The sequence below is a fragment of the Salvelinus fontinalis genome, chromosome 32, assembly GCF_029448725.1.
Source record: "Salvelinus fontinalis isolate EN_2023a chromosome 32, ASM2944872v1, whole genome shotgun sequence".
Lineage (NCBI taxonomy): Eukaryota > Metazoa > Chordata > Actinopteri > Salmoniformes > Salmonidae > Salvelinus > Salvelinus fontinalis.
In genome coordinates this window covers 44,685,670-44,819,357 of record NC_074696.1, presented here as the reverse complement: position 1 = coordinate 44,819,357, position 133,688 = coordinate 44,685,670, and the positions used below count along the sequence as shown (strand labels likewise).

Below are 133,688 nucleotides of genomic sequence, written 5' to 3'. Positions count from 1 at the left end.
TAACAAAATCAACCTTTTTTTAAATGAGTGTTTCAGGAGCTCTCAACTGCCTGACATCCATAGACTGTTGGGCATCCGCTGCCATAGCTTCATCATTTCTACTCGTTAATAGTTCTGGCTTGTAGATTTTTTTTAGGGCGATTTAATTATGGAGTTTCCATGGTAACAATCTGAAGTTTAAACAAGTTAATTGTGTAGATACTCTAAGAAAAACCAATGGTCCAAACCTCATGTCTCTATCATAATCTGTTTAAAAATGTATTGGAGTTTTTAACCTTGTAGAATGGCCAAGATTAGGGTGACTAAATCAATGGAGGCCAAAATAGCATTGCGTCAGCTAGGCTGGATCTGGTTTTAATGTCTATGGACTGGATGATGTACGTGCAAGAATTAAGGCAAACTGACACGCTCACTGTTGAACTCGTCTTTCTTCTCGAATCTGGAGAACATAAAAAATATAGAGTATACACTTTTCCATACACTTGTTTTTCTGATAAATTAGTATCTATAAAATGTCAATGGAGTACTGGGCATACCGCAAGCTTTTAATTTTTGAATCCTTTTACATTCAGCTTGTGTCATGTTAATTTAGCTTTTCGCGACCCTCGGAACCAATTTTGCCGAAGACCAAAACATGGAAAATCCTCAAATCGCTGCAAGAAGCCGCACCGCGCTGTCGACAGAGCTCGGTGCTTATTGGATGTATTAGGTTACGAAATCATTATCTTTTTTTATATAATGTTAATGATATGTTAGAAAAAGACCCCACTGAACAATTCAGAACATAAAGAATCATATTTTATCTTTGTAAAATGTATGGGTAAATCCGTTTGAATTCAATTACTTTTTGACAGCACCCCTTTTGAGTTGAACGAAACCTTCCATACATATTTGCACATTGCAGAAGTGCTCAAAGGAACTTTTTGGACTTGAATGGCAAACATCCAAGAGATAAAGGTGCCCAAAGTTTACCTATTTTGCATACCACGCCAGACATCCCACTAATTTCCCCCTAACTTCAGACTATAGTGGTTGGAGGACTAAATCACTTTGAGCTCAACATTTTAGTGGACTGGAAAATAACAGTACATATTCAGATGGCATACTATACACATTTTAGAAAGATAACTCCAAGCTATTTAGCTACATGAATTTCCCACAACAGTATGGAGAAAGTCAAAAGGAAGCACTTAATTTGCCATTCGGTAAATAGTTGTTTGGGTTTTACGATTCAGAAATGCCTTAAACTGTTTTGGTCTATCCTCTCTCGAAGTAATGGTGATAGTGACTGCAGATGGTATCTTGATGCATGGAAGGAATAAATCGACGAGAACAGTGAGCTCCCCCCCCCCCCCCCCCCCCAACCGGCTGAAGAAATGGTGTCAAAGGCTTTCACTACGACCTTGTCTTTCACCACTTCTAATGTGACCTAAGTGCGAGCCAGTAACCAATACACAGCATCCATGCCAAGGCAGCAGCTAATGGGGGTCCATAATAAATACAAATACAAACATGCCACTCGTGACTGTAAAACAGGGACAAATGGGACGTAATGAGACATTCTGATCTTGTAGTACATTTACATTTAAGTCATTTAGCAGACGCTCTTATCCAGAGCGACTTACAAATTGGTGCATTCACCTTATGATATCCAGTGGAACAACCACTTTACAATAGTGCATCTAAATCTTTTAGGGGGGGTTAGAAGGATTACTTTATCCTATCCTAGGTATTCCTTAAAGAGGTGGGGTTTCAGGTGTCTCCGGAAGGTGGTGATTGACTCCGCTGACCTGGCGTCGTGAGGGAGTTTGTTCCACCATTGGGGTGCCAGAGCAGCGGACAGTTTTGACTGGGCTGAGCGGGAACTGTACTTCCTCAGAGGTAGAGAGGCGAGCAGGCCAGAGGTGGATGAACGCAGTGCCCTTGTTTGGGTGTAGGGCCTGATCAGAGCCTGAAGGTACGGAGGTGCCGTTCCCCTCACAGCTCCGTAGGCAAGCACCATGGTCTTGTAGCGGATGCGAGCTTCAACTGGAAGCCAGTGGAGAGAGCGGAGGAGCGGGGTGACGTGAGAGAACTTGGGAAGGTTGAACACCAGACGGGCTGCGGCGTTCTGGATGAGTTGTAGGGGTTTAATGGCACAGGCAGGGAGCCCAGCCAACAGCGAGTTGCAGTAATCCAGACGGGAGATGACAAGTGCCTGGATTAGGACCTGCGCCGCTTCCTGTGTGAGGCAGGGTGTTAGGATTTATGTTTATGCACTATAGGCTGTTAGCATATTGGTTGAAGGTGAAGGTTGTTTTGTTGCACACACACACAATACAGAGGGGGGTAGGTGTGTAAGGACTGACCACCACAGGCCACAAAAGCTGTGGACAGTCTGGAGAGGGTAGGGGTGCATCTCTCTAGACCAACCAGGAGTTTAGATTACTGGACAATACCATATTAAGAACTGTTTCAGTGTAGAATTGAGGGGGACACAGGATGGAGCTGCTCTACCCAACAACCAGATGTGGAGAAGGAAAACGCCAAGGGGCTTGGACAAGTTTGGGGGCCCACAAAGGAGGAGCAAGAGTATGAACCATGCTAAACCTCTACTATGATAGGCCAACTGGACAAGTTGAGAATGAAAATGTCATAGTATAAAACTACTATTTTGAGTACATTCCACAGTTCTCTGATCTACCCTGCGCGGAGATCCAGTGAACCCGTATATACGAAAATTGCATTTACCATTTATCGTTTGAGTTTAATTAAAATACTTAAAATATATTCGGTGACTATGAATCACATTTTGTCCTGATGCCAGATTTGAACTGACGCAAATCTCTTTCAAGGGTCGTACTCTGCGAATGTTGTAGAGCATGAACCTACAGGAACGGGTCACCGCCTTGATGTTAGTTGAGTACATACTGTTTCCCTGTTTTGTAAATGTACATTCTAACTGTCGGTGTGTGCTAAATTGAGAGTCTCGAATTCGAGTGAACAACTCAAAGCGAAGCACTAAGGACTGTCATTCTAAAATTGGGTTGGATAATTTATCAAGTGTTTATTATGATTCAGAAAAGAGTGAAAGAGCACAAAGTGAGGGGAGGGTGCACTGCTCGAATTTATTGAGTACTAGGGAGGGTTTTCCTCCCTTTAAACCTTATTTTATCATGTCCTCCGAGAGGGAGGTTATTACAGAACCCACTAGATGATAGCTTGGGCTAACCGCGATGGGGTATTTTGATAGTAGGGGTTTCATTTTACAATGTCATCAGAATCCTAATCGGTGGCAATTTTAGAATGTAAATCTTGGTGGGGCAATCTCCCCTAAAAATGTTTTGATGCATGCCAGCAAAGACACTACTAAACAATACATTAATTACACTATAACGGTGACAAGTGGTGCTCACAAACTGTTAGATCCTACATAAAGCTGTCCCAACAGCAGAACTTTCTTTCCAGCACAATGGAGTGAATCCTCACCACCGCTACACCTGGCTATCAGCGGAGACTTGTCTGGCAGCGAAACAATTAATTCAGCCTCGTTTACTGCCTTTTTTTAAAATATGGCTGACAATTGACATGCACAAACTATGGCATAAGGGAATGCTGAGCGGATAAGAGGCATTCTGTAATTTAGATTAAGACTAATGAGCGAGCGACGATGGATGTAGTCGACATAACTGTGTTCAGCACTTTTGAAATGTACAGCGACAGAATGCTGAACATGGACTGCTCTTACAGTAAGTCAGAACCGTAGGATAAATAAAGGGGGCATATAAGCAGACAATGAAACCTCTTACAATATTAGATGACATTTCTCAAAAACAGGTTACAGGCTACATGTGCAGCATCGCCGAGTCAGAACAGTAACGTGAGGTGAAAAGAGACCAAATTATAAGGGTGAGGCACATGGGCTACTAACAGCTTACTACATAACATACTTAGGCATACTGCAGCTAAGAAAGTATTACTATCTCTCTTGCATGTTATATAATTTATGCAGCAGTATACGATACATTTTTGGGCTCACCTTGGCTTGTGATGTGCCCACTTAAACATGAAGGTGGCTCAGCGGTTTTGTCATAAAAGTTTGGCATTCTCTGGATTAATGGTGGGAACTCCGGGAAAAAAACACACAGCCACTCAATTGAATAGCAGGCTACTGGTTGCATTGCACTGCATGCAGTTAGCCACTGATTCGTTCCAAATGACTAATTTTACTTTGCAACTCTGCCTAGAAGACCAGCATCCCGGAGTCGCCTCTTCACTGTTGACGTTGAAACTGGTGTTTTGCGGGTACTATTTAATGAAGCTGCCAGTTGAGGACTTGTGAGGTGTTTGTTTCTCAAACTAGACACTAATGTACTTGTCCTCTTGCTCAGTTGTGCCCCGGGGACTCCCACTCCTCGTTCTATTCTGGTTTGCGCTGTTCTGTGAATGGAGTAGTACACAGAGTTGTACGAGATCGTCAGTTTCTTGGCAATTTCTCGCATGGAATAGCCTTCATTTCTCAGAACAAGAATAAATGTTTCTGGCCATTTTGAGCCTGTAATCGAACCCAAAAATGCTGACGCTCCAGATACTCAACTAGTCTAAAGAAGGCCAGTTTTATTGCTTCTTTAATCAGAACAACAGTTTTCAGCCGTGCTAACATTATTGCAAAAGGGTTTTCTAATGATCAACAAGTATTTTAAAATGCTTAACTTGGATTAGTAAACACAACGTGCCATTGGAACATGCTGATAATGGGCCTCTGTATGCCTATGTAGATATTCCATAAAAAATCTGCTGTTTCCAGCTACAATAGTCATTTACAATATTACCAATGTCTACACTGTATTTCTGATCAATTTGATGTTATTTTAACGGACACATTTCTTTGCTTTTCTTTCAAAAACAAGGACATTTCTAAGTAACCCGAAACCTTTGAACGGTAGTGTATTTCCAACAATCCTTCCTCTGGACAATGATCACTCTCATATTCCACAACACCTAGAAAACATATTGATTTGAACAGGGAAGCTTTAACATTAGGATCAGTGGTGACCTGTCATTCAGGGCAGGGTTTTGAGCCCCACATTTTTAGCAAAACAAATGTGGGCCTCAAAACCCTGCCCTGAATGACGGGTTGCCAGTGATCCTAATGTTAAAGCGCAGCAATACATATGGATTGCTGGATGATACAGTACAATTACGTACAAGGTTCATAGTCTGTGTCTTGCTTTGACACCCAAGGATGAAGGAGACTGGCATGGAGACTAGCATCCCATTGGCATAGAATAGAACGGATGGACGGTTCTTGAGCCAGTCTCATTCGCATCAAGGGTGGTGTGACATTATTAAACATGTATTTTCTCTCTTCCCTGTTCAAATTAATGTTTTCTAGGTGTCGTGGTACATAAGTGATCATTGTTCCAGAGGGATTGTTGGAAATTGAGTAATTGATTTGAGAATGTTTTAGTATGTTTATAATTATAGAAGTGGATTAGCAGTAGTGACTAATGTGTTATGGGTTAGAATGATTTATGTGCAAATGTATTTGTGTCCGGAGGCAAGGTACATATGGGGCATGTGTTTGAGACAGAATGTCTGCATAAGGGTGTTAATTGCAAAGGCTGGAGGACCGACATCAGTGTATTCTGTGGAGTCCCAAAAACCAAGGCGTTAGCGTAACGGGGAATTGGGAAATGACTGGAGCGGAGATTTATGTGGCTCATAAATTAAGGAAGAGAAGTTCTTGCAGAGTGTAATTAAGAAACATGTGACTCAGAGTTTTGTGAGGTTGGATACTCTTCCAACGCCACTAATATCTCCCCCATTTCTAACAGCCAGCAAACACTTGACATATCTCCCAGAAGATTGGGACCGAGTGACGGTGACAGGAAAGTGTCAGAAGGGGGTTGCTTATAAACCGCTGAGACCCAAAGTTTACACTGGTTACACTGCTGCTGTAGGTGTCCGGGAGGGCAGGCAGTGTGCTGCCGGTGATGCGTTGGGCAGACCACACCACCCTCTGGAGAGCCCTGCGGTTGCGTGCGGTGCAGTTGCCGTAGCAGGCGGTGATTCAGCCCGACAGGATGCGCCTTCTTCACCACACTGTCTGTATAGGTGGACCATTTCAGATTGTCAGTGATGTGTATGATGTAGAACTTGAGAAACTTTTCACTTTCTCCACTGCGGTCTCATTGATGTGGATGGGGGAGTGCTCCCTGTGCTGTCTCTTGAAGTCCACGATCAGCTCCGTTGTTTTGTTGACGTTAAGGGAGAGGTTATTTTCCTGGCACCACTCTGCCAGGGCCCTCACCTCCTCCCTGTAGGCTGTCCCGTCATTGTTGGTAATCAGGCCTACGACTGTCCTACCTCCACCACCTGGGGGCGGCCCATCAGGAAGTCCAGGACCCAGTTGCACAGGGCGGAGTTCAGACACAGGGCCCCAAGCTTAATGATGCGCTTGGAGGGTACTATGGTGTTGAATGCTGAGCTATAGTCAATGAACATCATTCTTACATACAGCACCAGTCAAAAGTTTGGACACACCTATTCATGTCTTTATTTTTACTATTTTGTAGATTAATAGTGAAGAGATCAAAACTATGAAATAACACATATGGAATCATGTAGTAACCAAAAAAGAAAATGTTAAACAAATCAAAATGTTTTTTTACATTTTAGATTCTTCAAAGGAGCCACCCTTTGCCTTGACAGCTTTGCACACTCTTGGCATTCTCTCAACCAGCTTCACCTGGAATGCTATTCATGCTACATGTTAGTCATTTAGTTCAGTTACTTTTCCTTTCTTGGGTACAAGAACAATGGTGGACATCTTGAAGCAAGTGGGGGCATGATAAGGGAATTTATATGTTTAAAGTAATAAGAGAATCTGAATGACATTAAGAGTAATGACTAAAGTATTTCACCCTAATAGTTACAGAAGCTTAGACAATGTGTTTAGACATAATACTAGAATATTGTGTTTGATTAAGAGGAACTCACAACAGACATGTTTTGGTACTGTGAGACCAAGGACAGGAGAGAGTTCCTCCACCCAGGGAGGAACAGATGCGCGTGGAGGAGTTATATAAAAGGCTATGCGCATTATATGATTTTTAGAGCTCTCATGAATAAACTACAACGAACCTTTTGCGTAAGCTGAGTCTTTGCCTAATTATTATTAAACCCAGGGTCTTACAAACCTTGTGGATTGGTCAAACCTTATTGATTGCTGGTTATCATTGGGATTGAACATTCTCGTGGCAGGGCAGCAGACTAGGATAGAGAGAGATTGAATATGTCTGTAAACACTCCAGCCAGCTGGTCTGCACATGCGCTGAGGATTTGGCTAGGGATGCCGTCTGGGCTGGCAGCCTTGTAAGGGTTAACATGCTTAAATGTCTTACGTCGGCCATGGAAAACGAGAGCCCACAGTCCTAGTAAGGTAATACACATAATAGCATGATTGGCTATATATACACACAGTATTTAAACTATGATGATATTGTTGTGGAAATTCTTACACGGGGACACTCAAAGACTTAATGCATCATAGTGAATGTCTGTCAGGAGCTCTGCTGGAGCAGTCCCAGCAGTTGTCTTATATATGGCTATACACAGACAAGTTACATTTGCATGATTAAGCATAATGATTTCATCATTACCGTTTTCATTGAGTGGCTCTCCTCACATTTTATCCAACCCATATTTAGAATGACTGTGCTTTGTGCTTCACGTTGGTTTTATCACTCAAATGTAAGACCCTCAACTTGGCACACACCGACACTGGCAAAATGTACATTTACATTGAACTTGTTTATCTAGCATTAACTTTTCTCATCATGGCCCCGTTTGTGGTAATGACAGATTGATATCTAAATGCATTCTTAGTCTTAATTACTATACATTTTGCAGTGTGCAGACCTCCACAATCGACCTGATACCCAAAATAATTTTGGGTGATAAGCCTAAATCAATACGGGCACAGTTGACCACCCCCCTCTGTCCCGACACTCATCCTTCTGGCGTTTCTTTATGTTCTTCTTCAGATAGTTTTTCAGTTCGTCTTTTAAAGGCACATGTTCAAAGTGGATGGCCCTTGATAATGTCTCTCACCTGAGCCACCACTGTCCTTTACAGTACATTATGCCCTGTCCATTTTCCCTACAGTACACCAGCAGCATTAGAGAACTTTGGACGGGATCTCTCTCCATGCTCACACACCGTGGACTCATGTCGCACTCCTGAGAAAAAAGGAATGAGAGAAAAGGCAGTTGATCGCTTCGACTAGATGCTGTGTACAGGTTGCTGGCTCAGACTCAGGTCTCATGGTAGAAGTTGTGAAGGACCATACTGAACGCCATTTTCGCCATTACTTCAGCTGGTTAGTGGGGGTTGAGGTTCACACTGTTCTTGGTCAAATTATCCCTTCCATGCATCTAGATACCATCTGTGGTCTGCCTCGCCATAACCGAGACAGGACAGACCAGAAGAACAGTTAGGTTAAGGGCATTTCTGATTCAGGAAATTTAGACAAACTATTTACTGAATGACAAATTGTTACTACTACCAATATTCTTAATACAGATTTCTAAAACAAATGTCAAAGAGAATAACAGACAGCTGAAACCAGTTGCATATTTACCAAAGGGCCCCAGGGGACTGGTAATTCCCCCTGGGAAAAAAAACAAAACACTGCCTGTTAAATAAACAAATTAGAATAACAAATCAAATTAGAATTATCACTCTTGATAACTCCATAAGGAAATAATTGTATCCCAAAGGATTTGGTAAAATAGACTAGAGACAGGTGTCCCTCATTCAGGGGCAGCACTCTTTCTCTGTCCTTCTCGTGGGTAAACACAAACAAAATGGCCAGGCCTTGCTAAATTTGGGGGGTCCCTTATCAGCTGGATCAGGAAAGGGGAGAGATACAGAATCATTGATGAACATGTAAAAACAAACTTGGTAGCGGATATTCCATCAGTCTTGGAAGAAAGAAAATAAACATAAGCGAGTTTACTCCATCTTGGGCAGGAAGTCTTAGTAAACCCATGAGTATACAGAATTATACTTCAGACACATTTATACCTCAGACACATCAGATGATAGTGTCCCGTAAAGCTGAATTAGGTACCTTCTAAAGTAAACAATCCAAGAGCCCCTCTCTTGTAATCTTAATATTTTTGACCTGTTGCATTGACATACAATTATTTACAAACTGTCCCAGGAACATAAACTTGTCATAATATGAAACCTATTGTTTAACAAATCTAATAGGAGCTTCAAAAAGTTGGTGCTGGCTTATCAAGTGTCACGTTCCTGACCTGTTTTCTGTTGTTTGGTTGTGTTTATTGGTCAGGGCGTGAGTTTTGGGTGGGCAGTCTATGTTTTCTGTTTCTATGTTGGTTTTGGGTTGCCTGGTATGGCTCTTAATTAGAGGCAGGTGTTTTGCGTTTTCCTCTAATTGAGAGTCATATTAAGGTAGGTTGTTCTCACTGTTTGTTTGTGGGTGATTGTCGTCTGTCTGCACCACACGGGACTGTAGCGTTTGTTCGTTCGTTTGTCATAGTCTGTACCTGTTCCTACGTGTTTCGTGTTTTATGTAAGTACTCATGGTTTAGGTCAGTCTACATTCGTTTTTTGTTATTTTGTAATCCGTCCCAGTGTTTGTTTTCGTGTTTCGTCGTTTACCTTAATAAATTCATGATGTATTCACAACCCGCTGCATGTTGGTCGAATCACTACTCCTCCTCTTCGTATGAAGAGGAGGAGGAACACCGTTACATCAAGTCAATATTCGGTACTAAAAACATTTACTTGGATCTACTTCATTCTAGACACACAGTTCCACGTAATGGAAACGGATAATTGTTTTAGATGACATTACCTTACTTAAATCCCTGGTGCTACCCAAACTATAGAATTAAGAAATACATTGTAAATAACATGTCTTTGTCAATTATTCACCTCTGTCCTAAAATTTTCCCACTGTGTCTCTTATATTCTGTTTGAGTTCAGGGTGTACTGGCGGCTATCTATTGTTCCATAGGAAGGTTATTTCATACCCAAACAGACGACTTAAACACGAGAGCAGTGGACCAGGCCTTGAAGAGTGAGCGACCTCTAATTTAATTCAATCGCTCTGTCTTACTAAATTACTAAAATATTGCATTATTGGATTGCTATCTGAAAGCCAATTACCATTCACTTTGTTACTTTCACTAGTCTCCATAAACATTTGCTCCAACTAGAACTCCCTTCTTCCCAATAGAAGGCCTTCTCAATCTACTACTAATACCCACGGATCACTCTCAAACAACATGTTTCTCCCCCTATTACAAGGTCTAAAACAAAAACATAGAGCGAGTAGTCGCATTTCGCTTCGCTCCACAGGTAGTATTACATTTCATTTCATTACAGTACAACGGTTTGATTTGTTTGATCTTAGCACTATTTTCTTAGCTAGCTACATAGCCGTCTTTGTATCAAAGATAATTGTGTAGTTTAGATTATTATCGAATTATCGAATCTTCTAACGTTGTCAACACTGCTAGCTAGCCAGCTAGCCAACTTCTAACGAATCATTACAACGGAACGATTTGATTAGTGTAGTGTTAGCTAGCTACATAGTTGTCTTTGCTGTCTTTGTATCTAAGATAATTGTGTAGTTTAGAGTAATTATCTAGCCAGTTATCGAGGTTACCTAGCCAGCAACACTTTCAAACAAAGTCAACAACGCAGCCACTGCTAGCTAGCCTACTTCACCAGCCAGCAGTACTGTATAATTTTAATCATTTTAGTCAATAATATTTTTGCAACGTAAGCTTAACTTTCTGAACATTCGAGACGTGTAGTCCACTTGTCATTCCAATCTCCTTTGCATTAGCGTAGCCTCTTCTGTAGCCTGTCAACTGTGTCTATCCCTGTTCTCTCCTCTCTGCACAGACTATACAAACACTTCACACCGCGTGGCCGCTGCCACGCTGACCTGGTGGTCCCAGCGAGCACGACCCACGTGGAGTTCCAGGTCTCCGGCAGCCTCTGGAACTGCCGATCTGCGGCCAACAAGGCAGAGTTCATCTCAGCCTATGCTTCCCTCCAGTCCCTCGAATTCTTGGCACTGACGGAAACATGGATTACCACAGATAACACTGCTACTCCTACTGCTCTCTCCTCGATGGCCAACGTGTTCTCGCACACCCCGAGAGCTTCTGGTCAGCGGGGTGGTGGCACTGGGATCCTCATCTCTCCCAAGTGGACATTCTCTCTTTCTCCCCTGACCCATCTGTCTATCGCCTCCTTTGAATTCCATGCTGTCACAGTTACCAGCCCTTTCAAGCTTAACATCCTTATCATTTATCGCCCTCCAGGTTCCCTTGGAGAGTTCATCAATGAGCTTGATGCCTTGATAAGTTCCTTTCCTGAGGATGGCTCACCTCTCACAGTTCTGGGTGACTTTAACCTCCCCACGTCTACCTTTGACTCATTCCTCTCTGCCTCCTTCTTTCCACTCCTCTCCTCTTTTGACCTCACCCTCTCACCTTCCCCCCCTACTCACAAGGCAGGCAAAACGCTTGACCTCATCTTTACTAGATGCTGTTCTTCCACTAATCTCATTGCAACTCCCCTCCAAGTCTCCGACCACTACCTTGTATCCTTTTCCCTCTCGCTCTCATCCAACACTTCCCACACTGCCCCTACTCGGATGGTATCGCGCCGTCCCAACCTTCGCTCTCTCTCCCCCGCTACTCTCTCCTCTTCCATCCTATCATCTCTTCCCTCTGCTCAAACCTTCTCCAACCTATCTCCAGATTCTGCCTCCTCAACCCTCCTCTCCTCCCTTTCTGCATCCTTTGACTCTCTATGTCCCCTATCCTCCAGGCCGGCTCGGTCCTCCCCTCCTGCTCCGTGGCTCGACGACTCATTGCGAGCTCACAGAACAGGGCTCCGGGCAGCCGAGCGGAAATGGAGGAGAACTCGCCTCCCTGCGGACCTGGTATCCTTTTACTCCCTCCTCTCTACATTTTCCTCTTCTGTCTCTGCTGCTAAAGCCACTTTCTACAACTCTAAATTCCAAGCATCTGCCTCTAACCCTAGGAAGCTCTTTGCCACCTTCTCCTCCCTCCTGAATCCTCCTCCCCCCCCCCCTCCTCCCTCTCTGCGGATGACTTCGTCAACCATTTTGAAAAGAAGGTCGACGACATCCGATCCTCGTTTGCTAAGTCAAACGACACCGCTGGTTGTGCTCACACTGCCCTACCCTGTGCTTTGACCTCTTTCTACCCTTTCTTCCCAGATGAAATCTCGCGTCTTGTGACGGCCGGCCGCCCAACAACCTGCCCGCTTGACCCTATCCCCTCCTCTCTTCTCCAGACCATTTCCGGAGACCTTCTCCCTTACCTCACCTCGCTCATCAACTCATCCTTGACCGCTGGCTACGTCCCTTCCGTCTTCAAGAGAGCGAGACTTGCACCCCTTCTGAAAAAACCTACACTCGATCCCTCCGATGTCAACAACTACAGACCAGTATCCCTTTCTTTTCTCTCAAACTCTTGAACGTGCCGTCCTTGCCCAGCTCTCCTGCTATCTCTCTCAGAATGACCTTCTTGATCCAAATCAGTCAGGTTTCAAGACTAGTCATTCAACTGAGACTGCTCTTCTCTGTGTCACGGAAGCGCTCCGCACTGCTAAAGCTAACTCTCTCTCCTCTGCTCTCATCCTTCTAGACCTATCGGCTGCCTTTGATACTGTGAACCATCAGATCCTCCTCTCCACCCTCTCCGAGTTGGGCATCTCCGGTGCGGCCCACGCTTGGATTACGTCCTACCTGACAGGTCGCTTCTACCAGGTGGTGTGGCAAGAATCTGTCTCCGCACCACGTGCTCTCACCACTGGTGTCCCCCAGGGCTCTGTTCTAGGCCCTCTCCTATTCTCGCTATACACCAAGTCACTTGGCTCTGTCATATCCTCACATGGTCTCTCCTATCATTGCTATGCAGACGACGCACAATTAATCTTCTCCTTTCCCCCTTCTGATAACCAGGTGGCGAATCGCATCTCTGCATGTCTGGCAGACATATCAGTGTGGATGACGGATCACCACCTCAAGCTGAACCTCGGCAAGACGGAGCTGCTCTTCCTCCCGGGGAAGGACTGCCCGTTCCATGATCTCGCCATCACGGTTGACAACTCCATTGTGTCCTCCTCCCAGAGCGCTAAGAACCTTGGCGTGATCCTGGACAACACCCTGTCGTTCTCAACTAACATCAAGGCGGTGGCCCGTTCCTGTAGGTTCATGCTCTACAACATTCGCAGAGTACGACCCTGCCTCACACAGGAAGCGGCGCAGGTCCTAATCCAGGCACTTGTCATCTCCCGTCTGGATTACTGCAACTCGCTATTAGCTGGGCTCCCTGCCTGTGCCATTAAACCCCTACAACTCATCCAGAACGCCGCAGCCCGTCTGGTGTTCAACCTTCCCAGGTTCTCTCACGTCACCCCGCTCCTACGCTCTCCCCACTGGCTTCCAGTTGAAGCTCGCATCCGCTACAAGACCATGGTGCTTGCCTACGGAGCTGTGAGGGGAACGGCACCTCCGTACCTTCAGGCTCTGATCAGGCCCTACACCCAAACAAGGACACTGCGTTCATCCACCTCTGGCCTGCTCGCCTCTCTACCTCTGAGGAAGTACAGTTCTCGCTCAGCTCAGTCAAAACTGTTCGCTGCTCTGGCACCCCAATGGTGGAACAAACTCCCTCACGACGCCAGGTCAGCGGAGTCAATCACCACCTTCCGGAGACACCTGAAACCCCACCTCTTTAAGGAATACCTAGGATAGGATAAAGTAATCCTTCTAACCCCCCCCCCCTTAAAAGATTTAGATGCACTATTGTAAAGTGGTTGTTCCACTGGATATCATAAGGTGAATGCACCAATTTGTAAGTCGCTCTGGATAAGAGCGTCTGCTAAATGACTTAAATGTAAATGTAATAATAACGTTCTCCCTATTGGAAGGCAATGTTTGCATTTTAGTATACCTTCAAAAAGTTACTCTATATTATTATTACCAATCTCTGTTGGATATTCTTCAATATTTATTAAATGTCTATTATTTTCAGGTTCATGTGTAATGCTTTGGAGGGAATAATATGTATTAACTTGGTTGGTACTGTCTCAGTCCCCAGTAGATGGCACTCTCCATCCATAATAAGTCTGGCACCTAAGACAGCAGGGAAACAGATGGAGTCTCCATTTTGCCTACTCACGAATTGGTTTAGAACGTCATCAATTGGGATATCAATGAAAACTCCATTGGGAGTACAATAAATTGTAGCCTTAAGTTTAGTTCATCTTAAAGAGCCGCCACTTTTTTTCAATTTTTGCCTAAAATGATTTGGGTATCTCAGGAATTTTTACATTTACATTTTAGTCATTTAGCAGACGCTCTTATCCAGAGCGACTTACAGTAGAGTGCATACATTTTATAACATTTTTTTTACATACTGAGACAAGGATATCCCTACCGGCCAAACCCTCCCTAACCCGGACGACGCTATGCCAATTGTGCGTCGCCCCACGGACCTCCCGGTTGCGGCCGGCTGCGACAGAGCCTGGGCATGAACCCAGCCCAGCCTGGGTGCGAACCCAGAGACTCTGGTGGCGCAGCTAGCACTGCGATGCAGTGCCCTAGACCACTGCGCCACCCGGGAGACATGAGCAAGGATATGCATATTCTTGATACCATTTGAAAGGAAACACTTTGAAGTTTGTGGAAATGTTAAATTAATGTAGGAGAATATAAAACATTAGCTCTGGTAAAAGATAATACAAAGAAAAAACATTCGTTTTTTTGTATTTTTGGTACTCATAATGTCCACTGGCTGTGTTGAAGGCCGTCTTCCACTCATCCCTCTCTCGTATCTGAACCAGGTGTTGGCATTCCAAAGGTCCAACTTGGAAAACATGGTGGCTCCCTGGAGAGATTCAAACGCCGAGGAGAGGATAACAATTTTTTACTGTAATGCCGTTCAGTCCCCGGCAGTCAATGTACGGACGCAGAGTCTTGTCCTTCTTTTCCACAAAGAAAAACCCTGCGCCTGCAGGAGATGCAGACGGACGGACGGCCCCAGTGGCCAGAGACTCCTCTATATACTCCTCCATAGCTTTGGTCTCTGGTCCAGACAGAGAATACAACCGACCCAGAGGTGGTGTAGTGACTGGGAGAAGATAAATGGCACAGTCATAAGGACGGTGCTGGAGAAGGGAAGTAGCACGTGCCTTACTGAACACTTCCAGGAGATCATGGTATTCATTGGGAATAGCTGAGACATCCACAGTCTTGCTAACATCCTGAGGAAGATGACTTGGGGAAGGCTGTGCTGTTTGAAGGCAGTGGGAATGGTTGTGAACGGATTGTGCTTTGTAGTCAGGAAAGTCCCAAAACGACTGGAACATGGGGAGATGCAATGAGGAGGAACTGTATAGTCTCACTGTGGTTACCAGAAACCCATAATTGAACGGGCACAGTACTATGAGTGACTTCCCCTATAGAGCGGCCGTTCAGTGCCCTAGTATCCATGGGCACAGAGAGAGGCTGAGTGGGAACACAAAGCTCCGAAGCAATGGTGGCATTCATAACATTCTCATCAGCCCCAGAGTCAATGAGCAATCTAAGACTCTCGACTGGTCTCCCCACAACACAAGCACAAAAAAGGCTGTGCGGGTGATGGGAATTAGGAAACTTCCCGTCTGACTATTTTATTTAACCTTTATTTAACTAGGTAAACTAGTTGAGAACAAGTTCTCATTTTCAACTACGACCTGGCCACGATAAAGCAAAGCAGTGCGACACAAACAACACAAAGTTACACATGGAATAAACAAGCGTACAGTCAATAACACAATACAAAAAATAAAGTCTATATACAGTGTGTGCAAATGGCCCGAGGTAAGGCAATAAATAGGCCATTACAATTTAGCAGATTAACACTGGAGTGATAAATGAGCAGATGATGTGCAAGTAGAGATACTGGTGTGCAAAAGAGCAGAAAAGTAAATAAAAACAATATGGGGATGAGGTAGGTAGATTGGGTGGGCTATTTACAGATGGACTATGTACAGCTGCAGCGATCGGTTAGCTGCTCAGATAGCTGACGTTTAACGTTAGTGAGGAAAATGTAAGTCTCCAGCTTCAGCGATTTTTGCAATCCGTTCCAGTCACTGGCAGCAGAGAACTGTAAGGAAAGGCGGCCTAAGCAGGTGTTGGCTTTGGGGATGACCAGTGAGATATACCTGCTGGAGCGCGAGCTACTGGTGGGTGTTATCGTGACCAGTGAGCTGAGATAAGGCGGAGCTTTACCTAGCATAGACTTATAGATGACCTGGAGCCAGTGTGTCTGGCAGCGAATATGTAACGAGGGCCAGCCGACTAGAGCATACGGGACGCAGTGATGGGTGGTATAAGGGGCTTTGGTAACAAACGGATGGTACTGTGATAACTGGATGCAGTTTGCTGAGTAGAGTATTGGAAGATATTTTGTAGATGACATCGCCCAAGTCAGTTTTACTAGGGTAAGTTTGGCGGAGTGAGTGAAGGAGGCTTTGTTGCGAAATAGAAAGCCGATTCTAGATTTGATTTTGGATTGGAGATGTTTAATATGAGTCTGTAAGGAGAGTTTACAGTCTAGCCAGACACCTAGATATTTGTAGTTGTCCACATATTCTAGGTCAGAACCGTCCAGGGTAGTGATGCTAGTTGGGAGGGTGGGTGCGAGCAGCGAACATTTGAAAATTATGCATTTGGTTTTACTAGCATTTAAGAGCAGTTGGAGGCCACGGAAGGACTGTTGTTTGGCATTGAAGCTCGTTTGGAGGTTAGTTAACCTACCTAGGGTATGTGGGACGCTAACGTCCCACCTGGCCAACATCCGGTGAAATTGCAGAGCGCAAAATTTAAAAACAGAAATAATAAAAATACATAAAACATACAAGTGTAATACATCAGCTTAAATATTAACTTCTTGTTAATCCAACCGTTGTCACATTTCAAAAAGGCTTTACGGCGAAAGCATACCATAGGATTATCTGAGGACAGCGCCCAGCACACAAAACATTACAAACAGTTACCAGCCAAGTAGAGGAGTAACAAAAGTCAGAAATAGCGATAAAATTAATCACTTACCTTCTGATGATCTTCATATGGTTACACAATACATGTTTGTTTTGTTTGATAAAGTCCCTCTTTAAATCCAAAAACCTCCGTTTAGTTGGCGCGTTTTGTTCAGTAATACATTGGCTCAAAGGCAGTCACAACAGGAAGACGAAAAAATCCAAATAGTATCAGTAAAGTTCGTAGAAACATGTCAAACGATGTTTATAATCAATCCTCAGGTTGTTTTTAGTCATAATAATCAATAATATTTTAACCGGACAATAGCTTCGTCAATATAAAAGACAAACAAGAAAGGCGCACTCTCGGTCGCGCGCAGAAAACAGCTCTGGGACTTCCCAGGGTCCACTCACTCAGAGTGGTCTTACTCCCTTATTTTCAGAATACAAGCCTGAAACAATTTCTAAAGACTGTTGACATCTAGTGGAAGCCATAGGAAGTGCAATGGAAGTCAATGGCAGTCAATGGAAAACTACAAACATAAAAAAATCCCACTTCCTGGATAGATTTTTCTCAGGTGTTTGCCTGCCATATCAGTTCTGTTATACTCACAGACAGTTTAGGAAACTTTAGAGTGTTTTCTATCCAAATCTACCAATTATATGCATATCCTAGTTTCTGTGACTGAGTAACATGCAGTTTTACTTTGGGCAAGCTTTTCATCCGGATGTCAAAATACTGTCCCCTAACCTAGAGAATTTAACAGTGTCCAAAGAAGGGCCAGATATATACAGAATGGTGTCGTCTGCGGAGAGGTGGATCAGGTAATCACCCGCAGCAAGAGCGACATCATTGATATACAGAGAAAAGAGTCAGCCCGAGAATTGAACACTGTGGTACCCCCATAGAGACTGCCAGAGGTCTGGACAACAGGCCCTCTGTAAAGGGAGGTGACTGGTGGCAGGGAAGTCAGACACAGGAGAGCAGAACTAGGTAGTAGCCGGAGCAGTTTAATACAAAACCCAACGGCATAAAAATACAACAGAATATGGGTAAAAAAAAACTTGACGCGCCCCTGTAAACATGTGCACTTACAACAAACAATTCCACACAATTCCACACAAAGTGGTGGCTGTTTAACAGTCAGATGGCCTTGAGATAGAAGCTGTTTTTCAGTCTCTCGGTCCCTGCTTTGATGCACCTGTACTGACCTCGCCTTCTGGAACAGGCAGTGGCTCGGGTGGTTGTTGTCCTTGATGATCTTTATGGCCTTCCTGTGACATCGGGTAGTGTAGGTGTCCTGGAGGGCAGGTAGTTTGCCCCCGGTGATGCGTTGTGCAGACCTCACTACCCTCTGGAGAGCCTTACGGTTGTGGGCGGAGCAGTTGCCGTACCAGGCGGTGATACAGCCCGACAGGATGCTCTCGATTGTGCATCTGTAGAAGTTTGTGAGTGCTTTTGGTGACAAGCTGAATTTCTTCAGCCTCCTGAGGTTGAAGAGGCGCTGCTGCGCCTTCTTCACAACGCTGTCTGTGTGGGTGGACCAATTCAGTTTGTCCGTGATGTGTACACCGAGGAACTTAAAACTTTCCACCTTCTCCACTACTGCCCCGTCGATGTGGATAGGGGGGTGTTCCCTCTGCTGTTTCCTGAAGTCCACAATCATCTCCTTTGTTTTGTTGACGTTGAGTGTGAGGTTATTTTCCTCATGGATGGATATAGGTCTATAACAGTTTGGGTATAGAGTGTCACCCCCTTTGAAGAGAGGGATGACCGCAGCAGCTTTCCAATCTTTAGGGATCTCGGACAATACGAAAGAGAGGTTTAACAGACTGGTAATAGGGGTTGCAAAAATGGCGGCGGATAGTTTTAGAAATAGAGGGTCCAGATTGTCTAGCCCAGCTGATTTGTACGGGTCCAGGTTTTGCAGCCCTTTCAGAACATCTGCAATCTGGATTTGGTTGAAGGAGAAGCTGGGGAGGCTCGGGCAAGTAGCTGCGGGGGGGGGGGGGGGGGGGGGGGGGGCAGAGCTGTTGGCCGGGTTGGGGTAGCCAGGAGGAAAGCATGGCCAGCCGTAGAGAAAAGCTTATGGGAATTTTCAATTATCATGGATTTATCGGTGGTGACCGTGTTACCTAGCCTCAGAGCAGTGGGCAGCTGGGAGGAGATGCTCTTGTTCTCCATGGACTTTACAGTGTCTCAAAACTTTTTGAAGTTAGAGCTACAGGATGCAAATTTCTGTTTGAAAAAGCTAGCCTTTGCTTTCCTGACTGACTGCGTGTATTGGTTCTGTCTATATAAGGTCCCACAGTTGATAGTGCATGTCAGAGCAAAAACCAAGCAATGAGGTCGAAGGAATTGTCTGTAGAGCTCTGAGACAGGGTCAGATCTGGGGAAATGTACCAAAACATTGCTGCAGCATTGAAGGTCTCCCCTCCATAATTCTTAAATGGAAGAAGTTTGGAGCCACCAAGACCGTCCTAGAGCTGGGCGCCCGGCCAAACTAAGCAATCGGAGGAGAAGGGCCTTGGTTAGGGAGCTCTGACAGTGCTCCAGAGTTGCTCTGTGGAGATGGGAGAACCTTCCAGAAGGACAACCATCTCTGCAGCACTCCACCAATCAGGCCTTGATTGTAGAGTGGCCAGACGGAAGCCACTCCTCAGTAAAAGGCACATGACAGCCCGCTTGGAGTTTGCCAAAAGGCACCTAAATGACTCTCAGACCATGAGAAAAAGATTCTCTGGTCTGATGAAACCCAGATTGAACTATTTTGCCTGAATGCCAAGCGTCACGTCTGGAAGAAACCAGGCACCTCTCATCATCTGGCCAATACCATCCCGACGGTAAAGCATGTAGGTGGCAGCATCATGCTGTGGGAATGTTTTTCAGCGGCAGAGACTGGGAGACTAGTCAGGATCGAGGGATAGATTCTTGATGAAAAACTGTTCCAGAGTGCTCAGGACCTCAGACTGGGGCAAAGGTTCACATTCCAACAGGTCAACGACGTCAAGCACATAGCCAAGACAATGCAGGAATGGTTTTGGGACAAGTCTCTGAATGTCCTTGAATGGCCCAGCCAGAGCCCGGACTTGAATCCGATCGAACATCTGGAGAGACCTGAAAATAGCTGTGTGGCGACGATCCCCAACCTGACAGAGCTTGAGAGGATATGCAGAGAAAAAGGGGAGAAACTCCTCAAATACAGGTGTGCCAAGCTTATAGCATCATATTGTAGCTTCAACAAAGTACTGAGTAAAGGGTCTGAATACTTACGTAAATGTGATTTGTTTTTTATTTTTAATAAATGTTGTAACATTCTAAAAATCAGTTTTTGCTATGTCATTATAGGATATTGTGTGTCGATTGATGAGGGTTAAACACTATTTAATCAATTTTAGATTAAGGCTGTAACGTAACAAAATGTGGAAAAAGTGAAGGGGTCTGAATACTCTCCGAATGTCTTAATCTTTCCAAAATATACTCTTAGCTTTTATTTGATCCTTTGAACTTCACATTAGTGTTCGTGGGGCTTTTCACATGGAAATGCCCTACTGTTGATATTATTCAAAAAGAAATCAACACCCTTACGAAAAAAATATATTTACAGTAACAGAGACACAAAGCTACGGTAGTCATTGTGGAACACCTGGCTATTATGAATGACACCATTGTAAGTGAATGATTGTTGCAGCCCCTCACCATCTGTGAATGTCTCACCTGAACATTATTCTGCTTAGATTAGTGTAATACAAAAGGTGAACAAACTGATACAAGATACAGGTGGCCAATACACTTTATTGGTGAATAAATAGTGGCTACAAGTCTCTCAAACAAACAGAAAAGAAAACGCACACAAAGCAATTAAGACATCATTTTAATCAATAAAATTGCAATAGGCCTAAAAAGGCCTAACATTTCTAAATCTGCAATATAAATTTAGATGATTTTCTCACATTAAGGGGCTGAGGTGGTGTGGCCACAAAAAGGACAGTCTGAATCCATGCATAAACTTGCTTGTTTGGTGTCATTCAATGGACTTAAATACGGTGAGTGTGGTTACACTTTCTGTTACTGTCGGTCAACATTGGATCTAAGTGAGTTGTTTAAGGGATTGGTTTTGTCAGGTTAACTGAGTCCATGGATTTGGACGGCAAGGTCACATGTCCAATTATTCTTATTTGGTGTTGGTCTCATGATCTCCCTGTCTTTAGCTGGAGTTGCATACAGTGCAGTCCCCTTTAAAAAACCTAACCTACAATTAAACACATACAGAAGAATTCAGTAAATTGTGCAATTCCCAAAGCCTTATTTGGAGGGCACAAGGGTGACGACCTGGATTGTTTTGTCTGGGTATACAGGACTATGATTAAACAACTGAACAGAACAAAAAAACAAGTCTAATGTCTGCAGTTTGATCTTTGGCAACTGGGGTCAGAACCTGGACCCAGGGTTAGGGGTCAAGAGGTCAGTTTGTGGAAGGGCTACTTGTGGGTTCCCTGATCCTGTCCGTCTTGTGGGGGAGGTGGTGGTGGGAGCTCAGAGATGCCCTCCTGTGTGGCAGGGGAGTCAGCCAGCAGGAAGGAGTCATTGGAATGGGTACTGAGGCGCAGCGGAGCCAGGCGGCGGAGGTTGCTCGGTGTCCAGGGCAGTCTCAGCTGAGCCCTCTGAGAAGGGACCACGGTGCTGCTGTCCACCTCGGCTTCAGCCAGCCATGAAGGAATCTGCTGCATTGGTGGCATGGGGTCCATGGTGTCCATCTCCGCCATGAAAGCTGGGTTGACGATTCCAGCTAGACCAGGAGAGAGATTTAAATTAATTGGAAATTATTTAATCGATTGAAAGGTGAGCTTATTGTTGTTTCGTGACTGAAGTGTTTTAGTGTCTGATTAAGACATGTTTAACTTGGTTGATTTAATTCATTTTGAGTTGATGTGAAGAAGACTCTCTTACCTCCTCTATAGGCTCTCATAGGGAATGAACCGCCAGCAGCCTCGCAACCAGAGGCACTGTCTCCTTCAGAAAACTCAAAATCTGTAGGCAGAGAGAAACAGTCAATCAGAAAACAATTACATGATGTTGTTTACTTATGCACAGGTATCTAAACCAAAATGGCAGAAAGCAAATGTAAGCAGCCTTGTCCTCTTCTTTTGTGTCATACATTTTTATGTCATTGGTGTTACTGGCTTGAAAATCACTCCAAAGATACTGTATACAAGGACCTTGAGCATTCCCTCCAGTGGCAAACTGTTATCAGGGGAGGGGCTATATTATAGAAAAGTATTAGCTAATCACACCCATTTAATATGTTATAAAATTGAGGATTCCATTGATACATTTAACCATTGTGAAATGTCTAGCTAGTGGCGTTTCAACTGGTGACGTGACTCGAGACAAAGTAGTTGTTTTCCTTGCTTGGCTCGAGCCCAGGTTGGGGCAATCGAGGGACGGAAGCAATCATTTTACATAAATACAAAGTGTCATTGGTGTTACTAAATTTAAAATAAGGGAAATTACATTGTTTGCAAAATGGTTATCCATTTCATTTTAGTAAATTATTACTTGAGAATATGTAGCATCCATTTATGAAAACCCTCAAATACCTAAAACATGTCATTGGTGTTACTACTCCTACTGGTGGCAGAATGTTATCATAATGGTACAAATTATTAAAAGGCGTTAAGCTGCCGTATTAGTTGATTTAAAATAGGTACCCCCCAAAAAAATCTAGAAAAACACCACCGTAGTTTAAGAACGACCCTTGACCTCAACCTTCTCATATAATGCAAAAGAGAAGTGAAAAGTAAAGAGCAAAGAAGTACCTTCATCTCCATAAGTATGGCTTTTACTGTTATCCGTGGATTTTCCATTTGGCATCTAAAAACGACAGAGTCAAATACACAACATACATATTATCACATTGCCTCCAAGAGGATGGTTATGAAGACAAGGGGGAAGGAGGAAAAAGTGCAGTCTTCCCTGACCTTTTGTGGCTGGTCTTTCTTTAAATGCTTGCTTATCTTGGGTGGAGCGACACCCATTTTGGCTGACTTGAATGACTCTAGACGGCTCCTCATGGTTCTCTGGAAGATCTCTTGCACCTCATGCTCGTCCTCGTTGACTTCGAGCTGCTTCCGACTGTACTTGTGTCTGTGCTGTTAGATGATGGAAGGAGAGCAAGAGAAGAGGGTCAATAAGAGTGTTTTTTTAGCGCCCCTGGGATTTTTGAGGATCTAATTATCTTTGATTAAGCAATACCTGTTTCCTGCCTTTGTACAAGTGCTGCTGTAGTAGATGGTGTGCGTCAAAGTCCTCTGACTCCCTCATCTTCAGGTCCTGCTCGTTCATGTCCAGGCAGACAGAGGGCACACTGTCCCGTCTGGAAGGGAAGAAAAAGCATCTTAAGTCTAAATTCATCATTTGAACCCTCGTAGGAGCATCGTTAAATCTCCAAGCTGTTTCTAAAAAGCTTTGTTTAATAAAGTTGCACTTTATTGGAGATAATATATGACAATTACTTGAAACAATTGAACATTATGAAACACCGAAGATAGCAGGCCTGGTCTTCATAGCAGATTTTGAAAAGGCGTTTGATAAAGTATGACTACAATTTACATGTAAATGCCTGGATTACTTTAATTTTGGTGAATCTTTTATACAATGGGTAAAAGGTATGTACAGCAACCCCAGATGTAAAATAGTAAATAATGGTTACTTCTCAGAAAGTATTGAGCTTTTAAGAGGAGTAAAACAAGGCTGTCTTTTGTCTCCATAATTATTTATTATGGCCATTGAAATGCTAGCTATTAAAATGAGATCCAACAAAAACATCAAGTGGTTAGAAATCCAGGGGATAAAAACAAAAGTGTCAATGTATGCCGATGACTCTAGTTTTTTTCTATATCCCTGCACAGTTTTATTGAAGATCTTGATCACTTTTCTAAGATCTCTGGATTAAAACCTAATTCCGACAAGTGTACCATATTACGTATTGGATCGTTACAAAATACAGTGTTTACACTACCTTGTAGTTTACCAATAAAATGGGCGGATGTTGAAGTAGACATACTTGGTATTCACATCTCAAAAAATATATAAAAACATTAAATGAATTTACCACAATTATAAGCAAAAATAGATACAATTCTGCAACCATGGAGAGGTAAATACTTGTCTATTTATGGAAAAAAATCACATTGATTAACTCTTTGGTCCTATCACAGTTTACTAACTTACTAATGGCACTGCCTACTCCAGATGACTCGTTTTTAAAAATCATATGAGCAAAAAATGTTTCATTTTATTTGGAATGCTGAGCCAGACCAAATTAAACATGCCTATTGATATGATGAATGTGAGTTTGGGGGGCTAAAATGATTAAACATTAAAGCTTTAAACCTCTCACTAAAAGCTTCACTCATACATAAGTTATACTAAAAACACAAAATGGTTCTCTAGTATATCATTAAAAAATGTTTTAAAAAAATGCCTTTTTTGCCTTCATACAGATTACAACTTCTCATTTCCGACTAATTGAAAATAAAATGTTGTTTAAATATCGCACTTTCTTAAACAAGCCATACAAAGCTGGTTCCAATTTCAGTTTTATCCTCCCGAAAACATAGAACAAATATTACAACAAATGTTATGGTTAAACTCAAATATACTGATTCATAAAAATAAAACATCTTTATGGAAAAAATGCTTTTTTATTTTATTTTATATTTATTAGTGATGTTATGAATAGAAACAGAAGAGTTATGTCACATATGCAGTTATCTGCTCAATCTGAATTTTCAACCAACTGATTGCATCACTACCAGACAAATGGAGGAGGAAAGTGGAAGAGGGAGAAGGTAGGGAACTTGTTTGCCTGCCATATATTAAAGATACAAATTTGCTGAAAGGAACTGGCAAAAATAGAAAAATAGACTTTCATTTGGGGACAAAAATGTTGACAGCTGCGCCATACAGGTTGCAAAATAAATGGGAAGAGATTTTCGATGTACTAATTCCATGACATTTGGTTTATGAACTGGTACAAAAAACTGCACTTGATTTAACACTTAGAGTTTTTCAATTTAATTTATGATATAAAATTCTTGCTAACAACAGAATGCTATATACAGTGGGGCAAAAAAGTATTTAGTCAGCCACCAATTGTGTCACGATCGTGTGGGGGATTGACGGACCAAAACGCAGCAGTTGGAAAATAAGCCATCTTCTTTTATTTTAAAAGATGACAAAAATAAACACGAAACACTTTAACAAAACGAACAAAACAACAAAACGACCGTGAAGCTACAAACGTTGTGCACATACAAACAGGCTACAAACGTTCTTACATAGACAATTACCCACAACCAATGAGAGCCTATGGCTACCCTAAATAAGGCTCCCAATCAGAGACAACCGAAATCAGCTGTCTCTAATTGGGAACTCATTCAGGTAACCATAGACTCTCCTAGACCACTAAACATACATAGACAACACTAGACACATGTACTCCACACAAACCCATATACTACACAACAACCCCTTTACCATAAAAAACACCCAAAACCAACAAAACACAAACATTCCCCATGTCACACCCTGACCTAACTAAAATAATAAAGAAAACAAAGAATACTAAGGCCAGGGCGTGACAAATTGTGCAACTTCTCCCACTTAAAAAGATGAGAGGCCTGTAATTTTCATCATAGGCACACTTCAACTATGACAGACAAAATGAGAAAAAAAAATTACAGAAAATCACATTGTAGGATTTTTAATGAATTTATTTGCAAATTATGGTGGAAAATAAACTTTTGTTATTGACCAAATACTTATCTCAATGCTTTGTTATATACCCTTTGTTGGCAATGACAGAGGTCAAACGTTTTCTGTAAGTCTTCACAAGGTTTTCACACACTGTTGCTGGTATTTTGGCCCATTCCTCCATGCAGATCTCCTCTAGAGCAGTGACGTTTTGGGGCTGTTGCTGGGCAACACGGACTTTCAACTCCCTCCAAAGATTTTCTAATGGGGTTGAGATCTGGAGACTGGCTAGGCCACTCCAGGACCTTGAAATGCTTCTTACGAAGCCACTCCTTCGTTGCCCGGGCGGTGTGTTTGGGATCATTGTCATGCTGAAAGACCCAGCCACATTTCATCTTCAATGCCCTTGCTGATGGAAGGAGGTTTTCACTCAAAATCTCACGATACATGGCCCCATTCATTCTTTCCTTTACACGGATCAGTCGTCCTGGTCCCTTTGCAGAAAAACAGCCCCAAAGCATGATGTTTCCACCCCCATGCTTCACAGTAGCTATGGTGTTCTTTGGATGCAACTCAGCATTCTTTGTCCTCCAAACACGACGAGTTGAGTTTTTACCAAAAAGTTCTATTTTGGTTTCATCTGACATTCTCCCAATCTTCTTCTGGATCATCCAAATGCTCTCTAGCAAACTTCAGACGGGCCTGGACATGTACTGGCTTAAGCAGGGGGACACGTCTGGCACTGCAGCATTTGTTACTGATGGTAGGCTTTGTTACTTTGGTCCCAGCTCTCTGCAGGTCATTCACTAGGTCCCCCCGTGTGGTTCTGGGATTTTTGCTCACCGTTCTTGTGATCATTTTGACCCCACGGGGTGAGATCTTGCGTGGAGCCCCAGATCGAGGGTGATTATCAGTGGTCTTGTATGTCTTCCATTTCCTAATAATTACTCCCACAGTTGATTTCTTCAAACCAAGCTGCTTACCTATTGCAGATTCAGTCTTCCCAGCCTGGTGCAGGTCTACAATTTTGTTTCTGGTGTCCTTTGACAGCTCTTTGGTCTTGGCCATAGTGGAGTTTGGAGTGTGACTGTTTGAGGTTGTGGACAGGTGTCTTTTATACTGGTAACAAGTTCAAACAGGTGCCATTAATACAGGTAATGAGTGGAGGACAGAGGAGCCTCTTAAAGAAGAAGTTACAGGTCTGTGAGAGCCAGAAATCTTGCTTGTTTGTAGGTGACCAAATACTTATTTTCCACCATAATATGCAAATAAATTCATTATAAATCCTACAATGTGATTTTCTGGATTTTTTTTTCTCATTTTGTCTGTCATAGTTGAAGTGTACCTATGATGAACATTACAGGCCTCTCATCTTTTTAAGTGGGAGAACTTGCACAATTGGTGGCTGACTAAATACTTTTTTGCCCGACTGTATATGGGGCATACAACAATCTCAGCTCTGTAGATTTTGCTGCGAAGAGACAGAATCAATAGATCATTTATTTTGGCATTGCGCCCTATTGTCCCTTCATCTCGGTTTTCATCGGTTTTCATCAGTACCAAACTATAATTTTGGTAAGTCACTTAGGACTTACTTTATCCATGCAACAATTGTTTACAGACAGATTATTTCACTTATAATTCACTGTATCACAATTCCAGTGGGTCAGAAGTTGACATACTTGACTGTGCCTTTAAACAGCTTGGAAAATTCCAGAAAATTATGTCAAGGCTTTAGAAGCTTCTGATAGGCTAATTGACATAATTTGAGTCAACTGGAGGTGTACCTGTGGATGTATTTCAAGGCCTACATTCAAACTCAGTGCCTCTTTGCTTGACATCATGGGAAAATCCAAAGAATTTGTCGACCTCCACAAGTCGGGTTTATCTTTGGGAGCAATTTCCAAACTCCTGAAGGTACCACGTTCATCTGTACAAACAATAATACGCAAGTATAAACACCATGGGACCACGCAGCCGTCATACCGCTCAGGAAGGTGATGCGTTCTGTCTCCTAGAGATGAACGTACTTTGGTGCGAAAAGTGCAAATTAATCCCAGAACAACAGCAAAGGACCTTGTGAAGATGCTAGAAGAAATAGGTACAAAAGTGTCTATATCCACAGTAAAACGAGTCCTATACCGACATAACCTGAAAGGCCGCTCAGCAAGGAAGAAGACACTGCTCCAAAACCGCCATATAAAAGCCAGACTACGGTTTGCAACTGCACATGGGGACAAAGATTGTACTTTTTGGAGAAATGTTCTCTGGTCTGATGAAACAAAAATAGAACTGTTTGACCATAATGATCATTGTTATGTTTGGAGGAAAAAGGGGGAGGCTTGCGCACGGGGGTGGCAGCATCATGTTGTGGGGGTGCTTTGCAGCAGGAGGGACTGGTGCACTTCAAAAAATAGATGGCATCATGGGGCAGGAAAATGATGTGGATACATTGAAGCAACATCTCAAGTCATCAGTCAGGAAGTTAAACCTTGGTCGCAAATGGGTCTTCCGAATGGACAATGACACCAAGCACCCCCCCCCCCCCCCCCCCCCCCACCCCACCCCGCTATGAAAGGTTGTTCTAAGGAGGGATTGTGTTATACACGCTTAAATCTCCATTCCTATGGTCCCGTTCCCAGCCCTGCCAGTTTTTCTGTCATCACGTATAGCAGCAATTTAGCAGCAGGTGGTCGTACATCACCTACAACCAGTGACCAAGCAGATAGTTTGCGCCATTGGAAAGCATGGAAATTAGTTCTCTATTTAATATTGCTTCACTTAGCCATTACATCTGCAAAACGGGTGAGTAAGCTGCACACACTATCAGTTTCAGTGCCTGTACTTTGCCCCAGGGTTGTCCAAGGTTGCTTTAAACTAAACGTCCTTCCATCCAATATACTTTCTACGCTAAAATTGCCAGAACACTCTGAGATAACAAAAATATTTTTTGCTGGAGTGGAGACCCCCAACAGGGTTTAAGTTTACATTTCCGCCATCCCAAGTTAATGATGCATGTGTTTTAGACATGCATAAGGATGCATCCCAAATGGCCCCCTATTCCCTATAGTGCATTACTTTTCACCTCGCACTATGGAATATGGTGCTATTGGGATGCAAACTATGTCAGGAAATGTTGCTTACAAAATGGAGGAGACTGGAACATGATCTGGTCCCATATTTTCTGTCATGATGTAAGGCCTCATCTCTGACAAATCGTCACCAAACTTCTTATTGAAATCGACATCGGCCTTGCTTTCATTACGTATGAACGCCAATGAGCCTCTGCGTTCTCCCTATGATAATGGGATACAAAATCTTCGTCAAATCAAAGTTTATTGGTCACGTACACAGTATAGCAGATGTACATTTACATTTACATTTAAGTCATTTAGCAGACGCTCTTATCCAGAGCGACTTACAAATTGTAGCAGCGCATGCAGTGAAATGCTTGTGTTATTAGCTCCTGACAGTTCTAATAACACAACCATTTCACTGCACCCGCTGCAACATCTGCTGTACACATCTTTCATGGTCTGCCATCCAATTTTTCTATTTGTTGTAATGTTACAGTAAATCAGTGATCCTGGAGGTTAATCTATTGTGTAGCATTGTAACTACAGTATTAAGTTGTCATGGCTTTCCCTGACCTTGTGAGTCGTTCTTACCTCGTTCACATAGCTTGTGGCATCCTTGATGTTGAGGTTGTGGAAAATGTTGAATATGGGGTCACAAGACTTCCTGGCAATGGGTGTCATCAAGAGCCAGTACAACCACCTCTCCTCAAAGTTATTCCACCTTAGAAGGATACGAGAAGAGAGTAAAAAAACTATTTCGTGCTAACTTTAGTCTTTGAAGGTATGGTATGTAATACATTTATTTAAATAATACTTATATGATAATAATAATAACTTATTGAAGTTGATAATATGATGTTAGTGTCCACATACTTGTCTCTCATGTAGTTATCTCCTATTTGTCCAGAAATGTCCTCTATGGCGACAAGCATGTGGTCAAAGGTCTGAAAAAATATTTATTTTGTAAAGATTATATTTCAATTGACCAATTTCAACACTTTTAGATGAACTGGTTGATGCTTTATAAAAGAAGGGTTTAGCTACTGACACTCAGCCGTTGATGAACACCCTTCATCTTCCAGAACCTTCCGCCTCTGTACATCTATCCCCCTTGCCACTAACTGCTGTCAAGTTATTTTTTACATGTGCATTACTGGACACGGGTTCCACAGTGACCCTTAACCAACTGGGGCTTAACCTTGATCACGGTAACTGGAGAAAGAGCTCCTATACTGGGACGCTGTGAAGTCTTGATACAGGTGGGTGACTGAGGCTGAGGCAAAGCTTGACTTCCAGACAAATATCATTATGTTCCAACATGATAAACCCATCCCCCTTTTCAGTGAGTCTGCCTTCCCCAGTACGAGCAAACCAACCGTGCCAACCGACAAGCCCTAGCCTTCAGTGGGAAGCCCCCTTTGCAGAGTGCATGTTTCCCCTATCCAATGATATTCACCACCATGGAGCCCCATGAGGAACTACAGTCCCCGCCTACACCAGTTCTACAGACGGCAAGTGTCACCACAGACGCAGAATCAGCGGCAGTCGCCACTGTCAAAGCCATGTGGGAGCGACAACAAGTCTGGGACCTACTTTACACATTCCGGCACAGCTTTCCTGTCACCCTTAATGATGTAGATCGAACCCACTTGGTTCAGCACACCATTGACGCAGGCAACACACCCCCCATCTGCCAATGTGCCAGATGGATGCCATATGCCTGTGAAGCCACAGCGGATGAGCTCATAGAACAGATAGCATCTACTGACACCAACGAACCTTGATAAGCCTCCTCGTAGTCATGGTCGCCAAAAAGGATGGAACCTATAGGTTCTCTGCTGACTATCGGCACCTTAGCGACAAGATGGTGAAAGACACCGATCCACTACCTCGGAGAGACAGATGCCTTGATTATGTCGATGGCTCAGCTTGGTTCTCCTCCCTGGATTTACGGAGCGGATACTGGCAGGTACCTCTGGCACCCGAAGACAAACCAAAGACATTGTTAATGGAGTAGGTTGTCAAAGGTGTGCTCGGAACAATATTTGGTGTATTTCAATGACCTACTGGTGCGTGGGACAAGGTTTGAGACCGTGTTGGAAAACGTTAAGGAAGTTCTGGGCTGAATCCAAAGAGCTGGGCTGAGTGCATTTTCATGCAGAAAGAAGTTACCTTCCTCGGACGCAGAGTCAGCCAGGCAGGCGTCATGACAAAGCCAGACAAAGTAGTTTTTTCTGATATCCAAATGGCAGTCAATACTCTCTTTGAGTGGGGGATGGACCAACAGACAGCCTGAAGCAGGCTTTGTGTCAGGACCCTGACGCAAATGAGCTGGTATCCAGGTAAAATACTTGGGGCTGCATTAGAAGGTTGGACTAATTACATTTTCTTTGTTTATATATATATTTGTTGTATGATGTGTCACCACTCTTTCCTAGAGACCTCTTGGGCTAGCTGTTCTAAGGAGGGAGCTATTTGATTCGAAAGCAGAGTATGCATTCTCATGCCAATTACCACCAGCTTGTTATCCTATAACAGCGCACTCATGGTATAATACTATCTCACACTGTTTCATCACGAGGGTACTAGCTTACAAGGATATATCATCACGAGTGTGCTTTATTTAAAGTCCACATTAATCTTGCCCTGCTACTAATTTATTTGTGTTCTCCTCTTAATAAACCTTGGAACTTCGGAACTCTGTTTATGTCATTCATTTGACAGACCTGTGATTGAAAAAGTTTGTAGTACAGTTTACAAAAAGTAGAAACATTACTTTGGGGATTTATTAGAGAGATATAAGGTTTGTTGTCTGATTCTTTGGGGTTGATGAACAACAAAGACTTCTGATCAGATAGTTACCCTATTCTGTATTTTTTCAGCTAGTGTGCGTTCTGTCACTGCTGCCCTCTTCACTTTCAGCCAGGTGACCAGTGGTTTCATGGTTATTCCCTGCAACAAATAAGGAGAAAATATAGTAAAGAGGTAGCAAATGAACACATACCAGTCTGTTCACGTCAAGACATATAGTGTATGAAAGAAAACTACAAATGGTAAAATATGTATGGACTGAAGTTTGGCATTTAAATGAGCTATTTTACCTGCAACATGACAGTGAAGTACACCACTATGAGGGTGGTGCTGACCATCAGTGTCTTCTCCTTGAACTTATTCTCGTCCAGCAGGAGCACAAGGCCATAGGCTACGGCCCCTCGCAGGCCACCGTAGCCCATCACTAGTTGATCAATAAAGTCCAAGGGAACCAGTCGGTACTGGTTCAGAATCCAGGTCAGTAAAAAGACCCCTGTGATATAAATACACACAGAGATAGTCAGTATTTCTGTTACATGTACAGTGCCTAGTGAACGTCTACACCCCCCCCCCTTGCAGAGTCTTAACATTTTGCTGCCATAAAATTACATCTAAAAAGGGATTAAATTATAGTTTTTTCATACAGATCTATACAACCTACTTCACATTTTCAAAGTTAAATAAAATGATACGTATTTTTTCTAAATAATTCAATTTAAAAAATGAAGACGTCTTGATTGCGTATGTCTTCACACCTCAGAGTTATGCCACGTTCACATGCTATCGGAGTTATCGGAAGCTCCTAGTTCCCAGTGGGAAATGAAGGACCCTCCCAATTGGAATTACAAGTGGTAAACTCACGAGAAAATGTTGTTACCAGGTTTGCCGAGTTGTGATGTTTGACCTTTTCAACCAAATACATTTTTTGACAATGACAACCTTATCAATAGGGATAATGTAGCTACTCTGACCATATTGTCAATGTTAAAGAGATTCTCTGGTACTTTTGCTTACTTTTCAGCCAGTAGTTCTGAAAGTAGCTCTCACAAGCCAAAAGTTATCCCCAAAAAGTGCGGACTGCGCCACATATGTCCAGATATGTGCACCACATAATTTCTCTTTCACTCACTCTGCTGTGATGTGACTATTGCTAGCTGTCACTCACTGGCGAAGGGCTAAAGCTCATTCGTTGAACTTGAACTCCCCCCCACGTGGGGGAAAATCTAAGGAAAATGGCACAGCAAAGCTTCCAGAAAAACTGAAGCTTTCAAACTAGGGATTTCAAGGCTAATTGAGGTCCAAACAACATTTATGTTCTGGAGAAGGTATAAAAGATCGTTGAAGAATCCAGCTACGAACTGGTCCGTTGGTTCAATTTTGTGAAACTCATGGGAGACAATACGGCCACATTTCCTTAAAGCTGTTTATATAATATATTACATCTAATTGTAATATATTACATCCAATTGTTGTATAAGATGAATGAGTGAGGATGATACTGTTTGTGAAATTGTGTAATGTGATTTTGGACTCTCCAATTCCCTTTGGAGTTTAACTAAATCAGAGGACCGTCCATGAGCACAGTTATGGTCTTGTGTCCTGGGACAGGCCCTTTTCTGCTCTTCCAAATAAAAACCCCACCTGGGCTTTCTATCACCAGACCAGCTTACCTCGATAACGAGAGGGCCAAGGTTTGAGAGGAGACCATAAACCTGAGTATAAGCTAAGGTTTGAGTAGATGGCTGAATCTTTTAACCATACCACGTGGTTGAACTCAGACTATTGATACCGACAGAATAAGAACAAGTCTTTGATATTAATTACTAGTCTGCAGCTAGGAATTTGGTATCATTGAACGCGAAGACCGACAACCGGCGAAACATCTATTCTATAACGACATGAATGAATGTCACTCTGAACTATCCATTCTAACCACGACAGAGAGAGGGCGGCCAAACTCTCCAACAGAGACAAAATTTTCAACAGAGATCCCGACGACACACTGAGTGTAAATATATATATATATTGATTGCAATTATTCCCGAATGAGTGAGTGTCCATGTGCAAAGGATTAGCATTTCAATTGTTATAATTATCAACTTTGTAGTGTCTCATCTCAGTTGACCCCCCTTCCCTTTGTGTCCACCAAGTAGCAATACCGGTTCATCCCACTAGGGAAACTCCGTTATCATTTCCTTGTAACTATCTACTGTTTGTTCATGCATTTCTGTGAATGACTTAGTTAGTAAATAAATGATTTAAGACAATTGATGTATGGATGACTCATAGTGAAGACTGGGTTTGTGCAGATAATCAACAATTGACGATGTTTGGAATGAGACTAACATGAGGTAAATAATAATTCATTAATTCGAAGACTAAGTGATCAGATATTCAAATATCTGAAAGTTATATTTGGAAAATTATAACTTTATAATCTGAATATTTTCCTTGGTGCCCAGACTTCCTAGTTAATTACAGTTACATGATTAATCAGTTGGGTCATGTTTCGGAAAATATATGACTTCGCCTCTCCCGAGCCAGTTGGGGAGAATATATATATATATTAAAATGCCTGTAATGCCTTAATCTAGATACAATACTATACAAAACTATTATTTTATTTTATTCTGATGCTATTTCGTATTTGAAACAAGCTATTTTTAGATACATCTTTTTCCAATCTCTGCATACACACACATCGTGTCAGTGCTGGTAATGTGAAGCCTTCAATGACAATGCTTGTGTATAATATTGAACTACACACAGGGATTGCAAGTTGGCAATTGCCTAAACTTCCAAACTACAACATTGTTCATCCTTTAGAGATTGAGCGAAATAGAATCTCCATTGATTCCCCCTCTCACAAAATCATACTAAAGATTATGACCCAAACTCACCTATGAACCTGAACACAAAGATGAAGAGGAGTGTGAGGAGGATAAAGCCTGTGTTCCACACCCATAAAGACGGATCTATGGCCGAGATGCCGAGGAAGACAAAGATGATGGTCTCTGAGCCATTTGCGAACACCTTCATTGTGTATCGTACCGTGCTGACCGACCTCTCGTCCATGTTGGCATTGATATACTTCTGACAGCAGACCCCACAGAATGTACACCTATGGAACAGCAAGAAAAGGGTCATGTCACTTAGAACATATACTAAAATGCAGTAGGTACTGTATATGATGGTAAATAGAGAGCTCTGACATAGTTGACCTCAAGGGTCATAAATGGCTCATACATACACTCTCAGAAAAAAGGGTTCCAAAAGGGTTCTTCGGCTGTCCCCATAGGAGAACCATTTTTGGTTTCAGGGAGAACCCTTTTGGGTTCCATGTAGAACCCTCTGTGGAAAGGGTCCTACATGGAACCCAAAATGGTTCTACCTGGAACAAAAAGGGTTCTACCTGGTGTCGTGGAAAATTGTAAGATTATGTTATAATGTTTGTATTACGTTATAATAGTTGTTACATTCGACAGAATAGAGTATTGTGTGTGTGTTCCACTGAGGATGGACCTCTATGAGATAGCACTGACAGGAGATTTACGATGTCTTTGGGTAATAAAGCCTAAAGAGCATTCCAGATAACATGAGCTAATGGTTCTGTTCTATGCCGTATCAGGGAGAGACGGTTCCCTTTTGGAGTGAGGGGGCCAGACACTGGTCTTTACAATGAGAACTGTTGACACAGCAGTAACTGTCTGCTATGTTTTATAGATATCTTTCATACAAATCGTAACCTTTGTGAACTGTTCCTAAGATCTGTGATTCGTCATGTAAGTTGAGAGGGGTGTATCTTGGCTATAAAAGATCTTTGTACTTTTCTGTTGATACTTTTCAATGGTTCATTAGAGATAGTGCATCATTGAAAGTCAAGGCTATTGCAAAGCTCTTGTTATTATTAAAGATGTAATTTAAGTATAACTCTGACTGGTGTGTAGTTTGTAACTCTCCTCATTTGGTAAAGCAGAAAAATGCCACCACACTGGGACCAAAAAGTGTTCATCAAAGGGTTATCCTATAGGGACAATCGAATAACCTTTTTAGGTTCTTATGATAATGTCTAATTAATTTGGTAATTAATTATGGAATATAAAATATGAATGTATCCATATTCTACAGTAAATGGGGCAACACTTATCATTTAAGTCCTGAGGAAACTTTCTTGGCAAGTAGGGATACGAGGATGGTTTCTTTTAACTCACAAGGATAGAAAAACTAAAGTCACGATGATTCTAAACGACACAAAGCAGGGAATTTAAGTGAAAGAAAGTTACACGCTCATACCAATAGGGATTAAAGGAGTGGGAAAAGGCTGCATTGAATGTGCGAACGTGCAATTCCGTAATAGCTCAATCTCTCGGTTTCACAAACATCCTTTCAGTGCGAAAGGTTCCTGTTCAAACAGTTCCAGGTTGGTGTCTTCGTCCAACTGAGATCGTAGCGGGAGCAGAGGACAATCGTTAAAATTCCAATATTAGTGTTTGGCCCCCACTCATTGAGATCAGGGGGGATCAATAAGCAAGGGCCACTTTCCAGTTACCAACTACGCTGACGTCTGAGCAGTAGAAGGATTTCAGTCGGCCATGGCTATTATTCGCACCTCGCTTTGATAGTTCAGTTCGAATGGGCAGTGAGGTAAGTGAGGTCGGGGCTAAGTGCTGAGGCTCCTTGCTTGATTGGCTGAAATGTTCTGTGGTAGCATGTTACGTGGTAGCAGGAGGTGCACCCAGCCCCAGGGAGAAGAATCCCTTAGGGAATTCCTTAGGGAATTTAATATTGTTCCATTATTGATGGATACATCCTTTGCCCACCAGGAAAGGTGAGTCATTGTTCAGAGTATCAGTTTCCTTCTTGCCTCCCAGCCTAGATCCTTATGTAAAAAAACAAGGATGTTCTCCTGATTCCATATGAGCGGTCTGGATTCTGTCCATTAAAAGCAGGGCAAACCATTTGGCGTGCCCCTGCTGTGACGGTGCTGTTACTGGTGGAGTTATAATTGCCTCAGGCCTCACGTCATCAAGGAGCTGGGAATAATAATAAAAAATAATAATAATAGTAATATTTTTTATTATCCTCTTGAGGACCCTCGAGGTCCCCCCCTAACGACCCGCTGTCGTGGGCTGCTCAGCTTCTCATTCTGTCTTGCTTCAGCAGGTTGGTTCAGCATAGGTACAATCTGCTGGAAGCTTCAAAGTTGCAAGGGAAATGGGGAGGGAGGGGTTTATGCCTGGCCTCTGTACCCAGGTAAATGAGGCCAAATTGTTGACAAAAATCATACTAAAGTTAATGAATCCATGTATAATAGATCAATAACTAATTTCCATACATACACATATATTTCATATCAATATTAATATAATCCAACTCATATTAGTAACAAGTGGACTGGTTCATAATAATTTACTATTCCAGCCCGAGACAGAGTTCCCTTTGTCTTTTCACGAGAGTGGCGCGTGTAGCTTCTTGTTGGCCAATCACAAGTCATCAAAGTGGCAATAGGCTACAGTCATTGAGCCTCAGCGTGTGGCAAAAGTTAGGAGATATCTAATCAATAGAAGATTTAATTAAATGACGGAATTAAAAGTTAAAGGAGAAGGATAGGCTACAACGACCAAGAGCCAACAGGTAGGCTGCTATCTAATATTCTGAATGGAGTTGTTATTTGTAACTGTAGGACAAGAAAGCGCATGCAGTTTCAATTAGCCTTCCTATCTAGCTAGCTTAACTAGCATCTCCCAATTTGATGCAGTCAAGACAGGTACTACATACTCCTATTGGATGATAAATAACCTACCTATGGCAGCTATTATTCAACTATAGCGCGAGTCGGCTTGGTTGGTAGCTGTTTATCATCTCTCCCTCCCTCCTCCCTCCCTGCTCCCTGTGTTACTGTTCACAGCAGTAGCACAGCCCCTCCCCCGCCTGCTGAGTGGTCGGCTGGACACATTACATTTTTAACAATGCTTTTTTCTAATAAAAACTAGTTCATTGCATCTGCGGTGGAGTTTAATTTCATAATATTACCATATATCCCAGCTGCCTGATGTAGTTTTGAAGTAATCACGTAAAAACAGGCCTTATTTTAGGGCATTTTTCACCCTGCCAGCTCCTATTACTTCTATTGAACACTGTGGCACCAACTCGCCTTCCGAACGTTCTAATCCAAGTTTATTGTACTATGTCACAATTCCTGCTTTGCTATTGTTGGCAATGGAGACCTGCTCACATTGTTTATAGTTCAAATGTAAACAACAGAAAATGACTCATGGAACTCTGAGGTCGTCCCATTGTTTACTATTGGGAAATATAGGTATGTCTGTCTATTTCAGCAAATATCTCGCAATGTGTATATTTAGATATTTTAAAATTGGACACCATTTTAATAATGAGAATCTCCTCTCTTGAATTATGTAAGGCTGGGCAGTGTATCTCGTTGTCATCAAACGCTAGACCAGAAACAGTCAGAAGTTGCCATTTTTTCCCTACTTCCTCGTTATGCAGACATAAGCACACTTGGCACCATCGAGGTGCGGATGTTAACTCTCTACACAAGTTGTTCATTTTCAGTTTCGTCCTAAGAACAGATTGTAGTGGTAAAATAAAAAGGGATACATTTTTGATGCCATTTAAGCTAAATGGAATTCTAAGCATCACTCCAGTCAAAACAGCCTCTGCGAACGTTCTATTCCATTCATTTGCTATGGGCTCGCGCAAGTGTTCCAGCTTAGCCAACATTCTTTTGCCATTTTCAGCCTTGGGTGAATTTTGACTCATTCTATTGTCCAGCCTATGAGGGGCAACTCACTCTCCTTTTTTTTCTTCTTTGTGTGGTTTTCCAGTAGACTAAACATTTGGTTGCGTATTGCTGCCTTTAACGGTTCAAAAAGTGCATTGCAAAGGTAAAAGGTAAACACCTCTCTCCCTCCTCTCCCTCACATGTTATCACTTCCGGTTAATAAAGTTAAAGCTTAAAAATATACTTTTCTGCTGCTTCCCTCACTCGAATCGGACTGGGTCTGAAACCGATCAGGTCTATTTGGAACGGGTGTAGTTGTCCTCGGGTCCGTTCGGAACCGGTCTCTATATTATTATTTTTTATCAATGCATATTGGGTCTGGGTAGGAAAGCACCAGGTCCATTTTGGAACAGGTCCAACTTTTTAGACCCATGAAGACCTCTAATGTGTAGTCCATGTATCTGATGCTGTCTGGCCAAAAATAATATGGCATGTCATACTCTTGTTGGCCAGACAGCATCAGATACATGGGCTACATATAGTAAGACAGAAGGGGTGTTTAGCTCGCTCTGATGCTTTCTCCAGTGAGATTGTTTTAGCCACTTGTGAATTGAAGGAAAGTTGGCTGGTGCACAGTGCATTGTTGAGATGCTGGAATTATTTTGGATGAACGTGTGAAGGTAACCAACTTTTTGAAGTGAATTGTTTGACAATCAGATGGAAACATCAAGACTCCTTGTGTTCATGGCACATTAAAAAATAAAAACGTTTATAGTTAAATTGCATGTCTTTACTATAAAACTGATTTAAATCAGGGTTAGGGTTAGGGTCACTAAGTCTGGGTGCAGTCCAGCCCTGGATAGAACGTTTGAAGTGGATATTCTGCTATTTAATGATCCTCTGGAGTGTTCTGGGTCATCCTTCTCTCCTTGGCCTGTCGGGATCCCGGTAAGCGTTGAGGGGAGCAAGGCTTCAGTTGGAAGGTTTCTCGGTTCATGAGACTATGGTTGGCAGTCAAATTACTCCTAAGCGCAGGTAGAGTACACAGGTCAGACATCCTGTGATGATCCTGCCTATCAAGATGGAAACACATAGGATGGTGTCTGATGGACTCTACGAATGGGTGAGGGATGTCCTAGGGGATTTAGGTTTAACTGGGGCGATGTGCAGTCCCTGGGTAGTCAGCTTAAAGTCAAGGAGTTTAGTACCTTCATAGAGAATTTCATTTTGAATGGGTATACCTAGGTCAAGAGGGTGTCCCGCAAAAGCATCAGGAATTTCAATGGCGGTATCATGTCTATCTGAGTCTAAGTAGTACAATGCGACATCACCTAGGTGTACTATATCTCCTTCTAGTTTGATTTGGGAGGGGCAGCTTAGGGACAGTGTCATGACGATCATATGTGACTATGACGTGGCTGGCCGGGGTACTGGCGAACCACGAATTGCCAGCTACCTCAACCTGCGTGGCTGTTACGTCATCCTTGGCGGACACCGCAGCTTGACATCGTTCATCCTCAGAAAACGGCTTAAGGCCGCACAGACAATCTGCATTATCTCGGATGAAGGGTTTTCCGAGACATGATTAGATTTGGGGTCAGATACAGGTCAGGATTACTCTCTAGGTAATCAACCATAGGATGGGTGTGGAACTTAACTTAATATACGTATATATATATATATATATATATATATATATGTATATGTATACCGTATGGTATACGGTTAAGGATCGGCCCCCTTTTTTCAATTTTCGCCTAAAATGACATACCCAAATCTAACTGCCTGTAGCTCAGGCTCTGAAGCAAGAATATGCATTTTCTTGGTACCATTTGAAAGGAAACACTTTGAAGTTTGTGGAAATGTGAAAGGAATGTAGGATAATATAACACATTAGATCTGGTAAAAGATAATACAAAGAAAAAAACAACTATTTATTTTGTATTTTTTTGTACCATCATATTTGAAATGCAAGAGAAAGGCCATAATGTATTATTCCAGCCCAGGTGCAATTTAGATACTGGCCTCTAGATGGCAGCAGTGTATGTGCAAAGTTTTAGTCTGATCCAATGAATCATTGCATTTCTGTTCAAAATGTTGTATCGAGACTGCCCAAATGAGCCTAATTTGTTTATTAATAACTTTTCATGTTCAAAACTGTGCACTCTCCTCAAACAATAGCATGGTATTATTTCACTGTAATAGCTACTGTAAATTGGACAGTGCAGTTAGATTAACAAGAATTTAAGCTTTTTGCCAATATGAGATATGTCTATGTCCTGGGAAATGTTCTTGTTACTTACAACCTCATGCTAATTGCATTAGCCTACGTTAGCTCAACCGTCCCGCAAGGGACCCACCAATCCTGAAGAATCTTTCTTGAAAGCCATTCAGGTAAAACCAGGATACCACGAGGACCATAGAACTATCTATGATAGGATTAAATGGGCCCTCTTTCCAAGGGTGTATACACCCAGTGCATAGAAAGAGGATAATTTAAAAACCTTATTCCTAGATAACATGCAGAGATCCCTACGCAAAGAGTATGACGATACGATGTCACCCCATGAGCTAAGAGACCTCACCAATGAGGTGTTGCATGATGGATTTATCTCTGTTAAGAAACATCACAGTGCTGGACAGTCGGACAACCCACATCGGCATAGGAAAAGACAGAAATCTCCTAACCAAAAGTCAGGACACTGGTCCTCATCAGATGCCAGGCATACAGGACCACGCCAGTACCTAGGTGAGCAGCTGCTTACAACTCACATGAATATATTTCTTAAATCAATAACACTTAGTGTTAGTCTAGAATCCTTAAGCACGGCCGCCTTTTTCACCAGCTGGAAAGATGCATTATGTGTATCAGACTGTACAGTAAGTGATAAAATCTTCCCATTGAAGTTTCCATCCTTGTCTGTTTGGGCACTTGGCTTGGAAAATGAACTGCCAATTTAAGCAGTCTGTGTGTCTAGGTACCACCGCAATGTTTTTGTTTGAACCATGAAATAGGGCATTATATTGTTCCTGATTGTCTCTGTCATGACTGTCCTGTGAGGATCCAAATAGGTCAGATCAGGTTTGCAATGAATGACTTCAACCAGACCCTCTCTCACCCGCAGGGGGTGGGGGGCTGGTGGAGGTTAACAACTCACGTCCTGTTGTAAATCAAACCGAGAAGATTAAATACTCCCTCTGCAAATTCACCCAAGGAATGTGCCTTTGTTTCAAGATACTTTTCCTGCCGAAACTCTAACACGTTCAAAGCGAATACTGGAACAATTTTTCTAACATAGAATGTGGGGAATGTTGTTTTGGTTGCTAATTTGTGATGTCATAATTTTTTTTTATAGGAAATACTGTAACTTGGAAAGTATACCCACTACATGTACAAAGTTTCCATCCTATGCGTTGTGCATGAAATATGAACAATTATTGGAGTGTTTTTGTTATGAGAGGGATGTGATTTGAGAAACTATAAGATTATTTTTTTCTATAACTGTGCACAGTAAGTAGTCACTGCCCCCTTGAGTGAGGTCAGAGAGCGTGTCAGCCTGACGGAACCACCCCTTTCTAACAAACTGTATAAAATGATGGGTTAAGAATGAACATATCAGACCAGAGTGAGGTAGACCTGCAGCTCACGTTTAAAGTGGTTTTAACTCTGAATCTTAACACGAGGTAGAGACGATAAACTCACCTCCTGACCAGTCACTGGTACAGATGATTAGCTTTCCTAAGTAAAGTATCTAGAAAAGTGTTTAGAAAGAAAATAATTTAAGTGGGACCATTCTATTACTCTGCTGAAACCATCGTATTACGCTACTCTTATCACCCCACTGGGAACGGCTGGCTAGCCTTCAAAGAAGCATCTTCCAGAGCGAATGGAAGTAGAATAAACTCTGTAGTTCTGTTCAGAACTACACAACAAGTCACCGGATACCGGACAATTACAAAGGAGAACAACAGTAGCAGACTTGTCGGAACCATTTCGGACAATCAGAGCCTTACAAGCGTGCCGCGGAAAGGCTCAACCCTCTTTCCAAAGCACGGTTCCGAGAGATACACGGCGAACCAAGGAATTGCACGTAAATACACTCATGATTTCTTACTCCAAGCAGGCGGCAGTTCATGTGCAAAGTATAAGAGTGAGAGTAGTTTCTAAATGGACCAACATTAAGTGTCTCTGTCCCTCTCGCTCTCTCCATGTCTTTTGTAACAAGCAGCCATATAGTTGTCAGTCCAATAGGGAACTGTTTTTAACATATTACGTGTGTATTTTTATCCTGTGTTACCATTTAGATAGCTAGTACATAAATAATTAAACTAATTTGTGTAGTACTGAATCATAAGTAAGGCTTGGGTTTTTGCAGATGCAAGGTTACGACTGTTCAGAATGATGATATGATACGAGGTCAAGTTGCGACATCTCTCGATCACAGGTAAACTATATTTTAAACTAACAAAAAGAGTTCTAAAAGCAGTTGTTACAACAAGATAATATCTTTAAGTTTTGTGTCCAAATACTGGTGGAGTCAACAAATAAAATAATAGACAACCTGACCATAGAGGTCCAGGACCTGAATAACAGTTTGCAGTTCTCCCAGGGTCAGCTCGGTAAGTTTAAACAAGAGAACTGCAAGATGACAGCAATTTGTAAGTCATTGAGAGAGGACATCAGTTCTGTATGTGAATCCATGACAACAACGACAGAGAAATCAGATTATCTCGAGGGACAATCAAGACAGAGCAACATTGTTGTGGATGGCAGAGTTCCTCTGTCCAGTGTCTGTGTTCTTTTGCACATCTTAATCTTTTATTTTTATTGGCCAGTCTGAGATATTGCTTTTTCTTTGCAACTTTACCTAGATGGCCAGCATCCCGGAGTCACCTCTTCACTGTTGACGTTGAAACTGGTGTTTTGCAGGTACTATTTAATGAAGCTGCCAGTTGAGGACTTGTGAGGCAACTGTTTCTCAAACTAGACACTCCAATGTACTTGTGCTCTTGTTCAGTTGTGCACCGGGGCCTCCCACTCCTCTTTCTATTCTGGTTAGAGACAGTTTGCGCTGTTCTGTGAAGGGAGTAGTACACAGAGTTGTACACAGAGTTGTATGAGATCTTCAGTTTCTTGGCAATTTCTTTCATGGAATAGCCTTAATTTCTCAGAACAAGAATAGACTGACGAGCTTCAGAAGAAAGGGCTTTGTTTCTGGCCATTTTGAGCCTGTAATCAAACCCACAAATGATGATGCTCCAGATACTCAACTAGTCTAAAGAAGGCCAGTTTTATTGCTTAATTAATCAGGACGACAGTTTTCAGCTGTGCTAACATAATTGCAAAATTATTGTCTAGCCTTTTAAAATGATAAACTTGGATTAGCTAACACAACATGCCATTGGAACACAGGAGTGACGGTTGCTGACAATGGGCCTCTATACGCCTATGTAGATATCCTATAAAAAATATATGCCGTTTCTAGCTACAGTAGTCATTTACAACATTAACAATGTCTACACTATGTTTCTGATCAATGTGATGGTATTATAATGGACAAAAAATTTACTTTTCTTTCAAAAACAAGGACATTTGTATTATTTTTTTTTGCTTTGTTTGCTCTTTTCCACATTATGTCTATCTTTGAAAAGCTACTCAGGAAGGGCTGAAATAGCCCATATTAATATATGTAGCCTTAGAAATAAGGTTTGTGAAATCAATAACTTGCTAACATCAGATAACATTCATATATGTGACCGACCAGCTCAATTCGGTCTTATGTAGCAAAATATGAAATGGTTTTTACATTGGATAAAAGTAGAGACTCGAGCTAGAAAATGGTATATCATACACTTCAGTTGAAGAACTGCTTTGTAAGCAGTTTGAAAGTTGATCAACTTGTACCTCACTTTTGAGAAAATGTCCCTTTAATATTTTGGTACACCTACTGGAGAGCTCTTCTTTGCCTACACCCATTCTGCATCGTTCGTTCACACCCCCTCTTAAGTTTTAGCCCAACCCAGCTCTTTAAGGATTCACATGTGAGGCCATGTACCAAACAACCAAAGATTTCAAGACTAAAGGCTTGTTTATACTACGGTGTGTTCGTAAATTCAATCTGTAGTGCCAGAGTGAGCTCTGATTGTAAATTCTGAGTGTTTCGCTCTCGAAGCGCTCAGAGCGCACACTGAACACTGAACAAGGAGTAGGGTTGATCTGAGAATTATGACCTAACAACAGCAGTCAAACACCCAAGCTAACTGGCTAACGTTGTCTAACTTGCTAGAAACTTTCAGACACAAATGAGAGACCAGCTCGCTCTGACCATTTTACTCGCCCTAGCATAGCTGGTTAGGCTGTTTTATGATATCCATAGCATTGGTGACTGCAACTGTGCTGCTGCCAACAATTTAATTACGCTATTTTGCCAACGTTTACTGACACCGGCCATATTCAACGGGTGTTGAGCGTTCGTAAATTCATCAGTTGTTATGAGCTTTGGCACACTCAGACGAGTGCTCTGAAATTGGAGTAGATAGCCAGAGAAAATTTACCAGCTACGTCTATCGACAGTTGTCGTAGTGACATTATGAACATTCTATTGAAATGGTTATTTGCATAGTCATTCATTGCAAACCTGTTTAGACATGTAGCTAGCTAGCTAAACAATGAACCATAATCCCAACTCATAACGTTACTACCTTGCATGAATCTGCAGGTAGCTAACCAACCAGGTTCAATGTTAGCTAGCTAGCTACACCTAGGGTTACTATACATAATTTTAACCCATTTTATAAGAGATTCCCCAAAATTGAAATATTCTAGGCATTTATATATAAACTCCAGTCGTACTTTATCAAAAGCCTTTTCAAAATCAGCTATGAAAACCAGACCTGGTGTCCCCGATATTTCATAGTGTTCTATTGTTTCCAGTACTTGCCTTATATTATCTCCAATGTATCGTCCATGTAAAAAACCTGTCTGATTAGGATGAATAATATCTGACAAAACTTTTTTTATTCTATGCGCCAAGCATTTTGCTAGGATTTTTGCATCACAACACTGAAGTGTAAGAGGTCTCCAATTTTTTAATTGGACTGGATCTTTATATATACCACTTGGGTCCTGTTTCAGTAATAACGATATCAGACCTTCTTGTTGCGTGTCTGATAATCTACCATTTATATAGGAGTGGTTAAAACAAGCTAATAATGGTCCTTTGAGTATATCAAAAAAATGTTTGTATACTTCCACTGGTATGCCATCCAGCCCTGGAGTTTTCCCATCCTTAAAGGCCCCAATTGCATCATGCAGTTCCTCCTCTGTAATTTGGCCTTCACATGAGTCTTTCTGTACAGATGTTAATTTTACATTATTAATAGGAAAAAAATCCATACAATTAGTTTCAGTTAGTGGAGATGGAGGAGCCTGAAACGAAAACATATTCTTAAAGTACTTTACTTCCTCTTTCAAAATATCATTTGGTGAATCATGCGTGACTCCATCATTTGTAACAAGTTTTAATACATTTTTTTTGGTAGCATTTCTATATTGAAGATTGAAAAAGAATTTGGTGCATTTTTCCCCATATTCCATCCAGTTCGCTTTATTTTTATAATGTATTACACTGGATCTTTCTTGAATAAGTTCCTCCATTTCTTTTTGTTTTTCCTCTAACTTATTCTGTGCCTCTATGGTACTGTTTTTATTGCTATCTAACTGTACTGTTAGTCCTTCAATTTCCTTTGTTAATATGGACTCTTTTGATCTAAATTGCTTTTGTTTTATAGATGAGTACTGAATTGCATGGCCTCTAAAGGCACACTTAAAAGTGTCCCATACAATAAGGGGATCTGCTGTACCTATGTTATGTCTGAAAAAGTCAGTTATAAAATCTTCTGTCCTAGTTCTAAACAATTTATCATCTAGTAGACTTTGATTAAATTTCCAATATCCTCGCCCACGTGGAAATTCTGTAAGAGAAATATATATGCCAATTATGTGATGATCCGACCGCATTCTGTCCCCTATCAACACTTTTTTAACTTTTGGTGCCAGAGAGAATGGTATAAGAAAGTAGTCAAGACGACTAGCTTGATTCAGCCTCCGCCATGTATATCTCACTAAATCAGGGTATTTAAGTCTCCATATATCCACTAATTCCAATATATCCATGACATTCATGATTTCCTTAAGTGCCTGAGGGTGATAGTTTGTAGTGTGATTTCCTTTCCGGTCTATAGAGGTATTTAAGACCGTATTAAAATCTCCCACTATAATAATAGAGTCTAGTGTTGCTTGTAGAGTTGATAAATTCTTATATATATTTTCAAAGAAGCTTGGATCATCATTATTCGGACCGTATAGGTTAACAAGCCATATTTGTTTATTGTCCAATAACATATTTAAAATAATCCATCTACCTTGAGGATCTGTTTGGACAATTTGCACATTTGGATCAAAATTATTGTTAATTAAAACCATCACCCCTTTTGAATTTCTTTGCCCATGGGAGAAATATATTTTGCCCCCCCAGTTCTTTTTCCACAAAACTTCATCTAAAACTGTTGAATGGGTTTCCTGTAAACAATAGATATTATAATCCTTCTCTTTTAGCCAGGTAAATACTGATCGTCTTTTCTTATTATCTGCTAAGCCATTACAATTGTAACTGGCTATACTTATTTCACCACTTACCATAATGAGACACACCTTTCATTCTTTTAATCAGAATATATTTTTGTAAACGTACTATTAAAAAGTAACATAATGATTGAGTGTCTATATAGTTGTACCATGATATTTGCATTTCTACTAAGTAAACCTCCAATTGGTCCCTACTATTCCACCCGCTAAAAGGCCTCATCTCGAGATGGCTTGTCATCCCAATGCCCGGTAGACCACCCTCGACCCCCTGTATCCCATAGCCCTGAACCGACTGGGATCCATTCTTTGAAAAGAGCATACAGTGCCATTTACCGAATTGAAGAAGATCAATTACCATATGCATTTCCATTGCCCTCACCTCGATTTGTATTATATATATCTGTGGATCATCCTCTATTGTCCCTAACATCTTTTACTTCTTCCTTCGCAACAGTTGTGGGATACACACATACACCCACACACACTCAGCCCTTACCCCCACACAACCATAAGCTCACTTTCTCAACAATTGCACCATCCCAGAGCCCAACTCAAGATGGGTCATGATTTACAAATGCACTTGCAGTTGCAGCTGCATGAGAAGGCCTGCAAGACCGCACAAAAAATTAGCAAAAATTGAGAGATTTATTTACCATTGTCATATCCTAGATAATGGAGGTCAAATGTACACCTTATTCCTGAAACACCCACAATACGGCCACCCGTCATGACCATGTCCCCACGCATCTCCATGCAGTCCGACTTTGATTTTGTGCCGCCAGGGCCACAATAATATACCCCCTCTCTGAATGTCCGAGTGTGACCCCCTCCCCATGGGTTACTGCAGCTAGTGTTGCCAGCACTGCCACTGCCTGGGTGGGGGCACCCCACCGGAATCCCCACCGGCTAGGTACAAGGTCGTCAAGGTTCTCATTAGCAGCTTTGAGAATTTCCTTGTATATTATGCTCTCCCTTATTGGGGCTTTGGCTTTGCAGGACCAACCCTGCCAAGCAGGCTCAGAATCTTGAGGGGGCAGTGCTGCTCTTGGTCTCTGACCTCATTTTAGCTGCATACAGACCGCTTACAGCGGGCACATAAAACAGTTAGGGACTTCTCCTTAGTATCTGGGTCATTCAGGTGGGTGTCTAGGGTATAGTGCCATGGACCGTACCATTAAAATAGGATAATAAATAATTAGATATAATTTATAAAAAAATAAATAAAAAATGTAGTTCTCCATGATAGGACAATAAATAAATAAGACGTATAATTCATTATAAAAGTATATCCATCATCTGAACAACATTGAAAGCCCTCTCATACCCGGCTCACAGCAATACATTGGCTCTGGGATATGCAACCATTTCATTACTCACTCACTCAACTTTCCAAACATAACAAATAAAATAAAAAATAAACACAAACCATACCATCCACACATACTGTGCCTTCTGTTTACTTAGTTTTTATCTTCACTATGTTGAATTAGTGCTTGTGTGTTCAATTAGTTATATGTGAAGATTTACAGAAAAGCTATATTTTTTATTGTATTGTTACAATCAGTAACCGGGCTTGAATTGTGTTTATTTCCCTCGTCTATGAGAACTTTGTAATTTTTAAAATAACCATGGAGTAGTCTTTGTGTCTCTGAACAACTGGTTATCAATATATAGTTTATCAACGACGAGAGCTACTCGTTTCGCTTTTAATCTATTTTCTTTGAAAATTGGATACAGAACTTTGCGCCGTTCTCCAATTTCCTTCGGAAACTGATCATTCATGCCAATTTTGGTCCCAGCAAGTCTTTTACCCAGGCTTTTAACCATTATTTTATCTTTAAATGAAGCAAATTTGGCAACGATTGGGCGTTCGTACCTCTGCCCTCTCTGTCCGAAGCGGTGAATGCGTTCAAGTTGGATTTTGTCGATAACTTCGCGTGGAATCTGAAGCGCTGTAAGGAGGAACTCTCTAACTATAGATTCAGGAACTTCTCCTTCTTTTTCTTGGATACCTGTAAGTACCAAATTCTCTCTCATGGATCTAGTTTGTATGTCTAGTAAGGTTTCCTTCAGAACGGTGTTCTCCTTTTTAATTCCATTCATTTCGGTTTCAATCTTATTGACTGTCCCTTTTAGCGCGTGTGTTTGCTTCTCCAATGTCGCAGCTTTTTCATCACTCATCTCTAGGCTTGCCTTCAACTCTTTTATATCCTTACTAACTAATTCAAGTATACCCAGTTTGTCATTTATTGATTTTAACAGATCGGTTTCGACCTTTACCATTCCGGGTGGTGAGAATATTAAATCATCAGTGTCTGTAGAAGAGTCACGTTTTCGTTTTGTAATCGGTTCCCCTGTCTTACTCTCCGTCATGTTTGGTTGTTGCCTGTTTTCGTAATATTTGTCGATAAATGTCTCTAGTTTTAGGATTTGTTTTGTGTTATTGTCCAGATTGAAGGTTATCACTCACCAGATTAAGTAGTGCTAATATTTTAGTCTAATTTAGCAGATATTTCGAATATTATGTTTTATCTTGAGGTGCTCTACATAAATCCCTTCAGTCCGCCATTACCCTTACGTTACCTTTACGTCATACGTCACTGATCTTTGCAGTTCTATTACAGTACGTGATATCTTAAAAAAAAAGCCACATTAGAAAGGATTACCTGCACATACTGACCAGCTCATGTTATAGACAGAAGCGCGCTACATGGCAGAACAATCCAAAACTCATCTCTCGGCATGTCCAGTCCACCCATTATCTCAGCAAAATTGCATTTATTTATTTTTATTTAACCTTTATTTAATTAGGCAATCATGGCTAGCGGGAAGGTTCCTGACTTTTTCTGTGGCTAAATCAACTAGGCTCGTAATTTAACAATTTTATTTGTATTTACAGATGGCATACAAGTTTGTTATTAAAATAAAACTTCTTAGGGCTTCCTAGGACCCTTTTTTCCCAATAAACTGAGTTTAAATGTATTTGGCTAAGGTGTATGTAAACTTCTGACCAACTGTATTTCTGAGACTCACTTAGATAATTAATTTGATATCAGTAGCAATATAAGAATATACCATCTATTGAAGAGACAAGAATGCTTATTGGGGATGTGTTGCTGTATACAGTTGAAATTGGAAGTTTACATACACCTTAGCTACATTTAAACTCTGATTTTCACAATTCCTGACATTTAATCCTAGTAAAAAGTCCCTAGTCAGTCAGTTAGGATCACCACTTTCTTTGAAGAATGTGAAATGTCAGAATAATAGTAGAGAGAATGATTTATTTCAGCTTGTATTTCTTTCATCACATTCCCAGTGGGTCAGAAGTTTACATACACTCAATTAGTATTTAGCAGCATTGCCTTTAAATTGTTTAACTTGGGTCAAACATAGCCTTCCACAAGCTTCCCACAATAAGTTGGGTGAATTTTGACCCATTCCTACTGACAGAGCTGGTGTAACTGAGTCAGGTTTGTAGGCCTCCTTGCTCGCACACGCTTTTTCAGTTCTGCCCACTAATTTTCTATAGGATTGGGGTCAGGGCTTTGTGATGGCCACTCCAATACCTTGACTTTATTGTCCTTAAGCCATTTTGCCACAACTTTGAAAGTATGCTTGGGGTCATTGTCCATTTGGAAGACCCATTTGCGACCAAGCTTTAACTTCCTGACTGATGTCTTGAGATGTTTCTTTAATACATAATTTTCCTTCGTTTGTGAAGTGCACCAGCCCCTCCTGCAGCAAAGCACCCCCACAGCATGATGCTGCCACCCCCGTGCTTCACGGTTGGGATGGTGTTCTTCTCCTTGCAAGCCTACCCCTTTTTCCTCCAGATATAACGATGGTCATTATGGCCAAACAGTTCTATATTTGTTTCATCAGACCAGAGGACATTTCTCCAAAAAGTACGATATTTGTCCCCGTGTGCAGTTGCAAACCGTAGTCTGGCTTTTTTATGGTGGTTTTGGAGCAGTGGCTTCTTCCTCGCTGAGCGGCCTTTCAGGTTATGTCGATATAGGACTAGTTTTACTGTGGATATAGATGCTTTTGTACCTGTTTCCTCCAGCATCTTCACAAGGTCCTTTGCTCTTGTTCTGGGAGTGATTTGCACTTTTCGCACCAAAGTACGTTCATCTCTAGGATACAAAACGTGTCTCCTTCCTGAGCGGTATGACGGCTGCGTGGTCCCATGGTGTTTATACTTGCGTGCTATTGTTTGTACAGATGAACGTGGTACCTTCAGGCGTTTGGAAATTGCTCCCAAAGATGAACCAGACTTGTGTAGGTTTTGGCTGATTTCTTTTGATTTTCCCATGATGTCAAGCAAAGAGGCACTGAGCTTGAAGGTAGGCCTTGAAATACGTTCAAAAGCACACCTCCAATTGACTCAAATTATGTCAATTAGCCTATCAGAAGCTTCTAAAGTCATGACATCATTTTCTGGAATTTTCCAAGCTGTTTAAAGGCACAGTCACCTTAGTGTATGTAATCTTCTGACCCACTGGAATTGTGATACAGTGAGTTATAAGTGAAATAATCTGTCTGTAAACAATTGTTGGAAAAATTACTTGTGTCATGCACAAAGTAGATGTCCTAACTGACTTGCCAAAACTATAGTTTTTAACAAGAAATTTGTGGAGTGGTTGAAAAACAAGTTTTAACGCCTCCAACCTAAGTGTATGTAAACTTCCGACTTCAACTGTATATATTCAGTGCCATATCCCTGTAATGCTTAGAGAAGATCTTATTTCAAATGTTATTGTTGTGTTGTGGTTGCAGGTTCACCTGGCACATCTAAAGCCTTTTCTTTTGGGGTGTTGCTATATGATACCATGTGCTAAAAGTCGGTATCTAACGAGACAGGCACAGCATCAGCAAAACAGAAACTAAGACAAAAAACAATCAATGCAGCAGCGGGGAACAGAGCTGGGGAACTGATAAATATAGGGGAGGAAATAAACAGGAGATAAGTGAGTCCAATAACGCTGATGCGAGTGACGAGGGAAGGCAGGTGTGCATTATGGATGGCAGGAGTGCGTGATGCATGGTAATCTGGCGCCCTCAAGCTCCAGGGGGGGGGGAGAGCGGGAGCAGACGTGACAGATAGTGTATGTGATGTAAACATAGAGGTCTACTTTCTTGGGGACCTGAATATTGTCTGGTTTTCATAAAGCTGTCCCCTCAAGATGAAGCTTCTCACTGTAACCAGTGCCTGTAATCTGATTCAGGTTATTAATTAACCTAGCAGGGTGTTTACAAACACTACAGGAACAAGATAATCCACATGTATTGATCACATTTTTACTAATACTGTAGAACTTTGTTCTAAAGCTGTATCCATACCCATTGGATGCAGTGATCACAATATAGTGTCTATATCCAGGAAAGCCAAAGTTCCAAAAGCAGCACCTAAAATAGTGCATGAGATCATCCAAAATATTTAGCTGTGACTCTTATGTGGATGATGTTAAAAATATTTGTCAGTCTGATGTGATTAATAAGGAGGATCCAGAGGTTGTACTTGATACATTTACGAAATTGCTTCTTCCAATTAATGGTAAACATGCACCTGAAACTGACTGTTAGAACTGATAAGGCACCATGGATTGATGAGGATTTGAAAAACTGTATGGTTATAACAGATGGGGCAAAAGGAGTGGCTAATAAGTCTGGCTGCACATCTGACTGGCTGACTTAATGCAAATTGAGAAATTATGTGACTAAACTCAACAAAAAGAAGCAGAAACTGTATTATGAAGCCAAGCTCAATGATATAAAGAATTATGGAAAAAATACTTTAAATTAGTACTGGGCAGAAAGACAAATTCAACTCTAACTTTCATCAAATCAGATGGCATATTCATTACAAAACCATTTGATGTTGCCAATTATTTGAATGATTACTTCATTGGCAAAGTGGGCAAACTTAGGCAGGAAATGCCAACAACGAACAGTGAGCCATCGTACTCATGCATAAAAAAAAAAAATAATAATACATTTGAATTGTGTAAAGTCACTGTGGGAGAGGCGGTAAAATGATTGTTATCGATCAATAATGACAAACCTCCTAGCATTGATCTTTTAGATGGAAAGCTACTGAGGATGGTAGCTGACTATATAGGCACTCCTATCTGTCATATCTTTAATCTGAGCCTAGAGGAAAGTCTTTGTCCTCAGGCCTGGTAGACAGCAGACTTATCAGCTTTCTACCAGCTCTTAGCAAATTGTTGGAGAAAAAATGTGTTTGTATTTGGTCAATGCTATTTCTCTGTAAACAAATTAACAACAGACTTTCAGCATGCTTATAGAGCAGGGCACTCAACATGTACTGCACTGTCACAAATAACGCATGATTGGTTGAAAGAAATTGAAAATAAGAAGATTGTGGGATCTGTACTGTTAGATTTCAATGCAGCCTTTGATATTACTGACCATAGCCTGTTGTTGAGAGAACTTATGTGTTATGGCTTTTCAACCTCTGCCATAACCTGAATTCAGAACTATCTATCTAATAGAACTTAGAGGGATTTCTTTAATGGAAGCTTCTCCAATGTCAAACATGTAGTGTGGTGTACTGCAGGGCAGCACTCTAGGCACTCTACTATTTTCACCAATGACCTGCCACTGGCATTAAACAAAGCATGTTGGTCCATGTATGCTGAGAATTCAACCATTTACGCATCAGCAACCACAGCTAATGAAGTCACTGAAACCTTTAAAAAAGAGTTGCAGTCTGTTTTGGAATGGGTGACCAGTAATAAACTGGTCCTGAACATCTTTAAAACTAAAACTAAATTATTCCCTAAGTTCTAGACCTCAGCTGAATCTGGTAATGAATGGTGTGGCTGTTGAACAAGCTGAGGAGACTAAATTACTTGGTGTAACCTTAGATTGTAAACTGTCATGGTCAAAACATATAGATTCAAAGGTTGTAAAGATGGGGAGAGGTCTGTCCGTAATAAAGAGATGCTCTGCTTTTTTGACACCACACTCCACAAAGCAAGTCCTACAGGCTCTAGATTGATCTTATCCTGATTATTCTTCAGTCATATGGTCAAGTGCAGAAAAGAAAGATCTAGTTAACCTCTCTTGGGCACGGTAGTGTCCCTTCTCTTCAACAGCCAGTGAAACTGCTGGGCGCCAAATTCAAATACAGAAATACTAATTATAAAAATGTAGAAAACAAAACATATTTTACATAGGTTTAAAGATTAACTTCTTGCGAATCCAACCACGGGGTCAGATTTAAAAAATGCTTTACGGCGAAAGCATACATTACGATTATGAGAACATAGCCCACAAGACAAATCATTACAAACAGTAGCCAGCCAGATAGAACAGTTACATAATTTAGAAATAGTGATAAAATTAATCCCTTACCTTTGATGATATTCATATGGTTGCACTCAGCAGACAATCATTTGCTCAATAAATGTTCCTCTTGTTCGATAAAGTCTCTTTACACCCAAAAAACCTTTTCTTCAGTAATCCACAGGCTCAAACGCAGTCAAAACAGGAAGACAAAAAAAATCAAAATTGTATCCGTAAAGTTCATAGAAACATGTCAAACGATGTTTAAATTCAAACCTCAGGTTGTTTTTAGCCTAAATAATCGATACTATTTCAACCGGACAATAACGTCGTCAATATAAAATGTGAACAAGAAACGCACTCTCTCGGTTGTGCGCAAGAAAAAGCCCAGGGAAACTTTAGGGTCCACTCATTCAGACTGCTCTTACTTCCTAATTTTTCAGAATACAAGACTGAAACACTTTCTAAAGACTGTTGACATCTAGTGAAAGGCATAGAAACTGCAAGTTGAGTCCTAAGTCAAGGGATACTATAATGGCATTGAAAATAAAAATACAACCCAAAACAGTTTTAGAAACAGTTTTGGAAACTTTTAACAGTTTTGGAAACTTTAGAGTGTTTTCTATCCAAATCTACCAGTTATATGCATATCATATCTTCTGGGCCCGAGAAACAGGCCGTTTAATTTGGGCATGCATTTCATCCAAAATTCTGAATGCTGCCCCCTATCCTAGAGAAGTTAAGCTGCAGCTTGCCCAGAACAGAGTGGCACATCTTGCTCTTCATTGTAATTAGAGTGTAAAAATGAATACTATGTATGCCAGTCTCTCTTGGCTGAGAGTTGAGGAAAGACTGACTGCGATTTGGAAATTCCAAACTGTTTGCATAGTCAAATTATACACAGCACTGACACACACACTTACCCCACCAGACATGCCACCAGGGGTCTTTTAACAATCCCCAGGTCCACAACAAATTCAAGGAAACGTACAGTATTATACAGAGCCATGACTGCATGGACCTCCCTTCCATCTTATATAGCATAAGTGAACAGCAAACCTGGTTTCAAAAATCAAATAAAGCAGCACTTCACGGCACAACGTGAAGTTGTGATTACCTCCCCTATATATGTCACTCCCCTTGGTTCTTTCCTCAGTTGTTATTGACTCTGTTTCCGTGTTTCATGTCTGTACGCTACTCATGTTTATTGTTTTGTTCCATGATCATTTATTTTTAAAATTCACTCCTTGTACCTGCTTCATGACTCCCAGTGTTCACGTTACAGAATAACGCCTCACCAAAGGGAAGCAACAGGGATTGTTTTTGCTTTTTTACTGGTGACGTCGGGTCCAAGAGTGGCTGCAGAAGCAACCGGGATGCCTCAGCTGGCTCATCAGGCTTCCATGCCTCAGCAAGCTCGACAGGTTCTCAAACCTGGGTTGGCTCGTATGGCTTCCATTGCCGAAGCTACCAGGGATGGCTGAGCTAGCTCGTCAGGGTTCCATGCCTCAGCTGGCTCAACAGGGTCTCAAGCCTCGGCTGGCTCGTCGGGATCCCATGCCAAAGCCGGTTCGACAGGTTCCCAAGCCTCAGCCGGTTCGACTGGTTCACGCGCCTTAGCTGGCTCGGGTCCCGCGCCTCAGCAGAAGCGATCGTCCCGTTCCTGATCCTCGGAACCGTCCCTCTGTAGGCATCCTGGAGCCGTGCGTCAGGGAGGGGGTAATGTCACGTCTACTCCCGCTCCTCCTCTCTGGCGCTCGTTGTGGCCAGTTCTTATTATTACAGCCACCTGCCACCATCGTTACACGCACCTGCCCCTAATGACACTCACCTGGACTCCATCACCTTCCTGATTACCTCCACTATATCTGTCACTCCCCTTGGTTCTTTCCTCAGGCGTTATTTACTCTGTTTCTGTGTTTCATGTCTGTACGCTACTCGTGTTTCTTGTTTTGTTCCATGTTCGTTTATTTATTAAATTCACTCCCTGAACCTGCTTCCCGCCTCACCAAAGGGAAGCAACAGGGATTGTTTTTGCTTTTTTACTGGTGACGTCGGGTCCAAGAGTGGCTGCAGAAGCAACCGGGATGCCTCAGCTGGCTCATCAGGCTTCCATGCCTCAGCAAGCTCGACAGCGTTACAGTTATCTAAGAATAACATTCAGGTTTTCAGCCACAGGTTCTGGGTTCCGATCCCCGTAGAATGCTTTCCTAAGACGGTTCTGATAATTTTAGGATTTCTAGTCGTGTTTGTCTCATGGTAGATGCCTGCAGAAGATTTGCAATGGCATCAATGCGTTTCGCCCATTCTGCGATCATTGCATATGCCCGCCCACGTTCGTTTTTGTCGCTTCAGGTGGATGTCTGGGCCAGTTGTTTTCCAGGGTAACGGAGAGTTTATCCTTCTCTTTGATGTTGTCATAAATGTTTAACATTCAGTTCAATCCTTTGATAAAATCATTCACAGTGAGTTTGTTTCTTTAAGGATACAATTTTTGCATAGATCTATACCAGGTATTCCCTAACAGGGTTGAGCGCAATGCCGTCAGGGGTACGCCAAATAAAATGTGATTCGCATTAAAAATTATAAAAAGCTTAAAGTTTTCTTTTAATGACCATAATTTTCACTTGTCTGACCGCTTGCATGATGACTGGTTTCTCACACGACTGGACTATCTGGGTGATGTTTTTTCTCGTCTTAAATGATCTGAATGTAGGATTACAGGGACTCTCCGCAACTATATTCAATGTGCGGGACAAAATTGAGGCTATGATTAAGAAGTTGAAGCTCTTCTCTGTCTGCATTAACAAGGACAACACACAGGTCTTTCCATCATTGTATGATTTTTTTGTGTGCAAATGAACTCAAGCTTACGGACAATGTCAAAAGTGATATAGCGAAGCACCTGAGTGAGTTGGGTGCGCAATTACGCAGGTACTTTCCCGAAACAGATGGCACAAACAACTGGATTCGTTATCCCTTTCATGCCCTGCCTCCAGTCCACTTACAGATATCTGAATAGGAGAGCCTCATCGAAATTGCAACAAGTGGTTCTGTGAAAATATAATTTAATCAGAAGCCACTGACAGATTTCTGGATTGGGCTGCGCTCAGAGTACCCTGCCTTGGCTAATCACACTGTTAAGACACTGATGCCCTTTGCAACCACGTACCTATGTGAGAGTGGATTCTCTGCCCTCACTAGCATGAAAACTAAATACAGGCACAGACTGTGTGGAAAATGATTTAAAACTGAGACTCTTTCCAATACAACCCAACATTGCAGAGTTATGTGCATCCTTTCAAGCACACCCTTCTCATTAACCTGTGGTGAGTTATTCACAATTTTCAATGAACATGAACAAATACGGTTTTATATGTAAGATGTTAAATAAAGAGCAAAATTATTATTTGTGCCCTGGTTGCTAAGAGCTCTTTGTCACTTCCCACGAACCGGGTTGTGACAAAAACTAACACTCATTCTTATGTTTAATAAATGTGTCGTATAGTGTGTGTGTGGCAGGCATACAATGATAGCAAAAAACAACATTTGAGAGTGCGCTGACCCTGGTGCTAAAGGGGCTACGCAGCTGGAGGTTGAATGTTTGAAGGGGTACGGGACTATAAAAAGTTTGGGAACCACTGAACTATACTCCTCGTTCAGTTGGTTTAGCATTATTTGGTAGGCTCATGGTTCCTCCTTACTGGTTGAGCAACACTTCTTAGAGACCGGATTTTTCCCTTCAGAGTCAGCATCGCTGTTGTGTGGAGATTTGTCGTTGATGTACCCTTCCTTTCTCTGGGCTCACCATTACCTGGGTAGGGATTGTCGCCCATAGCATGGCCGTCAACGTTTCCTGTGGGTATGAGAGGTTCCTGTGAGGTGCCAATTAGGTCAGTGGTCAGTTGGCTTTGCTTTAAGTTGGTTGTCCGGAATTTGTATACCCAGTTTTGTTGCTCGCTTTTGGCCTGTTCATACTTATTCTGTAAAACCATGATTTTCTCATTTTCTCACGTAGGCTTCCCTTTTTCATTGAGCACTGTCTGCTTCCATCTCTTGTAACTCCCTTGAGAGTCTTTCTGCTTTCTTATTGGATTTTAGGATAAAGTTTTGCGCCAATTCCAATGTCCCTTCAGTTTCCTGGGGAGTGAGCTTTACGGCCATAAGTTATTTTACTTTACGACCCAGAGAGTCCAGATGCATGTGTTCTTTAGACTCGGCCAAAAATGTAATTTATGCAGTGAGTTTATGCAGTGAGTTTCTCATTAACTCTTTCAGTCCTGCCATCCAGTTGTCTAGTCATGTCTTTGTGCTCCTCCTCTAACTAGTCCCGAGTTCTGTAAGGTATCATGTTCTTGTTTGAGTGTGTAATTTGCCTTCTTTGTTTGCTGGGCTTGAGCCATTAGTTCATCCTGCTCAATTTGCAGAGTGTCTTTGGATCCTTTGAACTCTTTATTCTGCAATTGGGCTAGTAGTAGTTCACCTTTCTGTTTCTCGATAACTGCTTATAACTTGGCTAGTTTCTCGTCCTCTGGCCCCATCTACTTCCTTTAGGGCTATCCTAAATTGGGCAGAGACATTTAACGCTATACTATGTGGTTAAGGCACACCCTTTGAGGTACTGGTCTGAAGCGCCTGTGATGATATCCTGTGCGGTCTGATTGATTTAATCAATTCTTCTAGTGTTTCCACATAACTCGGATTTGCCGTAGAGGTCAAATCTGCTACAATGGCTTTAGTGGCAGTCAAGTTATCCATGCTTACTTAGATATGACAATGTTAGACTATAGGGGACTAGGGAAGAGCTTACAGTTATCTAGCGTACAGGTTGTTAACCTCTCTGGGATATGCGGGACACTAGCGTAAAAATGCAGAGCGTCAAATTCAAATAAATTACTATAAAAAAAGGTACTTTCATGAAATCACACATGCAATACAACAAATTAAAGCTACACTTGTTGTGAATCCAGCCAACATGTCAGATTTCAAAAAGGCTTTACGGCGAAAGCAAACAATGCTATTATCTGAGGACAGCACCCCAGTAAACAAACACAGACAATCCTATTTCAACCCTCCAGGCGCAACACAAAACGCAGAAATAAAGATATAATTTGTGCCTTACCTTTGACGAGCTTCTTCTGTTAGCACTCCAATATTTTCCATAAACATCACAAATGGTCATTTTGTTCGATTAATTCCGTCAATATACATCCAAAATGTCCATTTATTTAGCGCGCTTGATCCAGAAAAACACCGGTTCCAACTTGTGCAACGTGACTACAAAATATCTCATAAATTACCTGTAAGCTTTGTCCAAACATTTCAAACTACTTTTGTAATACAACTTTATGGATTTTTTAACGTAAATAATCGATCAAATTTAATGAGGGATGATCTGTGTTCAATACCGGAGGAAAACAAAGTGTAGCTAGCTTTCAGGTCATGCGCATCTAACAAAGATTACACTTCCCTTGAGCCTCATTCTGAACAGTGCTACTTCTTCATTTCTCAAAGGAAAAACGTCAACCAATTTCTGGATTCCCAATGAAACCTCATTGAAAAGAGAGTGACCTAAAAATAAACAAATCTGAATGGTTTGTCCTCTGGGTTTTGCCTACCAAATAAGTTCTGTTATCTTCTTGCGAATATAGGGGGTGCTGTTTCGACTTAGCATGAATTGGTCTCCAGATTAAACTGCCTAGTACTCAATTCTTGCTCGTACAATATGCATATTATTATTATTACTTGATAGAAAACACTCTCTAGTTTCTATAGCCGTTGGAATTATGTCTCTGAGTGAAACAGAACTCCTTCTACAGCTCTTTATGACAGGGAGTGAGTTTTCAGAAATCTTGGCCCCTGTTCCCAGGTCAGTTGTAATGTCCCTGTGAATGCTATGGGGATACAAACACTGCCTACGTCTTCCTCTAGATGTCAGTAAGTGGTGACAATTTGAATGGAGTCGATTGCGCAATCAGGGCCTGTATAAAAGACCAAAGACCGGAAGTACATTTCTTTTCGTCTCTGCGCCTGACGCACGATGGACGTCGGACTGGCCTCCTTCCAAGCTGTTGTTTAGCCAGTAATATATCTCCGGTCATGTTTTTACTCGTTATAGGTGTTAAAAACATCATAAGGTAGTTTATTTAAACCATTTTATAGCAATTTATATCCGTTTAGTGCGATTTTATGGCATTTCTGTGTGACGCACTTCGAGGAGCTGGGCACTTTTCTAGTACATGCTGAACGTTAGTGGCCATTTCGACAGGACAAGAGGACATCTTTCGACCAAAAGACGATTAGACCGGAGAAAGGATTCATTGCCCAAGATTCTGATGGCAGTTCAGCTAATACACTGCTCAAAAAAATAAAGGGAACACTTAAACAACACAATGTAACTCCAAGTCAATCACACTTCTGTGAAATCAAACTGTCCACTTAGGAAGCAACACTGATTGACAATAAATTTCACATGCTGTTGTGCAAATGGAATAGACAAAAGGTGGAAATTATAGGCAATTAGCAAGACACCCCCCAAAACAGGAGTGATTCTGCAGGTGGTGACCACAGACCACTTCTCAGTTCCTATGCTTCCTGGCTGATGTTTTGGTCACTTTTGAATGCTGGCGGTGCTCTCACTCTAGTGGTAGCATGAGACGGAGTCTACAACCCACACAAGTGGCTCAGGTAGTGCAGTTCATCCAGGATGGCACATCAATGCGAACTGTGGCAAAAAGGTTTGCTGTGTCTATCAGCGTAGTGTCCAGAGCATGGAGGCCCTACCAGGAGACAGGCCAGTACATCAGGAGACGTGGAGGAGGCCGTAGGAGGGCAACAACCCAGCAGCAGGACCGGTACCTCCGCCTTAGTGCAAGGAGGTGCACTGCCAGAGCCCTGCAAAAAGACCTTCAGCAGGCCACAAATGTGCATGTGTCTGCATATGGTCTCACAAGGGGTCTGAGGATCTCATCTCGGTACCTAATGGCAGTCAGGCTACCTCTGGCGAGCACATGGAGGTTTGTGTGGCCCCACAAAGAAATGCCACCCCACACCATGACTGTCCCATCGCCAAACCGGTCATGCTGGAGGATGTTGCAGGGAGCAGAACGTTCTCCACGGCGTCTCCAGACTCTGTCACGTCTGTCACATGTGCTCATGTGCTCAGTGTGAACCTGCTTTCATCTGTGAAGAGCACAGGGCGCCAGTGGCGAATTTGCCAATCTTGGTGTTCTCTGGCAAATGCCAAACGTCCTGCACGGTGTCGGGCTGTAAGCACAACCCCCAACTGTGGACGTCGGGCCCTCATACCACCCTCATGGAGTCTGTTTCTGACCGTTTGAGCAGACACATGCACATTTGTGGCCTGCTGGAGGTCATTTTGCAGGGCGCTGGCAGTGCACCTCCTTGCACAAAGGCGGAGGTAGCGGTCCTGCTGCTGGGTTGTTGCCCTCCTACGGCTTCCTCCACGTCTCCTGATGTACTGGCCTGTCTCCTGGTAGCGCCTCCATGCTCTGGACACTACGCTGACAGACACAGCAAACCTTTTTGCCACAGCTCGCATTGATGTGCCATCCTGGATGAGCTGCACTACCTGAGCCACTTGTGTGGGTTGTAGACTCCGTCTCATGCTACCACTCGAGTGAGAGCACCGCCAGCATTCAAAAGTGACCAAAACATCAGCCAGGAAGCATAGGAACTGAGAAGTGGTCTGTGGTCACCACCTGCAGAATCACTCCTGTTTTGGGGGGTGTCTTGCTAATTGCCTATAATTTCCACCTTTTGTCTATTCCATTTGCACAACAGCATGTGAAATTTATTGTCAATCAGTGTTGCTTCCTAAGTGAACAGTTTGATTTCACAGAAGTGTGATTGACTTGGAGTTACATCGTGTTGTTTAAGTGTTCCCTTTATTTTTTTGAGCAGTGTATGTTTACGTATGAAATCCGTCCTTGAGTATGACGCTTTTGTCCTTAAGCACAACAAAAGTTTCATGTTATACCACAATGTCAGCCGTTCTGCTGAATGATACTAGCTTTATTATCCCATGTTTTCAATAGTTCACAATTCATATTTACTTGTTGTATGAATACTGAATATTATCAGTTTAAACTATTTTATGGCATTTTGTTACGAATGGCGTAGCCGTCTCGTGTTATATCTTTTTGGAAATATTAAATCCACTTGCTACTCACTACCCTGCTCTCTGCGCCTGACTCCTTTATCACCACTACTGGAATTGTGACACATTTTAAGTTATTTCAAGGCATATTATCTTTATACTGTAGATGCCGTTGTCTAATAAGAAGAGGGCTGCACGGCACAGACAAAAGATTAACGCAGATCTAGTTGCTAGGGAGGAAAGACTAGCCAGAAGAAAAGCAAGGTATTGTTTTCATGGTTTCATGCAAGTGTCAGCAACAGAATAGGATCGAATAGGATAGAAAGCTGGGTGGATAACGCTTAACATTAATTTTCACTGTTACACTTGTTATTGTTTTATTCCACTGCAGTTAAGGTATAACTGATGGATTATATTAGTTAATATAATATTACACACACACACAAACAATTATCGATTAAAAATGGATTATGAATTATATTAGTTAACAGCTGCTTCACATTTGGAGCACTTTATGAAAAAACGAGACTATTCAAGTTTGAATTGAAGTTTGATGGGCATTTTATGTAGCTATTTTGTGTAGATATCATGAAATTGCATTTGTGTACCTGCATTGAATAGAAATGTACCAGTTAAGGTGTAACAATGTATAATTACATCATGTAATAATCGTGTAATAATGCAACTTAATGCAATGTAAAGTGTTGCCGCAGGCTCAAATTATAGTAAAGTGATTATTATTAACATTAGCAATGAAATAGTAACAAAACATGTTTGAGGGAGAAAGGGAGAGGGAGTTGATTTAACTTTTAAACTTTGATTAAGTGTTATCATTGTATAGCCTAAAATTATTATATTTTTATTAACACTTAGTGTGACATTTTACTAGGGTACATTCATATGAATCACAATAAATGTTAATTATTGGCTTTATTGTTGAATATAACTCAAATAAGAGCATAGGTGACACTCCTCCAATTAACATAAAAAAAGTATTTTAGGGAATTGTAATTGCTGTTTTATTTTTTTGCTACTTTGAAAACCTTATACGTCTTTGACCCAGTAACCAAAAAAGTGTTAAACAAATCAAAATATATTTTATATTTGAGATTCTTCAAAGTAGCCACACTTGGCCTTGATGACAGCTTTGCACACTCTTGGCAATCCATTCAAATCATATTTTTTATTCAATACATATTTTATATTCCATAATTACCCAATTAATTAGACATTATAATAATGTCAGGCCACTCCGCTACATTATGGCGATGCCCGTGTGAGGATGCTAAAGTCTGGTTAATTTCTCAGAGTACAGTGATGTTTTTGTTAACAAGAACATTTTAACGAGAACTCTTTCTCTCCTGCCTTAGACCGCCATGCATGACTTTCCTCCCCTCTCCCTCCCTTCTGTAAATTCTATGGGCTGTTACAACTTCTTGCATTGTTGTTCATCTCTAGATGTGGGCATAATATATTATTTTGATAATGGAGACATTACTGGATGTTAGAGTTTAATGAATAGCATTAAGAAGTGTTTGAAGTTTTATTTTTTAATGTTGATTAGTGTACTTTCTGCATGAAATAGTTTGTTTATAAGGCCGGAACTTTCATTTCTTACTATTCCACATACTGGTGAGTCATCCTCATATGTTACATTACAAAGGCGCCTCATGGGAAGTAAAGGGCAATTGGATTTGAGTCAAAAGTATATTACATTACCCTAAAAACAGGTGCGTAATCTGCAATCTTTATTGTGAGAGCCATTGTGACATTAAAAATCCAATATTGGTGTTTTGCTTCCACTCATTGAGATCGAGGGGATCAACAAGCAAGGGGCGCTTTCCAGTTACCAACTACGCTGATATCCGGGCAGCAGAAGGGTTTTGGGCGGCTGTGGCTATTATTCGAGCCACGCTTTTATTGTTCAGGTCTAATGGACAGTGAGGGCGAGGCTAGGTGCTGAGGCTCCTTGCCTGATTGGCTGAAACATTACGTGGTCCACCCGGCCACAGGGAGCTGAGTTCCTTTCATTAGGGAATTTAATATTGTTCCATTATTGATGGATAAATCCTTTTTACAACCGGGAAAGGTGGGTCATTGTTCAGGGCATAATGTTCCTGCTCTCTTTGAAAGAGAAGTTATTCACAAAGTTTAGAATACACAATATAATTTAGCATTTCTACAGCGCACAATGATCATAGCATGCATCAGTACACTTCTTGCCTCCCAGCCTGGATCCTTATGTAATGATTTCTCCCAAAAAGCAACGTTTTCCTGATTCCTGAATGGTCTGGATTCTGTCCTTTTCGAGCAGGGCAAACCATTTGGCGGGCCCCTGCTATTACTGCGTCACCCTATCTTGGATAGAACGTGTGAAGTGGATGTTCTGCCATGTAATGGCCCTCTGGAGTGTTATCTTGTAAAGGCATCAGCATACTTCAGTCAGCTTCACATGAACCATGAGCTTGCATACTCCCTTAAAAGACCTTCGCTTGAAAAACGAGAAAAAATTGACAATAACACTGTTTGTCCATTTTGAGACGCCATAATCACCCTCAAAATAGTCCGAATTAATCTAAGATATCTCAAAATCTGGCATTCATTTTGACCTTTTTGCCAAGTAGATCTTAGTTGCGCAATTTTACACCTAAGATGTTTGGTGCAGTGTTTCTCAATGAAAAAATGTGCATGAAAACGAGTCATCTCTCGCTGAATGACAACAAAGACTTTATTGAAGAATCCCTACCCTTGACCAATCACCAACGAAGGTGCATAGACTATGGCTACCGACTTCGGTCAAAAATTGGTGTGACCGAATAGCCAAAAAGTCCAAAACAAACAATAACGTCACAAAATGTTATCATAATATATGCACAAACTCTTCCAAACTGTTTTGTCTGGGAAGCATACAGACGCCTTAACCAGAGTGCATTGGGGATGGGGGAAAAGATTGGCTGGGTAGTGACGTCTTTTCATCTCTACCGTTGTAGATGTGTATTGGGTATGGTCTGCCAACTGCCAGGCATTTGGAATTGGCCTGGTTTTATTCAGCCGACTTCCCTACAGTAGCTCCTTTTTTCTAAGAGTGTACTAAGTAACTGAAATACCTATCTAAAAACTAAGCCAAGGTAAGTGGAAATATCATGTTAAGGGGTGTTCCACTGAAAACCTAACAGAAAGGGTATACAGTAAATGGCCTAATAAATCAACATAAGAGTCAGAAAGACTTACGACAGGATAGCGGATAGGGAGAGCATCTCGGCTGTGAGGTAAGAGAGGTAGCCCAGGACGAAGATGAAGCCTGGCTCGATAATCTGGATGTTCTTGGTGCATCTGGTCAGGAGCGAGATCAGCAGAGCAAAGACGACACCAACCAGGGAGCCTCCAACCGCCACCACGAAGAATGAGACTACACAGAGCAGAGGAGGAAGAGAGGAAGGCGATAAAAGAGAGAGGAGGAAGAAGAAGAGAGTCAGAAGGGCATATAGGGGCAAACAGGGAACAAAGTAAGTAATTATTTCAGGAATACATCAAATGTTGGTTAGACCAGGGGTATGCAACCCTGTTCCTGGAGAGCCGCAGGTAATGTAGGACTTTTCCCCAACTAGATACCCCACCTGACCAACTGAGCTAATTTATCAGTTCAGTGATTGCCTAAATTGAACATACCTGGTCTTCCAGGTCGATTAAATAAAAAAACGCTCTCCGGGACCAGGGTTGCCTACCCCTGGGTTAGACAGATTACATACTCTATTGCTTGTTGCATTACCCTTACAGTTTGCTTAAAGATGGCACAATAAGCTGTACCTATTGACTATCTGACAGGGCTCTATTTGTTGGCCTGAGAATCAAACACTGGCACCTTATTCCTTACAAAGCGCAGATGAGTGCACTATATAAGGAAGTTGGGAAAAATGTATGCACTCACTACTGTAAGTTGCTCTGGATAAGAGTGTCTCCTAAAATGACTAATTTTGACTAAATGACTATGTAAAATAATTGCAATATATAAGGAATAGGGTGCAATTTTGGACGTAGCCAAGGTGTGGCGCTCTTACTTACTTATGCCTTTGATGATCTCTACAGCGTCGATTTGTCCCCCTCCAAGCGACACAAATGCATCAAACACATTGAACAGCACCTGAGGGAGCATGGAAATAAAGATGACCGGTCACTGAGGAGTTGGGGAGGTTAAAACCTCTACCGAGTACCTAACCCGGATTCGGAAGCACCCCCCACCCCCCCCCCCCACACTGATTAGCATCGTTAGCATAGCGTCACAATTAAATAGTAGCATCTAAATATCATTAAATCACAAGTTCAAGACACCCAATGAAAGACACAGATCTTGTGAATAAAACCACCATTTCAGATTTTTTAAATGTTTTACAGGGAAGACACAATATGTAAATCTATTAGCTAAACACGTTAGCAAAAGACACCATTTTCTTACTCCAACAGTTTTTTCCTGCGTCAGTAGCTATCACTAATTCGACTAAATGAAAATATATATAGCCACTAACCAACAAACAAATTCATAAGATGACAGTCTGATAACATATTTATGGTATAGCATAGTTTTTTTTTTTTTTTATGTGCATTTTTCAGGTATAAATCACAGTTCTACATTGCAGCTGCAATCTGATATAGTGCTGATGCAGCCAGAACAATTACAGAGACCAACTTCATATAACTAATTACTTGTCTTAAAACATTTCAGAAAAAATACACAGCGTACAGATATTGAAAGCCCAACATCTGGTGAATCCAAACAATATTTCAGATTTATTAAATGTTTTATAGCGAAAACAAAATGTAGCACTAAATTAGCATAGCCACGCCAGCCAGAACCAGCTGGGCGCGCCCGACCAGTTCACATGCACGACAGATATATGAAATAACATCGTAAATTGGGTCTTACTATTGCTGATCTTTCATCAGAATGTTGATAAAGGTGTCCTTAGTCCTGATGAGTCGTTCAATCCATTCACAATGGCAACTTTCCCTCTTCATTTAGCGTAGGTACTGGTCGACTAGCACGGTTCTGTCCAAAGTTAAAAAACTCACAGAACGGAACACGGCAAAACTCCCGAAAAAATTCAAATAATCTGATTAAACTATATTGAAAAAACATACATTAAGATGATATAGTCACATGTATCAAACAAACTTCGAGACGGAGATAGTTTTCATCCGTAACGGCAGCATAACAAAAGACGATTGCACCTCTAAAACGCGCGTTTCAGAAAACCGGAAGTTGTCGGTCACGCTAAAGAAATAGGTATTATTTCACGTCAGTACAAGATAAACAAAAAATTTCTCCTCTGACGTCTTCCTGACACCCAGAGGAAGACGAATGAAGTGTGTTTCGGGTCATAGGTGGCGTGACCATATATAGGCAGAGCGTTGAAGCGAGCATACACATCTTGCAATCTTCTTCTTGCTCAGGGAAAGTGCTGTCAAATGACTTGTGTTTCACTCAGAGACAAAATTGAAACGGTTTTAGAAACCATAGCTTGTTTTCTATCCAATGGTATATGGTTATATGCATATAGTAACAGCAATAATTGAATAAGAGGCAGTTTAATCTGTAGAGGCAATTATGCTAATGCGAAAACAGCACCCCCTGTATTCTCAAGAACTCAACCAAATAAATTGAACATTACATGATTTAATGTGTTTCAATTAATTGAATCAATTGTGTAATATAATCCATTAGATTAAAATGGTATTCTTGGACCATTTGTATATGATTTATGTTAAGTAGGCCTACAAACAGACAGCATTCTCTGAAGTAAAGCGTGTGACTGACCGGTGCAGTTCAGTCAACATGCCTTGTCTTGTGTATTGCCTTTGTACTTCATTTGTCGGGTTAAGGTTTCCAATGATGAATGTCATTACACGTGGATGTCCACATACTTCTTATTTAACACATTACAAAAAGTTAAGTGAATGTGTTTTGCAAAAAACTGTAGTATAGACATTAAGTGTGTCCCAAATGGCACCCTGTTCCTTACCAAGGGGCGTATTCAGACTTACCCTATGCACGTGTGTAACGAGGTTGGTGTGTGTGGCACCCTTGTGCGCACTGAATACATTTAATTAAATGCCAGAAAACACACCCACTGGGTGGCCACCCAATTTGATCAAGGAGTTTTTTTGGTTCATTTGTCTAAAGCAATCCCTTTAAATACTGAATTTGTTTGGCACAACATTAGTATGTAGCTTATGGAGAAGGTGTTCAGAATGGAGATGAATGAAAGATGCATCTGCATATTTATCTCTGTTTCAAAACCCATGTGTAGATTTAAAAACACTTAGAGTGAAATATATATATATATTATTTTTTATCAACCTTAGGCTGCATCATGGGACAAACACGGTTAGAGCGCCTTACGCACAAAAAAAGGCTGAATCAACATTGTTTCAATGTAATTTATCAACGTATTGTGATATGGAATATGAGCATAAAACACATTTAGATTTGCAAAAGTTATGAAAACAGTACTGGTTGATCTAATTTCAACCAGCGTTGCAAAGATTGAATTGAGGTTAAAACTTTTACTTAAATACAATCCCACTGGGCACAAAAAGGTTGAATTAATGTTCAATGTAATTTGTCAACAAATTGTGATGTGGAATCTACGTGGAAAATACATTGGATTTGTAAAAAGTCAGCAACTGTTGTTTTGAGAGTGACATTTCTACCCCAGGATTTGTCATCATGGTAACCCATTTTCAACATAGATAAACCTTGTATAAAATATGTTGAATTTGTATCTGAAACAAAGTCAGATCTTCAACATTATATCCACTATCAGAAAAAAGTATATGCCAGGCAGCACCTCCTACTGGAAAGTTGATCTATCTACAGCTATGGTTGCTAAACTTGTAATAGTTAGCCTAATTTCAGTTCATGTGTGTAGAGCAGTGGATGATTTCCAAGGCTGGAAGACTGTGTCCCCTTTTCTCAGCGATACAACAAATGTTCATATCTACATTTTTTAAATATAATTTAAGTTTCCACATCACAATAACATCACTTCCAGTTGACAGAGGCAGCTCTAGTAGGGCAGAAATTTGATGAACTCACTATTTGGAAAGGTGGCATCCTATGACAGTACCACGTTGAAAGTCACTGAGCTCTTCAGTAAGGCTTTTCTGCTGCCAATGTTTGTTTACTGGAGATTGCATGGCTGTGTGCTTGATTTTATACACCTGTCAGCAACGGGTATTGCTGAAACAGCCGTATCCAGAATTTGTAGGGGTGTCCACATACTTTTGTATATATAGTGTGTTTCAACCCAGGATCCAACTAAAAATAGACAATACATATACTGTATGCCTGGGTCTTCAAGCTTTGGTTGATTACAAGTTTAGTCTACAAGTTAATCATTAATCAATCGCCCAACAACAGTGCCCAACCTCACGAATGCTCTTGTGACTGAATAGAAACAAGTCCCCGCAGCAATGTTCCAAGATCTAGTGGAATACCTTCCCAGTACAGTGGAGGCTGTTTATAGCAGCAAAGGAGTGAACAATCCATATTAATGCCCATGATTTTGGAATGAGATGTTCGATGAGCAGGTGTCCACAAACTTTTGGTCATGTGGTGTATGTTTTAATATGTTTTATAAACGCCTTCATCTCAATCCCCCTAAAAATCTAAGTTAAGTATATTTCAAGTTTGATTTGATTTGATTTTGATTTTTGGTTGAGATGGATACGTGAATCCCACATACAAGTTATTCAATTGAAGACAAAAGGGATATTAAATTGTTTTTGTTTGTCAACGCAACCAGATATCAAGATTTGAAGGAGATGTATGCTCTGCTCGGAAAGTTATACAGTGCATTTGGTAAGCATTCAGACCACTTGACTTTTTCAAAATTTCTGCTACTTTACAGCCTTATTTTAAATTGATAAAACAAATCCTCATGAATCTACACACAATACCCCATAATGACGTAGCAAAAACAGGTTTTTAGAAATGTTTGCACATTTATTACAAATACAAAACTGAAATATAATATTTACATAAGTTGTCAGACCCTTTACTCAGTACTTTGTTAAAGCACCTTTGGCAGCGATTACAGCCTCGAGTCTTCTTGGGTATGATGCTACAAGCTTGGCACACCTGAGTTTCTCCCATTCTTCTCTGCAGATCCTCTTAAGCTCTGTCATGTTGGATGGGGAGCGTCGCTGCACAGATATTTTCAGGTCTCTCCAGAGATGTTCGATCTGGTTCAAGTCCTGGCTCTGGCTAGGCTACTCAACGACATTCAGTGACTTGTCCCAAAGTCTCTCCTGCATTGTCTTGGCTGTGTGGTTAGGGTCGCTGTCCTGTGGGAAGGTGAAACCTTCGCCCCCAGTCTGAGGTCCAGAGCACTATGGAGCAGGTTTTCATCATGGATCTCTCTGTACTTTTCTCCTTCATCTTTCCCTCAATCCTGACTAGTCTCCCAGTCCCTGACGCTGAAATACATCCCCATAGAGTATGATGCTGCCTCCACAATGCTTCACCATGGTGCCATGTTTCCTCCAGATGTGACGCTTGGCATTCGGGCCAAAGAGTTCAATCTTGGTTTCATCAGACCAGAGAATCTGGTTTCTCATGGTCTGAGAGTCCTTTAGGTGCCTTTTGGCAAACTCCAAGCGGGCTGTCATGTGCCTTTTACTGAGAAGTGGCTTCCATCTGCAGCACTCCACCAAAAAGGCCTGATTGGTGGAGTGCTGCAGAGATGGTTGTCCTTTTCGGCAATTGCAAAGAAAAAGCCATATCTCAGACTGGCCAATAAAAAGAAAAGATTAAGATGGGCAAAAGAACACAGACACAGGACAGAGGAGCTCTGCTTAGAAGGCCAGCATCCCGGAGTCGCCTCTTCACTGTTGACGTTGAGACTCGTGTTTTGCGGGTACTATTTAATGAAGCTGCCAGTTGAAGACTTGTGAGGCGTCTGTTTCTCAAACTAGACACGCTAATGTACTTGTCCTCTTGCTCAGTTGTGCACTGGGGCCTCCCACTCCTCTTTATATTCTAGTTAGAGCCAGTTTGCGCTGTTCTGTGAAGGGAGTAGTACACAGCGTTGTACGAGATCTTCAGATTCTTGGCAATTTATCGCATGGAATAGCCTTCCTTTCTCTGAACAAGAACAGACTGACGAGTTTCAGAAGAAAGGTATTTGTTTCTGGCCATTTTGAGCCTGTAATCGAACCCACAAATGCTGATGCTCCAGATACTCTAAAGAAGGCCTGTTTTATTGCTTCTTTAATCAGGACAACAGTTTTCTGCTGTGCTAACATAATTGCAAAACGGTTTTCTAATGATCAATTAGCCTTTTAAAATGATCAACTTGGATTAGCTAGACACGACGTGCCATTGGAACACAGGAGTGATGGTTGCTGAAAATGGGCCTCTGTAAACTGGGCCTCCAGCTACAATAGTCATTTACAACATTAACAATGTCTACACTGTATTTCTGATCAATTTTAAGTTATTTTAATGGACAAAAAAGTAGCTTTTCTTTCAAAAACAAGGACATTTCTAAGTGACCCCAAACTTTTGAATGGTAGTGTATATTTAATAAATTTTGAATTCAGGCTGTAACACAAAAAAAATGTTGAATAAGTCAAGTGGTATGAATACTTTCTGAAGACACTGTAGCATGAAATGGATGCAGGTCATTTTTTAGAGCTCTTCACAATTGCTATAATAATCTGCGCAGAATCTCGAACAGCATTGATGACTTGCACTATGTACTTTTAATGTAATCTCAACTGCAATTCAGGTCATTTGATTGTGTTTCTAGACGAAGCACAGTGATAACACATTAAGTTGTGGTATAAATAAAGACACTTGAACTTTTTCTGTGCATTTAAATTGGTTGAAACACATTTAGATGACAATTAAACCAAAAATAAGACATTGTTTATCCATTGGTATGTGCTTGTGCTTTTAGATGGTTGAAAGAAGTGTTGTGACACATTGGGAATTCAACAAACTCCGTCTGCCTTTTTGAGTGGGTGAATAACGGTTGAAGTCTCATTGATCAACATCTCAAGCAAATATTACCTAAATGTCCACATTGAAATGACGTGGTGTGCCCAGTGGGATGACAGGCCCAACTATTGTGCCATGCGTCAGGTTCAAACTGTTACAGCTTGGTCTGCTCTCCATAATAATTTAATTAGCCTACATGTCAATTTTCTTACATGAAGTATGATCAACTATGGCTAATGATCCTCAGCAACAACGACACGGACGTGAAAGCGTTTTCAGAGGAAGAAAATGGAACGATACGAACAGTAGGCTACCAACTGAAAGGAAGCTATTAAAAATGGCAAATAGGCCCTGATCAAAAGTAGTGCACTATTTAGGACAGGGGTATTCAAATACTATTTCAGAAGGTAAAACCTTGCATATTTCCTAGGATGGGAAAGGTCCAGATGGATATTGTCATTATCGGATTGTCATAATGGGCGTAGTGAGAAAAAAAAACATTTGTGCAGTTTTAAAGCTAATATCCTGCAATTAAATAGATTTTTCCATGTTTTCATGTGATATCTGAGCAATTCGAACATTACAACAAAATCAATGGGCTGAAAAACCTAGCTAAATTTGTTTGCTGACATGGGCTAGTTGATTAACTGTAATAAATAGCTCTCTAAGGTAAGCAATGACTGACAATAAAAAAGTAAAACTGCTGATGCCCTGCCAAATAACGACATTGCAGCTTGAGGCCCACAGTCCGCATTGACACCGCCTATTGAGCATGGCTGATATAGGGAAAAGTGTGCAATTTGGGACGCATCCCTAATAATGATGAATGAGGATGATCAAGTTTGTGAGACTGACCACTGTGACGCCGTCGTTGAGAAGGGACTCCCCAAACACCAGGATGTACAGGACCTCGTTGACATGGACCTCCTCAAACACAGCAATCACAGCCACGGGATCCACGGCAGCAATCAGACTCCCAAACAACAACAACTGCAGGAGACCAGTGTCGATATTACCTACAGAGGCCCAGGGTAAAAGGTGTTATGATCTCAGACCTTTGATCTATCTTACACATTAACTCTGAGGACCTCACAAATGCCAGTTTCAGTCATCGGAAAACTATAGAAGAACCTGTCTTTTATGTTGATCTGCTCTATGGTGGTCAGTTCAGGCTTTGGTTGGGCCTGTCCCAAATGGCACCCTATTCCCTATATAGTGCACTGCTTTTGACCAGGGTCATCTGGTCAAAAGTAGTGCACTAGCATAGGAAATCGGGTGCTATTTGGGACGCGTAGGTGTGCCTGCCTTACCCATGGCCCCGCCCAACCAGCACCCCCAAAGGGCGAGTCCCAAAGTGGCAGCGTTCCAGCAGGTGCCAATAACAGCGTAAACCAGGATGGCGCCCAAGTTGCCGAAGAACAGCTTGTTGGGCATGGAGTAGCCGGCGTCCAGGACGATCTGGGGCAGCAGGTAGAAGAAGAAGGTGAAGGGCTGCAGCCTGAAGGTCTGCACCTTGTCTGCCCCATAGATGATGCCGCCCAGGACCCAACCGATGCAAATGAGGAGGCCGCTCTCCGGGATCACTCTGGTCAGGCCGGGGTTCAGCTGGAATACTGTTGGTGAACAGAGCAAGACAAGGAATAAAGAGACAAATTCAGAGATACGCAGAGTGAATGAAAGACAAAAGTTCATAATTTGGTAGATTCAGGTGGAGCCAAGTCAAGCAGACCTGAGCCCGGTTTCCCCATAGCGATTGTACTTAGGCTTACGAATGTTTTAATGATGCATCTTTCCTACAATGGCCGAAGATGTAACACGCATTTCCCAAAACATCATGCAGAGAAAATGATCACAAAGTGCGTCGTGGATTGAAAGAAAGGCAGCACTGCTCTCGGATCAGCATTCTACTTTTCATATTTTAACATTATAACATTATAATTAATCCACAATACTGACAAGGGATCAGATCCTAGAGAGATATTATCACCTATTATTGTGCACATGTTAATCATACTGAAATGTATTGATGCAAAAATTACAGACAGTAACATACAAATAGCTCAATTAAACTCTAAAACATGAAATTGATTGTAATGTCATTGAAATAACAGATCTACAGTATGTAGCATACACTGTATTTATATTTCTAATACAGTCATCTCGGTTTTCATTTAATCAACATTTTTTTTTCCGTTTGTTAGTAACAATGCAGAGAAATTGGTAACTTTGTATGTGTAGTCACATTTGTTCTGAAGTTATCGGTGGTCACAGGAAGACAGATAAATATCTTGATTTTATGTTTAGGGGATATCTTCTGAGTATAAAGTGACCGGGAAGGGCGCAAAAGCATCTAACGACAACCTTAGCTGTTCTACGAGTGGTCTGAGGGAGTCATTAAATAACAAGCTGTTTCAAGAGAAACTTTAGAAACAATGGTTTTGGGAAACAGCTCAGAGATTTAATGATGCTCCTACGAAGGTTCTAACAATCAACTTAGCCTGAAAACGCTTTTGCGAAACCAGGCCCTGGGCCCAGATTCACAAAACGCTTCTTACGCAAAAACATAAGAAGCTTCTTAAAAAAAGAAAGAAGTTCATAAGAAAGTTTAGGTGCAATTCCTCAAACATTTCTTAAGAATTTATGATTTTCTTAGAAGTTCTTAATATGGCTGCAAGGCAAAGTGTTGAGTAGCCAGTGAAATCGTGCCCATTTCAAACGGCCTCCTACTCAAATCTTGCTCGTACAATATGAATGTTATTCTTCTTTTTGGATAGAAAACACTTTCTAGTTTCTAAAAGAGTTGGAATTATTTCTCTGAGTGAAACAGAAGTCCTTCTGCAGCACTTTTCCTGACCAGGAAGTGAAATGTCAGAAATCGATGCTCTTTTCAACTTGATGCCTATACATGGTCTTAACACTTAGGAGTCTGCTGACACTCTATACGCCTTCCTATTGGTGTAAAGAGGATGTCAGAGAATATTTTTTTTTGCTCCTCTTGGTCTGTGGTGGGAAAAAGACTATTTATTTGACGTGACGGTCCACTTCCGGTACTCTGAAGGAAGTGGGATTGACTTCTGTTTTGCCTTGGTAACGAACGGCTAACGTCTCCGGCTCGATTTATTTATTTTTGATACATGTGACCATATCATCGTAATGTATGTTTTTTCAATATAGTTTAATCAGATTATTGAAACTTTATTCGGGAGTTTTGCCGTGTTCCGTCCTCTGACTGTGTTTACGTTGGAGAAATTTATGCCACTCGGCTAGTGCCAATGCTAATTGAAGAGGGACATTTGCCATTCTGAATCGAAACAAAGACTCATCTGGACAGAGGACACGTTCTTCAACATTCTGATGAAAGATCAGCAAAAGTAAGACCCATTTTATGATGTTATTTCATATATCTGTCGTGCATGTGAACTGGCCGTGGGCGCCCAATTATTTCTGTCTATTGTAGCTACGCTAATATAGCGATACATTTTGTTTGCGCTGTAAAACATTTAATAAATCGGAAATATTGTTTGGAATCACAAGATGCCTGTCTTTCAATTGCTGCAGACTATGTATTTTTCAGAAATGTTTTATGATGAGTAATTAGCTATTTGACGTTGGTGTCTGTAAACATTCTGTCTGCTTTCGGTGCAATTTCGGATTGTAGCTGAAATGTAAACTATGGTTTATACATGAAATATGCAAATTTTTCGAACAAAACATATGCTATACAATAAATATGTTATCAGACTGTCATCTGATGAATTTGTTTCTTGGTTAGTGGCTATTTATATCTTTATTTGGTCGAATTTGTGATAGCACCTGATGGAGTAAGAAACTGATGGAGTTAGAAAAAGTTGTGTCTTTTGCTAACGTGGTTAGCTAATAGATTTACATATTTTGTCTTCCCTGTGAAACATTTTAAAAATCGGACATGTTGGCTTGATTCACAAGATGTGCACCTTTCATCTTGTTTCTTGGACTTGTTAATTTGTGAAAGTTAAATATTTAAAAAAAATAGATTTTGAATTTCGCGCCCTGCACTTTGAGCTGGATGTTGTCATAAGTGTACTGGTGTCGGGCTGCCCCCGTAAAAGGTTAACTATCTTAAGATGATTGTTGCTATGCAACCCAGTTAGCCTACTAACTTGCATATTTGTTACTGATATTAATGGTCAATTTCTTTTTTGGGGGGATTTCAAACAATCAATACTGATTTTTTTCAATTAAACATGTTCAATTTCTTTCATTAGCTTATTTTCTCACGTCCATGAGAATAAGCTAAGGGTTTAGCTATCTTAAGAACATTAAGAAATCCAATAACTTTATTTTCAAGAATCACATTTTTTCTTAACTACTTCCTTAAGAAGAAACATGGGAAGAAACTTAAGAACATTTTCAAGAACTTTATTGAGGAATATCAACTTTTTGTAAGTTTCTTCTTAAGAATAAAGTTAAGGAAAAAAAATGGCACTTAGGAAGAAATGTCTTCTTAAGATGGTTTTGTGAATCTGGGCTGCGGTCTCAAAAATGCTGCTCATTGCCTGATAAATCTTTGAAGTAAACATGCATTTTTCACAGCCAAGATGCTGGCAACATTTTAGCGTAGTTGTCACGATCGTGTGGCGGATTGATGGACCAAAATGCAGCAGTTGGAAAATAAGCCATCTTCTTTTATTATAACACGAAGATGAACACGACACAAAAAACACTTTAACAAAACAACAAAAACGACCGTGAAGCTACAAACGTTGTGCACTTACACACACTGGCTACAAACGTTCTTACATAGACAATTACCCACAATCAATGAGAGCCTATGGCTACCCTAAATAAGGCTCCCAATCAGAGACAACCGAAATCAGCTGTCTCTAATTGGGAACTCATTCAGGCAACCATAGACTCTCCTAGATAACTAACCAACATAGACAACTCTAGACATATACACTCAACACAAAACCATCTACTACACCCCATAACCCCTTTACCAAATAAACACCCAAAACCAACAAAACATAAACATTCCCCATGTCACACCCTGACCTAACTAAAATAATAAAGAAAACAAAGAATAATAAGGCCAGGGCGTGACATAACCCCCCCCTTGAGGCGCGAACTCCGGGCGCACCATACACAGTCTAGGGGAGGGTCTGGGTGGGCTCCCCTCCACGGTGGCGGCTCCGGCTCTGGTCGTAGTCCCCACGTCACCACAGTACCTAACCACCTCCTAGGCCTCCTCCAAACGACCCCCCTCCACATTAACCCCATTGTATTAAGGGGCAGTTCCGGACTAAGGGACAGCTCCGGACTAAGGTCCAGTACCAGGGTAAGGGGCAGTACCAGGATCAGGGGCAGTACCAGGGTAAGGGGCAGTACCAGGGTAAGGGGCAGCACCAGGGTAAGGGGCAGCACCAGGGTAAGGGGCAGCTCCGGACTGAAGAATGGCAGCTCCGGACTGAGGGACTGCAGCTCCGGACTGAGGGATGGCCCATGGCTGGCTGACGGATCTGGCTGCTCATGGCTAGCTGACGGATCTGGCTGCTCATGGCTAGCTGACGGATCTGGCTGCTCATGGCTAGCTGACGGATCTGGCTGCTCATGGCTAGCTGACGGATCTGGCTGCTCATGGCTAGCTGACGGATCTGGCTGCTCATGGCTGGCTGACGGATCTGGCTGCTCATGGCTGGCTGACGGATCTGGCTGCTCATGGCTAGCTGACGGATCTGGCTGCTCATGGCTGGCTGACTGATCTGGCTGCTCCTGTCTGGTTGGCGGCTCTGGCAGATCCTGTCTGGTTGGCGGCTCTGGCAGATCCTGTCTGACGGACGGCTCTAGCGGCTCCTGTCTGGCTGGCGGCTCTAGCGGCTCCTGTCTGGCGGACGGCTCAGTGGGCTCATGGCAGACGGGCGGCTTTGCAGGCTCATTGCAGACGGATGGCTCAGATGGCGCTGGGGAGACGGATGGCTCAGATGGCGCTGGGGAGACGGATGGCTCAGATGGCGCTGGGGAGACGGGCAGTTCAGTCATTGCTGTGCAGACGGCAGACTCCTGCCGGCTGAGGCGCACTGTAGGCCTGGTGCGTGGTGCCGGGACTGGTGGCACCGGGCTGGGGACACGCATCTCAGGGCTAGTGCGGGGAGCAGGAACAGGGCATACTGGACCCTGGGGACGCACATTAGGCCTAGTGCGTGGGGCCGGAACTGGTGGTACCGGACTGGGGACACGCATCTCAGGGCTAATGCGGGGAGCAGCAACAGGATGCACAGGACTCTGGAGACGCACAAGAGGCTTAGTGCGTGGTGCCGGAATTGGTGATACCGGGCTGGAGACACGCACCATAGGACGAGTGCGTGGAGGAGGAACAGGGCTCTGGAGACACACTGGAAGCCTGTTACGTGGTGTAGGCACTGGTGGCACTGAACTGGGGCGGGGAGGTGGCGCCGGAAATACCGGACCGTGCAGGCGTATTGGCTCCCTTGAGCATTGAGCCTGACCAACCTTACCTGGTTGAATGCTCCCCGTTGCCCGACCAGTGCGGGGAGGTGGAATAACCCGCACCGGGCTATGTAGGCGAACCGGGGACACCATGCGTAAGGCTGGTGCCATGTAAACCGGCCCGAGGAGACGCACTGGTGGCCAGATATGTAGGGCCGGCTTCATGACATCCGGCTCAATACTCAATCTAGCCCTGCCAGTGCGGGGAGGTGGAATAACCCGCACCGGGCTATGCACACGTACAGGAGACACCGTGCGCTCTACTGCGTAACACGGTGTCTGCCCGTACTCTCGCTCTCCACGGTAATTACAGGGAGTAGGCGCAGGTTTCCTACCTGACTTCGCCACTCTCCCTTTAAGCCCCCCCCAAAGAAATTTTTTGGGTTTTCCCACAGGCTTCCTACCGCTTCGTCGTGCTGCCTCCATTCGCCGGTATCCCTCCTCGCACTGCGCCAGAGAATCCCAGGCGGGCTCCGGCACTCTCCCTGGGTTGATCGCCCACCTGTCGATCTCCTCCCACGTAGTGTAACCCAGATCCTTTGTAGGTTCCTTTTCCTGCCTCCGAGCTAGCTCCTCATATCGCCGCCTCTCTGCTTTCGCTGCCTCCAGCTCAGCTTTGGGGCGGTTATATTCTCCTGGTACCTCCCGGTCTAAAATTTCCTCCCATGTCCATAAATCCTTGTATTGCTCCTGTTGCCGCTGGTCATGCCGCTTGGTCCTATGGTGGGTAATTCTGTCACGATCGTGTGGCGGATTGATGGACCAAAATGCAGCAGTTGGAAAATAAGCCATCTTCTTTTATTATAACACGAAGATGAACACGACACAAAAAACACTTTAACAAAACAACAAAATCGACCGTGAAGCTACAAACGTTGTGCACTTACACACACTGGCTACAAACGTTCTTACATAGACAATTACCCACAATCAATGAGAGCCTATGGCTACCCTAAATAAGGCTCCCAATCAGAGACAACCGAAATCAGCTGTCTCTAATTGGGAACTCATTCAGGCAACCATAGACTCTCCTAGATAACTAACCAACATAGACAACTCTAGACATATACACTCAACACAAAACCATCTACTACACCCCATAACCCCTTTACCAAATAAACACCCAAAACCAACAAAACATAAACATTCCCCATGTCACACCCTGACCTAACTAAAATAATAAAGAAAACAAAGAATAATAAGGCCAGGGCGTGACAGTAGTTAGCTAATTAGTCAGGCCTCCTTACACCTTCTTGATCCCTGGAGTTGTATTCATAAAGAATCTTAGAGTAGGAGTGCTGATCTACTATATGCTCTGTTGTGGCTTAAAGATCCTACTGCATATCTCATGGACTGGGAGGACCTGATCACAGATCAGCATTCCTACTTTAAGACGCTTTATGAATAGGCCTACAGGCTGCGGCCTCCTTACACTTTTTTGATTGTTGATCAATAACGGGATCAAGATGTCCACAGGATACTAGGGAGTCTGACATTGACATCTGTTTCTACCTGGCAACATTATTGGGCTTTACACAAAGGCAGGTGTTGAAACTCAAAGCCGGAACTAAACGGTAAAGCAAAAGGATTCAAATGTTTCAGAAGACTGAGAAAGTGTAATTTTTTCTGTCCCTGGAGTATGATTAACCAGCAATGTGCCGTTATAAATGTTCTCATCACTCACTTAGTCTGGATTAGTGGAGAGAGGCAAGTTTTTAAAGTCGGTAATGCTTTTTCAGATTTCATGCTATCACTCCTTCTTTAACTTCGTCCACAGGCTCAATTCTTACCAAGCCGGCTGGCTTCTATCTCAAAGTGAACATTTTCACTAACTGAACAGTAACTTCTGGATTTGTCATCCAACCAGAGGACTCAGGGCTATATCTTTTGCTTAGGTGTTTTAAGTGTTGCCTCTGTCAGCCTGAAGCTCAGTTAATAGGGCTAGGCGTCCCGCTAGCGGGACAACTTCCGGTGAAACTGGAGGGCGCGCAATTCAAATAAATAATCATAAATATTATGGATATTAACGATTAACCTTTTCACGCATGAGTTCCAAATATCTCTAACGGTCCCCCCTGAGTGAGTTTTCTTATACATGTGATGTCAGAATTCACTCATTAACCACATTTCTGTCTACAGTTTTTTATGCAAGTAAAATATAAATGCTGACAGATAATTGGTTCCTTCGACATGGTGGGATCTTTTTGTGCTGGTAAAATTAATTATGGTAGAAATGGCGGTGGATATGCATTTATGTGCAAATATATTGATATAAAAACCATCATGTCGAAGTAAACTTGGAGTCACTCGATGATATGGTGTGTGGTCATCCCACTTAGACTCGTGAAACCATGCAGTTTATTAAGCTACAGATGAAATAACTTATGATGAACTTCACAGGGTGGTGAAAGTGCACAGTGATCTTGAAGCTCCTTTCAAATAAATATTGAAGGTCTGATTCTGGTCACTTGATGATCGATGCTTGACTGCTTTTTGACAAATAAAGAATATTTAACCATAGCTGCCCTCAAACCAAGGCTGCCTGTTAATTATCTATAGAAAATGTTTCAACTTGTCAATTTTACATGATTTTGTAACAGTGAGATAGGTGCGTTCCGCCTCATTAATTCACAAAGAAAGTAGCCCATTTCACTGTGGCGGAGGAATTCTATGCTAATGTTGGGCAAGGATTAGCTAGATGAGTTGGACAAACTCCTCTCTTTGATGAAGCCCAAGCACTCTACCATTGTTTCCTCAGGTCAAGTATGCAGACATTTGCGCATCTCCAGTCAATTCAGAACCTGACAGAACTTTTAGCCCCGGCGCATTGCCTTCATTGTTGTTTTCCTTACTAATAATTACTGTGTGCATTTCTATCAAAGTAAGTGCCTTATTATCTTATTATAATAATGTTTCTGTATATCGTGTGATGTCATTTCTACTGTAACACACCGTATTTATGTATGGAGCATAATGCATTCTGTGTATTCCTTTATAACCGCGGACACGCAAGGTACTGATTTCATAACCTTCACGGTGTTATACTCAACTGTGCTTATGTAGTTACATTGTCATGGCTGTCTTCGTCCTCCTCATCTGACGAGGAGAGTCTCGTCAGGATCGGAGGACCAATTCGCAGCGAGGTAAGTGTTCGTCATTATTTAATGAAAGAAACTGAACACTACAAAAACAACAAAGTGACAATCGTGAAGCTAAATAACAATAGTGCTGACACAAACACTACACATAGACAATCACCCACAAACCCCAACAGAAAACAGGGTACCTAAATATGGTTCCCAATCAGAGACAATGAATGACAGCTGCCTCTGATTGAGAACCATATCAGGCCAAACGAGAAAACCCCACATAGAAACAGACAACATAGATAATACCCACCCAACTCACGTCCTGACCACCTAAATAAAGACTAAACAAAGGAAATAAGGTCAGACACGTGACATACATTTTTCTATTAGTTCTGTAAAACAATGCTTATGTTAATGGCGTCAAATAAGTATTAGCTTGTGTTGTATTCTTGAAGCTGTTTGATAAGTGCTCCTCAGAGTCACCAGTGTAAATACTGTGGTTATGTTTTGAGGGGCTGTTTCACAGACGTCAGCATAGGGTAAAATGAACGGAATAATGACCAGCAAAATTTGAGGTAATCTGCAAAGAGAGCCCATATGTAAATCTATATCTGCCTGCAATACTCATCAATGCTGTGCATTTCCTCCATCATATGCATGGCAAACACACTCCCTACATGTACTGTATCTTTATGTACAGCTTCTTCAGAAACTATTCACACCCCTTTTTACTTTTTCCACATTTTGTGTGTTACAGCCTGAATTTAAAATGGATTCAATTGAGATTTTTTGGTCACTAGCCTACACACAATACCCCATAATGTCACGGCCGATGGAAGAAGTGGACCAAAGTGCAGCGTGGTGAGCCTACATTTCTCTTTTTATTTAAAATGTCGCCAACAAAACAAGAAACGAAAAACCAACCGTGAAGCTTACAGGGCTATAGTGCCACTAACAAAGATAACTACCCACCCTGAAAGGAGGGAAAAAGGACTACCTACGTATGATTCCCAATCAGAGACAACGACAGACAGCTGTCTCTGATTGAGAACCATACCCGGCCAAAACATAGAAATAAAGAAACATAGAAAACAAAATATAGAATGCCCACCCCACATCACACTCTGACCTAACCAAATAGAGAAATAAAACGTCTCTCTAAGGTCAGGGAGTGACACATAATGCCAAAGTGGAATAATGATTTTCAAAATGTTTACAAATTCATCACAAATTAAAAGCTAAAATGTCTTGAGTAAATAAGTATTCAACCCCTTAGTTATGGCAAGCCTAAATCAGTTCAGGAGTAAAAATTTGCTTAATAAGTCACATACGTCACAACAAGTCACACTCACTCTGTGTGCAATAATAGTGTTTAACATGATTTTTGAATGACTATCTCTTCTCTGTACCCCAAACATACAACAATTTTATGGTCCCTCAGTCGAGCAGTGAATTTCAAACACAGATTTAACCAGAAAGACCAGGGAGGTTTTCCAATGCCTCGCAAAGAAGAAGCGGACAGTGAATATCCCTTTGAGCACAGGGAAGTTATTAATTACACTTTGGGTGGTGTATCGATACACCTAGTCACTACAAAGATACAGGCGTCCGTCCTAGCTAAGTTGCCGGAGAGGAAGGAAACCACTCAGGTATTTCACCATGAGTCCAATTTAAAACAGTTACAGATTTGAATGGCTATTCTAGGAGAAAACTGAGGATGGAGCAACAACATTGTTACTCCAAAATACTAACCTAATAGACAGAGTGAAAAGAAGGAAGCCTGTACAGAATAAATACATTCCAAAATTTGTATCCTGTTTGCAATAAGGTATTAAGTAAAACTGCAAAAAATGTGGCAAGAAATGTACTTTATGTCCTGAATACGAAGTGTATGTTTGGTGCAAATCCAACACAACAATCACTGAGTACCACGCATCATATTTATTTTCAAGCATGGTGATGGCTGCATAATGTTATGGGTATGCTTGTCATTGGCAATAACTAGGGAGTTTTTATGATGAAAAGAAACAGAATAGAGCTAATCACAGGCAAATTCCTAGAGGAAAACATGGTTCAGTCTGCTTTCCAACAGCCACTGGGAGACACATTCACCTTTCAGTAGGACAATAACCTAAAACACAAGGCCAAATATCCACTGGAGTTGCTTACCAAGACAACATTGACTGTTCCTGAATGTCCTAGTTACAGTTTTGACTAGGGGTGTACTGATTCGTCATACTCGATTTCAGAATCATATCCATTTTATCACACTTGATACTCGTAATCGGATTTACTCGTGATTGGAAAACCCAAAAGCTTTAAATGCCGGTAAAGCCTATACCTCAAGTGTGCATTACAGCGCTATCACTCAAGAGTGCATCTCAGAGTGCATCGTTGTTCTTTCACTCATTCACACACATTGTTAAACGACCCCGACAGATAAAAATGCACATAAATAGCCTAATGCATGGCTGGCTACTACTGCCTGCATTTATTCCAGACACAGATTTAGATGAAGGTAGGCTAATTTGTTTACCCCATATATTGTTTCACATTTGAGAGGAGCAAAACTTTTGTATTATAAAAATAAACAATCTACCCCTTTAAAAATGTGGAATAAAAATGAACCATATACATTTGGCATTTTATTTTCTAATGATATGTCTCTCGGTGAACATGCCTGTGCGCATTCAAATAAATAATAATAGCAAGCAAGTGTAACGGATGTGAAATGGCTAGCTAGTTAGCGGGTACGCACTAGTAGCATTTCAATCAGTTACGTCATTTGCTCTGAGACTTAAGTAGTGTTGCCCCTTGCTCTGCAAGGGCCGTGGCCTCTGTGGAGCGATGGGTAACGATGCTTCGTGGGCGACCATTGTTGATGTGTGCAGAGGGTCCCTGGTTCGCGCCCGTGTCGGGGCGAGGGGACGACGTAAAGCTAAACTGTTACATTGGTGCCGTGACCCGGATCACTGGTTGCTGCAGAAAAGGAGGAGGTTGAAAGGGGGGTGAGTGTAACGGATGTGAAATGGCTAGCTAGTTAGCGGGTACGCGCTAGTAGCATTTCAATCAGTTACGTCACTTGCTCTGAGACTTAAGTAGTGTTGCCCCTTGCTCTGCAAGGGCCGTGGCCTTTGTGGAGCGATGGGTAACGATGCTTCGTGGGCGACCGTTGTTGATGTGTGCAGAGGGTCCCTGGTTTGCGCCCGTGTCGGGGCGAGGGGACGACGTAAAGTTAAACTGTTACACAAGCATGGGCTTGGATCACGACATAACACAGACGTTGTCGGCAATGGACTAATTATAATGACAGACAAAGTAGGCCTACTAAACAATACCAAGTAGACAGACAAAAACAACCATATGGCCTCAGCAAAGGCGACAAGAAATAAGTAGATTGAACAACAATGACTAGATACGGATTCTGATTAATACACAATGTTTGGAAAAGGGGAGACTTGTGCCCTGAGATGAGTGAGTGAATTAAAGCCGCGCGTGAGTCTCTCTGGGGAAATGAGCGCAGAGGGAGAGCGACTTGTTCTAAACCAATCTTTGCAGCAGGCTACAACAATACCCTGCCCATTTCTTTACAGACAGAAGAAAAAATAATGTTTCCCATCACGGATAATTACAAAAAATACGAGTACTCGGCACACCTCAAGTTTTGATTTAAATCGGCTTGAAAATCTATGGCAAGATTTGAAAATGGCTGTCTAGCAATGATCAACAATTATATTGACTGAGTTTGAAGATTTTTTTAAAGAATAATGTGCAACTATTGTACAATACAGGTTCGCAAAGCTCTTAGAGAAAGAAAAGAAGGAAAGACTCACAGCTTTAATTGTGACAAATGTGATTCCAACATGTATTGACTCAGGGAGTTGAATACTTATCTTTTCAGGATACAGTATATTAGTGTGTTTTTCATATATACTGTATATATATATATATTTTTTTACTAATGTTAGACTTTTCTTCCATTTTTTTTGTTGTATTTTTTGTAGATCATTGAAAAAAAATACAATTAGATCCATTTTAATCCCACTTTGTAATAACAAAATGTGTACAAATTCAAGGGGTGTGAATACTTTGTGAAGGCACTGTACCTATCTATGCACAGTGTATGCACATTTACGCAAACACACAAAAAGTGTAATCAATGTCACATCTCAATTGTGTCTGTTGTGTACACTCACATTGCTATTGACCACCATGTCACCACAACAAACAAGACCTAAACATAACACATCACGGTAGATGCTCCATTACCTTTAACAATTAACGTTCAAAAGATGACACTCCATAACTCTTATCTGTACATACGCATATACATTAGCACAAATTACATTATCGCTTTTCTGTCGAAACACATAAATAAGTCCTGCGTCAATGAAATGGTCACCTGACGTCCAAATCTGCAAAGAAGAATTTTACACTAACACACAGTTAATTTGCTGTGTCATGACAGTGTAAAGTCATTGTCTTAAGCTGACACCAGCTTGGTTTATAACATCTGTTATGTATTGATTATGACAGTTTAATGTTGGTTCTTATGACTCAGGGTAAAGTAAAGCGTAAGCAAACAAACTCTCAGAGCGTGAATAGAGGGTGGCAATCTATGGTACAATGAAATACTATAAAGATGAGTAGCCTGGGGAAGGGGATGTAAATCAGTGGAGGCTCCTCAGAGGAGGAAGGGTAGGACTGTCCTCCTCAATGAAATTTCATAAAAATAAAAATAGTGAAACAAAAGTTATCCTTTATAGATAAAACTACACTAAATATATTAATATTTCACTAAATAATTTATTTAAACACACTGTTTTTCAATTAAGGTCTAAAGTAATTTCAACAGCACTCTCTGGGGTAGCATTACGGTGTAGCCGGTTGACAGCTAGCTTCCATTTTCCTCTCGCTTCATTAACTTCAATACAAAACCTAGGAGGCTCGTAGGCCTCACCCCTTCCATAGACCTACATGGTAATTATGACCACTTCCGGAGGACGACCTCCAACCAATCAAAGCTTTTGCAGTATGAACTGACATGTTGTCCATCCAATTATAAGATTAGGATCAGAGAATGAACCTAGTGTGTTGTATTGGGGTTGTGCCGCAGAGCATTAAGGGGGGGTTCTATGTGTTGAGAAGCTTGGTAAATTGTTGACATTATTGGTTAGAGATTGAGAGTGAAAAGTGATAGTTGACCATTTTTTTTATATTATTCAAATTAGTCAGAGGAGGTATATTATTAAATGTTTTCTTGGTTTTTTAACTTTATTTTTGTGTCCAGATAGTGAATTATATTTTCATTCGCCATAGCACTGGTAGCAGTAGCCAGCTACCAGTGCGAGCATGTAATTTTTGCCGCCAGGTTGGCAGAATGGCAAATGCTGTGGACTTTTTGTTGAAGAACCCCTTTCATTCTCAGGTGTACATGGAAACCGAGGGTCGACCTCTGCCTGAGATCAGTTTGATGAAGAAGGATGAAAAGCTGAGGGCGTTCAATACGAATTGGTATCAAAAGTATGGCTGGCTAAGAGGGAGCCTTCCATCAAGCTGCCTGTATTGCTGGCCTTGCCTGGTTTTTGGAAAGCCTTGGGTGAAAGGGGGGTACAGTGACCTGAAGAACATCGATCATTAAGGTAAACAGCATAACAAATGAAGAGAGCATATAAATGCCCACATCAGATTCAAGATTCTCTGAAAAAGCAGCATCGATCATGTAATGGACGAAGGTCTGCGTATTCAAACTGACCAACACAATGAGCAAGTAAGAAGAGACAGGGATGCGCCTTGTCGACACCACTGCATTTTGGGGCATGCAAGGGCAACTACAAGGAGGGAAACTACATGGAGCTTGCAGAGGTAATTGCACGTTAAGATGCTTTACTTGCTGAACATATGGAACTTTCGACTGTCTTTTCTGGGATGTCGAAATCAATTCAGAATGATTTGATAGCTTCCATCACATCATCCATTAAAAGTGAGATTAAAGAGAGAGGTCGACCCAGCCCTTTTTTTGTGCCGCTCAAGTAGGCTTTCCACTTTCCTTTTGTATTTATATAGCAAAGGTGATAACACAATCACTCCGGACAGAGAAGCAAACACTCATTACATAAATGTTGCAGCAGCCTAGGCTACACCTAAACATTAGAGCAACCTTTCTTAAAGTGTGGGTCACGACGTGTCAGAGTAAATGTATAATTATTTCATTAATTACTGAAATTGATTTGGCCAAGTGCATCTGCGCAAACTGTTGAGTGCGCTCTCTGCCTAGCAGCGGTCTCTGCTCAGTTTGGCAGCTGCGCGAGTGAGAGGGAACAGTGTGCTTCGTGGTTTACCGGATCCTTTTTCTGCAGTTTTCTTGAAGATTACTCCGCGACACACAAGATGCAGCGCTGTAGTTCAAGCCACTAACATGTTATTCCTACTCGCCATCACTCACTGCTGTCATGGAATGAACTCATGCTGGCCACAAGTTCTGACTGAGTTCAATTGTCATGAAACGCATATACAGCGATGAGTTTCTCTCTCTTTCATTAAAAAACGAGGAGCGCCCACAATGTGTTTTGTGCGGGGAAGTGCTTAGTAATGAGTCTCTCATAACGACACGTCCAGACCATGATGAGCCTGTCCTGCACTGAAGCCTATGAACACCTCAACCCCTGTCCTGCACTGACGTCAAGCCTCTGAACACCCCAACTCATGCCTCATACCCTCATTTGTCATCTCCGTGTGTTCCGAGCATATACCGTGAGTCTCCCATCCTCCTTAATTTTTCAAGTCACCAGCTTCCACTGATGTACATGTATGGAACTCACCAAGTTTGCAGAGCCAGCTGACCAGGATCCAGAGTGCCACCAGGTATGGGAACTTAATTCCCTCCCACTTCCAAATAACGATGGGCAGGGTGGTGATAGTATGTCCTGTTCCATTTCCTGGTGCCTGAGATGCCAGGCTGGGCCTACTAATGGCAAGCAGTACCATCACCAGGACGAAAGTGTAGCGCCACAGAGCTGGCATCTTGGAGCTGGATGCTTTTCAAATCTTGAGCTTTGATCAATCTTGGTGACTGTCTCTCTCCCTCTCTGTCCTCTGTCACTGACTATCTGGATTGTCACTGCTGGCCCTAAGTATGTTTGCTCCTCTCTGTCCTTGCTCAGGTTAGAGTACACCTTTTCACTGCAGGTGAAAGCCCCTCCCACTCTTTAGCCAGACAGGCTAGTTGGGCCACTTCTTCGATACCAGGGTGCAGTTCTGCCCAACCTTACCACCCTGTTGTTATTCATTGGCTCAGGACACCAGAGGCGTCATCCCCATAGGGGTCAGACGGGTACGTGCCCCCTCAGATTTGTCCTGTTTAAAAAAAATATATATATATATATATATATATATATATATATATATATATATATATATATATATATATATATATATATATATATATATATATATATATATAATAAGAAAAACGTATTACATTTTTTTGGTAGTTTTGTTGTTGTTTCTCTGTAATACTACTATCCACCTAGCACTTTTATGAAGTTTGATTTACGATTTGTATTTATTTATTAGGGATTCCCATTAGCTGCTGCTAAGGCAGGAGCTACTCTTCCTGGGGTCCAAACACATTATGGCACTTACATCACACATAAAACAAAAGATAAAACAGTACATCATATAACATTACACCACTACATATCTACAATACAAAATGTATAATACCACCATACAACCATATTTCAATGTACGTGTGTGTAGAGTGCGTGTACTAGCATGTGTGTATGCCTGTGTCTGTACCTGTGTGTCTTCACAGTCCCCGCTGTTCCATAAGGTGTATTTTTATCTGTTTAAAAAAAAAATCTGATTCTACTGCTTGCATCAGTTACCTGATGTGGAATAGAGTTCCATGTAGTCATGACTCTATGTAGTACTGTGTCTCTCACATAGTCTGTTCTGGACTTAGGGAATGTGAAGAGACCTCTGGTGGCATGTCTTGTAGGGTATGCATGGGGTGTCTGCGCTGTGTGCTAGTAGTTTAAAACAGACACCCCGGTGCATTCAGCATGTCAATACTTCTTACAAAAACAAGTAGTGATGAAGTCAATCTCTCCTCCACTTTGAGCCATGAGAGATTGACATGCATATTATTCAGGAATGTTGTTTAGCTCTCCATGTACATTTAAGGGCCAGCCGTGCTGCTCTGAGCCAATTGTAATTTTCCTAAGTCCCTCTTTGTGGCACCTGACCACACGACTGAACAGCAGTCGTGTGACAAAGTGTGACAAAACTAGTGCCTGTAGGACATGCCTTGTTGATAGTGATGTTAAGAAGGCAGAGCAGAGCTTTATTATGGACAGACTTCTCCCCATCTTAACTACTGTTGTATCAACATGTTTTGACCATGACAGTTTACATTCCAGGGTTACTCCAAGCAGTTTAGTCACCTCAACTTGCTCAATTTCCACATTATTTATTAAAATATTTAGTTGAGGTTTAGGGTTTAGTGAATGATTTGTCCCAAATATAATTATTTTAGTTTTTGAAATATCTAGGACTAACTTATTCTTTGCCACCCACTCTAACTAACTGCAACTCTTTGTTAAGTGTTGCAGTCATTTCAGTCGCTGTAGTAGCTGACGTGTTTAGTGTTGAGTCATCCGCATAGATAGACACACTGGCTTTACTTAAAGTTAGTGGCATGTCATTAGTAAAGATTTTAAAAGTAAGAGGCCTAGACAGCTGTCATGTGGAATTCCTGATACTACTTGGATTACAGTGCCTTTGGAAAGTATTCAGACCCCTTGACTTTTTCCACATTTTGTTAAATTACAGCCTTATTCTAAAATTGATTAATTTATTTTTTCCTCATCAATCTACACACAATACCTCATATTGAAAAAGCAAAAACAGGTTTTTATAAATGTTTCTTAATTTATTACAAATAAAAACTGAAATAACACATTTACATAAATATTCAGACCCTTTACTCAGTAATTTGTTGAAGCACCTTTGGCAGGGATTACAGCCTCAAGTCTTCTTGGGTATGATGCTACAAGCTTGGGACACCTGTATCTGGGGAGTATCTCCCATTTTTCTCAGCAGATCCTCTCAAGCTCTGTCATGTTGGATGGGGAGCGTTGCTGCACAGCTATTTCCAGGTCTCTCCAGAGATGTTCGATCTGGTTCAAGTCCGGAAGCCACTCCTGCATTGTCTTGGCTGTGTGCTTAGGGTCGTTGTCCTGTTGGAAGGTGAACCATCGCCCAAGTCTGAGGTCCTGAGCACTCTGGAACAGGTTTTCATCAGGGATCTCTCTATACTTTGCTCCGTTCATCTTTGCCTCGATCCTGAATAGTCTCCCAGTCCCTGATCAATGGAATGTTTCTGGTCTGTGCCCGGTCCAAGCTTAACATCTCCAAGGAGGTGCCGTTGCCAGAGGACGCTGTCTTTGACTTCCACGTCGAGTGACATATCTCCATGGCTGGTTGGTAGGATCGAGAACAGGAACATCCACCAAGTCATCCAGGATTATCCTTCTAGCTCCATTCTCTAGGGAAGGGGGAGACCCATTCGGGAGGGATCCCTGCAGAGTACCAGCCAGTCGGCTGTGGAGAGCTGACACAGCGGCGACACTTCCACCAGACCAGAGCGGCGTCCGGCTACTGGGGTAGAAGTGAAAGAAAAAGTAGGCGTCCGTGATTTCCCCAGTAGCTTGTCCAGGTTCGCTACTTGTTTGCCACTTCGCCCCTGTAGTCCTCTGCAAGCAAACAGTTGTTACATTGAAAGTCCAGGCGGTCCATATTGTCCCGGAATAAAGCAAAAATTAACACAGCTCCTGCAGCGTTGAAAATGTTTGATAGCATCCTCCATTTGAGGCTCCAGGCTAGCTAGGCTAGCTAAGCCAGCCGGGCGTCCGTGTGTCTCCTCTTGACAGGTAACCCACAACTTGTCCAAGAGAGAACCACACGGCTATCAAAAAAAGGCCAAGGTAAGGCTACACCAAACACAGAAATAATTAGAATTCACGATTTGAAACATTTATGGCAGTGTCGAGTATAATAACTCATGCTAGTAGAACAGGTTTCGTCAACAACACACTTAGTGGCGAACTGATTCTGATCCTCTGGATAGGGATTCGGATTTGGTATTCCAATCTGACCTTTAATAATAATTGAATGTCATTTTTTGATGCCGAAAATCTGGATTATCTTGATCCCACTGGAAGGGTGGATTTAGAATGTCACTACAACTAAGACATATCAATGTAACTAAGATGACAATGTTTTAAAAAAACACCTATGGCTGAAAATAGGCAATTGAGGTGGCTTATTATGCTTACCCAGTAATAATGCACTAAATCACATACAGTGGGGCAAAAAAGTACTTAGTCAGCCACCAATTGTGCAAGTTCTCCCACTTAAAAAAATGAGAGAGGCCTGTAATTTTCATCATAGGTACACTTCAACTATGACATACAAAATGAGGAAAAAAAATCCAGAAAATCACATTGTAGGATTTTTAATGAATTTATTTGCAAATTATGGTGGAAAATAAGTATTTGGTCAATAACAAAAGTTTCTCTAAATACTTTGTTATATACCCTTTGTTGGCAATGACAGAGGTCAAACGTTTTCTGTAAGTCTTCACAAGGTTTTCACACACTGTTGCTGGTATTTTGGCCCATTCCTCCATGCAGATCTCCTCTAGAGCAGTGATGTTTTGGGGCTGTTGCTGGGCAACACGGACTTTCAACTCCCTTCAAAGATTTTCTATGGGGTTGAGATCTGGAGACTGGCTAGGCCACTCCAGGACCTTGAAATGCTTCTTACGAAGCCACTCCGTTGCCCGGGCGGTGTGTTTGGGATCATTGTCATGCTGAAAGACCCAGCCAAGTTTCATCTTCAATGCCCTTGCTGATGGAAGGAGGTTTTCACTCAAAATCTCACGATACATGGCCCCATTCATTCTTTCCTTTACACGGATCAGTCGTCCTGCTCCCTTTGCAGAAAAACAGCCCAAAAGCATGATGTTTCCACCCCCATGCTTCACAGTAGGTATGGTGTTCTTTGGATGCAACTCAGCATTCTTTGTCCTCCAAACACGGCAAGTTGAGTTTTTACCAAAAAGTTATATTTTGGTTTCATCTGACCATATGACATTCTCCCAATCTTCTTCTGGATCATCCAAATGCTCTCTAGCCAACTTCAGACGGGCCTGGACATGTACTGGCTTAAGCAGGGGGACACGTCAGGCACTGCAGGATTTGAGTCCCTGGCGGCGTAGTGTGTTACTGATGGTAGGCTTTGTTACTTTGGTCCCAGCTCTCTGCAGGTCATTCACTAGGTCCCCCCGTGTGGTTCTGGGATTTTTGCTCACCGTTCTTGTGATCATTTTGACCCCACGGGGTGAGATCTTGCGTGGAGCCCCAGATCGAGGGAGATTATCAGTGGTCTTGTATGTCTTCCATTCCCTAATAATTGCTCCCACAGTTGATTTCTTCAAACCAAGCTGCTTACCTATTGCAGATTCAGTCTTCCCAGCCTGGTGCAGGTCTACAATTTTGTTTCTGGTGTCCTTTGAAAGCTCTTTGCTCTTGGCCATAGTGGAGTTTGGAGTGTGACTGTTTGAGGTTGTGGACAAGTTCAAACAGGTGCCATTAATACAGGTAACGAGTGGAGGACAGAGGAGCCTCTTAAAGAAGAAGTTACAGGTCTGTGAGAGCCAGAAATCTTGCTTGTTTGTAGGTGACCAAATACTTATTTTCCACCATAATTTGCAAATAAATTCATTAAAAATCCTACAATGTGATTTTCTGGATTTTTTTTCCTCATTTTGTCTGTCATAGTTGAAGTGTACCTATGATGAAAATTACAGGCCTCTCTCATCTTTTTAAGTGGGAGAACTTGCACAATTGGTGGCTGACTAAATACTTTGTTGCCCCACTGTATTGGACACATCATTGCGCACATGTTGTCACACATCATTACACAGGCAAACAGACAGTAGCTTAGTGGTAAAATCGAACTCAATTGATCTAAGATGGCATTGCAGGGGATAGCAGATGTTTTATTCAGTTTTTATTTTATTTTTAATTTTTTATGCTGATTTCATTTTTTTTTTTACATAATGTCTCCACTATCATTTCCTATGACCAAAAGCAGCTTCTGGAGGTCAGAACAGCGATCACTAACCACGATTTGGATGACAATTTCTACTTCAACTAGTCGGCACGGACCAGGCCCTAATCCCCGGTACTCAAAAAAGGAAGTGACGGCGCAGAGGCAAAAGAGCAGGCCTCCTGAGTAAACCTCAATGGTGTGCAAATAAACCGCCTCTACCCTCCGTTCTGTTTGCGAACATACATCCACTAGAGAACAAACTGGACGAACTCTCTTCAAAACTATCTTATCAACAGGATCTGAAGAACTGTAATATTCCATGTTTCACTGAGTCGTGGCTGAACAAGGATATGGATAATATACATATTGCTGGCTTTTCCATGCATCGTCAAGACTTCTTGGCAGCCTTGGTTAAGATAAGGGGGGAGGGGTGTGTCTTTGTTAACAACAGCTGGTGTGCGATTTCTAATATTAAGGAGGTCTAGAGTTTTTGCTCACCTGAGTTAGAATAACTCATGATAAGCTGCCGACCATACTATTTACCAAGGGAGTTTTCATCTATAATTTTCATAGATGCTGGCGCTAAGGCCGCACTCAACGAGCTGTATAGGGCCATAGGCAAACAAGAAAATGTGCATGCAGACTCAATGCTTGTTGTGGCCGGTGATTTTAATGCAGAGAAACTAAAATACGATTTACCCAATTTTTTCCCCAGGATGTCACCCTGTGCAACTAAGAAGCAACAACATTTATATCACCTTTACTTCACAAACAGAAGCACATGCAAGGCTCTCCCTCGCCGTCCCTTTGGCAAATCTGACCATAACTCTATCCTCCTGATTCCTGCTTTCTCAAACAGGAAGAAAAAATTACGAAAGTGGTCCGATGAAGCGGTTTCTAAGCTACAGGACTGTTTCACTAGCACTGGAATATGTTCTGGGATTCATCCGATAACAATGAGGAGTTTACCACATCAGTCACCGGCTTCATTACCATGTGCATCAACGTAGCCCCCACAGTGACCATGCGTACATATCCCAACCAGAAGCCATGGATTACAAGCAACATCCGCACTGAGATAAAGGCTGGAGTTGCCGGTTTCAAGGAGCGGGACGCTAACCCGGACACTTACAAGAAATCCCGCTACAACCTCCGACGAGCCATCAAACAGGCATACCTTCAATAAAGGACTAAGATCGAACCCTACTACGCCGGTTCTGATTCTCGTCAAATGAACCAGGGCTTGCAAACTATAATGGATTACAAAGGAAAACCAGGCTGCGAACTGCCCAGTGACACAAGCTTACCAGACGAGCTAAATGCCTTCTATGCTCGCTTCAAGGCAAGTAACACTGAACCATCCATGAGAGCACCAACTGTTCCGGATGACTCTGTTAGCTCGTTCTCCATAGCCGATGTTAGTAAGACCTTTATACAGGTTAACATTCACAAGGCCGCGGGGCCAGACAGATTACCAAGACCCGTACTTTGCACATGCACCTACCAACTGGCAAGTGTCTTCACTGACATGTGTTACCTCTCCCTGATACCGTCTGTAATATCTCCATATGTCAAGCAGACCACCATAGTCCCGTTTCCCAAGAACGTGAAGGTAATCTGTCTAAATGACTATCGCCCCGTAGCACTCACATCTGTAGCCATGAAATGCTTTGAAAGGCTGGTCATGGCTCACATCAACATCATCATCCCAGACACCCTGGACACATTCCAATTCGCATACCGCCCCACCAGATACACAGCTGACGCAATCTCTATTGCACTCCATACTGCTCTCTCCCACCTGGACAGGAGGAACACCTGTAGTGTATGTGAGAATGCTTTTCATCAACTACAGCTCAGCGTTCAACACCATAGTGCCCTCCAAGCTCAACTGAACACATCCCTCTGCAACTGGGTCCTGGACTTCCTGACGGGCCGTCCTCAAGTGGTGAGCATAGGCATATCATATCCACCACGCTGACCCTCTACATGGGGGACCCTCAGGGGTGCGTGCTTAGTCCCCTCCTGCACTCCCTGTTCACTCAGGTTCCGTGGATGCCATGGTGCCATATGGCAGCCTTGGTTGTTTACTCCTAATTTAATCTTTAATTGTTTAATTGTTTTTCAATGTAAACATTTTACTTAAACTTTAATTTTATGGTAGCTTATCAAGTCTCATAGTAAATATCTTGAAATCCTATAAGGAAAATGCTCAACTGGATGATTAAACAGACGTCTTCATCAAACTGCTCAGCAAGTTTTCAAAAGATGCGGACACCCATTACTTTCGACATCAAGGATTTCCTCAAAGCTCACAGTATACTTCGCCAGAGAAGATGCCGGAGAGGGAAGAGAGCAAGTCGTAACTCCCGGTATATTCAAACTATTGTTGGAAATAGACCCTCCCGAGTGCTCCCAAACTTTAAATAATGCACTTCCACATCAGACAAACGCGCAAAACTTAATTGACATATAGACCATTGTAAATCAGCAAGATCCCAGTTTGGGCACCGGTTTGTGTCAAGAACTGCAACGCTGCTGGGTTTTTCATGCTCAACAGTTTCCTGTGTGTATCAAGAATGGTCCACCACCCAAAGGACATCCAGCCAACTTGTCACAACTGTGGGAAGTATTGGAAGCATGGGCCAGCATCCCTGTGGAATGCTTTCGACATCTTGTAGAGTCCATGCCCTGATAAATTGAGGCTGTTTGGAGGGCAAAAAAACTGTGTGGGGGGGGGCTAGAAGCAACCTTGTCCATTAACAAAGTTGACATCGCTGCAATTTCTGAATCCTGGTTTTCCCCGAATTACCCGGAGGAAGCGCTCGGAGTAGATGGCTACTCCCACTACTCTAAGTGTCGGACCAATCGCAGTGGAGAGGCATGTCTCTGTACATTAGAGATAGCATCCCATCCCACAAGCTGTCATATATCCCTGTCCCAGAATATTTGGAGTGCCTGTGGTTTTGGGTGAGACCTTGCCACCGGCCTCGCCCCCTCTCTATTGCCATATGTACTGTTTACATCCCCCCTCAGTTTCCTCACCAAAATGCATTAAGAGACCATCTTATAACATCATCAGACCTATTAAAAATGGAGTATCCTAACTATGGTCTTGTCACACTAGGAGACTTTAATAGATTTTACACAAACACTGTCTATCAAGGAAATGGGCTAACCCAAGTTGTGCAAGATGGTACCAGAGGTGAGGCAATACTGGACCTAATCATTACAAACATGACACAATTGTACCATAAACCAACCATCCTACCACCCATTGTCCTCAGTGATCACCAGGCAGTCCTATGGTCTCATAAACAAGAGCCCCAAAAAAACAGAAGCAAGAGTGTTGCGCAATCAGACAATCGAACCTGAACAGTTTTGGAAAGTGGATCACAACCAAGCAGTACACAACATCCATGATGCAACATCCAAGACTGCTGCCTTCTGTAGCACTTCTATAGCACATCTATAGCACACGAGAATTTGCCAGTGTAACTATCACTTTCTCTGTCCTAGCGGTGAACCTGATCACTCGTTGTCAAAAGGAATATGGGCTTGGAAAGATTCTACAGGAACAAAGTTCAGAAAGTCATCCGTCATGCAAAACAGACATTTTATTCTAACCAGATTGCTCATCTAAAAAAGAAAAAAGAAAACAGTGGCACAGACAGGTGCAAACCATGTCTGGAATGAAAAAGGCCCCTCTGAAATCCATATTCCTAGCTATGATCAGAACAATAAAGTTGGAATAGCAAATCAATCAATCAAGTTTATTTTATATAGCCCTTCGTACATCAGCCAATATCTCGAAGTGCTGTACAGAGACCCAGCCTAAAACCCCAAACAGCTAGAATGCAGGTGTAGAAGCACGGTGGCTAGGAAAAACTCCCTAGAAAGGCCAAAACCTAGGAAGAAACCTAGAGAGGAACCAGGCTATGAGGGGTGCCCAGTCCTCTTCTGGCTGTGCCGGGTGGAGATTATAACAGAACTATGCCAAGATGTTCAAAAATGTTCATAAGTGACAAGCATGGTCAAATAATAATCATGAATAATTTTCAGTTGGCTTTTCATAGCCGATCATTAAGAGTTGAAAAACAACAGGTCTGGGACAGGTGGCGGTTCCATAACCGCAGGCAGAACAGCTGAAACCGGAACAGCAGCAAGGCCAGGCGGACTGGGGACAGCAAGGAGCCACCACGCCCGGCAGTCCCGACGTATGGTCCCAGGGCTCAGGTCCTCCGAGAGAAAGAAAGAGAGAAGGAGAAAATTAGAGAGAGCCAAGATTTTCAAAATGTTCATAAATGACAAGCATGGTCAAATAATAATCAGGAATAAATCTGTTGGCTTTTCATAGCCGATCATTAAGAGTTGAAAACAGCAGGTCTGGGACAGGTAGGGGTTCCGTAACCGCAGGCAGAACAGTTGAAACTGGAATAGCAGCAAGGCCAGGCGGACTGGGGGCAGCAGGGAGTCGTCATGCCCGGTAGTCCTGACGTATGGTTCTAGGGCTCAGGTTCTCAGAGAGAGAGAAAGAAAGAGAGAATTAGAGAAAGCCTACTTAAATTCACACAGGACACTGGATAAGACAGGAGAAGTACTCCAGGTATAACCAACTGACCCTAGCCCCCCGACACAAACTACTGCAGCATAAATACTGGAGGCTGAGACAGGAGCGGTCAGGAGACACTGTGGCCCTATCCGAAGATACCCCCGGACAGGGCCAAATAGGAAGGATATAACCCCACCCACTTTGCCAAAGCACAGCCCCCGCACCACTGGAGGGATATCTTCAACCACCAACTTATAATCCTGAGACAAGGCCGAGTATAGCCAACAAAGATCTCCACCACAGCACAAACCAAGGGGGGGCGCCAACCCAGACAGGAAGATCACGTCAGTAACTCAACCCACTCAAGTGACGCACCCCTCCCAGGGACGGCATGAAAGAGCACCAGTAAGCCAGTGACTCAGCCCCTGTAATAGGGTTAGAGGCAGAGAATCCCAGTGGAGAGAGGGGAACCGGCCAGGCAGAGACAGCAAGGGCGGTTCGTTGCTCCAGAATGAAATCTGTGACATCCTCAATACTTAATTCCAGCAAGGTGAATTCCCCTCCCAGTGGAAAGAAGCCATCGTCGTGCCCATCCCCAAGACCCACCCTCCGTAAATTCGACCAACTACGGCCAATATCCCTGACACCACAACTATCAGAAGTTGCTGAGAGCTTCACTGCCACCTGGATGAAGGAAGACATTACGCGCAACATAGACCGCAGACAGTTTGGAAGCAGACCAGAAAGATCATATACCCCTGCACTTGTTAGCCTCCTGGACTGTTTATACAAGCAATCAGACTTCCTCTGCACCATAACCATCCTAATCACCACTGACTTCTACAAGGCCTTTGACAAAATTGACCACATCATCGCCATTGAACACCTAATACAACTGGGTGTCACACCTGGCCTCACAGCATGGCTCTGCACTTTTGTGACCGGCCGCAAACAATAGGTACGCTACCGATGACAGCCTCTCAGACTGGCAGGAGCTGACGGGAGGTGTGGCTAAATTAACTCTTCTGGGTCCTCTATTCTTCCTTGCGGTCATAGACAGTGCAGCCCAGGATGTCGTCAATAGGGGGAAATATGTTGATGATCTAAATCTGGTCCACACGTGTACAACAAGAAACATCAGTACACCACAGCAGGCCCTGAACAACTTCGACACGTGGTATCATGCAAGCAGAATGTCACTGAACCCTGCCAAGTGAAAGGTCCATATCAGTGACCGTCACAAGAAATCCACCTGTCCCATGCCCTCTCCAGATCGAGGGCTAGGATCTCAAAGTGTGTGGCCCAAAAGGACCACCATGGAAATAAGCTTTTAAGCTTTATTGTGTTATCCTTGATGATTTTCTTAAATTGTATGTGGATGTGTCACCTGCTGGAGCGCCCTTACGCATTTTTTTTTTTTTTAAATGGTCTACGAAATTTGATCAATCAATTAGTGTGAAGATTTTAGGGGTAATGGTACAGAAGGACTTACAATGTGAAGAGCAGGTTGCTACCAAGAGCAACAGAAAGCGTTTTCTCCTTTGCCGCCTTAAAAGGTTCCATGTGCCACAGGAAGAACTGGTGAGCATTTACACCGGCAACATATTCCCTACCCTGGAGTATGCTGCTACCGCCGCTTGGAACAGCTCACTGACCCAGGCCCAGTCTATTCAGAAGAGAGCATGCCACACCATTCTAGGAGCATACTCCAGTTATACTGAGGCACTTCAGACCCTGTCCCTAACCCGGCTTCAAGAAAGACAAACACAACTCTGCATGACTTCTCTGTCAGCCTCCTAAAACATACTTTCAGAGACTGGCTACCCCCTGATCGATTCACAGTGACAGCCAGGAACACCCGCAGCCAAAACCAACTGACTATACCAAAGTCTAGAACTGAATGGTACATGAGGTCACCAATCCCATATTTCTGTTATTGATTAATGAGTCACTTTAATACTGCAGGATATTATGGATAAATAAACATGAGTGTAATAAATAAAACATCCACGACTATAGGAAAGAGGTCAGATACCCTGCAGTGTGGTGCCAGGACAACAAAAGACAAAGGAGCTGATCGTGGACTACAGGAAACGGAGGGCTGAGCACACCCCATCCACATCGACGGGGCTGTAGTGGATCGGGTTGAGCGCTTCAAGTTCCTCGGTGTCCACATCACTAAGGAATTAACATAGTCCACACACACCAACAGTCTTGAAGAAGACACGACAATGCCACAAAAAAGATTTGGCATGGGCACTCAGATCCTCAAAAAGTTCTACAGGTGCACCATTGAGAGCATCTTGGCTGCATCATCACACTACAGAGGATAGTGCGTATGGCCTTGTACATCACTTGGGCTGGGCTCCCTGCCATCCAGGACCTCTATACCAGGCGGTGTCAGAGGAAGGCCTTAAAAATTATCAAATATTCCAGCCACCCAAGTCATAGACTGTTCTCTCTGCTACCGCATGGCAAGCGGTACCGATGCACCAAGTCTGGAACCAACAGGACAATGAACAGCTTCTACGCCCAAGACATGAGACTGATAAATAGTTCACCAAATAGCTACCCGGACTATCTGCATTGACCCTTTTTTGCACTAACTCTTTTGACTCATCACATACATTGCTGCTACTGTGTGAAAGTGTTCACACCCCTTGACTTTTTCCACATTGTGTTGTGTTACAACATGAATTGAAATGTATTAAATTGAGATTTTGTGTCACTGGCCTATACACAATACCCCATAATTTGAAAGTGTAATTCTGTTTTTAGAATTTTTTACAAATTAATAAAACATTTAAAGCTGAAATATCATGAGTCAATAAGTATTCAACCGTTTCGTTTAAGTTCTGGAGTAAAAATGTGCTTAACAAGTCACCAAATATGTTGCAATAATAGTTTTTTAACATAATATATTTAAATGACTACCTCCTCTCTGTACCCCACACATACAAGGTCCCTCAGTCGAGCAGTGAATTTCCAACACAGATTCAACCCCAAAGACCAGGGAGGTTTTCCAATGTCTCGCAAAGGGCACCTATTGGTAGATGGACAAATTTTTTATAAAAAAGCAGACACGGAATATCCCTTTGAGCATGGTAAAGTTATTGATTACACTTTGGATGGTGTATCAATACACCCAGTCACTACAAAGATACAGTCGTCCTTCCTAACTCCAGTTCCCGTAGAGCACATATGTCAGAGTCAAGGCCCGCGGGCCACATCCGGCCCGCGAGAAGGTTTTTTACGGCCCCTGGGATGATCTTGATTTATTATTAGAACCGGCCCGCAGACCGCAGCAAGCCGGCAGCCCGCAGATCTTTTACACGCACCAATACTACATTTCCCACAATGCAACGGTGACGCACCGAGCAGTAGGCTGCTTCATTTCAATATTTATTGGCACAGCAGTCGTCAGCATCACAGTAAAATTAACTTTCAGATACCCATCAAAAATGGCAAAACGGAAGGTGGACACTGAGAACCGGGGGTTTCAAACAAGGTGGGAGTCGGAGTATATGTTCACGGAGGTAGCTGGAAAACCTGTGTGTCTTCTGTGTGGAGAAAGTGTGGCGGTACTGAAAGAGTATAATCTGAGACGACATTATGAAACGAAACACGCGGACAAAAACAAGAATATGGACATGGAACAAAGGCTACAAAAGGCAGAGGAATTAAAACGAGGCCTCAAATCTCGACAGGCTCTGTTCAAAAAAGCCAAATCACAAGGCCAGGCTGCTGTCAAGGCCAGTTTTATTTTGGCAGAAGAGATCGCTAAATCAGCCCGGCCATTTACGGAGGGGGATTTCATCAAAAACTGCATGATTAAAGTTTGTGACGAAGTTTGCCCAGAAAAAAGGCAACTCTTTTTAAATGTGAGTCTGAGCAGAAACACCATTGCCGAGAGAGTAGACCAGTTGTCCATCAATCTAAAAGAGCAGCTTGTGAAAAAGGGAAAAGATTTCATTGCATATTCCTTGGCTGTGGATGAGAGCACCGACATTTCTGACATTGCCCAGTTGTCAATTTTCATCCGCGGAGTGGACTCCAGCCTAAGCGTGACAGAGGAGTTTTTGGCTTTACGTCCTATGCATGGCACAACTACGGGGCATGATTTGTATGAAGAGGTGTCAAGATGTGTAAATGAGATGGAGCTGCCTTGGGAAAAACTCGTGGGTTTGACAACCGACGGAGCACCTGCGATGTGTGGACACAGGAGCGGACTGGTGGCGAAGATACGGGAAAAGATGCAAGAGGAAAACGCGACAGGTGAGCTGACAGCTTATCATTGTATCATACACCAGGAAGCGTTGTGCGGTAAAGCCTTGAAAATGGAGCATGTAATGAGCATCATCACGCGCACAGTTAACTTTATCAGAGCCAAAGGTTTGAATCACCGCCAGTTCAAGGCATTTCTGACGGAGTTAGAAACGGAGCATGGTGATTTGCCTTATCACACAGAGGTGCGATGGCTAAGCCAGGGAAAGGTGCTTCAAAGATGTTTCGAGCTTCGTGAGGAGATTTGTCTGTTCTTGGACAGCAAAGGGAAAGACACAACACAACTCCGAGACGAAATGTTTCTGTGTGAAATGGCTTTTGTGTGTGACATTACGAGTCATCTGAATGCAATGAACTTGCAGCTGCAGGGTCGGGATCATGTCATCTCTGATATGTACAGTACAGTGAAGGCATTTAAAACCAAACTGACTCTGTGGGAGACGCAGATGCGGAAAGAAAATTTGAGCCACTTTCCCAGCTGCCAGACCATGAAAGAGAAGCTCTCTACCAGTGCGTTCCCGAGCGCACAGTTGGCTGATAAAATAGGTATGCTTGCCGCTGACTTTCAACGCCGATTTGCTGACTTTGAAGCACAAAAAAGCAGGTTGGAACTGCTCGGTAACCCATTTGCTGTTGACGTGGAAAGCTCACCACCAAACCTCCAAATGGAGTTGATTGACCTCCAATGCAATGATGCACTGAGGGCAAAATATGCGGCAGTGGGTGCTGCGGAGTTCGCCCGTTTCCTCCCCGACACAATGCCCCAGCTGCGCATCCAGGCTGCTCAAACGTTGTCTATGTTTGGCAGCACATACCTGTGTGAACAACTGTTTTCTTTGATGAACCTGAACAAAACATCACACAGAAGTCGACTTACTGCTGAACACCTCCACTCAATTCTGAGGATTTCCTCAGCTCAGAGCCTTACCCCGAACATTGATGAACTTGTGGAAAAGATGGGACACCACCAAGTATCACCCTCAACCTCAAACAAGTGAACATTACTGTGCAATCACATATTTAGAGTTTTTACTCAGTTCAAGTTTAAAAGTTAAAGTTTAATATTTGTTTTCACTGCATGTTACTTCTCCTTAAACAAAGTGTTGTTTTTGATTAATAGATTTTTGCACTTTATTTTATTGTATTTCAATCCAATTATATTTTAAAAATATTTCAGTTGAGTGGATGATAGAAAATTGCTATTATTGTTTTTTTCTTTGAAGTAAATTTAGCCCACTTTTGCTAAAATAGAAAATATAGGCTACTGATGGTGCCTTGAATACCGGTTTCTTTCATTTAATGTTCATGTTATGGGGATTTTTATATAAAGGAAATTTGTCTTTTGTGTCTGTTGAAAATTAAAGATTACTGACAGAGCCATAAGAAAATATTGCTTTATTTATCTGATCATATTGGAATATATTTGTTAGGTTTTCAGTAGGTTCAATTAGGTTCACTAGACTATATGCGTCATTTAAAAAAATTTCAATGAACATTCGAACAGTCCGGCCCTCGGCTTGTAGCTAAATTTTTTATTTGGCCCTCCGTCCATTTGACTTTGACACCCCTGCCGTAGAGGAAGGAAACCACTCAGGGATTTCACCATGAGGCCAATGGTGACTTTAAAACAGGAACAGAGTTTAATGGCTGTGATAGGAGAAAACTGAGGATGGATCAACAACATTGCAATTACTCCGAAATACTAACCTAAATGACAGAGTGAAAAGAGGGAAGCTTGTATAGAATAAAAATATTCCAAAACGTGCATCCTGTTTGCAATAAGGCACTAAAGTATAATTGCAAAAAATGTATTAAAGAAATTAACTGTATGTCTAAATAATAAAGCATCATGTTTGGGCAAGTCCAACACCACTGAGTACCACTCTTCATATTTTCAAGTTGGTGGTGGCTGTATAATGTCATCGGCAATGACTAGGGAGTTTTTTAGAATAAAAAGAAACTGGATAGAGCTAAACACAGGCACCTGGTTTGGTTTGCGTTCTAACAGACTCTAGAAGACAAATTCACCTTTCAGCAGGACAATAACCTAAAACCCAAGGCCAAATATACATTGGAATTGCTTACCAAGACTACATTGAATGTTCCTGAGTGGCCTAGTTACAGTTTTGACTTAAATCGTCTTGAAAATGTATGGTAAGACTTGAAAATGGCTGTCTAGCAATGGTGAACAACTTCAGAGTTTGAATTATTTTTATATTGTACAATCCAGGTGTGCAAAGCTCTTAGAGACTTACCCAGAAAGACTCGCAGCTGTAATCATTACCATAGGTGATTCTAAACTCAGCAAAAAAAGAAATGTCCCTTTTTCAGGACCCTGTCTTTCAAAGATAATTCGTAAAAATCCAAATAACTTCACAGATCTTCATTGTAAAGGGTTTTAACACTGTTTCCCATGCTTGTTCAATGAACCATAAACAATTAATGAACATGCACCTGTGGAACGGTCATTAAGACACTAACAGCTTACAGACGGTAGGCAATTAAGGTCACAGTTATGAAAACTTAGGACACTAAAGAGGCCTTTCTACTGACTCTGAAAAACACCAAAAGAAAGATGCCCAGGGTCCCTGCTCATCTACGTGAACGTGCCTTATGCATGCTGCAAGGAGGCATGAGCCCTGCAGATGTGGCCAGGGCAATAAATTGCAATGTCAGTACTGTGAGACGCCTAAGACACGCTACAGGGAGACAGGACAGACAGCTGATCGTCCTCGCAGTGGCAGACCACGTGTAACAACACCTGCACAGGATCGGTACATCCGAACATCACACCTGCTGGACAGGTAAAGGATGGCAACAACAACTGCCCGAGTTACACCAGGAACGCACAATCCCTCCATCAATGCTCAGACTGTCCGCAATACGCTGAGAGAAGCTGGACTGAGGGCTTGTAGGCCTGTTGTAAGGCAGGTCCTCACCAGACATCACTGGCAACAACGTCGCCTATGGGCACAAGCCCACCGTCGCTGGACCAGACAGGACTGGCAAAAAGTGCTCTTCACTGATGAGTCGCGGTTTTGTCTCACCAGGGGTGATGGTCGGATTCGCGTTTATCGTCGAAGGAATGAGCGTTACACCAAGGCTTGTACTCTGGAGCGGGATCGATTTGGAGTTGGAGGGTCCGTAATAGTCTGGGGCGGTGTGTCACAGCATCATCGAACTGAGCTTGTTGTCATTGCAGGCAATCTCAATGCTGTGCGTTACAGGGAAGACATCCTCCTCCCTCATGTGGTACCCTTCCTGCAGGCTCATCCTGACATGACCCTCCAGCATGACAATGCCACCAGCCATACTGCTCGGTCTGTGCGTGATTTCCTGCAAGACAGGAATGTCAGTGTTCTGCCATGGCCAGCGAAGAGCCCAGATCTCAATCCCATTGAGCACGTCTGGGACCTGTTGGATCGGATGATGAGAGCTAGGGCCATCCCCCACAGAAATGTCCAGGAACTCGCAGGTGCCTTGGTGGAAGAGTGGGGTAACAGCTCACAGCAAGAACTGTTAAATCTGGTGCAGTCCATGAGGAGGAGATGCAGTGCAGTACTTAATGCAGCTGGTGGCCACACCAGATACTGACTGTTACTTTTGATTTTGACCCCGCCTTTGTTCAGGGACACATTGTTCCATTTCTGTTAGTCACATGTCTGTGGAACTTGTTCAGTTTATGTCTCAGTTGTTGAATCTTGTTATGTTCATACAAATATTTACACGTTAAGTTTGCTGAAAATAAACACAGTTGACAGTGAGAGGGCATTTCTTTTTTTGCTGAGTTTAATATGTTTCAACTCAGGGGTGTGAATATTTATGATAATGAGATCTTTTTGTATTTACTTCTCAATACATTTCTAAAACATGTTTTCACTTTGTCATTATGGGGTATGGTGTGTGTAGATGGGTGAGAGAGAGAAAAATGAATCTATTCCATTTTGAATTGAGGCTGTAACATGACAAAATGTGGAATAAGTCAAGAAGAATGAATACTTTCTGAAGGCGCTGTATATATACATATCTACCTCAATTACCTCGTACCCCTGCACATCGACTCAGTACTGGTAGCCTGTGTATATAGCCAAGTTATCGTTACTCATTGTGTATTTATTCCCTATTTTATTTTTCTCTCTTTGCATTGTTGGGAAGGGCCCATAAGTAAGCATTTCAACGTTAGTCTAGACCTGTTGTTTACAAAACATGTGACAAATAAAATGTGATTTCAAATGATTTCTATATGATTGAAATTGCCCATATAGGCCCATGTTTATCTCTTAAGTCAACTCGGTTTTCATTTGAAGCATAATTTTATACTTCACTCATTTGTAACACATCTAAATACTTTGGCAACTTTTTATTTGTAGTCACCTTCGTTCGGAAGTTAGACAGCCTAAATATCTTGATTCTATGTTTAGCGGAGATCATCTGTGAATAAAGTGATGCAGAAGGGTAAAATATAACGATACACTTTGGCTGCTCTACAAGTAGTCTGAATCACTCGTAGATGTGCAAAGTTTTTTTTAGAGCCATCTTACTAACGAAGGCTCTGGGAGACACCTTGGCTACTAAAGATACATCATAAAATGGTTCTAATTGTGATCTTAACGCTACGAAGGCTCTGGGAAACTAGGCCCTGTTCAATGCATTGAAAATCCAGATGGCAAAAAAGAAGATTACAGAATCCGGATCTTTCTGATCCCAATTTTTCGGGGTTTATGGACCCAGGGGATTCATTCCTTTTAGTATGACCCCCTGACCAAGAGAGGTGGGTGTAGTAGGACAGGGAGTAACTACGCACTACCGTAAAACCAGTCAGAGTTTGATTAATTTGCCCCTCTCACAAGAAAGATCTACCCACCCTCTTCTACCCCTAACCGACAACTGCCATAACAGTGGCAGTGTTGAGCCTTCATTGCCACTATGGGTCTGTGTTTATAAGAGAGGCTTGAAGGTGAACCTTAGTTTGGACCGACAATTATAAACATTTCCGAGAGCACCTGACAAAGTCCGCTTCCGCATATGACTTACCACTGTCCACCTTGGTTTCAATTCAAAAGGTCACTTATTTTCAATGGTCGTGGCACATCACCTTGTTCCCAGCAATTGACAATGAATTATCTTATCAAGAAGGAACGTTATATAATTAGGTTATAGGAAGGACACTTCATGTACACTTCATGTAGCTGATAAATGTAATTCAAATGATTTCATTTCCCAGATTACCAGTTCATGACAGGTAATATTTATATTTCCTAATCTGTTTTCCTCCTGTTAGATAACTAACATTAAGTATTTAATATGTTAGCTTACATGCTTCCATGAGAAGCTTTGCCTATCTGAATCCAGGGCCTTTTCTCAATTTGTCCTCTCGCCTCCTTTTGAAAAGTTAAAAGGTAATCGAGGAGGCGGCAGGGAGAGGGAACGTGGACGAAAATCCGCTTGTATGAAACGAGACTCTCCTTCACTTGCCCGCCATCAGGCAAATGACGTGATGTGGATCCCAATCGAGTTAATTGTGCAAGACAGTTCAAAGATAAAATGACAACTATTTTCTTTTACCTAGTAGCCTAGTCAGTCATTGCTGTTTGAGCTGTCTGATTGCTCAGTACTTGTGACTGTCGTTGTGGACTTAGATTAGTTTCAGGCCAATTTGTGGTAACTGTTTGATGTTTTAAGAGGGAGTGGCTTTACCTGTCTTCCCTGACTATTTAAGGAGCCTTACTTGGCTCTAGTCTTAGTTTGTCATTTATCATTTGGAAGGGGATCAACTCTTACAAGAGCAGCAAGTTTTGATTTAATAAGTATCTATTGGTGTTGTCTTGCTAGTGCAATTGAATTTAGGTGCTTTATTTGACCTAGTATCCAAGTTAATCATTGCGGTTTGAACTGTCTGATTGCTCAGCACTTGTGACTGTCGTGGTGGACTTAGTGTCAGGCCTATTTGTGTAACAGTCTTGCTAAATTGTGGGCGTGTTGTATTGTAGGGAGTTTTTTCACTTCTGCCAGGCAATCAGCAATCAGTGCTGGGAGGTAGTGCTAGTACTGCGTCCACTGTTTTTTCATTGGCAGCATTGTCAAGCGGTGGTGTTGTTACCAAAATGAAGACTGACACTGAAAAAAAGACGTTCTGCAGAGTTGTTCTACCGAGTTATTTGAAGAAGGAAAGAGAGAAAGGCTCCACACCACTCTCACTTGTGTATCTTACTTAGTTATTTTCTGATGATCTCATTTTGCTCTTTTGTAGCTTTTGCGAGTATGTCTGTGTTTCCCATCCCAGTTTGCTCCTCTGCCTGTAGGTTTTACAGAAGCTCCAGTGGCTGCAACCCTTCTAATTTAGTGTACCCTGCAAGCACAACCCATGTGGAGTTCCTGGTGTCTGGCAGTGTTCTGAACTGCTGATCTGCGGTCAATAAGGCTGAGTTCCAACTTCAGTCCCTACACTTTTTGGCCCTGATGGAGACATGTATTTTCCCAAAGAACACTGCTACTCCAGCTGCTTTCTCGTCATCTGACTATGTGTTCTCTCACAGTCTTAACATTGTTGTCATCTATCGCTCACCAGGTGCCCTTGGTGAGTTCCTCAATGAGATTGACACCAAGTTAATTTCCTGACGACGGCGTGTACTGGGTGGCTTTAACCTCCCGACGCCTGTCTTCAATTCATTTCTTTCCACTTCTTTTCTCTTTTGACCTCACCCTATCCCAGTCACCTCCCACTCACAAGGCAGGCAATACGCTTGACCTCATCTTCACTAGAGGCTGTCTGCCTACTAATCTCACTGCAACCACCCTCCGTGTTTCTGATCACTACTTTGTTTTACGATCTTCCCCTCCCGCTCCGTGGCTGACTGACTCACTGCGTGCTAACAGAACAGGGCTTTGGGCAACTGAGCGGGGAAAAAACGAAACTTCCGGAGGACCTATCACCCTTCCACTCCCTCCTCTCTACCTTCTCTTCCTCTATATCCGTGGCTACAGCCACTGTCTATCACTCTAAATGTCAAGCTTCCTGGGAAACTCTTCTCCACTTTCTCCTCCCTCCTTAGTCCTCCTCCTCTCTTCCCTCTCTGCCTGATGAATTTGTCAACCACTTTTGAAAAATGGTTGACGACATCTGTTCCTCTTTCACTCAGCCTGCTGAGTCCAATGGTCCCACTCACACAGAATTACCATATGCCTTGACCTCTTTCTCCCTCTCTCTCCAGATTAAATCCTGTGTCTAATGATTTCTGGTCGCCCAACAACCTGCCCACTTGTGGGCCTCCCGGGTGGCGCAGTGGTCTAGGGCACTGCATCGCAGTGCTAACTGCGCCACCAGAGTCTCTGGGTTCGCGCCCAGGCTCTGTCGCAGCCGGCCGCGACCGGGAGGTCCGTGGGGCGACGCACAATTGGCATAGCGTCGTCCGGGGTAGGGAGGGTTTGGCCGGTAGGGATATCCTTGTCTCATCGCGCTCCAGCGACTCCTGTGGCGGGCCGGGCGCAGTGCGCGCCAACCAGGGGGGCCAGGTACACGGTGTTTCCTCCGACACATTGGTGCGGCTGGCTTCCGGGTTGGAGGCGCGCTGTGTTAAGAAGCAGTACGGCTGGTTGGGTTGTGCTTCGGAGGACGCATGGCTTTCGACCTTCGTCTCTCCCGAGCCCGTACGGGAGTTGTAGCGATGAGACAAGGTAGTAATTACTAGCGATTGGATACCACGAAAATTGGGGAGAAAATGAGATAAAAAATAAATAAAAAATAAAAAAACCTGCCCACTTGTACCCCTCCTCCCTTCTCCAGACCATCTCTGGAGATCTTCTCCCATTCCTCACTTCCCTTATCAACTCATCTATGACCACTGGCTGTGTCCCCTCTGACTTCAAGATGGCCAGAGTTGCTCTCCTCTAAAAGAAACCATCACTCAACCCCTCTGAAGTCAAAAAGTACAGACCGGTATCCATTTATTTTCTTTCCAAAACACTTGAGCGGGCTGTTTGACCAACTCTCTCATTATCTCTCTCGGAACCATCTTCTTGACCCTAACCAGTCAGGCTTCAAGGCGGCTTACTCAACTGAGACCACTCTCCTCTGAGTCACAGAGGCTCTCCGCTCTGCCAAAGCTGAATCTCTCTCCTCTGTTCTCATCCTCCTAAATTTATCAGCTGCCTTTGACACTGTGAACCATCAGATCCTTCTCTCCACCCTCTCAGGGTTGGGCGTTTCAGGCTCTGCACACTCCTAGATTGCATCCTACCTGACAGGTTGCTCCTACCAGGTGGTGTGGAGAGGATCTGTGTCTGCATCACATGCTTTCACTATTGGTTTCCCCCAGGGCTTGGTTCTAGGCCCTCTCCTCTTTTCTCTTTACACAAAGTCACATGTCTTTGTTATATCCTTACATGGTCTCTCCTATCATTGCTATGCTGATGACACTCAACTACTATTCTCTTTCCCCCCATCTCAGCTTATTGTTGGTCCACCTCAAGCTCAACCTCGACAAAACTGAGCTAGTCTTCCTCCTGGGAAAGAACTGCCTGCTCCCAGACATATCCATCACGTTTGACAACTCCACTGTGTCTCAGTCCCAGAGTGCAAAGGCTATGGTCAAACCCTACATCAAAACCTGAGCACTTTCTTCCACCACCTCTGGTCTCTTGGCCCTCCCACCCCTATGGAAAGGCAGCTCCCGCTCAGCCCAGTCAAAGCTCTTTTCTGTCCTGGCACCCCAATGGTGAAACAAGCTTCCCCCTAAAATTTGGACAGCGGTGTCCCTGCCCATCTTTCGAAAACTTCTGAAACCCTACCTCTTTGAAGAGTATCTTAAATAACTCTCAAAGCACCTCCAACGCCCCCTATCAAGGAGGGGAGGACACCCTTATGTTCGCCTGTTAACGAATTGACATCTCCTCAACCACTTATCGGTTTCTTGAGCGAGGGTGGGGGACGGATTTTTTCTCAAATGAGAAAAGGTCCAGGTCTCCCTTGTAAACGAGGTCTTCTGACCTAAATTTAAAAAAAACTGCTTTCTGCACAATTGCGTTATCTACTGGCACTATGTAATGATGATGCTGGGAGACAGGAAGCAGGTGCAGAAGGTGAGTAATTTAATGATAAGAAAAAGGCAGATAAACAAAATAGGAGAAGCTTACTGAACTTACCTACTGTGTCTCCAGGGGTGATGATGATGTGTTACTGGTCATGCTGAACAATATCTAGGAACATTTAGAAAAGGCAAATTGCCTAGTGAAAATTGTAATCATTGACTTCAGTAGCGCGTTTAACACCATCCAACCCCACCTACTGGTGGATAAGCTGGTGAATTTGGGTGTCAACTCTCTACTGATCAAGTGGATTAATAGTTTCCTTGTTAGCCGTACTCAACAAGTGAAGTTTAACTCCGCCATCTCTACATCTAGAATGGTGAATACGGGAGCCCCTCAAGGTTGCGTACTTTCACCGATACTGTACACAAAAGATTGTCAAGCCTCTGACGCAGCCCACACATTGTTTTTAAAATGCAGATGACACTGCTGTTGTGGGTTTCCTCCACCAAGCCTCTCTTCAAGGTCTTGACAGAGAAAGGGCACAATTCATCCAGTGGTGTGCAGTGGTGAAACGCCCCTTCAGTAGGCAGAAGGCCTCATCGGCTGCAGGACTACACACCACTTACTGGGACTCTTTACTGAAGTGGCGGTAGAAGTTGGCAAACCCCAAAAACTATTGTAGTCCCTTTACAGTGGTTGGGACTGGCCAGGACCTGACTGCCTCGATCTTCCTCTCATCCATTACCACTCCTTACGGGCTGATCCGGTATCCCAAGAAGGAGACAGCGACCTGATGGAATTTCTGTGCTTTGAGATACAGGTGGTTTTCCAGGAGGCGTCCCAGGTCTACCCGGACGCCTCCTGGTCTACCAGCTCCACAGGCCCCATGGAGCTGTTCGATCACGGCCGGCACCAACGGGAGAGGGTAGCGGTACATGGTGGTGATGGAATTGAAGCCCCTGTAGTCAATGCACGGATGTAGACCTCTGTCCTTCTTGGCCACAAAGAAGAAGACTGCCGGTGCAAGGGAGAAGGATGTGCAGATCAAACCCTGTTGGAGAGCCTCCTGGATGTACTCCTCCATGGCCTCGGTTTCAGCCACGGACAGAGGATAGAGGCGGCTGTACGGCAGCGCAGAGGCTGCAAGCAGGTCGATGGCACAGTCCCAGGGGCGATGAGGAGGGACACATGTGGCGTGGATCTTGGAGAAAACCTCCCGGAGATCCTGGTAAATGTCCGGGATGTCGGGCTGGACGGCAACCACAGGACTCTCAACCGACTTGGAACCACAGGGTAAGGGAAAGCAGGTCTTCCGGTATCCGGATGCCCAGACAGTGATTTTCATCCTTGACCAGGAGATGTTGGGGTCATGACGTTAGAGCCACGGGAGGCCGAGAATGACTTTGTGTACGGATGCGTAGGTGATGAGGAAGGGAAGGCTATCTTGGTGCATAGGTGAGTGGTGCTGTGATGCGTGTGATAGTGCCAGAACACCAATGGTCGATTATCCAGGGCTTGGACCGGAAAAGGAGAGGAGAGCGGGTACGAGGGGATGTTCAGGGAGGAGGCGAGGGCTGGTCGATAACATTTCCTGCTGCACTAGAGCTGTACAATAAATGAGGGACAGCTAGCCAGTGAAATCGTAACCAGGAATGGTTTGGCGGAAAGCCATGATGATGGAATACTCACGCCTACCCTGGGAGACGGATTATCACGGGGCTGCACGTCTGTCCCCGTGGACCCCGGCCGGGTTGGGACACACCAGACACCGCAGAAGCTGGTGCACCTCCTGGCCGTAATAGAAACAGAGCCCCAGCTGTCTCCGATGAAGCATACTCTGCCGCGGAGAGGTGTGTGGCCCCTACCTCCATTGGTTCAGGCTTTGTCTCAGGACGACCAAAGGAGGAGGGCGAGAGGCAGCTTCCATCCTCTCCCTCTCTGCCCTCCGGTGGATGGTCAAAGACCGTCCTGAACAGAGCATGAACCGCTCGTAGGAACCCAGCTTGTCCTCTCCTCTCTCCAAGACGTCTGTAGCCCACTTCAACGCCCGCCCAGTCAGTAGGGAAACGGCCGTGGAAACCTTGGACCTCTCGGAGCAGTGAGCTCCCGTCTGATGGGCGAAATAGAGGGAGCCCTGAAGTAGGAAGCCACGCATTTGAATGGAGACCTGTCATACTTGTCCGGGAGTAACAGTTGGGCATCGCTAACCTGGGCAGACTGCTGCGTAAGCGGGGGGTCTGGGACGACTCATGGTAGGAGGCCCTCCGCTAGTTGGAGGTGAATCGTCTCGGGTGATGTCGAGGCAGTGGAGAACGCAGAGGACCTCATCCATAGCCATTCCCAGTTGTGCCAGCTGATCATGGTGTTGGCGGATTAGGTGTCCCTGTTCGTCGACTATCTGAAAGATGTTTTCATTTTCTGCTGCTTCCATATTTTCGAGGCAGTATTCTGTAATGATGGCGCTGGGAGGCAGGAAGCAGGTGCAGAAGGGGAGTAATTTAATGATAAGAAAAACAAAATAGGGGAAGCGTACTGAACGTGAACACAAACCAATACTGCCTTATGACTTAGGCTACAGAGGGCTAAATAAAGGGAAAGTAATCAAGGTGATGATGAGGTCCAGGTGTGTGTATTGATGGGGAGCAGGTGAGTGTTACTCTGCACACTGCCCTATCCCATCTGGATAAGTGGAATAACTATGTAAGAATGCTGTTTATTGACTATAGCTCAGCTTTCAACACCATAGTACCCTCCAAGCTCATCATTAATCTCGAGGTCTTGTGTTTGAACCCCGCCCCGTGGGTCCTGGACCTCCTGACGGGCTGCTCCCAGGTGGTGAAGGTAGGAAACATCACCTCCACTCCGCTGATCCTCAACACTGGGCTGCGTGCTCAGCCCCCTCCTGTACTCCCTGTTCACCCATGACTGCGTGGCTAAAGACACCTCCAACTCAATCATTAAGATTGCAGACGACACAACAGTAGTAGGCTTGATTACCAACAATGACGAGACAGCCTACAGGGAGGAGGTGAGGGTTCTGGGAGTGTGGTGCCTGGAAAACAACCCCTCACTCAACGTCAACAAGACAAAGGAGATGATGGTGGACTTCAAGAAAAAGCAGAAGGTGCACCCCCCTATCGACGGAACCGCAGTGGAGAAGGCGGAAAGCCTCAAGTTCCTTGGCGTACACATCTTTGACAAACTTAAATGGACCACCCACACAGACAATGTGGTGAAGAAGGCGCAACAGAGCCTCTTCAACCTCAGGAGGCTAAAGAAATTTTACCTAAAACCCTCACAACCTTTTACAGATGCACAATTGAAAGCAATTGAAAGCATCCTTTTACAGATGCACAATTGAAAGCATCCTGTCGGCCTGGTACAGCAACTGCACCACCCGCAACCGCAAGGCTCTCCAGAGGGTGGTGCGGTCTGTCCAACGCATTACTGGGGGCAAACTACCTGCCCTCCAGGACACCTACAGCACCCGATGTCACAGGAAGGCCAAACATATCATCAAGGACATCAACCACCCGAGCCACTGCCTGTTCTCCCCGCTATCATCCAGAAGGCGAGGTCAGTACAGGTGCATCAAAGCTGGGACAGAGAGACTGAAAAACTGCTTCTATCTCAAGGCCATCAGACTGTTAACCTCTCTGGGATATGTGGGACGGTAGCTTCCCACCTGGCCAACATCCAGTGAAAATGCAGAGCGCCAAATTAAAATAAATTACTACAAAAATGAAACTTTCATAAAATTACACATTCAATATACCAAATTAAAGCTACACTTGTTGTGAATCCAGCCAACATGTCACCCCAGCTAACATTCACAGACCATCGTATTTCAACCCGCCCGGCGCGACACAAAACGCAGAAATTAAGATTTAATTCTTACCTTTGACGAGCTTCTTCTGTTGGCACTCCAATATGTCCCATAAACATCACAAATGGTTCCTTTTGTTCGATTAATTCCGTCGATATATATCCAAAATGTCCATTTATTTGGCGCGTTTGATCCAGAAAAACACCGGTTCCAACTTGCACAACGTGACTACAAAATATCTCAAAGGTTACCTGTAAGCTTTGTCCAAACATTTCAAACTATTTTTGTAATACAACTTTAGGTATTTTTCAACGTAAATAATCGATCAAATTGAAGACGGAATGATCTGTGTTCAATACCGGAGGAAAACAATGTGTAGCATGCTTTCTGGTCACGCGCCTCTAACAAACAGTACACTTCACTGGAGCCTCATTCTGAACATGGCTACTTCTTAATTTCTCAAAGGAAAAACCTCAACCAATTTCTAAAGACTGTTGACATCCAGTGGAAGTGATAGGAACTGCAGGAAGGTCCCTTAGAAATCTGGATTCCCAATGAAAACCCATTGAAAAGAGGGTGACCTAAAAAAAACAATCTTAATGGTTTGTCCTCTGGGTTTTGCCTGCCAAATAAGTTTTGTTATAGTCACAGACATGATTCAAACAGTTTTAGAAACTTCAGAGTGTTTTCTATCCAATACTACGAATAATATGCATATATTTGCATCTGGGACTGAGTAGGAGGCAGTTTACTCTGGGCACGCTTTTCATCCAAATGTGAAAATGCTGCCACCTATCCTAGAGAAGTTAAACAGCCATCACTAGCCCATTAGATGCTGCATTCTATAGGCATAGACTACAAATCACTGACGACTTTAAGGAATGGAACACTAGTCACTTTAATAATGTTTACATATCTGGCATTACTCATCTCATATGTATATACTGTTTTCTATACTATTCAACAGTATCTTAGTCACTTAATGTTTACAAATCAATCAATCAATCAAGTTTATTTTATATAGCCCTTCGTACATCAGCTAATGTCTCGAAGTGCTGTACAGAGACCCAGCCTAAAACCCCAAACAGCTAGAATGCAGGTGTAGAAGCACGGTGGCTAGGAAAAACTCCCTAGAAAGGCCAAAACCTAGGAAGAAACCTAGAGAGGAACCAGGCTATGAGGGGTGGCCAGTCCTCTTCTGGCTGTGCCGGGTGGAGATTATAACAGAACTATGCCAAGATGTTCAAAAATGTTCATAAGTGACAAGCATGGTCAAATAATAATCATGAATAATATTCAGTTGGCTTTTCATAGCCGATCATTAAGAGTTGAAAAACAACAGGTCTGGGACAGGTAGCGGTTCCATAACCGCAGGCAGAACAGCAGCAAGGCCAGGCGGACTGGGGACAGCAAAGAGCCACCACGCCCGGCAGTCCCGACGTATGGTCCCAGGGCTCAGGTCCTCCGAGAGAAAGAAAGAGAGAAGGAGAAAATTAGAGAGAGCCAAGATTTTCAAAATGTTCATAAATGACAAGCATGGTCAAATAATAATCAGGAATAAATCTGTTGGCTTTTCATAGCCGATCATTAAGAGTTTAAACCAGCAGGTCTGGGACAGGTAGGGGTTCCGTAACCGCAGGCAGAACCGTTGAAACTGGAATAGCAGCAAGGCCAGGCGGACTGGGGGCAGCAGGGAGTCGTCATGCCCGGTAGTCCTGACGTATGGTCCTAGGGCTCAGGTTCTCAGAGAGAAAGAAAGAGAGAACGAGAGAATTAGAGAAAGCATACTTAAATTCACACAGGACACTGGATAAGACAGGAGAAGTACTCCAGGTATAACCAACTGACCCTAGCCCCCCGACACAAACTACTGCAGCATAAATACTGGAGGCTGAGACAGGAGCGGTCAGGAGACACTGTGGCCCCATCCGAAGATACCCCCGGACAGGGCCAAATAGGAAGGATGTAACCCCACCCACTTTGCCAAAGCACAGCCCCCGCACCACTGGAGGGATATCTTCAACCACCAACTTATAATCCTGAGACAAGGCCGAGTATAGCCAACAAAGATCTCCACCACAGCATAAACCAAGGGGGGGCGCCAACCCAGACAGGAGGATCACGTCAGTAACTCAACCCACTCAAGTGACGCACCCCTCCCAGGGACGGCATGAAAGAGCACCAGTAAGCCAGTGACTCAGCCCCTGTAACAGGGTTAGAGGCAGAGAATCCCAGTGGAGAGAGGGGAACCGGCCAGGCAGAGACAGCAAGGGCGGTTCGTTGCTCCAGAGCTTTTCCGTTCACCTTCACACTCCTGGGCCAGACTACACTCAATCATATGACCTACTGAAGAGATAAGTCTTCAGTAAAGACTTAAAGGTTGAGACCGAGTCTGCGTCTCTCACATGGGTAGGCAGACTGTTCCATAAAAATGGAGATCTATAGGAGAAAGCCCTGCCTCCCGCTGTTTGCTTAGAAATTCTAGGGACAATTAGGAGGCCTGCGTCTTGTGACCGTAGCGTACGTGTAGGTATGTACGGCAGGACCAACTCGGAAAGATAGGTAGGAGCAAGCCCATGTAACGCTTTATAGGTTAACAGTAAAACCTTGAAATCAGCCCTTGCCTTAACAGGAAGCCAGTGTAGGGAAGCTAGCACTGGAGTAATATGATCAAATTTCTTGGTTCTAGTAAGGATTCTAGCAGCCGTATTTAGCACTAACTGAAGTTTATTTAGTGCTTTATCCGGGTAGCCGGAAAGTAGAGCATTGCAGTAGTCTAACCTAGAAGTAACAAATACATGGATTAATTTTTCTGCATAATTTTTGGACAGAAAATTTCTGATTTTTGCAATGTTACGTAGATGGAAAAAAGCTGTCCTTGAAACAGTCTTGATATGTTCGTCAAAAGAGAGATCAGGGTCAAGAGTAACGCCGAGGTCCTTCACAGTTTTATTTGAGACGACTTTACAACCATCAAGATGAATTGTCAGATTTAACAGAAGATCTCTTTGTTTCTTGGGACCTAGAACAAGCATCTCTGTTTTGTCCGAGTTTAAAAGTAGAAAGTTTTCAGCCATCCACTTCCTTATGTCTGAAACACAGGCTTATAGCGAGGGCAATTTTGGGGCTTCACCATGTTTCATTGAAATGTACAGCTGTGTGTCATCCGCATAGCAGTGAAAGTTAACATTATGTTTTCGAATAACATCCCCAAGAGGTAAAATATATAGTGAAAACAATAGTGGTCCTAAAACGGAACCTTGAGGAACACCGAAATGCACAGTTGATTTGTCAGAGGACAAACCATTCACAGAGACAAACTGATATCTTTCCGATAGGTAAGATCTAAACCAGGCCAGAACTGGTCCGTGTAGACCAATTTGGGTTTCCAGTCTCTCAAAAAGAATGTGGTGATCGATGGTGTCAAAGGCAGCACTAAGGTCTAGTAGCACGAGGACAGATGCAGAGCCTCGGTCTGACGCCACCAAAAGGTAATTTACCACCTTCACAAGTGCAGTCTCAGTGCTATGATGAGGTCTAAAACCAGACTGAAGCATTTCGTATACATTGTTTGTCTTCAGAAAGGCAGTGAGTTGCTGCGCAACAGCTTTTTCTAAAATTTTTGAGAGGAATGGAAGATTCGATATAGGCCGATAGTTTTTTATATTTTCCGGGTCAAGGTTTGGCTTTTTCAAGAGAGGCTTTATCACTGCCACTTTTAGTGAGTTTGGTACACATCCGGTGGATAGAGAGCTGTTTATTATGTTCAACATAGGAGGGCCAAGCACAGGAAGCAGCTCTTTCAGCAGTTTAGTATGCAGCTTGAAGGTTTAGAGGCCATGATTATTTTCATCATTGTGTCAAGAGATATAGTACTAAAACACTTAAGTGTCTCTCCCGATCCCAGGCCTTGGCAGAGCTGTGCAGATCCAGGACAGCTAAGCCCTGGAGGAATACGCAGATTCAAAGAGGAGTCCGTAATTTGCTTTCTAATGGTCATGATCTTTTCCTCAAAGAAGTTCATGAATTTATTACTGCTGAAGTGAAAGCCATCCTCTCTTGGGGAATGCTGCTTTTTAGTTAGCTTTGCAACAGTATCAAAAATAAATTTTGGATTGTTCTTATTTTCCTCGATTAAGTTGGAAAAGTAGGATGATCGAGCAGCAGTGCACGGTACTGCACGGTACTGCACGGTACTGTCTTTCCAAGCTAGTCGGAAGACTTCCAGTTTGGTGTGGCGCCATTTCCGTTCCAATTTCCTGGAAGCTTGCTTCAAAGCTCGGGTATTTTCTGTATACCAGGGAGCTAGTTTCTTATGACAAATGTTTTTCGTTTTTAGGGGTGCAACTGCATCTAGGGTATTGCGCAAGGTTAAATTGAGTTCCTCAGTTAAGTGGTTAACTGATTTTTGTCCTCCGACGTCCTTGGGTAGGCAGAAGGAGTCTGGAAGGGCATCAAGGAATTTTTGTGTTGTCTGAGAATTTATAGCACGACTTTTGATACTCCTTGGTTGGGGTCTGAGCAGATTATTTGTTGCGATTGCAAACGTAATAAAATGGTGGTCCGATAGTCCAGGATTATGTGGGAAAACATTAAGATCTATAACATTTATTCCATGGGACAAAACTAGGTCCAGAGTATGACTGTGGCAGTGAGTAGGTCCAGAGACATGTTGGACAAAACCCACTGAGTCAATGATGGCTCCGAAAGACTTTTGGAGTGGGTCTGTGGACTTCTCCATATGAATATTAAAATCACCAAAAATTAGAATATGGTCTGCTATGACTACAAGGTCTGATAGGAATTCAGGGAACTAAGAGAGGAACGCTGTATATGGCCCAGGAGGCCTGTAAACAGTAGCTATAAAAAGTGATTGAGTAGGCTGCATAGATTTCTATCATAAATGTTAGCAACACCTCCGTCTTTGCGGGATGCACGGGGGATATGGTCACTAGTGTAACCAGGAGGTGAGGCCTCATTTAACACAGTAAATTCATCAGGCTTAAGCCATGTTTCAGTCAGGCCAATCACATCAAGATTATGATCAGTGATTAGTTCATTGACTATGACTGCCTTTGAAGTGAGGGATCTAACATTAAGTAACCCTATTTTGAGATGTGAGGTATCATGATCTCTTTCAATAATGGCAGGAATGGAGGAGGTCTTTATCCTAATAAGATTGCTAAGGCGAACACCGCCATGTTTAGTTTTGCCCAACCTAGGTCGAGGCACAGACACAGTCTCAATGGGTATGGGTATGGCTGAGCTGACTACACTGACTGTGCTATTGGCAGACTCCACTAAGCTGGCAGGTTGGCTAACAGTCTGCTGCCTGGCCTGCACCCTATTTCATTGTGGGGCTAAAGGAGTTAGAGCCCTATCTATGTTGGTAGATAAGATGAGAGCACCCCTCCAGCTAGGATGGAGTCCGTCACTCCTCAGCAGGTCAGGCTTGGCCCTGTTTGTGGGTGAGTCCCAGAAACAGGGCCAATTATCTACAAATTCTATCTTTTGGGAGGGGCAGAAAACAGTTTTCAAACAGCGATTGAGTGCTGAGACTCTGCTGTAGAGCTCATCACTCCCCTTAACTGGGAGAGGGCCAGAGACAATTACTCGATGCCGACACATCTTTCTAGCTGATTTACACGCTGAAGCTATGTTGCACTTGGTGACCTCTGACTGTTTCATCCTAACATCGTTGGTGCCGACGTGGATAACAATATCTCTATACTCTCTACACTCGCCAGATTTAGCTTTAGCCAGCACCATCTTTAGATTAGCCTTAACGTCGGTAGCCCTGCCCCCTGGTAAACAGTGTATGATCGCTGGGTGATTCGTTTTAAGTCTAATACTGCGGGTAATGGAGTCGCCAATGACTAGGGTTTTCAATTTGTCAGAGCTAATGGTTGGAGCCTTCGGCGTCTCAGACCCCGTAGCGGGAGGAGTAGAGACAAGAGAAGACTCAGCCTCAGACTCCGACTCGCTACATAATGGGGAAAACCGGTTGAAAGTTTCTGTCGGCTGAATGAGCGACACCAGTTGAGCATTCCTACAGCATTTCCCTCCAGAAGCCATGAGAAAGTTGTCCGGCTGCGGGGACTGTGCGGGGGGGTTTATACTAACGTTACTATCTGTACTTACTGGTGGCACAGACGCTGTTTCTTCCTTTCCTACACTGAAATTACCCTTGCCTAACGATTGCGTCTGAAGCTGGGCTTGCAGCACAGCTATTCTCGCCGTAAGGCGATCGTTCTCCTGTATATTATGAGTACAGCGACTGCAATTAGAAGACATCATGTTAATGTTACTACTTAGCTTCGGCTGTTGAAGGTGCTGACGAACCATGTCCAGATAAAGCGTCCGGAGTGAAAAGGTTGAATGAGGGGAAAAAAAAGTTGCGATGGAAAAACTAAAAATATAAACGGTACTTAAAAACAAAAACAAAAACAAAACGTAAAGTTGGCAGCTAGCAAAGTAAAGTTGGCAGCAAAACGCACAGCAACAAAACGCACAGCAGACACGTCTGCAAATTCAACAGGAAGTGACGAATATGTCAAGACATGCAACCAGAGGTCTCTTCACAGTGCCCAGGCCACAAATCTTGGATTACTCATCTTAGATGTATATACTGTATTCTATACTATTCTACTGTATCTTAGTCTGTTCCGCTGTGACATCGCTCGTCCATATATGTGTATATAGTCATAATTCATTCCTACTTAGATGTGTATTGTGTGTATTGAGTATATGTTGTGTAATTTGTTTGATATTACTTGTTAGATATTACTGCACTGTCGGAGCTAGAAGCACAAGCATTTTGCTACACCCTCAATAACATCTGCTAATCACGTGTATGTGACCAATAAAATGTGATTTGATTTGATGATTGTCAGGGCCAGTGGTTAGTAGACTGGCGACGTCAAGCACACTAAAAGTACTCAGATGTTCGTCAATTAATGAGTTTAAAGGGTTACTTGGAAGGGATTCTGGAACTTTACATCCTACATTCTAATTTGACTAATTCATCTAACTACATCACACCACGCTTTTCTTGTAGACATTTACATTTTACAGGTGGCACGAATCTCACAAGTCGGAACTTGTTAGGTGAAGTTCATGCCGGCATGAGTACTTTTTCAAGGACACCAGCATGGACTAAGGAGCTGCTTGCACAACAACTCTGTTTTCAGTTTGTGTGTATGCTGGTGCCTATTGTTATACTGGCTTGTGTTTTAGAGACTGGATCTTCTGTCAAAAGTGACTAAGGATCGAGTGGTTGCTGAATGCAAGGCTAGAGGGGTCAGAGTCTGTGGCTCTGACATCCAATGTCAAGGTGAGTAGCAGAGGTTTTGGTGCTGGTGCCAGAAACGGGATCAGACCAGCACTAAGCAGAGTTAGGGTGCATAAGGTGGATAACTGATGGCATCGTAAAACGCTTATAGAGATCAGCATGTATTGATTCTCAGTCCTGCTTCGCCATCGGAATGTACTGTACGCAATGACATGGAGACAATCGAGAGGTTGGGAACAGGTTGGAGAGAGGTGAAAACCTTTTCCGATTGCATCCAGGGGTGTCATGCACCCCCAAAATCTGAGGCAGCACAAAATAGGTGAGGTTGGCTGAGGGGTGGTCTGGAGGGGAGATGATCGTGGACTTCTCCGTAAGTTGGAGAATTTTGAACTTTTCAAACACCTGAAACATATTTTTCCTGCAATATAGAGCCATAACCATTATACTTAGGTCTATGTCAAAAATGTAGATTTTCATGCACATCTAAGCATACCTCTTGAGCTGTCTGTATCCTCCTGACTGGTGTTTATTTTTTTTAAGAAACTAAATGCATCTGCTAAAATCTGGGTAAAAGATGAAGAGGAATGTGAGTATTATTCAGAACATTTAGTAATTGTTTGCTTTTCTAAAGTCTACCAACCTTGCCAGCAGGCAGACCAGCTAAGATAGTTAGACACAGAGGTGGCACCACATGTCCCAGAGTGGTGTAAAGAAAACATATCTGGGGCCTGTAGTTTTTCCTGATCTGGTAACTTAACCAGTTTAAACTCTGGACCTTATACAGTATGACATTATTCATCTGTTGAGTGTTTCTAATCAGGTCATATGGTTGAAAAACAACTCCTGGGAAAACTCCTGGCCTTTGGGAGGATGAAACCATTGTCAAACCACAGCAACCTTGTACTTGTTCATATTAATTATATTTTAAACAAGGACTAGGGGGGTTTCCTATACACAGAGAAGCAACATGATTGGACAATAAAACTCAGACAACTCAAACAGCTGAGCTTGCTTTATGCTGGTTTGCATCGTGTAGTCCTGCCCTATGCAACTGTAGGCCTATAAAACATTTGCTCACAGTCTATGTCAGCTATTGTGTTTAATGATTCATTCCAGTTAATAATTTTGGATTGAACAAATATAGGTAGCCTAGTCAGGCCAAGTTTAAATTTAAACCAAATGTTATTAATAAAATGTTTTGTGGTATCTAATTGGTAGTTACAGTCTTGTCCCATCGCTGCAACTCCCGTACGGACTTGAGAGAGGTGAAGGTGCGCCGCCCCATGGGTCTCCCAGTCGCGGCCAGCTGGGACAGAGCCTGGACTCAAACCAGGATCTCTAGTGGCACAGCTATTACTGCGATGCGGTGCCTTAGACCACTGCGCCACTCGGGAGACCCTAGTCAGCCCAAGTTTAAATAAAACCAAATGTTATCCCATTCACATTCTCTCATAAACAAATGAGATATAAATACACAACGTTACAGCTTCCTTTACTCTGGCCAGAGGAACAGGGTGCATAGTAGGCTAGATAGACTGTGCAGCTGCTGTTCCCATGTAATACAACATGTCAGATCACCGATGTCATAGGCTGCTACATTTAGGTAAGAGTTTTTGCTTGTCTCTGTCAGAAGTGAGGTGTTATCATGCACGCCTTGTGCCCTGCTCACACAACCTACGATTTCCCTGAATCTAACATGCAAAGAGCCGGACAGAGAAATTGTGAGCGAATGTAACGAGTGCGCTGAGAGGCGGGAAGCAAGTTCAGGTAGTGAGTGTTTTAATAAATAAAAAGACACAATGAGCACAAAACACAAACAATGCACCAACATGAAAACAGAGTCAATAACACCTGAGGAAAGCACCAAGGGGAGTGGCAGATATAGGAATGATAATCAAGGAGGTGATGGAGTCCAGGTGAGTGTCACGATGGTGACAGGTGTGCGGGATAATCATCAGCCTGATGACCTAGAGGCCGGAGCGGGAGTATACGTGACAGCGAGTTGACAAGTCATGATGCAAATCAGTCTAAAAAGCAGCACTTTGCTCCTCTTTCTAAAGCTTTGCGTCAATATATTTTATTAAACTAAATTAAAAGTGAGGTGGCGCTGCCATCACATGTTTTCTGGAGGGCCCTGGTTAGACAAGCTAGCTACTCTATCTGGATTGACAGCCTGAAATAGCTTCTTGGTAGCTAGTGAGGTTGGGAGATAGGGAATCTATTTGGGCTAGCTAAAGCCAACTTCATAAAATTGCTAGGTGGCTAGTAGTACTACAGAGAAACAACAAAAATGCAACAAGAAAATCTAAATAAATGTTTTATTATTATTATTTTAAACAGGAAAATCTGAGGGGCCACGTGCTCCTTACCCCATATGGGCATGACGCCTCCCAGTCAATCTACTGTAAACAAACCTTTGAAGTGTCTGACAAAAGACTGTTCTTATTGGGACACTGTCGAGTCATTACTAACAGCAAAAAAACATGAAGAAAATGTGACTCCCCTATGACTAAATACAAGGTTTCTGTCCTCAAAGGCTAAATAAAAACTCAGATTAAAGAGATCTATTGGTATATTCCTCTGTCCCTGGAGACAAAGGGGCTTTTTAGAGGTCCGTCAATATAAACCCCAAAATATGCCAATTAAAACGGTGTATCTTGTCTACACATGTCCTATACAGAATGGATGAAACTCTAAACTAAGCTTTCATAAGTAACATATACAGTCAAATTATTGGCACCTTTGATAAAGACTGTATAAAATAAACAATACAAATACTGAAATATAGTGTGCAAAAAAAACATTATTTTATACTAATACTATAAAAAATATTTTGTTATAAAAGTAATAAAAAAAGTTTGGTGTCAAAAATTATTGGCATCCCTGTTTTCAATACTTTGTTCACCCCCCTTGCAAGGATAACATCACTTAATCTACAGTATTGGGTTTTATGAGAGTGAAGAACATATTGGGAGGGATCTTGACTTATACCTGGTGGATCTTTGATGTTACGGAACTGTTTTGCTTCTGCTGGTCCTGGGGTCCTTGTTAAAGTCAATGGCATAATGAATTCCACCAAGTCGTAAAAGATTTTAGCAAAAAAACCTGGTTGCCTCTGTCAGGAGGCTGAAACTTGGCCGCAAGTGGATCTTCCAGCAAGACAATGACCCCAAGCTCACGTCACAATCTAAAAGGAAATTGTTAATTGCCCACAAAATCAACATTTTGCAATGGCCATCTCAGTCTCTGAACCCTATTGAAAACCTGTGGTTTGAATTGAAAAGGACAGTCTATAAGTGCAAACTGAAGGATATCAAGGATCTGGAAAGATTCTATATGGAGGAATGGTTTCTCCATATGCATCCTTTCTTCCGTCTCATCTGACCATAACACCCGGTTCCAATCCAATGCCATTTGGCCAACTCCAGGCATTTACATTTGTTGGTTGCTCTCAATAAAGGCTTTTTTATGGCAACCCTTCCTACTAGCCTTTTGGCATGTAGGTGTTGTCTAATTGTAGATTTGGAGGCTTGGTGACCCCAAAATGTGACCAAGTTCTGTAATTCTCCAACTGTGGCCCTTGGACATTTCTTTGCCTCTTGAAACATCTTCCTCACTGTACTTGGGGACAAGAATCACTTGGGTCCTCTACCAGGTAAGTTTACCACTGTTCCAGTGGTTTTAAACTTCTTAATTGTTGCCCTAATAATGGCAAATTGTATATTTGGGTTTTCTGTTGTTTTTTGTACACATTGCCTGATTCATGAAAGTCTTTGATTTTTCACATGGTGATGGATGACAAATGGATTTTACATGCGGTACCTTATTTTTGTATACTTTTTTATACATGAAAGCCCACAATACATTTGAGACTCATTTTTTTTAAAGTAGAATGTTAATGCAGATGACATTTTGTTTGATTTTATATGAATCGTGGGGGGGGGGGTTTGGTATTTATATTCTTTATTATATAGAGTCCTTTTTGCTGATTTTTTTTGCAAGGCTGCCAAAAATTGTCGAAGTGACTGTACATTAGTCTAAATGCCATGAGTGCTTGTTTTGGGTGTTGTAAATCTTTTCCGACTGCACTGTAAAGTCTTCACTGTTATGACCAAACAGAGAAGAAAGGTGGACTGTCTATGCCCAGTCTTGGAAAAGCCAACACAAATAGCATTCCTCCCTCCTGCTGGTAGCAACTGTTCAGGGTGACGGATAATGTATCCTTTAACCTCCATTGATCCACCATTGTTTGTGGTATCACATAGTAGGGAGGAAAGACATTGCTTGTATAACAGCAGCAGAAGCAGTCATCTCATGTTCCGTCTGCATTATCAAGTTGTATCAACATAAGCTCTTGTTTATGTTGTTTGTTTTAACATTTAACAATGTGTAGTAGGTTGCAGGAACTTTATTTATTTAGCAGATGCTCTTATCCAGCATCTTACCCAGTGTCAGCTAATGTGGCTAAATAATCAACTAATGGTGAAGTAATGCACTTAAGGTGTCCACATGTCCCAGCAGAAGCAGTTCGGAACAGTTTGTGCATATATTATGACAACATTTTGTGACGTTTTTGTTTGTTTTGGAAATTAATGGTAGACTTCTTGAATTATCTTAGATTAATTCTGATTATTTTGAGGAAGTGTATACTGGCTACTGCGTCTCAAAATGGACAAACAGTACTATTGCCGCCGTTTTCTCATTTTTCAAGTGAAGGTCTTTTAAGTGAGTATGGGGGCACACTCCTTCAGTTCAGCCAGCTATGTGCAGGCTAGAGCGCGTCGTGTGAATTCTTCTGTGGATGACAATAAATTGACAATATTTGTAGGGGTAGATGTATTTTTCATTAGGGAAAATGTATTTAAAAAAATATTCATTGTTTTATTATATGTTGAAAGCAAGCAATAGGCTAAATAAATTAACGGTTTAACTGTGTAGTCCAGGCACACATTTGCTAGAGAAAGCATGTGTTCGAATCTGGTCCGCTAATGCCCTTTGAATTTATGGAATAAGTACACTTTAGTTGCATAAATGTATATTATTATATCGTCGTTGTCGGAAGAAAACCTCCTAACCAAATGTTGCGAAGGCTGATACTATTGTTTCCCCTTTACGTCTGTCAGTGGTTTAAAGTACTTAAGTAAAAATACTTTAAAGTACAGTCGTGGCCAAACATTTTGAGAATGACACAAATATTAATTTCCACAAAGTTTGCTGCTTCAGTGTATTTCGATATTTTTGTCAGATGTTACTATGGAATACTGAAGTATAATTACAAGCATTTCACAAGTGTCAAAGGCTTTTATTGACAATACATGAAGTTGATGCAAAGAGTCAATATTTGCAGTGTTGACCCTTCTTTTTCAAGACCTCTGCAATCCGCCCTGCCATGCTGTCAATTAACTTTTGGGCCACATCCTGACTGATGGCAGCCCATTCTTGCATAATCAATGCTAGGGTTTTTGTTTGTCCACCCGCCTCTTGAGTATTGACCACAAGTTCTCAATGGGATTAAGGTCTGGGGAGTTTCCTGGCTATGGACCCAAAATATCCATGTTTTGTTCCCCGAGCCACTTAGTTATCACGTTTGCCTTAAGGTGCTCCATCATGCTGGAAAGGGCATTGTTCGTCACCAAACTTTTCCTGGATGGTTGGGAGAAGTTGCTCTTGGACGATGTGTTGGTACCATTCTTTATTCATGACTGTGTTCTTAGGCAAAATTGTGAGTGAGCCCACTCCCTTGGCTGAGAAGCAACCCCACACATGAATGGTCTCAGGATGCTTTACTGTTGGCATGACACAGGACTGATGGTAGCGCTCACCTTGTCTTCTCCGGACAAGCTTTTTTCCGGATGCCCCAAACAATCGGAGAGAAAAGGACTTTACCCCAGTCCTCAGCAGTCCAATCCCTGTACCTTTTGCAGAATATCAGTCTGTCCCTGATGTTTTTCCTGGAGAGAAGTGGCTTCTTTGCTGCCCTTCTTGACACCAGGCCATCCTCCAAAAGTCTTCACCTCAATGTGCGTGCAGATGCACTCACACCTGCCTGCTGACATTCCTGAGCAAGCTCTGTACTGGTGGTGCCCCGATCCAGCAGCTGAATCAACTTTAGGAGACGGTCCTGGCGCATGCTGGACTTTCTTGCGCGCCCTAAGGCCTTCTTCACAACAATTGAACCGCTCTCCTTGAAGTTCTTGATGATCCGATAAATGGTTGATTTAGGTGCAATCTTACAATATCCTTTTCTGTGAAGCCCTTTTTGTGCAAAGCAATGATGACGGCACATGTTTCCTTGCAGGTAACCATGATTGGCAGAGGAAGAACAATGATTCCAAGCACCACCCTCCTTTTGAAGCTTCCAGTCTGTTATTCGAACGCCTTGTCCTTGTCAACACTCACACCTGTGTTAACGAGAGAATCACTGACATGATGTCAGCAGGTCCTTTTGTGGCAGGGATGAAATGCAGTGGACATTTTGGGGGGATTCAGTTAATTTGCATTGCAAAGAGGGACTTTGCAATTAATTGCAATTTATCTGATCACTCTTCATAACATTCTGGAGTATAAGTCCAATACAGCAAATGAAAGATACACATCTTGTGAATCCAGTCAACATGTCTGATTTTTTAAATGTTTTACAGCAACCTAACTAACCAAGAACCAACAAAACTAACCAAGAAACAACTTCATCAGATGACAGTCTTATAACATGTTACACAATAAATCTATGTTTTGTTCGAAAAATGTGCATATTTGAGGTATAAATCAGTTTTACATTGCAGCTACCATCACAGCTACCGTCAAAAATAGCACCGAAGCAGCCAGAGTAATTATAGAGACCAACGTGGAATACCTAAATACTCATCATAAAACATTTCTGAAAAATGCATCGTGTACAGCAAATGAAAGACAAGCATCTTGTGAATCCAGCCAATATTTCTGATTTTTTAAGTGTTTTACAGCGAAAACACAATATAGCATTATATTAGCTTACTACAATAGCCTACACACAACCGCATTCATTCATCAAGGCACGTTAGCGATAGCAATAGGCATGTTAGCGTTAGCGAATAAACCAGCAAAAGATATCAATTTTCACTAACCTTCATAAACCTTCCTCAGATGACAGTCCTATAACATCAGTTTATACATACACTTATGTTTTGTTCGAAAATTTGCATATTTAGAGCTGAAATCAGTGGTTATCCATTATGCTAACGTAGCTTCCTTTTCCCAGAATGTGCGGATATTTCTATTAGACTCTCACCTATTCTGACCAAATAGCTATTCATAAACATTACAAAAAAATACATGTTGTATAGGAAATGATAGATCCATTAGTTCTTAATGCAATCGCAGTGAACATCGTTTTCCCCTCTTGAATTAGCAAGCACACTGGCTAAGAGGCGCGAAGCTCTCCTTTCTGAAAAAAGGCACACAACGCAACACGCCTAACGTCCCGAATAAATTTCAAAAATCGAATAAAACTATATTGAAAAAACATACTTTACGATGATATTGTGACATGTATCAAATAAAATCAAAGCCGGAGATAGTAGTCTCCTATAACGACGGCTTTTCAAAAGGCAATTCCAGGTCCATCTGCGCGCTCTCCAGAAAACAGGAAATGCATGACTCGTCGTGCCAAGAGGATATATTCCACCTCAGACCAAGATAAACACTTCATTTCTTCTCTCACATCCTCTTGACATCTAGGGGAAGGTGTATGACGTGCATGTATACTCATACGTATCATGCCCATTTATAGGCAGGCCCTTGAACAGAGCATAATTTTCAGACTTTCCACTTCCTGGTCAGAAAGTGTGCGGCCAAATGAGTTCTCTTTTACTCACAGACAAAATTCAAACGGTTTTAGAAACTAGAGAGTGTTTTCTATCCAATAGTAATAATAATATGCATATTGTACGAGCAAGAATAGAGTACAAGGCCGTTTAAATTGGGCACGTTTTTCCCCCAAAGTATAAATAGCGCCCTCTATCCTCATCAGGCTAACCTCTAAGGGATCGGTGTCCCTCCCGTGGGATGGTTGAGCTAATGTAGGCTAATGTGATTAGCATGAGGTTGTAAGTAACAAGAACATTTTCTAGGACATAGACATATTTTAAAAAATTTTACCCCCTTTTTCGTGATATTCAATAGCTGTCTTGTCTCATCGCTACAACTCCCGCACGGACTCGGGAGAGGCGTGCGTCCTCCAAAACACAACCCAACCAAGCCGCACTGCTTCTTAACACAGCGCGCATCCAACCCGGAAGCCAGCCGCACCAATGTGTCGGAGGAAACACCTGGTCAGCAACCTGGTCAGCGTGCACTGCGCCCGGCCTGCCACAGGAGTCACTAGTGAGACAAGGATATCTCTGCCGGCCAAACCCTCCCTAATCCGGACGACGCTAGGCCAATTGTGCGGTGCCCCATGTGCCTCCCGGTCACGGCCGGCTGCGACAGAGCCTGGACTTGAACCCAGATTCTCTGGTAGGCCAGGAAGGCCCGGGAGGCCACATAGACATATTTGATATTGGCAGAAAGCTTTAATTAATTGTTCATCTAACAGCACTGTCCAATTTACAGTAGCTTTTACAGTGAAAGAATACCATGCTATTGTTTGAGGAGAGTGCACAGTTATGAAAAGTTTTTAATAAACCAACTATGCACATCTGGGCAGTCTTGATACACAATTTTGAAGAGAAATGCAATGGTTCATTGGATCAGTCTAAAACTTTGCACATACACTGCTGCCATCTAGTTGCCAAAATCTAAATTGTGCCTGGGCTGGAATAACACATTATGGAATTTTTTCTTCTTCTTGCATTTCAATGATAGTACAAAAAAACATGTTTTTTTACTTAGTATTATCTTTTACCAGATCTAATGATTCTCCTACATTCATGTCACATTTCCTCATACTTCAAAGTGTTTCCTTTCAAATGGTATCAAGAATATGTATCCTTGCTTCAGGCAGTTAGATTTGGGTATGTCATTTTAGGCAAAAATTGAAAAAAAGGGGCAGATACTTGAGAGGTCAGGAAAAACTATGCGATTTTCGAGTGTCTGGCCCAAATAGTTTCCTTAAAGACAATGAAAACAATTACCCATATGTCCTTGATCCGATTGTGGAGTAAGTATATTTAAAATGTGATATTGTTAGGAAATATTTAGGCCTACTATGTAGATAAGGCACATTTGGTTTATTTGAAAATAATAACTTTTTGCAGAATTGATAAATGTATTGTTGAAGGCACGTAGGCAATATTATTTACTGTGTCGATAGGGGAGTAGGCTAGTGTACAATAATAACGTTATTGATGTTCTAGTATTTATTTAATGGATAAATTCTATTGTAAATGAAAATATACAAACGGGGTGCTATAGCATCTGTAGTCTACATATTTTACATTGTAATACACTACCCCTACATGCCATTGTGTGCTGGAGCTATTGGATTTATTTTTCCACTGTCAGTAGGCCTACACATTCACACCTGAGTTGAATGGGGGATGCCTAACTACTTTTCCCTGAAGGAGGGAAACGAGGTACAACATACAACTTCGATTGAAGGCCTAAAATCATGCCTTACAAGACCAATGAAATCATAATGGTATCCTATTACAGTGTGGATATAGGAGTAGCCTATTTTACAAAAATGTAACCGTATGTGGAAGTATTATTTATCTAATTGATCAATTAAATTGTAAATGTTGATGGGTACACTACTTTGTTCAATGATTACGGTATTGTACAAGGTAGATACAGGAGTAGCCTATAGTCTACAAAAATAACATAATTGAATGTGCTATATTAAAAAAAAAATGATTAAAGAACAAAATTGTAAATGGCGATGGGAAGTATATTTCATTTTATGAAAACGGAATGTTTTGCTATATCTGGGAGCATGTTAATTAAGCTTTTCAGCTGTTGAACTATGGCAATGTCAAACAAATGTCTAAATCTGTCTTTCTTTTAGTCAAGAAGATGTGATGAGCAGAGCAACCAATCAGCTTCACTGCAGCTGTTCAACCCACCACCCCCACCACTCTCCCTCCACAAGCAACCACATCCTCTTCTCCTGTTCAACTAATTTGCCGCTGCACAGAAAAGGACTGCACATAACCCTGTGCCCATCTCAGTGCAAAATGATCCATCCAAAGCCTCAGCCGGACGCCGAAAATGTGAGAAATATAAACAAAATGCTACAGTAGTGTGTGTGTGTGTGTGTGTGTGTGTGTGTGTGTGTGTGTGTGTGTGTGTGTGTGTGTGTGTGTGTGTGTGTGTGTGTGTGTGTGTGAGTGTGTGTGTGTGTGTGTGTGTGTGTTTGTGTGTGTGTGTGTGTGTGTGTGTGTGTGTGTGTGTGTGTGTGTGTGTGTGTGTGTGTGCGCGTGTGTGTGTGTGTGTGTGTGCGTGGGAGTTCCAAGAAAAGATATGAGTGTGATGTGCCC

The 133,688-nt window shown here is 42.5% G+C and overlaps 1 protein-coding gene across 1 annotated transcript; it reads right to left on the bottom strand.

Moving 5' to 3' along the window:
• Positions 1 to 20,866: 20,866 nt before the first annotated feature.
• Positions 20,867 to 89,157, bottom strand: LOC129831452 (sodium/hydrogen exchanger 3-like). Its single transcript, XM_055894850.1, has 16 exons — positions 88,956 to 89,157; positions 73,870 to 74,172; positions 73,415 to 73,575; positions 66,622 to 66,700; positions 65,791 to 65,968; positions 34,635 to 34,855; positions 32,025 to 32,227; positions 31,786 to 31,875; positions 29,797 to 29,867; positions 29,515 to 29,644; positions 28,991 to 29,142; positions 23,345 to 23,465; positions 23,071 to 23,241; positions 22,909 to 22,963; positions 22,040 to 22,120; positions 20,867 to 21,878 (listed from the first exon to the last, which is right to left on the bottom strand). Exons 1-16 carry the CDS (start codon positions 89,155 to 89,157, stop codon positions 21,571 to 21,573), a joined length of 2,526 nt encoding a protein of 841 aa, XP_055750825.1. The 3' UTR covers positions 20,867 to 21,570.
• Between the last annotated feature and the right edge of the window lie 44,531 nt (positions 89,158 to 133,688).

Coding starts and splice junctions, on each gene's coding strand:
- LOC129831452 (XM_055894850.1), bottom strand. CDS start 89,157: ATGCCAGCTCTGTGGCGCTACACTTTCGTCCTGGTGATGGTACTGCTT. Junction 29,645..29,796: donor GATAACTACATGAGAGACAA/GTATGTGGACAC, acceptor TATCCTTCTAAG/GTGGAATAACTTTGAGGAGA. Junction 21,879..22,039: donor TATGAGAGCCTATAGAGGAG/GTAAGAGAGTCT, acceptor CTCCTGGTCTAG/CTGGAATCGTCAACCCAGCT.